The sequence below is a fragment of the Perognathus longimembris genome, chromosome 11 (assembly GCF_023159225.1).
Source record: "Perognathus longimembris pacificus isolate PPM17 chromosome 11, ASM2315922v1, whole genome shotgun sequence".
Taxonomy (NCBI): Eukaryota; Metazoa; Chordata; class Mammalia; order Rodentia; family Heteromyidae; genus Perognathus; species Perognathus longimembris.
In genome coordinates, this window is record NC_063171.1 from 36,839,647 (window position 1) to 36,956,999 (window position 117,353).

The 117,353-nt window shown below is 47.6% G+C and overlaps 5 protein-coding genes across 9 annotated transcripts; 3 read left to right on the forward strand and 2 right to left on the reverse strand.

Annotated features, from left to right (window-relative positions):
* Positions 1 to 3,383: 3,383 nt before the first annotated feature.
* LOC125359069 (sodium/potassium-transporting ATPase subunit alpha-2) lies at positions 3,384 to 28,766 on the reverse strand. Of its 2 annotated transcripts, XM_048356563.1 has the most exons (25): positions 28,557 to 28,766; positions 27,874 to 27,962; positions 27,063 to 27,165; positions 22,821 to 22,925; positions 22,602 to 22,661; positions 20,302 to 20,505; positions 19,691 to 19,804; positions 19,324 to 19,458; positions 18,447 to 18,564; positions 16,499 to 16,767; positions 15,500 to 15,698; positions 15,252 to 15,361; positions 14,923 to 15,057; positions 14,046 to 14,235; positions 13,758 to 13,933; positions 9,545 to 9,681; positions 8,907 to 9,057; positions 8,649 to 8,817; positions 8,254 to 8,408; positions 7,878 to 8,001; positions 7,632 to 7,777; positions 7,303 to 7,433; positions 5,549 to 5,650; positions 5,300 to 5,391; positions 3,384 to 3,514 (listed from the first exon to the last, which is right to left on the reverse strand). In XM_048356563.1, the coding sequence occupies exons 3-25, from the start codon at positions 27,072 to 27,074 to the stop codon at positions 3,486 to 3,488; spliced, it is 3,063 nt and encodes a 1,020-aa protein (XP_048212520.1). In that variant the 5' UTR covers positions 27,075 to 27,165; positions 27,874 to 27,962; positions 28,557 to 28,766; the 3' UTR covers positions 3,384 to 3,485. The 2 variants fall into 2 exon arrangements, with proteins under 2 accessions (XP_048212520.1, XP_048212521.1); XM_048356564.1 differs by lacking the exon at positions 27,874 to 27,962.
* A 13,820-nt stretch (positions 28,767 to 42,586) lies between these two features.
* Igsf8 (immunoglobulin superfamily member 8) lies at positions 42,587 to 49,101 on the forward strand. Its single transcript, XM_048357415.1, has 7 exons — positions 42,587 to 42,812; positions 45,566 to 45,943; positions 46,606 to 47,067; positions 47,403 to 47,810; positions 47,918 to 48,331; positions 48,593 to 48,723; positions 48,889 to 49,101. The coding sequence occupies exons 1-6, from the start codon at positions 42,755 to 42,757 to the stop codon at positions 48,706 to 48,708; spliced, it is 1,836 nt and encodes a 611-aa protein (XP_048213372.1). The 5' UTR covers positions 42,587 to 42,754; the 3' UTR covers positions 48,709 to 48,723; positions 48,889 to 49,101.
* A 3,069-nt stretch (positions 49,102 to 52,170) lies between these two features.
* Kcnj9 (potassium inwardly rectifying channel subfamily J member 9) lies at positions 52,171 to 56,345 on the reverse strand. Its single transcript, XM_048357416.1, has 2 exons — positions 55,496 to 56,345; positions 52,171 to 52,502 (listed from the first exon to the last, which is right to left on the reverse strand). The coding sequence occupies exons 1-2, from the start codon at positions 56,343 to 56,345 to the stop codon at positions 52,171 to 52,173; spliced, it is 1,182 nt and encodes a 393-aa protein (XP_048213373.1).
* Positions 56,346 to 71,367: 15,022 nt separating this feature from the next.
* Positions 71,368 to 100,716, forward strand: Kcnj10 (potassium inwardly rectifying channel subfamily J member 10). 4 transcript variants are annotated; one of them, XM_048356934.1, is made up of 2 exons: positions 71,368 to 71,591; positions 99,105 to 100,716. In XM_048356934.1, exon 2 carries the CDS (start codon positions 99,105 to 99,107, stop codon positions 100,242 to 100,244), a length of 1,140 nt encoding a protein of 379 aa, XP_048212891.1. In that variant the 5' UTR covers positions 71,368 to 71,591; the 3' UTR covers positions 100,245 to 100,716. The 4 variants fall into 4 exon arrangements, with proteins under 4 accessions (XP_048212891.1, XP_048212890.1, XP_048212892.1 ...); XM_048356933.1 differs by lacking the exon at positions 71,368 to 71,591 and adding an exon at positions 86,161 to 86,657; XM_048356935.1 differs by lacking the exon at positions 71,368 to 71,591 and adding an exon at positions 88,713 to 88,753.
* Positions 100,717 to 108,003: 7,287 nt separating this feature from the next.
* On the forward strand, positions 108,004 to 110,072 carry Pigm (phosphatidylinositol glycan anchor biosynthesis class M). The gene has a single exon (XM_048357635.1). It carries the CDS (start codon positions 108,145 to 108,147, stop codon positions 109,408 to 109,410), a length of 1,266 nt encoding a protein of 421 aa, XP_048213592.1. The 5' UTR covers positions 108,004 to 108,144; the 3' UTR covers positions 109,411 to 110,072.
* The last annotated feature ends 7,281 nt before the right edge of the window (positions 110,073 to 117,353 follow it).

Genomic DNA, 117,353 nt, shown 5'->3' on the forward strand with positions numbered 1-117,353 from the left:
TGATCCTTCTGCTTATTCATCCCTCATAGCTGGGATCACAGGCATATGTCCCCACATAGCTTGTTGCTTGAGATGGGGTCTTGATAACTTTTTTTGCAGGCTGGTCTTAAACCAAGATCTTCTCCATCTTCTGCCTCCTAAGTAACTGAGATTATAGGTATGAGCCACTCGGGCCAGCCCTTACATGTATATATTTTTTATACACTATATCTATTTCTTGTGTATTTACTTTGAAGGTTAGAAAGAAAGTTAGAAAACAAAGAGATGCCAAGAGTGTTTCTTTATGAATTTGGGAGTGGGCTGAGAGGACTCTTCTGAGGAGATGATATTTAAAGAGTGACTTGAAATGAAGTGAAGGAGGGAGGCATATGAAGGAAAGTATGCTTGGCATAAGGGCCATCAAGAATAAAAGATGAAATGAAAGAAATGTGAATACAACTTTTACAAATAAAAATTTGAGCTGGGCACCAGTGACTCACACCTGTTATCCTAGTTATTCAGGAGGCTGAAATCTGAGAATCAGAGTTCAAACCCAGCTCAGGCAAACAGTTCATGAGACTCTGATTTCCAAATGACTACTAAAAAGCTTTAAGTGGAACTGTAGCTTAAGTGTTAAGGCACCAGTCTTGTCCCATAAGTGAGAACATAAAGTCCTGAGTTCAAGCCCCAGTATTGGTACACATAAACACACACACACACACGGCTATCTTTATGTCACAGAGTAAGCTGGAGCCATTGCTCCTATAATCACTACACTAATAAGCATCACCACCATTACTGTTGAGTGTAATAAAAGGGTCAGCAGGAACTGGCTGTTCTGAGAATCCTGGTGTAGGTTGTAAGAACTGGGATTGCCCCGGCCTCCCATTCTTAGGAACTCCTGGAGGAATGCACATGGCCCATCCTCCCCAACTCCCCCTTCTCCTCTTGACTGCCCATCACATCCTGCCTGTGACCTTTACCAACATCTCAGGTGAACTTCAAGGCTGAATCCCTATTACCCTCACACCCTAAAGATGTGTACCAGAGCAGCTCTGCTTATGGTACAGGCTGTTAATAGTGCTGTCTGTTCAACCCTTCAGCTCAGATTTCCTTCCCCCACCCTGTCAGGTTAAGAGTGGCCTGAATTTTGTCTGGAACAGAAAGAAGCAGATGTGGCTATGAGGTTTGTTCCTAATAATCTCACATCCCTTTGCTGTCCTGGACAAGACCTTGTGACTCTTGGGGTGAAGTTAACCACAAAGAAGGAAGCTCTTATTCTGTTTCCTTCTAGGTTATTTTGCAACTAACTTCTTTCCTCTAGCTTTCCTACCAGCATCAACTGTTTCTAGATCATTTTACTCCTATCCCTGACATCTTTGTTCTCTATATTCTTCTCTTTATAAAAAATCTTTCTGCAGCACACATTTCAATATCCAAATGTGGGAGGGTGGCAAACATAAAGTATAGAAATCAATGATAGAAGAGGTGTTTTTATCCACATAAAGAAATGCAACTTTATTATTTTCAAGTACATATATAGTGCCTCAAACTAATGTTCTACAGTTCACAATAAAGATCCTGTAGATACTTCTTTAACAAATACATCAGGATTGATGATAATTAGCCAATGTACTTGCTATACTTCTAAATGCATATTTGTAAAGTGCCTGAAAAGTAAAATTTTAGATAAACTAAATAGGCCTCCTCTACCAATACTGTTTATGCTCTTAATTTACTAAGCAAATGCCATTTTAATTGATTGTATAAAGGTGAACTTTTGTCCACAGTCAAGAATCTCAAATTAATCGGGCTCAAATAAATAATGGTGTCTGATTTAGATTTCCATCCTAAAACAATGACTCACTTCTTTCAAGGTTCCTTTGATAAAGCAAAATTCTAGTGCAGAGAAATGAAAGCCATTGGGAGGCTGTTGACAGGCCTGACTAAGGTTGTGTTTTGTCCTTCTTTTCCACCTCGGCCTTCCATTTTCCTTTGGTGTCTCTCACACTTGCTTGGATCATTTAGATTTCTGGGTAAGGGTTTCCCAATATCTTCGAAGCCAGACTTAGGGAATAGGCGGAATTGCTTGCAGAACAAATGTACTAGGTGAGGAGGGAGTTAAGAAAAGTATCTACCACAGGAATCAAACGTCACCTCCCCTTCTCAGGGAAAGTGAGTACAGTGGCCATTATTGGGAAGGATGCTTGTCTGTGGGAGTGGCCCCACCATGTGAGAGATCAAAGGCAGGTCTCTTCACACTGTCCCTCTGATTGTCCAAAGGATCTGATTATGTCATGACCTAAGCTGATTTTACATGTCCCTGGGAATTAGGAATCTTCTGGGAACTATTCCACTCCAAATCCAGCTAATGGCCAGGAACTCCTTTTCCAGGGCCAGCTTGGCAGTAGCAAGAGTGACACAGATTCATGAGGTTGGGGATCAAGGTTCCTCCTTGAGGTGGAGGGTGGGGAGACAAGTGTCCGAGGACTTAGTATTCTCAAGGGTGGGATGACACCAAGCACTTGTGATTGAGACTCCTGGAGCTTCTGTGACATCTGGGCCTCATGGACCAAGAGGACTGCCAGCCAAGGGCCAGTGGGACACCAGGTGGCATGCAGTGTAGCATCTGTGGAGCTCCTTGAATTTGCCTTCTGGCCTCTGTATGCTGCTACTCTGATGAGATATGAATTTGGTCTAGTGGTGGGCTATTCTAAAAGGGAAGGATGCAGAGACTAAATAAACCTTTACCACCTACCTGGACACTCAAGACAAGTTGAACATCTGAAAATAGGTGCTATTGTTCCAGTATTGGAGCAGTATTGCTATTGCCCCAATGTTGCTATTGCTCTCCTACCTTTCTTCCTTTGCCACCTCTTTCCTACCTCCCACCTGCCTGCCCAGATCTTTAGTCCCTAACTGGGGGAATAGGCCCAGCTTCTCCAACTAGCTTCTCTTCTTAGTCTCAGGCTCTTGTACTAATGGGAGAAACTTTTGTAATTTCAAGGCTTGAGGGGAAGCAGAGGGGCAGAAAATTAAGGAGAGACAAGAGCGGGAAAAGGAATGAGGCTGGAGACATAAAGGGACACTCAGTGATCTAAGAGGATTCCTTCTTCTAGATTAGGCACATCCCTGCCTTCAGAAGTTGATCTATAGGAGGTGACGTAAAGGGTTAGGGCATGGAGAGGGCTGGCATAAATCCCAGCTCCTCAACAGGAAGGACCTGGGAGGGTGACCCTAGCATGCTATCGAATCTGAGAGTTCACAATTAGGTCTATGGAGGGGTCACTCCCAAGGTGTGTGTGTGTGTGTGTGTGTGTGTGTGTGTGTGTGTGTGTGTATGTGTGTGTGTGTGTGTGTGTGTGTTGTCCATTCTCCCCAAGTTACCTTGCTGAGTTGCTTCATTGTCTCTCCCTCCTTTAATAATACCAGTTTTTTCCCCCTGCCCCACCACCATCCCTGCAACATCTCCAGAGCATCTCATCTTGATTCTTCTTCCAGAGGACTCAGTAATATGTCTCCTTTTCCACCCAGCCTGTTAGAGAGATTGGGGCAAAGGTTACAGTCTGAGCTCAGGAGGAGGCAAAAGATGGATTTCTTGGGAGCTTTGGTAACTGGGGCCAAGTGGAGGGGGAGACCTGGAGAGGGGCTTGAGGGAAGCAGCTACAGGTGATGAGAGGAGGTGGCAGAGAGTCCAGGGGCCTTCTGGGAAGGATGTGGGTTCGAGGGAAGAAGAGGGCAAGCTTGCCTTCAGGGGAGACCTGTGTTGGTGCAGGGAGGCTGAAGTGCAAATGTCTACAGGGCTCATCAGATAAAACAGTGTCTAGAAGCAGCTGTCCACTGGTGAAATGAAGCAATGAAATATGGCTAGTGGACTGTCCGCTCTTCTGATCTTTCAGAAGTTAGAAACTCAGATTTAATATGAAAGCCCCTAAGTTATGGATAGTGGACCCCCTGCCCCATCTATATGTAGCTGGGCGGCTACTGGTGGCTCATGCCTGTAATACTAGATTTCTAGAGGCTGAGATCTGAGGATGGCAGTTCAAAGCCAGCCCAGGTAGGAAAGACTGAGATTCTTATCTCTGATTAACCACCAGAAACCCCAAAGTGGTACTGTGACTCACGTGGTAGACTGCTAGCTAGCTTTGAGCACAAAAGCTCAGGGACAACACCCAGGCCCTGAGTTCAAGCCCTATGGCCCCTCTCTCTCTCTCTCTCTCTCTCTCTCTCTCTCTCTCTCTCTCTGACACACACACACACACACACACACACACACACACACACACACACACATACCACAAATACTAATCACTAATCACATCAAACTGAACATGGTCTGTGGACTCTTTTTTTTGGTTGGCTGTAGGGCTTGAACTCAGGGCCTGGGTGGCTGTCCTTGAGCTTCTTTGTGCTCAAGGCTAGCCCTCTACCACATGAGCCACAGCCCCACATCCAGCTTTTTAGTGGTTAATTGGAGATAAGAGTCTCACGGGGACTTTTCTACCCCAGCTGGCTTCCAACCAAGATCCTCAGATCTCAGCCTCCTTAGTAGCTAGGATTACAGGCATGAGCCAATGGCGCTCAGCTTTCTATTTGTTTTTTAGGCCATTGATTTTTTTTTTTTTTTTTTTTTTGGCCAGTCCTGGGCCTTGGACTCAGGGCCTGAGCACTGTCCCTGGCTTCTTCCCGCTCAAGGCTAGCACTCTGCCACTTGAGCCACAGCGCCGCTTCTGGCCGTTTTCTGTATATGTGGTGCTGGGGAATCGAACCTAGGGCCTCGTGTATCCGAGGCAGGCACTCTTGCCACTAGGCTATATCCCCAGCCCTAGGCCATTGATTTTTTTGACATAGTAAGTGATTAAATTTTTTTGTGTGTCAGAAAAAAAATAAACAAGCTTTTGTTGGATGCCAAAGAACCAGGAGATCAAGGGTTGTAGTGTCAGTTCTGCCACTCCTTGCTTGTTCCCCTGAATAAATAAATGCACTCTAGTGCCTTTTCTTTCTCTGTAAAGTCTGGAGGTGAAGTGACTAGATGAATTTGAAGAGTCTCTTCTAATTTGAATGTTCTGTGATGTCAGGAGAAGAAGGTATACCCCCAACCTGACCCCGTGGTCAGTTAAGTGGGACTTAGAATCTGAGAGGAAGTAGGGAGAGAGAGAGGGTAGACTCCAGAGTTAGGGTTTCTGGGAGTTGGGACCTAAGGGTTGTGAGGAACAGGAGCAAAGGTGCAATGAAGAAATCAAGTGTTGGGTGTGGAGCCCCAGCGGATCCAGGATGGGGCTCAACTTGTCTGGGGACCTGGTTGGGCGGATGAGCTTACCCCCAGGATATCGCCGCAGGATGAGCTTCCGGACCTCATCATAGATGAAGATGAGGAGACTGTAGGGGAAGGCACAGAACCACCAAGTGACCCTAAAAACAAAGGAGGGTGGTGGTGGTGATCAGGAGCCTCATTGGTTGGCACCACAGCACACACACTGGGATTGGAATGGATAAGAGCCTGAATCCTAGAGGTGGGGGCCCGGGACACCTCTGTACCATGCACTCAGCCGTGCAAAGGGACACTCACTTGAGTGGGTACATGCGGAGGGCAACTCCCATGCCCGGGCAGTAAGACAGAAAGGCAGCCAATGCTGTCTCCTCCAGGAGTCCAAAAATCAGGATCTTGTTCCTGGAAAGGCAAAGAACAAGAGGTTTGAGATGGTGTGGGAAGGGAGTGATTCTCTTGGGGGTGGAGAGGAAGGAGACAGGAAAAAAAAATATGAAGGGAGAGTTATAAATGATACCTTCCTATGTCCTCTTCAAACATCTTCTTATGCTTTATGTAACCATAGAAACCTTTTTCTGCTTTCTGAGAGTTCCAATTGTCTATCGCACATATGTTCATCACTGTTTCTTACATATTGGGTGATGTGCTCTGAGCGGAGATACAGTGGTCAGCAGAGCCCTGCCCCCAGGTAATTACGATCTTGCTATTGCTTCAGGCACATGATCTGGGAAAGGATCTTCGTTCCAATGAGAGGCTTTGAAAAGCTGGGTAACCCCAGCACTCACAGCATTGAAACAAGAGGATCAAGACCAGCCTGAGCTACCTATCAAGCCCATCTCAAAAACAAAAACAGCAACAAAAAAGCTACAAACTAACAAAAAAGATTCCTTGAAAACTCTTTCAGTGCAGAGCCCATGAGTGTCTAATATTCTCAGTGTCTCCTACAGATTTTAGTGGTGGTTCATCAAAGATGTTGAATGAAGAAGAAGTTTGGAAAGCTGAGGGAGCTCTGGGAAGTCTGTACAGGAAATGGTTAATATATGTTCACTATATCAGAACTGAAAAGAGGCATAGACAGAGGTTTGAAGATTTGAGTCAGATAAGGAGTCTATTACCAGCTCTGCCACTTCTTGGTTTTGCTCAATTTTTCTTTTCTGTAGGTGAGCTGGATTTAGCAGTGTGACTGTGACCCTAGTTTCTGTGTCACACAAGTCCCAGGCCCTAGGTCTGTCCCCAATGTCTTAGATTCTCTGGGACAAAACTTACCTGGGGGAATAATGGCCAGTGTTTAAGGTGGAAGAAAAGAAAGGGAATTAGCTTGGAACCTTCAGCACTCAACTTCCATCCATATTAGAATCATAAATTACTGAGTTCTGCCAGACTCTGAGATGGATGAGCTACTAGGATCAGAGTGTGAGTCAGTAGCTTGGGCTGTAGAGACAGGTCTGGTGGACCCTTATGAACTGGCAAGCTTAGGCACAGCATTAACCTTCTGGGGGCCTTTTGGTAACTGGAACACTAATATTTACTTTCTACAGCAACGGTAAGGATTTAAGGATCTGTGAGGGATTTGGCCCAGTGCTTGGTACATGGTACCATGCTGTAAGAAGCCCCAAGTCTGCCCAAGTCAGACACAGTGCCACTGGTTGAGTGCAGTATTCTAGATTATCTGCTGAATGGTAGTGAGGAGCATAAAAGACCCTGAAGATAGAGTTGGGCAAAGAATGGGGGTGGATGCCCTTGGAGTAATAGATAGGGAATGAAAAGGAGAAGGGAAAGGAGGGAGGGAGGAGGGATGAAAAGATAAAAAGGAAGGGGGCAGGAGACCACAACAAAGTATATTTTAGGAACAAAATTAGAACCAGGAAAAAGGGTTCTATTATTCCTTCCTTGTCTTTTATCTATTTCAAACCTAGCTGGGTAATAAAAACCAGATGCCCCTGGTGGGCTGGGACCCAGGAAAGTGAGATCTGCTGTCAGGACTGGACTGGGGGGGGTGGTGGTCCTTCCCCAGAGACGCTGCCCAGGTGGATAGGTGCCAGGAGGGTCCTCACTTCATGCCCTGCTGGAAGACAGAGTTGCGGCGAGTCTTGCAGATGATGAGGTCAGCCCACTGCACCACCACAATGCTGGCAAAGAAAGCCGTGTGGCACGTGAACTCCACCACCTTCCGCTGCTCGTAGGTCTGAGGAGGGTGGGCAGAGAGAGGTCAAGAGTTAGAGGAAGACTAGAGGTAGGACTAGAGTGGAGTGTGGTGGTAGGGTAGTAGGTAAACCTGGGACCCAATCTATCCTGGGCCCCCACCTTTGGCCCCTGGACACTCTTGCCAGGCATGCAGCCCCACCCCTCAAGTATGTGCATTGTGCTCTGCTGTCCCACGCACCCACTCCTGTCCATAGCTGTCCTCCAGGTCATTCGTGGTCCGATCATCCCAGTCCAGGCGGATTCCCAGAAGCCGTGATGGCAGGAAGCCGTTCTCTGCCAGAATCACAAAGTAGGTGAAGAAGCCACCCAGTGCCTGGATCATCCCTGTGAGTGGTGAACAATGAAAATGACTTGGGTCAGGGAAGGAAGCACTAACAGAAGCCTTTGGGAGGGGTCCCCTCCTAATCCCTTGGGCCTGGCGCACCGATCTGTCCATAAGCCATGCTGATAAGTCTCTCATTCACCAGCTTATCAGTCTGGGAGTTTCGTGGCTGCCGCTTCATGATGTCACTCTCAGCTGCTTCGTAGGCCAAGGAGATGGCAGGCACCTGTGTGAATAGGATGTGGGGGCAGGGGAGGAAGTTGGAAAGGATGTGGGAGACCATGGGTACAGGTGAAGAATCTCCAACACAATTCAATGCATGTGTATTAAGCTACTATTCTCCTCCCGGCCCAGGTGTGTCTGAACAGTCATGACCTGATCGGCTGCCCCAGTCCAATTCCTTCATATGCTATCTAGCCTCCATCCCCCAAGGTCCATGGCTGCCTTGCCTGCTCCCTGCCTCACCCCCTGGCCTCACCATGTCAGTGCCCAGGTCGATGCAGAGAATGGTCACAGTGCCCAGAGGGAGGGGGATGTTGGCGATGATGAACAGCAGGAAGGGGGTGATCTCAGGGATGTTGCTGGTTAGGGTGTACGCGATGGACTTCTTCAGGTTGTCAAAGATGAGGCGCCCTGTGGGGGAGATTCTCAGAGCATCAGGGAAATCAGAGAGACTGTCCCCACCCCGAGTCCATGAAGAGTGGCCCTCTCATTTTCCTGAAAGAGGGAGGTATTATACTTGAGAGATGCTCAAGTAGGCTGGGGTGCCTGGGACTCCTGGGTGGACATTTCTATTGGGGCAAAACACACAGGAGGCAGAGGGACTGGCTTCAGCCACCCTGGATTCCACCCCAGCCCATGCCGCCTCCTTACCCTCCTCCACTCCTGTGACGATGGAGGCAAAGTTGTCATCCAGCAGGATCATGTCAGCCGCCTGCTTAGAGACATCAGAGCCAGAGATGCCCATGGCGATGCCAATGTCAGCCTTCTTCAGGGCAGGGGAGTCGTTCACCCCATCGCCTGTCACGGCCACGATGGCTCCCTGAGGGGAGGATATCATTGTGAGGATAAAGCCCCTCTCCAGGTGGCCCCTGGCCTTCCCCCATCCCACCCCCCTCACTGATAGCTTACCTGCCTCTGACACCCTTCCACGATGATGAGCTTCTGCTGGGGAGAGGTGCGGGCAAACACTATCTCCGTGTGGTCCCTGAGGATCTCGTCCAGCTGCTCAGACGTCATGTCCTTCAGGTCTGAGCCATGCACCACACATGCCTTAGCTTCTCTGGAGGGTAGGAGTCAGCCATGGCTGATTATCTGTGTCCAGGTCTCTTGTCACCATCTCTGGCCCTGCCTCAGTCTACATGCTAAGCAGGGCTCCTTGTTGCTTTAACATCCCTCTCCCTCCATTTCCCTCTGTATCCTCAGCGTGTGACATCACCCTAGGCTGTAGGTACACTTTTCTAGTCACGTGCTACTTCCTTTCTGGCTCTCTCTCTCCCACAGCAACCCCACCATATGGACACATCCTAATCTCGTAGTGGAGCAATACACGTTCAGCAAGGCAAAGTGACTACCACCAGGGTCACACAGCTCATGGGTGGTAGAGTCTGGACAGAAATTCAGGCCTGAGGAAGTAATTACATAGGTTCATAGGTAAGGCCTTAGTTAAAGGTCCCAGAGATGCTGTTTGAATACCCCTAGGCGACAGCGAAGGCTTCATTGTGGGAGAGGACCTGTGGCTCAGGGGTAGGATTTTAAAAAGGCCTCACCTGGGGTTGACTTGACTCACAGGAATGTTGAGCCGGGCTGCAATGTCCTCCACCGTCTCATTACCCTCTGATATGATGCCCACACCTTTGGCAATGGCTTTGGCTGTGATAGGGTGATCCCCAGTCACCATGATCACCTGGTGGGAAGGAGAAAAGGAACACAATATTAAGAGATTATCTGGGGGGTGGGGATATGGCCTAGTGGTAAAGTGCTTGCCTCATAAACATGAAGCCCTGGGTTTGATTCCTCAGTACCACATGTATAGAAAAAAGCTGGAAATGGCCCTGTGGCTCAAGTGGTAGAGCACTAGCCTTGAGCAAAAAGAAGCCAGGGACAGTGCTTAGGCAGGCCCTGAGTTCAAGCCCCAGGACTGGCAAAAAACAAAACAAAACAAAAGAGATTGTTCTTATTCCTTTCCCCAAAGCCTGTAAAGCATCTAGGTCATGAGATGTCTGAGGCTGGTAAATCCCAACTCAAATAAATGGAAGTGAGTTCGTGTGTGTGTGTGTGTGTGTGTGTGTGTGTGTGTGTGTGAATGTTTGGGTTAAGGGGGAGAAACAGTGACATCATGTATTCAGGAGCTGAAACAGAGGAAGGCATCCATGATAGTGACAGAGAAGCCTGGGTTGGGTAAGATTGCTTTGGAGTGTCTTTAGGAGCTTGGATTTCATGGATATGAGGCAGTCATTTCATGGATATGAGAGCTGGAAGATCACTTCCTTTAACATGGATGAGAAAACCAAGGCTTTGTGATGGAGGACCTGCAATTGGCTCTGGGTCCCAAAACAAATGAATGAGTGTCTAACACGTGCGAGTGCCGTGGCAGTCTAAGTAGGGATGAACGGAGACAGTGCCCTGTGGCTGGTATCTTGTTCCTTTGCCTCAGACAGCCCTATACAGTGTTGGAAGAAGATTCCTACCTTAGCCAGGATAATTGCTGCTGCTGCTACAAAATGGATGGAGTTGGTTGAGAAGAGTGGTCAGTGGGTGAGGTAGGAGGCTATTAGCATAAAGTGTTCAAATCTGGGTGAGGGTAGCACCTGCCTGCATGGATTTGTGGGGAAACTCCCACAGATCCTGAGAAGTAACTCGCTTCAGATTTCACTCTTTCTCTCCCACCCCGTATCACTCCCCTGAACCCCTCCCCCCCCGAAATGGGCCACTCAATAGAAAAAAGAAAAGCAAAAAAAAAAAAAAGGTGAGATCTTCAAATCTCACCTTCCTTGACCTTGTGAGGCACTGACAGTGTTGAGGATTCCTCTTGAAACCCTATGCTCTCTTGGCTCCCACATCTTCTTTATTCTTGGCTCCCCCCACTATGCACTGGGCTGCTTGATCCTCGGGGTGGCAGGCAGCCTAGTAGAATGGAGCAAGCACTGCCTTGGAGTTGGATTGGGGACCTAAACTTAGACACTGACTAGAGACAAATGAGTTTGTGGAGTCTTGTAACAATGGAGATGATTTCCACCTTTCCAGGTTGTCTTTGAAGACCACGTGGCATTGTGTGGATGCCCAGTGTTACCCGCGGCCTTCCATCTTCTCTCCTCATTAGGTACTCTGTCCACTTTCCCATACATAGTAGTATAGCCCAGGGTTTCATTCTCTCTCTCATCTTACGGGTACTTCCACATCAATATTATAAAGTATACTAATTTGCAACTATGGACTGATGAGATTCAAATTTCCAATCCTGATCCTCTTTCTTGAGTTATATCTATTATATATAAATTTTATATATAAATGTGTAAATTATTTATTATACATATTCCAACCCTGGAATCTCTCGAGTTTCTTGAAGGTTCTTCAAACTTACTGTCCAGACTAAACTCATTCACTTGTTGTTGGTCATAGTTCTTGAACTCAAGGCCTGGGTGTGCTGTCCTTTGGCTTTTTGACTCAAGGCTAGTGCTCGACTACTTTGAGCTACAGTGCTACTTTTGGTTTTCTGGTGGTTAATTGGAGATAAGAGCCTCACAGACTTTCCTGCCTTGGCGGCTTCAAAAGGCAATCCTCAGATTTCAGCCTCCTGAGGAGTAGCTAGAATCACAGGCATTAGCCACCAGCATCTGGCGTAAACTGAACTCTTATCTCTATTCCCAATCCCTTCCCAAGCCTGCTTCTCTCTACCCGAGATATTTTCTGCTTTATTAATTCTGTCCCTTTCTCGTTCATATTTTACTAAAACCCTCTACCCACTTCTATCACCAAGTTCTCAAAATATTCCTCATAAGCAACCATCTCTCAATCCCTTTGTTGCTGTCCTAGTTCAGGTCATCATCATCCCTTGCCTTAACTATCATGAAGCCTTTTAATCTGTCCCTTGATTTCCAGCTGTTCCCCAAATCTTATCCACCTTGCATCCAGATAGCCTTAGCCTTTAAGTAACTGTGAGATCTGTAGCCTTGTATGGGCCACAAAATAAACCCCGAGTCTGGCAGTTAAACAAAGTTCTTCCAACTGGTCTTGACTCAACGTTCCAGTCTCAATCCCCAGTGATCTCCTGCCATATCTCCTCCACCAACTCCATCCCCCATACCCCTACACAGTGTACACAGTGTTCTTTGCTGTTACCAAGCCTTCCCCTCCCTTTCTGCCTACAGAATCCTCTTTAGCCTTCAAGGTCCAGATCAGATATCATCCTTCTATGTTAAATGTTGTCTGTCCAGTTCCCTGAGGTAGAATTAACTGCTCCATGCTGACTTCCCTGAGATCCCTTGCCCTTGACTCAGTGGTAACCCCCATCATGGCAAGAGACACACTTAACCTGGCAAGTGACTCTCAGGCTTCCAGCTGACTGTGCTTCATATTCCTGATCCACCTCTTAGCAGTGGTTCTATTTTGGGAAAGCTATTTACTGACTCTGAGTTTCCATTTGTTTTGTCCTTAAATGAGGATAGTGATGCCTGCCTTACAGTTTAAGTGGTTATGGGTTCAGAATTAACACATACACATAGCACCAAGTCTTCTGATGTGATGATGGTGAAGAAATAGACTGCTTGCTTCAAACCCTGCTTCTGCAACTTACCAGATATCTGGCCTGGGGAATGTTACTCTGTTTGCCTCAGTTTCGCTCTCTATAAGATAGAGAAAATGCGCCTCTTATACATGAAGCCCTGGGTTCAATTCCCCAGCACCATATATATAGAAAACGGCCAGAAGTGGCGCTGTGGCTCAAGTGGCAGAGTGCTAGCCTTGAGCAAAAAGAAGCCAGGGACAGTGCTCAGGCCCTGAGTCCAAGGCCCAGGACTGGCCAAAAAAAAAAAAGATAGAGAAAATACTAGTGCTTACTCAGAGAGCTGTTGTGAAGATTAAATATCATACAGGCCTAGTATACAGGCCTTATAAATATCATACAGGCCTTAGAACAGTGGCTAATTCATGTAAAGTTAAACAAAAATGACCACAGTAGATACTCAATGACTCTATCATTGACTATTTTGTCACGGGCTGTAAAGTCATCTGTGCCTCAGAAACCATAAGATACAGAGGCCAGGCCCTGTGTTTTGTTCATCTTTGCAGCTCCAGTGCCTATCTGGCTCTCGAAGAACAGGATTTGGGAATTGGTGAGATGTTGAAGACAGGAGAGCAAGTGATGGCCTTAGAACTGGTGATCAGGTAACAGGAAAGTGAGCTCCAAGATGGAAGGGAGATGTGTGTGTCAAACCCAGCGCCTAACAGTGTCTTATGCATAGTCAGTAAACAATATTTATGCATATTTGGTAAACAATATTTCTTGAATAAAGAACACTGAGGGAAAAATGGAAAGTGAAATGTGACTGTGGTTGGAGAAAGCCTAGGAGAATTGTAGCAGTGAAGGAGATGATGAGGCAAACAGGAGCAGACAAGAGTTTGTTAAGTCCATTCCAAATGGACAAAATGGGCAGCAGGGGGAAGGCTCAGATAACTAGGTCTCCAAAATGGGAAGAGGTGTTGTCATGGAATTAGAAGGAAAAGGTTCACGTATAGGTTAGGCAATAAACTATGCCAGAGAGACAGAGGATGGGCAGAGGAAACTGATTGCTCTGAGCAGAAGGGAGTTGTAAAAGTGTCAGACTGGGGTGGTCTTTCTGTGCAGATATACAGCATCTCCTTTGAGGAAGAAGAAAAGAAGCCACTGGTAACTAGTGTCTCCCCAGGGTGGCAGCTGCTATCATCCCTTGACCTTTGGCATGGGGATGGCAAAAATGGAGGGCAGGAAGGGGAAACAAGTACCTTGATGCCTGCACTCCGGCACTTGCCTACAGCATCTGGCACCGCTGCGCGGGGTGGGTCGATCATCGACATGAGCCCCACAAAACACAGCTTCTCCGTGGGAAAGTTGAGCTCATCGGTGTCAAACTTGAAGCCCCGGGGGAACTTCCCAGAGGGCAGGTTGAGTTGACAGAACCCTGAGGCAGGGCAGAATGGAAGCGTGAGGACCGCACAGTGGCTGCGTGAATGCCCCTGTAGCCTGCCACCCCAGGATCCCTCTCGCATCCAGTCTCTGTTTCTGGCTCTCACCCAGAACACGCTCCCCTAGTCCTCCCAGCTCCATGTAGGCGTTCTGAAAGGCATCTTGCATCTCCTTGTCAAGAGGAATCTCCTTGCCCTGCACCAGAATGGTGGAGCACCGGTCCAGGATGCGTTCTGGGGCCCCTTTCATCACCAGCACGTGGCTCTGGGGGCTGTCTTCACGCTCATGGATAGACAACTGGAAGGGGAAAGGCAGTTACAGATATTTGTCTCAGTGGCTCCAGTGCCCAGCATGGGTTGGATACAGAGCAGCTGTTGTAAGGAAATGTTTAATAAAAAATAACTCAGATGCATCAAAGCTGGCCAACATGGGGAGACTTGCTGTGCGTGGAGGGGTGTTTGTTCAGCTCTTCCAACCTGACAGTCACTTCCATATGACATTATTATGATCAGTCAAGACAGGATATTCTAAGGGATAAATGGTTCTCATCAACATTTCCCACCCCACTTCATCCCAGGAGTCTTTCCCTTGCTCATATAGAGTGTAGCCAAGGTTGTTCTTGGCACTTAATAGGTACTTCACAGTCTTTAGACAGGGCTATCTTAAGGGAATTATGAAAGTGGACTTTAATTAAATGTGATGGCAGAGTTGAAGGACCGTGGACCATGCATGGCTGGGGAGCTATGGAGAGAAGAGTGGAAGTCTGACAGGTTGTGTGTAGTAGAGACTGTAGTTAAGGGTTCAGGAGTCAGGTAAGAATTGCAAGCAGACATGCAGTCAGACAAACTGTCCTGAGGTAGGCAAGGGTGAGACGTTGACTGCCATCTGCAAATGGCCTCAGACAGTCCTTTTATGGACTTTTCCCACCTCCCCCTCCCCCAATGTTTGCCCTTTTTCTTCCTCTGTCCCAGCAGCCTAGCAGACCTGGTACTTGTTGGTAGAGTTGAAGGGAATCTCTGCCACCTTGGGGTTCCTGTCCCTCATCTTCCTCACCGAGCCACAGGACAGCTCAATGCACTTGAGCAGAGCCGACTCGGAGGCATCGCCAGCCGTGTCCCGCTGCCAGAAGACAGAGAATTCAGTGTCATGGCGGGGGAGGGAAGTGAGTGGAGGCTCGGGCAAGAGGGATATTGAGGCTCCCAAGGTGGCCACAGGGTGTGAGAGGGAGAGATGGGCATCAGTAAGGTGACGTTGGCCACATCATCCAAACACGTGTGTGTGTGTGTGTGTGTGTGTGCTGGCTGAACTCCTACCTTTGACACAGAGATATTCTCCTGCCCAGCCTTGAACACGGCACGGTTGCAGAGACCAGCAATCCGAGACAGGGCTGTCCATGTAGGGGATCGTTTGTCAAAAGTGGCCCCTGAGAGAAAATAGGGGAGAAACAAGCAGGAGCTCGGCTTCCTTTTAGAGGCTGAGCTCCCTTCCATCCCCCTCCATGCCTTGCTACTGGCCTTCCCTCTCTCTGTTCCCTTGCACCCACTCCAGAGCACTCAATCACCAGATTGGTCTTCGGTTGTATCAGCCTCATGGATCTGGTTGTCAAACCACATGTGGGCCACTGTCATGCGGTTCTGGGTGAGGGTGCCTGTCTTGTCTGAGCAGATGGTAGATGTGGAGCCCAGGGTCTCTACAGCCTCCAGATTCTTCACCAGGCAGTTCTTCCGTGCCATACGCTTGGCTGTCAGAGTCAGGCACACCTGGTAGAGAGACAGAACCAAAAAGGGTCAAGTAGAGAGCACAGATATCCATGACCTTCCCCTTGACTATAGCACCATTCCTTCTTCCTTAGTCTTATTGCAAAAATCTCAAGGAAGTAAATAATGATGTGTTCAACTTTAGACATGCTGAATAGGATCATAGGTGTATATTACGGTAAATGTCCAGCTTGAAGTTGACTAAAACCCATAAGGGACACTGGGAGGAAATGGACTTGCTTCAGGACTATAAAATGAGGAGCAGAGAGCAGGGACCTGAGAAACAGAGACAGGAGAAGGAGGACATAGTATATGGATGGAGGGAAAGAGAACTGGAATAGTGATACATCACTGTAGTTCATGAAAGATGGAACTCCAGGAGAGTGGGCCACAGGATCCATTTCAGCATCTGTGTGAAGGATGGGGCCTGAGAAATGTCACTGGATTTGCTAGTTAGTCATTGGTGACCTTTGAAAGAGCCTCATAAGCAAGTTGGCCAAGAAAAGCCTGGGAATCCAGAGAGGAGGGGTTAGATGAGCACCCGGATGGTGCCCACGACAAGCTCAGAAGAGAATTTGAGGGTCCAGATGCAGATGTAGCCCAACCTAAGTTTTTTTTTTCTTTTTTCAGGCTTAAACTCTGGGCCATGTATTAAGTGACCTCTGAGTCCACATAACACATGATTTCAGGAATTCCCGGGAAGTGGGGGCGAGTTGCTCAAAAGCAATAAGCTAAGCAAGTGCACCTCTCCCATTCTGAGAAGGAAGTGAGCTTGTCCCCACTCCAGCCTGAGTGGCACTCACAGTGACAGTTGCAAGAAGCCCTTCAGGCACATTGGCCACGATGATGCCGATGAGGAAGATCACAGCCTCCAACCAACTGTAGCCCAGGATGAGAGAGAGCACAAAGAAGGAGACGCCCAAGAACACAGCTACCCCTGTGATCAGCTGGATGAAGTGCTCAATCTCCATAGCTATGGGTGTCTGTCCAACCTCTAAGCCTGAAGCCAGGGTGGCTATGCGGCCCATCACTGTCCGGTCACCGGTGGCAATCACAATGCCCCTGGCAGTGCCTGAAACAGAGGAAGGAACACAGGGATGGGTGACCTGAGGTTGTCAGGACTGAAGTCTCCTTGTACTCTGTGAACAAAGAAACGATTGCAGAATAGGCCAAAGACTCAGATCCTGGAGCTCACTTTCAGTAGGCTGTACCCGACACAGGCTCACCCTGCCTTAACAGATCACCACTTCCACACTCGACACAGCAGCATACTATTCTCTCTTATTCTTGGGCTGGAGGAGAAGCCTTGCAAAGTAATGCTAAAGTTTAAATGGGGGAGAGTCAATAAGTGAAATAAAAATTGCCTATAGCATTACAGCAAAATCAATCTTATATTTGATAATATCCAAAAGCATATTAACACAAACAAAGTACTTGTGGATTTTTTATGGTGTCTTAAGATTTTCTTTCTCAGTGTTGGGCTTGAGGGTAAAGAAGTTAGGCAATTGTTAATTCTTGTGTGACAGTATAGGGAGTGTGATATAGCAGAAAGATCTGGTAGTCTGCCAAATCTGGGTTTGAATACCTGCTTGAGTTCCTACTCAGGGGTTGTTTTAATAATTAAATGAAGTAATAATGTAGTTCACCTAGACTAGCACCTGGCACACCACAAACATTTGACAAATGTTAGTTACATTCATTTCCTCTCCACTCTGCTCTTCAAATCCAATTGTACATTAAGCAATCAGAGTGTCTTACTGGGCATTTCTGAACAAACCAATTGTGGGAAATGTTGGGTAAATTTCAGAACCTCAGCACATTAAAAATTTAGAACATTTAATATGAGGTGATTTTTATTGTAATTCCAACTAGTGGAGGGAGGAAAACAACCCCAAAGAAATGACATCCTGAGAAGAAAGGAGTGATAGGAAGGGAAAGGTGAGGAATTGGGGCAGAAGGCCTCCTTTGCCCTCTTTCAAAGGCCTGCAGTCTGGTCAGAGCTTCCTTCTCCCTCTCTCCCTGCCCTCTGCTCCTCCTCTGAGTCATCCCTGACTCAGCTCCTTGGCCTGGCCACAGAAGGCACAGGCTTCAGTTGCATTTAGACCCTTGCTCTTAGGTAGCAGCAACACAGGAGTTCTTATTGACAATTATGTTCTGTCCCTAGGACCCAGAACAGAGATGGAATAAACTAGGCCACCTGTCCATTATAGATATTTTCTTTTGGCACAGACCTGACGAAGCCTGCAGGACCCACGTGTTTACCTGGACAATTTCCTGACCCTTCCCCAGCTTGGGGCCTTGGTGAAAGTGGAGAAGGAAGCATTAGTCCAAAATGGCAAGCCATAGAAGGCATCAGATGCATTTACAAGCTTCCTAAGAATCACGCTTGATCTGTGGCGTGTGTGTGTGTGTGTGTGTGTGTGTGTGTGTGTGTGTGTACATCTGTGTCCATATGTGTATGTCTACATAGTATGTGGGGAGGTCCTAACCCACTATCTGAAGACTTGGAAATGCACTCAGTCTGGAGATGGATAGAACAGAGTTCTTCTCGTGGGGAGGTGACTTTTCCATGGTTTTATTTTTGCCCCTGGTCAATGCTGTGTTCTGCGGTGGGGCCTCTTTAGAGCTCTCCATCTCTTAATGTCCATCTTCATGGAAGGGCTTGGGTCAGGCAAACCCTCCATCCTGATAAATGCGTCAGGACTAGGACACTTCCCACTCTCATGCTGGGGCAGCAACCAAGCTTCTCACCTTCCACACAGTTAGTAGAGAAGAAACAGATATTGCGGGTCTCCAGGGGGTTCTCATGGGTGAACTCGGGGGAGCGAGTCTGGGGCTCTGACTCGCCTGTTAAGGAAGAGTTGTCCACCTGCAGGGGAAGGGGTGTGCAGTCATCATTCTAGCAGAAGCATGCGCACGCACACAGCTATCTCTTAAGCTGAGCCAGCTTAAATCACCCTCGATCTTGACATGGACAAAATTATACTTGCCCTCATCGCATATTTATGGTCTTACTCAGCTATTATCCCTGTTCTGCTTTGGCATCCTGGATCTTACTGATTGTATGTGACTTTGGGTTATTTGCGTAACCACAGAGCCTCCCTTTGCTCATCGGTAAAATGGGAAATGTAAACAAAATCACTGCATTGCACAAATCCAGAGGCACCACTAACCCATGTGGCCACATGCAGTAGCCCTACATGATTATGTCATTAGTGACCCCAGGTTGGCCTCGACCTCAATCAATCAATCCTTCTGTCTCTTGAGATTGGTATGTGTTCCCACTCTCAACTACACCATTCTTCTGTAGTAAAATCAGATAAGCCTATGGGAAGCATCTGACACCTAATTGATACACAGTAAACGTTAACTATAAGGGGACTATCGGGACATAGAACATTCCTCATACACAGATACATGAAGGCAGCAATACCCTTCCATATGCTAAGAGAAGGTTCAGCTGGGAGGTATGAAGGGAGGTTAACATTTTGAAACTGGGTGTCCTAACTTATAAACTTCAAGTGGACACCTCTCCATTCTATACAGTCTGCTTCTTAGACCCAACTACCACTTGATCTGCTGTGACACACACACACACACACACACACACACACACACACACACTCACCTTGCAACCATGAGAAGAGATAATCCGGAGATCAGCAGGGACCCGGTCTCCACCCTTCACCTCCACCAGGTCTCCCACCACCACCTCCTCTGCATTGATCTGCATCTTCTCTCCCTCTCGGACAACCAGGGCTTGCTGTGGATAGGCCATGGGCAGCTTATGAAATGCTTGTCTCTATCCCTTCCCCCCTCTCCAACCTGAAGGGGAAAGAGAAATCTTCCACACCCTTAATGACAAAACTAGGTCTCCACGTGGACAGCCGGGGGCTCTTTTCTGTCCATTTCCATCTCCGAGCACACAAGGAGATGAGGGCAGAAGAGCTGGGCCATCCCATTATACGTGTATGGAGCCCAGCCCTGCCAGCTACCTGAGGCACCATGTTCTTGAAGGAATCCATGATCTTGGAGCTCTTGGCTTCCTGGTAGTAGGAGAAGCAGCCTGTGACGATAACGACGGCCGCAAGCACCACGCCCAGATAGAGCTGGTAAGAAGAGACAATTGGAGGGACTTAGCATTCCCTACCCCACTGGGACTGTGCTACTCATGATGAGCACTCAATTGCCATACTAAAGGAGAGCCTTGACTTTCGTCTGTACTTAGGAGTAAGAGTGGGAGAGGACATCCTCTCTAATTTCCCTTGATCTTCCAACCCTCAGTTTCCTAGCATGAAGGGGGCACAGAGTATCTTAGTAGTTCCCAGACTCCCAGAACTCCCAGGACTTCTCCAGAGGTGAAGCCCCAGAATTTCAGACCATCCCACTTAAATGAGAAGGAACAGGGAGGAGCTGTGTCACTCATTACTGAGCATGTATGTATTGGGAGGTGCTTTGTTGATAGGTGCAGAGGTCTCTCCCATTTTGGCTGAGATACTGGGACATAAAGATCTTGTTCCTTGCACCTTCCCCACCACTACACTGGGGGATTTAGAGTTGGAAGACAAAGCCATGGGCTGGCCAAAGGGTCAGGTGTGCTGCTCACATTGTCATTGGATGGTTCGTCCTCCATGGCAGCCTGGATACCATAGGCTAGAAAGCAGAGGATGGCCCCAATCCACAGCAGGATGGAGAAGCCCCCAAAAAGCTGACGACAGAACTTGACCCACTCCGGAGTTGTGGGAGGTGGAGTGAGGGCATTGGGCCCATCCCGAGCCAGAATGTCCTGAGCCCGCTGGTTGGTGAGGCCCTGGGAAACAAGGAAGAGTATGGAAGACATGCACATGGAACCAACCTAGGCTCCACCATACCCCCGGCAGCTTCATGACAAGGAATGATGACGATCCAGAGAAGACTTGGCAGGGTGGGACCCAGAGGCCGTAGAGACAGAAGAGGCCTCCAGTATTCTGAAGTTCCGGAGCCACTTCTGACTGTGGCTCCACCTCGGATTATTCTTATATTGAGATGTGTATTTGGGATAGAGACACAGCATCTCCCTGCAAGAAGCCTGGATAAGCATCCTGGAACCTCTCGGTGCTTCCTCCAGTCTCTCTTTCCTTAGGTCTCTTCTTTTACCTGAGCTTTGTGAAAAGGCCTACAGCATTGACCAGCAGGGTGGTCAATGGCAGCCACCTCTCACTTTGCACAGGGAAGCCTGGCCAGGTGCTGTTTCCCTGGCCCCAAGCTGGCTCAGAGGTCCTTTTCTTTCTCTTTCTTTTTTTCTTTCTCTTTCTTTCTTTCTTTCTTTCTTTCTTTCTTTCTTTCTTTCTTTCTTTCTTTCTTTCTTTCTTTCTTTCTTCCTTCCTTCCTTCCTTCCTTCCTTCCTTCCTTCCTTCCTTCCTTCCTTTCTTTCTTTTCTTTCTCTCTTGTCCTGGGACTTGAACTCAGGGCCTGGGCACTGTACCTGGCTTCTTTTTTTTTTTTTGGCCAGTCCTGGGGCCTGGACTCAGGGCCTGAGCACTGTCCCTGGCTTCTTTTTGCTCAAGGCTAGCACTCTGCCACTTGAGCCACAGCACCACTTCTGGCCATTTTCTGTATATGTGGTGCTGGGGAATTGAACACAAGGCCTCATGTATTCGAGGCAAGCACTCTTGCCACTAGGCCATATCCCCAGCCCCCTGGCTTCTTTTTGCTCAAGGCTGGCACTCTACCACTTGAGCCACAGAGCCACTTCTGGCCTTTTTGTATATAAGTGGTGCTGAGGAATTGTACACAGGGCTTCATGTATGTGAGGCCAAGCACTCTACCACTAGGCCATATCCCCAGCCCCTCAGAGGTCTTTTTCATGATCCCCATAGTGTCTCATACAACATTAGTGTCTAGAACCACACTCACTATACCACTTTGGGTTCTGAGGACAAGAAAAATCCCTGGTTTCATGGAGCTCATGCCCTATATTAGTCATAAGCACAATAAATAAATATTAGTGACAGTTGTTGAGCAAAGTAAAGAAAGGGAGCATAGAATTCCAGGAAAGATGAAAGGAAAGGAGTATGGGAGGAGGTATCCACTCACTAAAGTTTAGATTAACAAGGTTTTTATTTGCTTGTTTTCAGATGGGTACTTTCTATATTGCCTAAGTTGGTCTTGAACTCTTAGGCTCAGCAACCTTCCTGGGTCAGCCTCTCAAACTGCTAAAGCTATAGTACAGCTATTGCACCGGGAAGACTAACAAACTTATTTTCATGTTGAGGATGGAACCAATAAGGGACCTCACTCAAGCTAGATTAAGGCCCTATCACTGAGCCTCATCCCCAGCCTTCTTTTATGTTTTGTTTTGAGAAGGCACTTAGTCTGACATCAAACTAACAATCCTCCTCTCAGCCTCCTCAGTAGCTGGAGCTACAAGCATGTGCCACTATGCCCAGCTTGGGTTATCAATTCTTTTTTCAGTATTGGGGTTTGGACTCAGGGCTTCTTGTAGGTTAACATATATAATGCATCTATCATGGATAGATGCCTAGATGTATGTATGTATGTAGCAGGGACTCATTTGATTACCATAACAACAGAATGGGTTACCTTGCTTGGTTCTGTGGGTCAGCCCACATATCACTGGTTTACTCAGGGTTGGGGGCAGAGCCCTTGTCTGAGTCCTCTAAGAACTGAGTTCAAAGGACTCGTGGCTTCCAGAGCATTAAAGGAAAGTGCTCTATCCTAAGAAATGGGAGTCCATATTTTAGTTGTAGGTCTGCCACCCTCTTGCCACATGATGGGGCAACACCATTGTCTCTGGGATGGAGCCCTCATCTGTAAGCATTTCACTCTAGTTTCCAGGCTCTCCCAATTGATGGCACGTGGTTCTCTCACTTCTTGGGCCTCTTCTATAGAAGCCTGTTCACTTACCTTGGACAGATCCACTTGGTATTTGCGTCCTAGCTCATCCAAGGACAGCTTGTGGTCATCCTGAAGGAGGAAAGTGGAATTACTTTGGGGAAGGAGGCTGAGTGCACTCGGAGGCAAAACATGGCGGGGGTTGGGATAGGGAGAAGTTCTCTGGGTGCACAGGGCTGCTGGCACAAGACCTCTCTTCCAAGGCCCTAGTGAGGGAGCCATGGATCTCACCATGTCCACCTCCTTCTTCAGCTCATCCAGCTCCTTCTCTTTTTGTTTCTTTTTGCCACCCCCATTCTCCGCAGTGGTGGCGGCAGGCGAGTACTCTCGTCCAGCCTGCAGGAGCAAGAGAGCACAGAATCAGGGGAAAGCTAGATTCCCCCCTTCTTATAATCCATCCAGGTATGGAAAGTGAGCTGTGGACTCAACTGTCCTGGGAGAAGAGAGAGAAAGAAGGGGTCTAGGCCCTCAAATGTAGATGACCTCCATATGTGAACTTCAAGGAAAACCAATGGACTCAAGATGAGAGAAATGCACTTTGGCTGTTCAGTATGTGATGTGTGGATTTCTGCTAGATATAAAACAACACACACGCTGGACAAGGTAACAAACAGTACAAGAAATGTATCCAATGCCTAACGTATGAAACTGTAACCTCTCTGTACATCAGTTTGATAATAAAAATTTGAAAAAAAAACAACAACACACACACACACACTCACACACACACACACAGAAATTTTGTGAAATACAATGCTATGCTATTTAGAATTCTGGAAGCAAGTGGACAGGACAGGTGGGGGAGGAGAGTGAAAGAGTAGAAATATCCGTGGAAATGTCTTCGCTCAGCGCCATAGTTATTGTGCTTAGGGATAGCTATGACTAAGACTGTGAGAGGAGTGAGAATCTTGGAGCATCCAGGAAGAAAAGAAGGTTTGATGGTGGAGTAGTGGAAATAGAAAGGGTAAGTCTGACAGACTGAAAAATGTCAGTAGTGGAAGATCCAAGAAATGGGAATCTAGGATGTGCTGGGTGAACTCACCCCTAACTGGTAATTTGAGGGACTTAACATACCAAAGCCTCATTGGGTGAGAAGGAAAGTGGGCTCAATTTGTCCAAAAAATAAAAGAAATTATATCTAAGAGTAAATCTAAAGTTAAGATTCTTAGGTCTAGCCAGTCCTGGGTTATCTAGTGAGATCAGACAACATGTCAACTGTAGCCTCATGAAGTTCCCCATTTTTACTTCATTTCAGGGCTGCCACTGGGGCTCCAGGGTCTCAAAGGAAGCTCCAGGAGAAGAGTGGGAACTTTCTTCATCCTAGAGGAGGCCATCTTAGAATGGGTAGGGGTTGGGGAAGGCCTGGGGACCATGGTTCCACTACTAATGCTTTCTTTTTCCATCCTCTATCTTCTCCCCATCATGGTCTCAGATATAAGGTGCTCATTTTAGAGAGGCTGCTCAGTTTCTAGCTGGTGTCTTTGACTCCTTCACTGGATCCAAAAGCTGCCCAAGGTGGCTTGTGTTTGAACTTACAGAGTGGACTTTCAGTAATTGTCTATTTTCCATGAAGAGTGAAGACATGGCAGGATTAGCAGCTGAAGTGTGAAGTGTGTGGTGTTTCCCCCGCCCCCCACCCCGAAGATTATGCATGGGGAGCTATTTGTTTGTTCATACATAGAGGCAATGTTTTTGGTTCAGTGCAAATTTTGAGTGGAAAGTAGAAAAAGTTCTCAGATACTCTGACACCCCCCATCCCCTCCCCCCACCTTCTCCACTATCAGCATCCAGGTCCAGAACAGTACATTGTTATAGCTGATGAGCCCACATGGACACATTACTATCACTCATCCAATGTCCATACCTTGAGGGAAGGCTGGGGCTGAGAGCAGAGAGATAGAGCCCAGAGGAATTTCTATACATTTAGGCATGAAGAAAAGTACATAAGAATTAGAATCAAATGCATACTTCTAGACCTGGGTGTAGCTGCATGCACCTGTAATCCCAGCACTCAGGAGGCTAAAACAGGAGAATCTAGAGTTTAGGCCAGCCCAGGCTGCATAGCAAGACCCTGACCCAAACAAACCAGCAACAACAACAATGTATTTTTGTAAAATCAAAAACACAATAAAAAGCCAAAAGAAAACTCAACTAGTTGGTCCATGCACAAGGACACATTGGATTCTGGCTGAGCTGAAGCAGCTCTGTTCAGCGCCTTCTGTCCCTTACCTCCCACCCCGTTCTCCGGCAGGCCCAGGGCTTGGGGTATATGGTCCCTCCCCCTCCTGCCCTGGCAAAGATCTCAGGCTCTGCAGCCAGGATCCTGCAGAGATTTGAGGCCAGTGGCTGCCCAGGCAAGAAAGAAAGAGGAAGCAAGGACCCCCCCCCCCTCCTCACTCTACATCTCCCTCCCCCACTACAAGTCCCTCTCTCTGGGTCTTGAATGCTGAAGGAGAACAGAGAGTTCTTTCTGAGAAAGCCAGAGGCTGGGACAGAGTGGGGGCAGCTGGACATCAGCCAATGCTCCCCCCCCCACCTCTGCCTCTGGAGCAGGCTGGGCTTCCTCCCACCAGAGATGTCCCTTCCCCCAACTCCCACGCTGCCCTTCATGGCACACAGGGAAGGGCTGAGAGTTGGGCCTTGCTCTGAAGTGAAGAGTCTGGGAAGAAGGGATGAGAGGTAAAAGGAACAGGGGGACAGAGGGTGGACAGTGGGTGCACTTTCTCTTCAGAGGCTTTTCTGGTAGACAGGATTCGGAGCCTCAGGTCCCAAATCCCCAGACATTGCTCAGTCTTTTGCCAGACAGACCAGATCAGCCTCTTCTCTATCTTGCTATTACCTCTCCCGCAGCAGCGACTGTAGTTGAGGGGCTGCGGGGGTTCAAGAGAAGTCAAGGTCAAATCACTTTCCAGGCAGGACTACCTATCTAAGCTGGTCCACCTTGCTCTCTGTCTGTCTGTCTGTCTGTCTGTCTCTCTCCCCCCGCCCCCCCGTGTGTGTGTGTGTGTGTGTGTGTGTGTGTGTGTGTACTTCTTTTTTCTACTTGAGTGGGGGTTAGAAGGCTTGTCTGACTCGCCAGCCCTGGCCTCCCAGGGGCCTTGCACATGAATTACACTTATTTTTCATGAGGAATAAGAGATGTCAAGGTGAGGCAGAAGGTCCCAGGCCATCATATTTTCCCACTTTGGTGACATCTTCCTCTGTGAACCCCCCCCCACACCATAGGCATATCCTAAGAGCAGGCAGGCAGATCGTCTCCCTCTTCCCAATGACATCTAGGCTCATGCACGCTGCAAGGCTGGCACATTTGCAAATTTACCTGCCGAGATACAATTCAGGTGAGAATCCGCGAATACTTCCAGTGTGTAGGGAACATACGGTCATGGACACACACACACACACACACACACACACACACACACACACATTCTATTTCTAGCTCCTACCCTAGCTCAGGAACCCTGGAGTCCAGGCTCAGAGTTTTCCCAGCTGCTCAACTTAGTGCAATAACAACACGTCCTTGCCTGTCTCCTACTGGGTCCAGAAATTGGCTCGCTGTGGCCCGTGATGGCTGTTTTTCTTGTACTCTAACTGGCTTCCCTATGCCCTTTCCCTTCATGCCCTCTTTTACCATCATTCCACAAAAGGAAGGCAGCCAGGCACAGTATGTGAAGAGATTGGGTCACTTTTCTCCATATGGGAATTTCATTTCCAAGAACTGGACGCCTTGTCCCTGCCTGCCCTGGTGTGGTTGTTAATCTTCCCCTTGGCAAAGCTGTCACTGCAGAATGCCACAGGCAGAGGAGGCTGGGGTGGGGGGCAGCTCTCACCAGCTTCAGGGAAAGTCCTCTAAGCCCATGGCCTGGAGCCGAGAACAGAGCTTCTGGGGACATGGGGGGGGGGGGGGACTAGGAGCACACCACTCTCCATCTCCGTCCCTTCCCAGCTGTCCAGGACACACTTGGTGCCTGAACTGGTGTTGGGAATTGCTTGGTGACTTTGGGACAGGATGCTCTGTTTCACCTATTCTACTTCAGACAGACCCCGTTCTCTCAGGCTGCAACTCTCAGAAGGATGGAGATTTTCAGGGGGGGCAGCAAAGATGGGGAGAACTCACAAGCCCAACATCCCTGGATCCCAGAGGCCAGGAAATGTGTTGAGAGGAGGGACAACCCAGGAAAGAGATGTATGGAGATGTGGGGATGCGGGCAGGGATGGCCTTGGGTGGGGTGGAGAGGGCTGGAGGGGCGCCTGGTAGGCTTCGGAGCTAGTTGCTAGAAGGGACAGGAATTGGGCAAGGGCAAGTATGGAAGAGGAGAGCACAGCGGCTCACGAACGCCATGGGATCTGTACATGGGAGAGTGTTAGCTCCAAGTTCAAACTGTCCCATTCAGTTTCTCTCTCCCCCTCCCTCCACAGCCCATTCCTCTCCCTCCCTCCACAAAGTGTCCCCTGCTTTCTGGGGATACTCACCCCTCGGCCCATCTTGGGGCAGAGTTGGCCTAGGGGACCTAGGCTGGAGAGGTCACCAGGAGGATCTCAAGCTCACACTGGTTGACTGGGGCAGCTGGAGACCCTGGCAGACAGACACAGACAGCCGGAGCAACAGGGTAGCTTTAAATAGGTCCCTTTCCCCCTTACCCCGCCTTCCCCTCCTCGGGGAAAGAAACAGTTTGTTGAAACTGGATCCCCAGGACTCCTCCCCTCCCGCCCCTTTAGCAACTGGCCTGTGGATGGTCCGTGTTGTCTTCTGGCTGCCCCCCCACCCACTACAGATCTTCTCTCCACCTCACTCCCCCCTCTGGCAATAATAGTTGGGGGTGGCAAGGGGAAGGGGCTGTGTGTGTGGTGGGGGGAGGCAGGGAATGTGGCCCTTAGAGAGCAGTCAGCTCAGGATCCCAGGATGCCAAAGGCCATCCCTTCTAATCCTTCTTATATTTCCAGGTGGGAAAATGATGCTCAGAGGGATTTCAACAATTTGAGCTAAACACAGAACCAGAATGCAGGTCTTCTGAATCTACACTCAACTTCCTAGTTAAAGGAAGAAAAAGCCAGGTATGGGTGGCTTGCGCCTTTAATCCTAGGAAGCTGAGATCTGAGGATCACAGCTTGAAGCCAGCTCCAGCAGGAAAGTCCAGGAAACTTTTACCTCCAATTAACCACCAGAAAACCAAAAGTGGCGCTGTGGCCCAAAATGGCAAAGCACTAGCCTTGAGCAGAAAAGCTCAGGAACAGCGCCCAGGCCCTGAGTTCAAGCCCCATGACAAAAAAAAAAAAAAAGTACTTGGACATCAATATGCAGGCTGTGTGCAGTCTGGAGCCTCGATGGAGAAGTCTTCTGCAGCAATGTATGAGAGAAACTGCAAGCTATGCCTAGGGAAAGGAGAGGGAACCTCACCTTGGGCTGGAAGGGTCATCTTCAGCCCCATCCCAGCTAGGAAGAGGGACAGTAGAGATGTCCCAGACAGGGCTAGCTGGCCAGGGGGGTATAGACAGAATGCGAGTGTGGGGAAAACAGAGGAAGAGGAAAGCAGGAGAGGAGAGAAGAAAAACTCCTGCTCCCATTGTCTGCTCGGAGCACTCAGAGGACAGGACACTCCCAGACTGTCCCCATTTCTCTGGGCTCAGAGCTGGAGAGAAGGGAAGCCAGCTGGGCAGGGGCAGATCTGAGAGGCCTGGAAGGAGGAGGAAAGGAGAGAGGAAATGGGGCTTTGGCTGGAGGCCTGTGGTACCCGCTGGCTGGGCTGGGTCCCTTGGTGTCCCAGAGGGAACTCCCCGCAGAGGGTTATGGACCTCACTTCCAGTCCATCTACTCCGGGGGCACAGGACTCACATCTGAATTCCCGAAATAACTGGCCCCCTCCGGGCCTGCAGCTGAGATTTTCCATTACAGGATCTGGAAGGGCACATACCATGTGCACCCTCCTTTTTTCTCCTGAGTCCAGGCAGGAGGGGGCACACATGCACCTTCTCATGTCTCCCCATGGTCCCCTCTGGATCTTGGGTGGTTTGAGCCTGGAATAGAGTAGGTAGGGAAACAATGGGGGTTCCGTGCAGTCTCTGTAGAGCTGAGTGTGTAGCGGGAGAGTGTAGAGCCAAGAGTGAGGAACCTAGCGGAAGAGGTAACAGGAGAGTGTTGCCCAGAGGCTGGTAGGCCATTCAATGCAGGACAGACTTGCTGTAGGCCTAGGGTGAACAAGATGAAAACTTGGGGGTGTAAAAGGCACCTGTACCCTAGAATCCTGGTTTAGAATTATTCCTGGGTTATCTTCTGCACAACTGTCTCCAGGATACAAATTACATGAAAGAGAAACTTGGGAGTTCCAGATGTGAAAGTATACACAACTTCAGGCCCTGGGTTTAACCCTTTTCATTGCACACCAAGCCCCATCTCTTCTGGCACCTCCTGATACTGCCCAGTCCTTCCCACACCCTGGCTCTGGTCCCTGTCACCAGGCTCAAAACCGGAAAGGATTGGGCTCTTTTTCTGTCCATCTAGCCTGCTGGGGCTCCCTGCCATGCCCTGCACTGCCCAAGGGCACTGCTGTTCACATGCCTGGGGAGCCCAAGGGAAGGGTGGATGGGGCAATCAAGGCCTGCTTTTTAACCATGCCTTACTAATCCTGCCAGTAAGTGATACCTCCTTGTTCAGGGTGAACCTCAGACAGGAGAAGTGTAATACCAGGCCGGTCCTTTGATCTAGAGTACCTGGGTTGGACCACTGCTTCCTGTGAGCCCGGCCAATGCTGCCCATTTGGATCAAGGCCTTGTAGCAAGAAGACAGAAAGACTTGCAAACCGGAGGTAGGAAGGTCAGGATGACTGTGCCCTGAGTGGGCTTGAGAGAAAGCCACAGATCAGAAAGGGGGGTCACAGGGGCAGGATGGAGAGGTTCTGAGCCAACTGTTTGATTGGTATGGAAAGCCCTGGGAAGTGGGAGTGTGTGTGTGTGTGTGTGTGTGTGTGTGAGAGAGAGAGAGAGAGAGAGAGAGAGAGAAACAGAGGACTGTGTACTTGCCTGTATGTGTGTGCTAGTCATGGCTGAGGGGTCATGAGTGTGTGGGATCCTGCAGATGGGCATGAGGCCGTGGGAATGTGTCCAAAGAGGACGGCTCGGAAGCACTGACTGGGGTGTGTGGATAATCTATTACAAATTGCTTGTTTGCATGGCGAGCACGTGTGCATGTGCACGTGTGCATTGTGTGTGGGCCGCGGAAGGCAGTGCCGTGGCCGTGGGTGTACGTGAGAGTCCATGGGAGAATGAGTGTGTGCACGGAGGAGGGTGGGTGTGCTCAGCTGCAGATGGGCTCCGGAGGTCTCCAGGAAACAGTTTTGTTTCCTAAGTGACTGGCCTCCTGGGGCCTTCAGCCCAGACTTGAAGGTTGTTTCAAGATCATGAAAGAGAGAGTGGGAGGGACAGAGAGAGGGAGCAACTGGGAGACTACATCACCCCCACAGTCCCTCCTCCCGCCCCCTCACCCCACTTTTCTGTCCCAGTCCCAACTGTTCTCCTGTCCTGCTTGCTCATCCTCCTTTCTGCACTGCCAGCCCTCTGGGCAGGGTCTGCCTCTCTCCTCTTCCATTCCCTCCAGCTCTCCCTTTTCCTTTCTTCTTTGGGGCCTGTGATCTTGTCACTACTGCCAGGCTTCTGGGGCCTTTTCTAGGGGTGAGTGAGAATTTTTTATTCTAAGGGGATCTATCTTAGGGTGATAGATTAGGTGGGAGCTCAGGACTCTTGTGGCTTTCACTGGTGTCCCAAAAAGGTACCTTCTCACTTTTCCCTTTGTCCTCAGCCCTCTCTCCTGCCAGTCTCTTAGACTGTGGTGACCTTGGGGTGAGTCGGTTGGGCCCAGAGCCACAGAGTAGCTGTCCAAGGTCAGTTGCTGCCTCAGTTTCCCCATTGGACTATAAAGGTGGAGTCAATTTTCTTTCCATCTCTTTCCTAACATTTGCTCCTGTGTTTTCTTCCTGATCTTTTCAATCTATTCAAAAGTAAATTCTAGTTGGTGGCGGGGGCGGGGAGCTATATCTCATGTCTCTAGTTTTAGCTATAGAGGAGGCTGAGATCTGAGGATCAAGATTTGAAGACAGACCAGGCTGAAAAGTCTGTGAGCCTCTTACCTCCAACTAAGCTCCAAAAAGCTAAAAGTGAAGGTGTAGCTCAAGTGGTAGAACACCAGCGTTGAGTGAAAAAGCTAAGTGACAGCACCCAGGCCCTGAATTCAAGCCTCAGTACCAAAACAACAACAAAAAAGAATTTAAAAATTCTCTTCCTTTGTTTTTCCTTAATTTTTGTCATGTTTGCCCTCTTCCCTGAATGATTTTTATTTACCTTTAAAATGTTTTTTAATATATAGAATTCAGAAAACAGCGAAGGGAACACTTGAAAGTGCTTTTCTCTGCTGCATGTCCACCTCTACTTTATTTTTCCGCAGCGCTGTAGGAAGAACCCTGGGCCTCATGAATGCTAGACAAGAGCTCCACCATGGAGCCACAGGCCCAGTGCTCCCACCTCTCTGGGCCCACCTTCCTTCTCTCTTAATTTGGATAGTTTCATGCTGTATTCTGCACAGAGACATCCAGGTGGAGGTGTGAGGGATCAAAAGGAAAGGACTCACCTGTTGGCCCTTCTCCTGAGCACTGAGGCCTGGGGCTGTTCTGCGCCTACTTCCTGTCTCTCCGAAGTTCCCCACGGTGGTCTAGTATAAGGGGCATTGCCTATAAGTCAGGTCAGCTGAGGTCAGTCTCAGAGGAACAAGTAAGTGACCTTGGATAAGAAGTTGCTCTATGGTGGCCTTGTCAGCCTCATGACCAAGAAAGAACCACACTAGAAAACCCTCTGAGGTCTCTTTTCACTGTGGCTCGTCATTCTGTACTTCTTCCTTCTCAGCTCATGGCTCAGCTCAGGGGAGAAGCAGACGTTACATACAGGCCTCCGTGTATGAAGGCCTCTGTCTAGAGACCTGGGTTTAGAAGGAAATGGGGATGGCTCCTGTCTACTAGCATGGATGCAGTTGCTCCTACTTTGCTTAGCCCTTGGTTCAGTATGAGCCTGTCCTCCTTAACTCTAGGCATTAAATAAGGAAGAGCTCAGGGTTTGCAGAGACTACCTTTTTGAGAAGTGGGACAGGGTCCTGGTATGCTTCAGTGGAAGAGCCAGGCTAGGGTGAGACCGACATCTTTTGACTGGTATTCAGGGGGCAGATAACCAGGTCGAACATTTTCCAGAGATTCTTTGAATGGAGAAAAGCATGGCAGGGGCGATGGGGAGGATGGGGTTAATAGGTCTTACTGAATTTGGGGGCAAGGGTCACAGCTGGGCCCTGCTGGGTTCCTGTTTGCCTTTGATTCCATCTGTGTAGAGGGAGGGACCAGCCCCCAGGCCCCCTGAGGCAGGTTTGCTTTGGCCAAAGATCTGACCCAGCCACTGGCCCAGAGCACCCCACCTCCCTGTTCTCCCTATCAAGAGGCAGCCTGGCTTGGCCTCCAGCCTCCTCCTTCCTGCCTCCTTCTTCCCTTACCAGGCCCCTTCTGCTTGGCCCAGGACACACCACCATTTGTCTGCCTGATGCCCAAGTAAGCCAGGCTGCCTGCAAACAGCTAGTGCTCAGAGCCATAGCGTCCCTCCCACACAGTGGGCTTTCCTGGGAACTCCATGGAGCTCAGCCTTCTCTGTGCCTCTGTGTCTCTTCAGGTGCAGGATCTTTTTACTTGTGCTTCTGTTTGGATGCCAACACCACCCATGAGGAATATGGCTTAATCCACAGCACACTCTTTCTGTCACCTTTGCATCATTTAGACATTCAACTAGCATTTGTTGAGCACTTACTGTATGCCATATCCTGTGCCCACCCAGTCTCATAATCCTTTTGCTCAGAATCACAGTGTCATTTAATTTCCCAATCTCTATATCTGGGGGACTCTATATCTCCATGCATCACTTCCCCCCCACCTGCCCTTTGGAGGAAAGACAGGCTTTCAGTAAGGGACGTGTTCTACCATTGACTTACAGTGTGCATCTGAGTAAGTCCTTTACCTCTGAACAGTTAAGTGAAGGGGTTGGACCGTGTCGAGTGCTCACTCTAGTTGCATGGGCCTCCTCCAGAATCATATTTTAAATAATCTGAGGTATGGTCTAAGCCTCAGTATTTTTCAAGGTTGTCCAGATAGTCCAACGGACAGGCCAGGGTTGAGGCACTGAGATACAGTGCCCAGCAAATCTCTTGCTAGGTACATACTGAAACTTGAACTTCCAGTGTGAGAGTTTTTTTTTTTTTTGGGGGCTGGTCCTGGGCCTTGGACTCAGGGCCTGAGCACTGTCCCTGGCTTCTTTTTTGCTCAAAGCTAGCACTCTGCCACTTGAGCCACAGCGCCACTTCTGGTCGTTTTCTGTATATGTGGTGCTGGGGAATTGAACCCAGGGCCTCATGTACACGAGACAAGCACTCTTGCCACTAGGCCATATCCCCAGCCAGTGTGAGAGTTTTAGAAGGTAGGGGCCTTTAAAGGGGTAACTAGGTGAGGAGGGTGGAGCCTACATGATAAGATTAGTGCCCTTATATTAAAATTGTGTGTGTGTGTGTGTGTGTGTGTGTGTGTGTGTGTGCCGTCTTGCATATGTAGCCCAATCTGGCCTCAAATACTGAATCTCCCTGCCTCAGCCTCCCCAGTGCTGAGGTAAGAGATGTGTTCCACCACACCCAGCAGATTAGTGTCCTTATAAGAACAGACTTGAGAAGTTACTTCCTTTCTGCTCTCTGTCATGTGATAATACAGCAAGAAGATGACCATGTGCAAACTAGGAGGTGGCCACTGGCACCTTGACATTGCATTTTCCAGCCTTTAGAATGAACAAAGACTGTATGCATGCACTACTTATGTAGTCCTTATAACAGCTCTTATTTTGCAGATTGGGAGACAAAGCACACAGTTCCCACAGAGCCAAGCTAAGTAGGGGAACAGAGTTTCACACCAGTCAGTTTGGTTCCAGAGGCTGTACAGTTAACCTCCAGAGTATGAAGAAGGGTCACTTTGGGTCTTTGATTCCAGGAACACATTGCCAGAAGCTCTGGCTACAATGGAGACAGGGAGGGGTGCACCGGAAGATAAAGGAGGAGGGAAAAGTGCCAACAGCAAGCGTTTGTGAGCCAGGCACTGCTAGCTGCTGGTTGCATACCAAGAAGGAGGAAGATTCTCAGCTAGAAGAATCTGGAAGTCCTTCATGGAGGAAGTTGTGTTACAGTTGGGCCTTGAGAGATAGAAAGGATCTAGCTCAGAGACAGGGAAGTATGAAAACAGGCACAGAGGGCTAAGCACCTACAGCACAAAGGGGAAACACGGAGAACACAGTGCAAGTGGATGTTGGGCCTTGAATGCCCGGATCAGTGTCATTTGAAATACCAGTGTTTCCTAAAAAGCTCTGATGATAATCCACCTGGATGCTCATGAAATACAGAGCAGGAGGCCTCACTCTTAGAGATTCTGATTCATGAGGGTGGAGGTGGAGAGTGGGAGTCTGTATTTTTACCACCAAGCAAGTTGGAGAAAAATTGCTATCAACAATATGGATCCGTTGAAAGTTTTTGAGCAGAGGAGTAATTGTCTTCCATTTGCACCCTAGCAAGGCTCATGTGATTGCAGGGTGTGTGTGTATACATGGGTGGGAGTGCTGGGCTGGAAGGAGGAGGCAGGTAGGGGCTGTGCATGGCGAGGGTTTGAAGCAGGACAGTGGTGATGATAGCGAGGAGATGGGGAGGTGACTGGTAGAGAGTCCAGGACTTGGTTAAATGATTAAACACTGGGGTATGGGAGAAAGGGCTCAGGAATGGGGGCGATGGTGCACAGTTAACCAAAATAAGGCGGGGAAGAAAGGAGATTAGGAGAGAAGCCACAGCTTCGTTTTGGGGTACAATACATGTTACGTGTTATGGGCAGGGCTGCAGGTGAAGGGGCACCAGAGCTTGACACATGGCTGCCGGAAGTGACCTATGTAGCAGACACTCCTGAACCAGAGGAGATTGCCAAGGTAGAGGATCTGGAGGACAAAGGGTCCAGGTAGACCTGCGAGCAATACTTAGGGCAAAGAAGACGACTCTGAGAAGATAGAGTTAGAGAAGCCAGAGGGATGGAAGAATGAGACAAAATCAAGAGACCTGGAGACTGAGGAACAAAAAATGGAGAGGGAAAGGAGACAAAACAAAACCAAGTCACCTGACAGTTTTAGATTTTAAGTGGCAAGGGAAAGTGGCAGCTGGTCTGTTGTTGAATCAGCAGTGACCGCAGTGAGCTTTGAGAAATCCAGTTCCAGAACTGGTTGGGTTTGCACATAAAACTGTTTGGAGCTGAGGAGTGTGCGGTGAGGACGCTGAGTTGGGGTGGAGTTGGAGTTGAAATGGAAAGACACAAGAGACAGTGGGTGACTAAGAGCTAGGGGATGGGTCCGACCCTCTTAGAAAGCTCTTTCCCAATGGCCATGGGTTGTCCTCTGTCCATATGCCTCTTATTTGATCATAATTAATCTTCAGAACAATTCTCAGAAAACAATGAGATCATTACTATAATAATTCTCATTTTTGACACAGTGAAACTAAGGTTAGAAAAAAAAAAAAGTCAGAAATGGGATCCAGACTACACAGATGGTAAATCTAGCTCTGTCCAAAACTTTGCTGTTTGGCCCAGCCCCTCAGTTGTTGTTTTTTCACTTCGTTGACAGAGAATCTTTATTTCTTGTTGGTAACTAACAGGCCTCATCCCCCCCCCCTTTTTTTTTTGGCCGGTCCTGGGGCTTGAACTCAGGCCCTGGACACTATCCCTGTCTTTTTGCTCAAGGCTAGCATTCTACCACTTGAGCCACAGCGCCGCTTCTGGCTTTTTCTGTTTATGTGGTACTGAGGAATCAAACCCAGGGTTTCATGCATGCTAGGCAAGCCTCTACCACTAAGCCACGTTCCCAGACCCCTCATCCTTTCATTTTTAACTTTATTCTATCTGCATCTATTCTCCCAGGAATGTCTAGTTTAGGGACTGAGATTCTCTGTGCAATGCTTGGCATTTTGGTGCCTACCTCACAGTACCAGTCCTGCTCACGGGATTTCTGCCACCTCCCCCACCCCACCAGCCAGCTGCTGGTTGGACTGTATGCGCATCCTTGTCAGTCCCCAGACACCTGCTCCTTGACTACAGGATAATGGGAACTACACAGCTTCAGCTCATCTTCAGTCTGGCTAAGAACAGAATTAGAATGCCTGAAGAAGAAATTACAGATTGATCATGAATTGGACAATTTGGTTTTTGCTTCTCTGAACCTCAATTTCCTGGGTTTGGTGTTGTTTTGTGCCAGTAATGGAGCTTGAACTCAGGAACCAGCTGCTATCTCTTACTGTGTGTGTGTGTTCAAGGCTAGCATTCTATCTCATGAGCCACAAACCTGACCTCTGACTTTTCAGTGGTTAACAGGAGATAAGAGTTTCATGGGCTTTTCTGCATGGGCTGACTTTGAACCTTGATCTTCAGATCTCAGCCTTTCAAATTGCTATGATTATAGGTATGAGCCACCTGCCCTTGCCCTCAATTTTCTTAATAGCTCCAACTCAGAGAGTTGTGCTGAGAATGAAAATGCTCAATGAATGCTTGCTATTATATTCTGCCCATGATCTTCCTGGCCTTTGAACTGCAATTTCTTTTTCAGCTGGATCTGATTTCCAGCACCTTCCCTCCCCAGAGAACGGAGCTCGACCCTTTCTAAGCGGCTCAGGAAGGAGCATAGGTTGTTTATTGAAGGGTAGAAAGGGTTGAATTCTGAAACAGAAGAAACTTTCAGCCATGGGTGGGAGTGGCCCATGGAGAGAGGGAGAGAGCGTGTGGCCACAGGAGAGAAGGGGATGAGGTCTCCTCTCAGGACACCCACGCGCTGCGCCGCTCGCTCCCTCCGCCTCTCTGCAGATGTCTATTGAGCTTCTAGTCCTTGCCAAGCAGCCAAGCAACCGTTTGAAGCAGAAAGCAAAGCACAGCAAAGCAAAAGAGAGCTGACTGTGGCCTTGAGACGCTCACAGCCAAGATGGGCAGGCAGATAGAAGCAAGCCCTGGAATTACACTAGAGTGACAAATGCCATCCAAGGGCCAAGGGCAGGCTGTGGTGACCATGTGGTGCATGTGTGTGTGTGTGTGTGTGTGTGTGTGTGTGTGCATGTGTGATGCTAGCATCGGACTTCTCTCACACTCACTCCCATGACCAGTGTATTCATCCTCCACGGTTCCATCTGTTCCTTTGTTTTTGCAGTTTTTATTTCTGGCTTTGTTTTCCCTTTTGCTTTCCTAATTGAGAGCCTTTGGAAAAATTCCACCCTTGTTTCAGTTGGACTAGAGAAAAAGAGAAACGTCCACTCTTCAGCCGGAATAGCCGAGGGGCGCTGGCTTCCTGCGGAGCCCAGGTGGACAAGTGGAGGAGGCTGGGACTGGCAAGAGGGGAGGCCAGGGAGGAGCCTGGGAGGCCCGGAGCAGGGAGGGGGGAATCACAGGAAGAGCTGAGCTTGGCTGAGAAGGCTGGAGTGGCTCTGTTCCAGCCCTCACCTCATGCCTGCTGCCCTCTGCTCAGAGTGGACAGCAGAGCTGAGAAGCCCTACTACCTCAGAGAATTATGTGAAGCTGAGTGCCATTGCTCTTGCTCCACACAGAGCTTTAAGGGACTGGTATTCCAGAGTCACAAGGGAGTGTTCAACACTGTCACTGTGGAAAGCTCAGTGTATGTACACAAGTCTCCAGGGTCCCTCTCTCTCCTTCAAAACCGCCACACACACAATTCACTATTTCCTCTTGTTCCGGGCCTCTGATTTATTCATTCAACACACTTGACTGGTTGGTTGGCTGATTGACTGATTGTGGCAGTACTGGAACTCAAGCTCCGGGCTTCGTGCTCTTGATTGGCTTTTTCCACTCATGGCTGGAGCTCTGTTATTGGAGCCATAGATCCACTTCTGACATTTTGCTAGTTGATTGGAGATAAGAGTCTCTTGGATTTGTTTGCCTAGGCTGGCTTTGAACCAAGGTCTTACGTTTTCAGGTTCCAGAGTAGCCAGGATTACAGGTGAGAGTCACCACACCTGGCTTTTTCAATTCCTGAACACTCACTATGTGGTAGAAACTAGAGCTACATTAGTGGGGAAAGAGAGAAACTAGAGCTACATGAGTGAGGAAAGGCACCATCAGAATGTTGCATAAACATCAGAAAGGGGGTATACAGAAAGAATATTCAGACGATGTAAGTTTGGGCACTACTATCTTTTTTTTTAATTTTTATTATAAAACTGATGTACAGAGAGGTTACAGTTACTACTATCTGTTAGCTTGGTGGCATTGGGTAACTTACCTAATGTCTCTGTGCCTCTGTTTCCCCATCTTTGTTGGAGATGGGCACAGGTTCTAGCCCCGGGATGGGGGCGAGGCTGAGTAGAGTGAACATGCCGCTGGAGATGGGCAGAGGTTCTGGCCCCTGGGATGGTGGTAAGACTGATGGAGTGAACGTGTTGTGTGCACAGTGCTCAGCGCAAAGCAATCTCACCTCCCTCACAGCTGGGGCACACAAACCTGTGAATGACCTGTTGTCCAAATTCACCTCTTGTTCAACCTGTTAACTCAGAGGGAGCCAGCTGGTGCTAACCATCTCTTACGCCCTGAGGCTCAGCTACAACCCTCAGCCCATGGGACTCAAACTGCTCCCAGCGACCACCTTTGCCCACCTGCCCCTCAGGGCTGCCAGGAGTGAGGGGGAGAAGCCATACCACCCAGTGGGGTTACCTCAGCCCTTTGCCACGGCCTCAGCTGGCTGGGGCTTGGAGGGTAGGCACAGTGCCCACCCCATGAGGACTAGGGAATAGACTTGTTAGAGGAGGGAGCCCCAGAGGACTCCCGCTCAGAGGCATCCTTGTGTGGCATTCCAACAGTGGGTGGCAGTTGGCATTAATTGTGTGGGTACACAAGTGGCAGGGCCTCTTCAGGGGTCAGGGTCAGGTGGTGCCAAGGCCCAGTGGTACTATGGTTCCTCTATTACTGAACAGCTGTGCCACCCCTTAGCATAGGGCTAGAGACAGGGGCAGGAGTATGGGCTCCGCAAGGGCCACCTCAGGGAACACACACACACACACACACACACACACACACACACACACACACACACACACACCACACAGAGCCCACCATGAGGATACAAACAAATGCCTTGCCCAGGGAGGGAGGGAGGGGGAGAAGGTGGGATGTGGTTTGGGGAGGGCCGGGTGGAGAGACAGCTTTGTGGTTCTGTGCGTTGTCTGGGTGTTCCTGATGTCTGTGGTTTGTCTTTGCTCTGGTTTTAGTTTGGTGTCTAGGTGAAGGAAGAGTTTAGCTCTCTCTCTCTCTGGCTCTCTCTGGTTCTCAGCAGTGAGAACTCTTTCTTTTGGAAGGCATCAGTGGGTAGGGGCTTTATAAATAAATATATACAAGGCCAGACCATTCTTATGTGTGAGTCTTTACTCTCCGGGAACCGGGGTGGGGGTGGCGGGGGTGGCGGTGGGTGGGAGGTGGGGGTGGGGTGGGGAGGGGTCTGTGCTCATTTAAGGGAAAGTGCTGAGTGCTGCATGCGTGCTTGCATCATCTCCATGCGTCATAGTGGCTGCGGTGTTTGCCACTTTGTCTCCATAGTTAGATCTGTGTCTATAGCTCTGTGTTTTTGCCTGTAAGAAACCATCCTAGATTCTCAGGAGGCTGAAATCTGAGACTCTTATTTATCTTCAATTAATCACTAAAAACCCAGAGGAAGAGTGGCTCAAGTAGTAGAGCATTATTAGCCTTAAGCAAAATAAAAGGAGTGCAAGGCCTTGTTCAAGCCCCAGCATGGGCACAAAAAGACAAAACAAAGGGGACAGGGGTTAGACAACCCTAGGTTCAAATTAAAATCTGGACAGTAATCCATTATCCCGGACAAGTTCCTTTGCTTCTCCTGCCTCCCTTTTCTGAGAGGGATACAGAAGATAAATAAGATCATATTCTTCACCCAGGTGTGACGAGTTAAATGGGTCCTGCCTTTGTGCTCTTCTCTGAAAGCCACATTTCTTTAGTTGAGACTGAAGTGTGTCACTCCTCAGCCAGATTATAAACTGCTGTAGGGCAGAGCGTAGGTCTTAATTATTTTTAATGATACTCATAACACCTCAGGGCCACCTAGGTGCTTGTACTTATGTCATCTGGAGGCGAAATGGATTAAATAAGCATGTGGAACAAGTCTGGTGTCTGATGCAGGCCCACACCTGGTAGTCCACAGAGGGTGGGTGGGAAGCCAGTGATGGTGACAGGACCCAGTGTCTTCCCACAATCCCAGGCCTTGGCCTCCTCATCCCAAGGTGACCTTGAGGCTCATGGAGAGGCTCCTCCCTTTCTCCTTTCACTGCTCACGCTTTCCCAAGGGACCAGCCTAGGGGCTAGGGGAGCTATTTTCTTGTGGGTGTGGTAAGTGGGTACTGGCATCTCCTCCAGGCTTCATGATGGATCCAGTCCTTCTCTGTAGCAAGTGTGTGAGGATTGGGTGTGAGGGTGTCTTTCCCGTACTGCCTCTCTCCATTCTGCTGGGCACATGTGTCTGTGTGTGACCCAATCCTCCTACCTCCTCCCCCAGTTCTCCTAATTACATAAGCAGCTGTGGGGTGAGTCAGTTCTGTACTCTGAGTGCCCTCTGCTGGCCATTTTAGGAATTCACTTTGGGGAGGGGCTTGTTAAAGAAATCCCATTTTTCTAAGATCTCAACCCCTTTGGAGACACCAGCCTAGTCCTCAAACCCTCCCTACCATCTGCTCATTCTCAATCCAAGCCATAGAGTAAGGTAGGGTCTCTCATAGTGCTCATACTGAGGGCTGAGAATTACTTAGTTACCATCTGTCTTCCTGAACACAATGACTACAGCCTGAGGGAAGCAGAGCCTGCTGGCCTTGTCTACCCTACCAGGCCTAGCCTCATCAGTATGCATTGCGTGAATGAGTTTACAGGGTGGAGAGGCTTGGGAGGCGCGACAGTAGTGTGTAGGAAGATTTGGGCACAGAAAATTCTGGACTGAAGTTATGCCTTGGCCACTTAAAAGTTGTGTGACCTGAGGGAAGATATTTAACCCTTCGGAACCTCATGTTTCTCTTCTGTTAAATGACATCATCCTGTAAAATAGACTGTAACATCCAAAAGGGCCTCACTGTGTAAGCATCCTATAAATGGCATCTGTGACGATGATGACGACTGTGAATATCTCTCAGGCCTCAGGCATCAAGCCGGTGTTCACTCCACTCAACTCCAAGGAAAAGGAGAATGCTTTTCTCCCAAACATCTCCCCTGTGACTTCGATTTCACATCCCTTAGGGCCTGTAGCTGATGCAGGCGTGGTGAACATCTGTCCTGAGGGCCATACAAGGCTTGTGAATGGACAGAGTCACATGCAAGCCTCTTGTTTGTTTTTTTTTGACTGCCAGTGGCCCATCTGCCTGTACTAATAATTTTGTATGACCGGTAAATGATTTTTATAAATATCCAAATATCCCATGGCAGGAAAAAAAAAAGGTGCCTCTCCACGTCTAATACAGAAATGGGTGGGAAGAAAACAGGTTGCGATATGTCAGGGTGGGAGGCTGCTGGCGCCCCACTGCCCTGTTCTTTGTACAGTTCTTGGAGGCCAGGCCTGGACTTCTGACTTCCTCTCAGTTCCCAAACATTCTTCCCCATGTTTCTCTGTGGTGGTTGAATGTGGCTTTCAGTGGTAATTCCTCTGACAACAGGAAGTCGAAGCAAGTCTGATCTGGCCTGAACCACTTCTCTTCTCTTGGCCTCATTTTCCTTCTTTGTAAAAGAGGAGGTGGAGGGTAGGAAGTGGGGAGGGAGGCAGAGGAGGAAGAGCAAGGCAGGTAGGGAAGACAGAGGTGAAGGATGCTAGATGATCTCCAGGGTCACCTCCCAATGACAGCCATCTGGATAGTCTGGGCTTTGCAGGCCTGGCTATCCCTCACCTCATTCTGGCCTTACCTTTCCAACCCCTCCCCACTCTTCACCTGCTTTATAGTACTGAGAAAGACAGAGTTCCTAGGAAGGTTGCCTTTTCAATTCTCCCATGGCCAGGCCAAACCCCACCCTTCCCAACAGAAAGCTGTGGCTATTTCTTCAGACTAGACACAATACTCTGCCTACATCTCGGGTCTAAATGAAAACTTAGAAAACACTGCATAGTACTTCAAAAACCATGCAATCCCATCTCCCATTTAATGTGACTTAAGCTGTGCTAAACATATTACCACATTTCCTCAATTAGCACGGTAACACTATGAGTAAATATCAAGGATCTCACAGTTCCATTGGTGGAGTAGATTGGGTAAGAAATGCATTGAATTCGAAGGAAATTGAGCAAATGGATCAGAATCACCCAGCCAGGAAATAACTCCTGGACTTGTTCTCCCTCCCAACCCAATTGGCCTTTGGTTTTGCCCCGTGGGAGTAAAGCAAGCAAGGTCTCTAGTGACCTTTAAGGGGGGCTAGAAGGAGCCTTTGGCGCAAACCCTTCAAGTCCAGGAGTCACTGGGTCCCGCCCGCTCCCCTCTCCAAGTCAACAAGGTTTGAGGCCGGAGTTGTGGGTGCAAAGATTTGGATTGTGAATACGTGGCGACAGCCAGTTGACTAGGGCCTGCGGCTTGGCACCTGCCTCCGGGGGTAAGGCCTGCAGGCGTGGAGCAGAGTGCCCTCAGGAGGCCAGGTGCAGTCCGCCGGCCCGCCGGGGCCTGGGGGCTGAGCCTCAGCCAGGTCGCGGCTGGCCAGGGCGGGGGCCGGGGGCCGGCCGAGCCCGGGGCGTGGCCGGCCGAGCCCGGGGCGGGGCCAGGGCTGGAGCCTAGCGGGGCCGCGGAACCCGGCCGGGCTGTGGGCGGGGCCGGGGACCGGGGCGCGGCGGGAATGGTCTCCAGAACTGCGGAGGGCGGGAGGAAAAGCGGCGGGAGGGAGGGCGGAGGAAGAGAGGGAAGGAGGGAGGGGAGCTGGCGGCTCCCGCTCGCCGGTGCTCCGCGCGTCCACGCCTCGCCGCTCCGCTTCCTGCCCCCCACCCGGGCATGCGCCCCCTGCGCCCACGGACCCCCAGAGCCCGCGCCGCCCCCGGAGCCGCCCCAGAGCCGGCTGCGTAGGATGGGCGCCCTCGGCCCCGCGCCGCTGCCGTCGCTGCCGCTGCTGCTGCTCATGCTGGGTAAGCCGAGTCCCCGCCCGGCCCCGGCCCGGCCCCGCCGGGCAGGTGCCTGCCACCGGGCGCGCAGCCAGCCCGCCCTCCCATCATCGTGGGGCTCCTCGGCCTCCCCTCACTCCCCAGTCAGGTGTGTCTCCAGCCTCCCCCCGGCCTCGGCGCCTCACTTCCTCTTGCGGTCCCCCGTGAGCCAGGCTTGGGGAGCGTGGGGGGAGGGCTCGCCCCTGAGTGCGCGCAGTGGTGGCACAAGGAGGACCCGGTGCTGCCCCGCGCGCTGCCAGACCTGTGGCACTCTTCTCAGACGCCATACCCTGGTCCCGGGGTCCCTGCGCCCAAATGCTACGAGATCTCTGCTTCGGCCCCACACTCAGCTCCAGGCCGGGCCTTGGGTGCCTGCCCTGCGTGGGCAGTGCCTGCCCGTCGGGCTTCATAATTGCCCCACAGTTGGCCCGAGGCCCAGGGGCTGGTTCTGCCCACAGCCTTTGAAGTAAGTCTCCCCTAATTGTTCCCCACACGTCGAAGATTCCCTCAGCCCCAACTCCACCCTGGGCCCGTCTCTTTTTGCCTCCTTTCCCCTCTCCCAGAGGGCACTTGTCTGCTTGTCACACCCCGCTAGCCTCAGTCTGCCCCAGAGGAACCCGGGCTCCATGCAGCCAGAGCCCGGGATCAGGAAGCACCCCGCGTCCCTCTTGGGGAAGGAGGCTCTCGGTGGCCGAGTGCTCAGGACCGCCTTGCACGGAGGCACGGGGGTGGTGCCTCCGTGGAATTGTTGGCGGCCTGGAAATGTTCCATGTAGGACAGTTGTCAGGAGATTGAAACCCTTAACCTAAGATTTCAGCTTGAGGAGGAGACTGAGGGACAGTGGAGAAGCCAGAACTGCCATAGTCAAGGCAGAGGCTCAGGGTGCCCCAGCTGCCTCCTCTGTAGACCAGAGCTCCAATGCCAAGCAGAATCTTCCCGCTGCAGGTCCCCAAACCCCTCCGGGACTAGGACAAGAGCTATCTCTGGAGCCCTGGGCTATAGGCAGAGGGATGTGCTATAGGAAGGAGCTGTGGGGCCTGGTTGCCTAGTGTGTGCTGTTTTTTTCCCCATTGGGCATCATGGCGCAGAGAGAAGCTTAAGAGGAGGTAGGGAAGGGTGGGTGGTGCACAGGGCTAGAAGAGGAGCCTGCTGGGATCTGAGCAAGGCCTAGAGCGCTTGATATTCGTTTCAGGGATGAGGAAAATGAAGTCATCTGCTCAAGAGAGTAGTCTAGTGAGTGTTGGAGCTAGGATTTGAACCCAGATCTGACAGCAAAGCATTCCTCTTGGCTAGAGAGCTGTGTGGTAGCTTATTTCCTAGGGCTGTGGGACGACTTTCCCATGGGGATCTCCAAGCATCAGCAATTGTGGAGCCAGGAAGGTGGGAGGGAGCCTTCCGAGCAGAGGCTGCCCCAAGGCAGAGGGAAGGTGTCAGTTTGGCTATCACCTTGATTATGAAACGTGCCTGGAGCCCAGGCCTTGAATCACACACTGACTCACACACAGCTGCAAGTTCTCTTCTCCAGTGTTGAAACTGAGGCTTGGGAGCCCAAAGTACTAGTCCCAGGCTAAAGTGCTGGAGGTAGGGGTGAGGCCAGAAACATCCGGACTCCCAGACTATGCGCTGGCCATAGGACCATGAGTTCTTCCCGTGACTAGGGGAGGGGAAGACAGGGGTTATGAAACCTATGGACAGTTCCCGTGAGGTCAGCACCTCAGACCTCTCAATGAGATTCCCTCCTTGATGTTGTGCTCCAGTGGGGTGTATGTGGAGCCTCGGGGACAACCAGATTTTGGCCAAAACATCAGACTTCTGATGTCAGATGGGGAAAAGGGCGGACCCAGCCTTCTTTATATTCTGGGGTTCTGTGATCTAATCTAGTGGTAGCTATAGCAGGATGGAGAGGAGGAAGAAGCTGAGCCCTCCCAAGCCTACAGAGCAATGGGCTGGGGCCTTTGCTCCAGTGGGGGTGAAAATGAAAGCCACTGGAAGGGCCAGCTGGAGGCTTATTGCCTCTCTGTAGAGCAGGAACCTTATGCAAATAATGGCTTTTGTTGAGGGGGTGTCCATCAGCTGGGCTAACCACAAGGCTGGCAGGCCCTGGGGAGGGATGTGTGTGGGGTGTGTGTGTGTGATCGTCTAACCCCAGGCCAGGGCAGAGCCTGGTTCTTGCTCCCAGAAGCCCCAGCTGCCCATGCATCCCTGTGGGGTGGGCGAAGCAGTGAGCTCATGGCACAGCTGGAGCGGGGAGGGCATTGTCTGGGGAGCATGGACTGTGCTGGCGCCCTGTCCAGAGCGGGCCGCTGGCTCCATTGTCTAGCCCAGGTGACACAGCTGGGCCAGTGAGCCACGCTGAGTAACACTGGCCACTCCCCTCCTGCAAAGGTGGTCTGAGAATCCCTTAGCGCAGGAGACTCCTGAGGACTAAGCCCCAGTGAAAGGATGACAGTCTTGGAGGGGGAAATGGGGAAGGGGAAGATGTAGCTGGAATCCGGGTGGAATCAGGATGTCCTTTTTATTTTTCACAAAAGTGCTAGGTTCTGAGGCATACCTGGGCCTCTGCTATCTCCTGGATACCCAGGGGCCCTAGGTCCCAGCATCCTTCCTATATTCTCAGACCAGGGCCCAATCTCTTCAGGGTTTCCCTTCTTCTCAAAGGCTATAGTCAAGAATGGTCTGGTGGTATTGAACATGGGTTTAGTGGCAAGACACCTTGAACTCTGTGTCTTTCCCTGCAGGAGTCAGTTGCTGTGCCCGGGAGGTGTCGGTCCCCAAGGGGCCACTGTACCGTGTGGCTGGCACAGCCGTCACCATCTCCTGCAATGTGAGTGGCTATGAGGGCCCTGCCCAGCAAGACTTTGAGTGGTTCTTGTACAGGCCGGAGGCGCCCGAAGCTGCTCTTGGCATCATCAGTACTAGGGATTCCCAGTTCTCCTATGCTGTCTTTGGGCCCCGAGTGGCCGCTGGTGAAGTGCAGGTGCAGCGTCTGCGGGGTGATGCTGCTGTCCTCAAGATTAATCGCCTGCAAGTCCATGATGCCGGCATTTACGAGTGTTATACCCCCTCCACGGATACCCGCTACTTTGGGAGCTACAGTGGCAAAGTGGAACTGAGAGGTACTGGGCCCTGGACAGGGGTGGGGCCACGCACACCCTCAGGGCAGAAAGTCAGTATGGGGGGGGGAGGGTTTCTTTTGGGGGTGGGTGGGCTACTTATGTATCTGTCCTTCAGATTTTCCTGCTGAGGAACTCGAAGCCCAAGGTGTTGCTTCCTTCACCTGGCAAGTAGTGCCTGGCGTGGGATCAAACCCAGATCCTTGGTGCTGTCCATTGCTCTTCTTGTGTCAGGATCTCTCCTGGGAGAATGGAAAGGGTGCTCAGCTGCCCAGTACCCTCTCCATTCCCAGACAGGACAGGAATCCTGATGGATGGAGTGGAGGGTGTAAGATCTGGAGGGAATTAGGGTACAAGGTAGACGTGTGACATTCTCACATTCTTGGTCTTTCCAGAAGGAAGGGAGTATAGTTCTAACAGGGCTGTCTCAGACATGAGAGCAAGAGGCAAAGGGCTGGTTCTGTGGAATTCAACAAGTGCTCACTGAGCACCTTGTGTGCCCAGCACTGTGCTTGGCACCCCTGAGTTGCAGAAGAAATAATACCACACGCAATCTGTGCCCTCTAGAAGCTCGCGGTCTATTTAGGGAAGTAGATGGTACACAGGAAAAAGTCACAAAAGACCATCCACTCCCAGCCCTCCCTCACCCCACCTGTTCTCTCCAGTTCTTCCAGATATGCTGCAGGTGTCTGCTGCTCCTCCGGGACCCCGAGGCCGCCAGGCTGCAACGTCACCCCCACGCCTGACAGTCCACGAGGGGCAGGAGCTGGCCCTGGGCTGCCTGGCGCAGACCAGCACACAGGAGCACACCCACCTGGCGGTGTCTTTTGGGAGAGCCGTGCCTGAGACCCCAGTGGGGCGAGCAACTCTGCAGGAAGTGGTGGGGCTGCGGTCTGACTTGGCCGTGGAGGCTGGCGCTCCCTATGCGGAGCGGCTAGCTGCCGGAGAGCTGCGGCTGGGCAAGGAAGGAACTGATCGCTATCGCATGGTGGTGGGGGGCGCCCAGTCTGGGGATGCGGGCACCTACCACTGCACGGCGGCTGAGTGGATTCAGGATCCTGATGGCAGCTGGGCACAGATTGCAGAGAAGAGGGCTGTCCTGGCTCACGTGGATGTGCAGACGCTGTGTGAGTGCCATGCGGCCCTCTGTGGGAGGGGCTAGCTCCATGGGCACTCCTGGGAATTCATTTCCATAGATCTGAGCAGCTCTGTTGGTATTCTTCCCTCTCTACCCGTGACTGGTGTTCTCTGCTCAGAAACTGAGTGGGGAGTGGGTGGTGGGGTGGGGGGGGGGGTAAAGCTAAGGCTAAAAGGTGAGATTTGGGCCTCTGGGTGTCTTCTCCATACCTAGTGAGGAGAAGACAGGAGATGGCTGCTGTCAAGGAAGGCGTTGCAAGTGGGGGGAATCAAGACACCTCTGTGCCCCTCCTCCAGTGACTCCTCTCCCCCTCCCGTGTTTCAGCCAGCCAGCTGGCGGTGACAGTGGGGCCTGGCGAACGTCGGATCGGCCCGGGGGAGCCTTTGGAACTGTTGTGCAATGTGTCAGGGGCGCTGCCCCCAGCAGGCCATCATGCTGCTTACTCTGTGGGCTGGGAGATGGCGCCCGCCGGGGCGCCTGGGCCTGGCCGCCTGGTAGCCCAGCTGGACACAGAGGGTGTGGGCAGCCTGGGCCCTGGCTATGAGGGCCGTCACATTGCCATGGAGAAGGTGGCATCCAGAACCTACCGGCTCCGGCTGGAGGCTGCCAGGCCTGGCGATGCGGGCACCTACCGCTGCCTGGCCAAAGCCTATGTTCGAGGATCTGGGACCCGGCTTCGTGAAGCAGCCAGTGCCCGCTCCCGGCCTCTCCCTGTGCATGTGCGGGAGGAAGGTAAGGGGGCTCGGGGCCTTGACCAGGGCTCAGGGCTGGTAAAGCTCTTCTCCTGGCTCCCTGATTCCTGACCCTTCATCTTTTATCTCTGTGTCCTTGCTCTTCAGGTGTGGTGCTGGAGGCTGTGGCATGGCTGGCAGGGGGCACAGTGTACCGGGGGGAGACTGCCTCCCTGTTGTGTAACATCTCTGTGCGGGGCGGCCCCCCAGGGCTGCGGTTGGCTGCCAGCTGGTGGGTAGAACGACTGGAGGAGGGGCACCTGAGCTCTGCCCCAGCCCAGCTGGTGGGTGGAGTAGGCCAGGATGGTGTGGCAGAGCTGGGGGACCGGCCTGGAGGAGGCCCTGTCAGTGTGGAACTGGTAGGGCCCAGAAGCCATCGGCTGCGCCTGCACAGCTTGGGACCTGAGGATGAAGGTGTGTACCACTGCGCCCCCAGCGCCTGGGTGCAGCATGCCGACTACAGCTGGTACCAGGCCGGCAGTGCCCGCTCAGGGCCCGTCACAGTCTACCCCTACACGCATGGTAAGTGACTATGCGCCCTCCACCTCCTGCTGCTCCCTGCCTTGTTCTCCCCTTTCCAACCTCTGCTGCCACCCCCTCTCTCTCTCTTCACACGAAGAGCCCCACAGTGTGCGTGGCTTTGTGGTACTTGCTGGTCCGAGTGTTATAAGAGGGCAGAGGTGGGCAAGGAGGGCGGCCTGTGGAGGAGGGCCTGGAGATGAGTATGACAGCAGGTGGCAGAGGGTGGCACTCCCTCTGAGCCAGCCTTCCTCTCTCCCCCAGCTCTGGACACCCTCCTTGTGCCCCTGTTGGTGGGCACAGGGGTGGCCCTGGTCACCGGCGCCAGCGTCCTTGCCACCATCACCTGCTGTTACATGAAGAGGCTGCGGAAACGGTGATCCCGCCCTTCGCAGGTGAGGAACGGGGAGCCCTCCGCCTTGTCTTCCTTGGGCTTCCCAGTGCTGAGCGGAGGAGCTGGGTCGCTCAGTCCTGCAGCATCCTGCTGGCAGGGTCAGGGCAGAGGGAGCCCCACTTGGCTCTCTCCTTACACTGCTCCACATGCTCTCCATTTCTCACAGGTGTTGACCGTCTTCCAGCGAGCTTCTCTCCCTCCGTCTACTGTCTTTTAATTTATTTGTCCTGTCCCCATCCAGAGAGGAAGACAAGGCCCCATTCCCCGATGTCTGCCCTCCCCAGGCTCTCCCTCTGGCCTCTCCCTCTTCCCTACAGGAAGGCCATTCCTTGTCCTCCAACTAGTTTTTCTAAAATGTGAATAAAGTGGTTTTCTAAAATCCAGGTCTGGTTGTGTCTCCCCAGCCAGGAGGCTGTAAAAGGCTGGGGGATGGGGTGGGGTGGGACAGGGAGTTTTGGGGGGTTGACAGCCTCTTCTGAACAATACAAGCCTCTCTTCCCACTATACATACCATCTGGCCTCTGTGGGCCTTGCCACCCACTCCAGGAGGGGACTCCTGGGTCCCATCTGCTGCCTGCACTGTCAGTGCTGAGCCACCTCCAAATGTAGCTCCTGTCTGGGGAGGGGCGTGTAGGAGGATGAGTGAGTCCCAGCTGAGCTTGGGCTCCTCCTCCCCTCCCCCTTCCAGGGCAGTGCCCTTGCTCAGTTCCCCTGAACCGGGCCATGCCTCTACCTGTCTGCTCTTCTCTTGGCAGGGAGGACCTGACTCCTCCCACTAGGCCCTGAGGCCTCAGCCTTTATCCTCCTGACCTTAATTATTCTGGCTGACAGCAGCGGAATAAGGGCCCTGAAACAGCCATCTGGGTGGCAGAGAGAAGGCAGAGCTGCTGCACCTGCTCACCGTCGCCCCACGCCCAGCCGAACCGCACCCTTTTGCCTGAGGAGTCTGTGACCCTACAATTAGTTAATCTGCACCTTTAAGAGCCATTCAGTCTACTGTAATCCAGTTATTGAACATTTATTGAATTGAGCATTACTCGGTTGCCAAATGCCATTTTGCTTTTGTTTTTTAACAGATGAGGAAACTGAGGCCCAGGGAAGTGGTGTGGCTTGCTGAGTCACAGCTCATTAGTCAAGGAAGGAACTGCACTAGAACCCAGATCTCCCTGAGTGATGACCGGGGTGAGGACAGGTGTAGTGGCACCTCTGCCTTCCAAGGGGGCCTCTTCGAGCCTCAGTTTCTCTGCTCCATTGCGCTGAGTTCCGTGCTGTGTGCATGGGAGTGTAGACACAAGCAGCCTGTCCCTCCTGTCCAGACTGTATTCTAAATTAAACCCAGATAGCACCTGTGCTCCACTCCAGCACCTGATGCCAGTGTTCAGGGACCTCATCCCCCACTCACGGTGACCCAGGTAAGCCCTGGTGTCTCAGGCAAAACATCATTTCTAGACTGAAGGAAAGGGGCTGAGGCTTGGGTCCTCTCCGAGTAAATGCAAACTAGGGTATGCTCCCTCTATGATGACTTTTCCTGCTTCCAGGAGAGACGGGGCCCAGTAAGCTGGGTGTGAGAAGACTGGGTGCCTGCCTACCTCCAGGGGGCTCAAACTTGTACTCAGGAGCAGGAGCTAGTATATTTATGGCTCAGGGTCTTTGCTTGGGCCAGTGGCACTATGGCTGGCCCTGTCAGAAAGCATGCCTGCTTGGGCTACACGTTGCTTTAGGAGGCTGGCTAGCGGCAGGACCTGTGAGGGTTATGACTCATCCTGGGCTGTCTTGGATGAGCCCAGCACAAAGTGGAGGGGAGGGTGGTGAGCAAATGCTTCTCCTGGGGCCCTTGACCCAGTAGAGACACCTTGGGGTTTGGATTCTCTTCCCTATAGTGAGTTCTGCCTCTTAATGTCTTATAAGAGATCTGATCGTTTGCTGTTGAAGTCCTTATCACTCTAGTTCCCCATTAGCTCCTCAGGAATCACCCCAAAGACCGAACAATCTCAACTTTGCTTGCCCACTCATCTCCCTACACACCACCTCAGCTTGTCACTGGCTGGTTTCCACTGACAGCTGACTTTCCTCGACCTTCAGTTAAAACTCTTCAGCCTAGACTCAAGTCTCCTTTCCCATACCCTTCACATTTCTTTCTGCTCTCTGAAGATCTCCAGCTTCTCTTCAAATATGTCTGTTTCTATACCCCATCAGAGTGTGGGCCCAGTCCAGAGGTGTCAGCCTGACCTGGGAACTTGTTAGATGTGCAAAGTTTTGGTTTGTATCCCTGACCTATTGAGTCAGAAACCTGGGAGTGGGGCCCAGCTCTCTGGGTTTTAGTTAACAAGCCTCCAGGTGATTCTGATGTTTTCCAACTTCTGTCTCTCACCATTCTCTCTGCCTTATTCAATCCTGCTACCTGCTTTATCCCCATCCCAGATTGCATGGGTTCTGAGTGTGAATGGTGCCAGCTGTATCCTGTTGTCAGCCATATGCTGTTCTTGCCTTGTGGCCTGTGTTTCGGCGATGGAACCTGGTCTTTGAATGTCAACTGTACCAGGCACCCAAATAAGGATTCTGTTAGTCCCAACTCTGTGCCCTAAGGACAAACTCTGCTTTTCTCGGAGCCTTTATACCCCCACTCCCCTGCACTTACTTTGTAGAGCGCTCCCCTGCCTGGCCTTCTGCTCCATGAGCCTCTCTTTCTCTTTGCTGTCACAGAACAGCCATCTCTGGGTCTCCTTCCCAGGCCTTGTCCCAGGGTTCCAGCTCTGGCATCTGTCCCCACACTATTTCCCCACATAGTGAGGACAATATAGCCATGGGTGCCCTTTATCCCCCTGCTGAGCTGTTAGTGGGAGGGAGGAGGGAGGAGCACATCCTCGTCTGTACTCTTCACCTTCCCGGAACCTGCGCTCTCCCCTCTGCTTCAGCTTGGGTCACTGTGTCCAGTGAGGCAGGTGTGCCACACACAGGGAGACTAGCTGAGGAGGTAGGCAGGGACTGCAGTCAGACTCTCACACTGTTCACCAAGCCGTGCACCCTGGTTTGTGGGGTTGTGGGGAAAGGATGCTGGATGCCAGTTTAGAATCAGCACAAGAGTGTGCTATGGGTGGGGTAGTGGCAGCACTGAGCCTACTAAACTGCCCATTGGTCCATTTACCTGTTGATCTACTGTGTCTGTCTGCCCCACCTTTCCATCCTAGCCCCATAAATCCATCCTTCTGTGGATCCTTTCACCCCTTAAGAGGTGTGAAGGTCAGACAGACTGGTAAGTTCACCTATCCCCACCCTCCATTCTCCTGCAATCAGGACCCCTCCCTTCCCTACTGGAGCTTAGGTTCGAAGGGCCTCTCCCACTGGAGCATATTCCCTTGCCTGACTCCTCCTCTTCCACGTCCACTCTCCAACTGCCCACACACCTGCATCTGCCCCCAGTCTGCCACAAGAGTCTGGACAAAGCTGGTCACACCTTGGACTCACTCTCTGGGGGTGGCAGGCAGCCATTCTGCTCCTTGTCAGCCTCAGCTTCCCCACCTGCACCCTCCCCTGCCCCCTCCTCTTCCACCTTCTCATCCAGCCTGCTGGGGATGGACCAGTAGAGATGGGCGTCCAGACGGGCTGCGGCCTCTGCCAGCTCCCGGGCACTGCATGAGGGTGTGGGCACTTCAAAGGTCTCATGAAAGCTGGCATAGTCCACCTCATAGAAGCCATCTTCCAGGGTTAGCACTGATGTGAAGCGGTGGCCCCACAGCACCTCATCCACCAGGTAGGAGCTCCGAGCTTGGCAAGTCATTCCTGGGGGAAGGGAACACAGGTCAGGTGGATCCTAGCCCCAGGCTTCCGGCTCCTCCCACAGCCCAGATTCCAGCACACTTTCCCCCATTTCTCCCTAAGGGCTCCCACCTTCCTGTAGTCTAGCCTATTCCCCCATCTGAATGCCTGTTCTTACCTGGTTCCCTTACCTGGTCTCCATTTGCCAAGCTGTACTTACCCTCCTCTCCTTGGACAAACTTAACCTCAAAACTAACCTTGGGGATCCTGTATTCCAACTACCCACTCCACATAAGGCTCCCCGCAGAGCACTCCCAAACAATTGCTATCTACCTTGGTCACTTTCCAAGACTGACTTCTTACCACCTCATAAGGATCTCACTCCTTTGTGTAGAAATAGTAGACTTTACGTTACCTCAGGTCTTTCCTTCAGACAGAACACCCCTGATCATTCTTCCCTTTGTCTGGCTTCCAAATTGTTTACTTGCCTAATTGTAAGCCGGAATGTCCGAGGAGGACCCTTGAAACGCTCCTTTGAATGTGATAAATCTTCCAGTTGTGGCCCAATCTGTGCTTAAAAGAGGGATCACCATCTCTTGCTTCTTCTCAGGATGCTTTAACTAAGAGGCCCATGATTGCATAAACATTTTGGGAAGTTGCATCACGTTGCTACATAAAGCTTGTGGCCAACTAAATCCTGCAGTTTTTTTTTTTTTTCCTTTCTCAACAGAGCTCTTCCATGCTGTGCTTACATAAGTGATTTTTTTTAAGCTAAATGTAGAATTTTATATTTATTCCTTTTAAATGTCATCTTGTTGGGGTTTTGGCTCATTATTCTTGCTTTTCAAAAAGCATTCTGGATCCCAAAATATGACCATCCTTACCAGGTTTATCTCTAGAAAAATTAGACAAGGTCTCATAGCCATCTTCTCCATTGCCCCCAATGCAGTCCTCCTTGCCCTGGGCCTGTGTCCTGTTTTTCCTGTTGGATTACTGTATACCCTCCTCCCCCAAAGGGCAGACCATTCTCCTCTCCTAATGTCTCTCCCCAATCAATATCCATCTCAGAGTAAGGGTGGAGGGGAGATGGAAGAGTGAACATTAGCTAAGCAGAGACAGACACTAGCATGGGAGGTCTGCATGAGGCATCTGGGTGAAAGCTGGAATAGGAACTATCATGGATGGGGGAAGGAGGAAGAGAAGCAAGCATCACTGAAGAGGAGTGAGTGGTACAAGGGGAAAGAAGAGCCAGGCAGAGCCAGCTGCTGGTGGCTCACACCTGTAATCCTTGCTACTCTGGAGACTGAGATCTAAAGCTCACAGTTCGAAGCCAGTCTAGGTAGAAAAGTCTGTGTGACTCTTCAATTAGCTAGCAAAAGGCTAGACATAGAGGTGTGGCTAAAGTGGTAGAACACCAGCCTTGAGGGAAAAAAAAAAAAAAAGCCAAGCAAGAGTTTGAGGTCCTGGGGGGTAACAAGTTTGACAGGAAATGTACTCACTACATCACCTTGACAATAAGAGTAATTTTTTTTTTTTAAAGTGTGAGTTCAAGCCCTCATATTGGCATGGGGATAGGGGTGGGAAGGAGGCAGGGGTGTGATATTGGCAAGAAGAGAAAAAGAAAAAAAAAAGATAACTGGAGAGAAAGGAAGGGGACTGCAGTTAATAGGCAAAGGGGAAAGAGCTGGTGTGTGAACCCAAAGTAATGGAGGAATGGGAACAGGTAGGGAGGAGTGGGGTGGCAGTGAAGGCTCAGCTTGACAGAACCAGGGAAGATTGAAGGGAGATGTTCTCCATCAGTGGCAGAAGCTGCAGTGCCCCCTAGTGGGCCTTTGGTTCTCCACCTTCATTTTCCTAACCCTCATCCAGCCAACAGGTTCTCTTTGTCTGCTCCTATATTGTTGTTGTTTTGGTTTTTTTCCTACTGTGTAGGCCAGAAGTTAGAGGTACTGACATCACATGTGAGTTGTCAGTTCCTTAGAGGTGGGGTGGTGGCTAGAAATGGTAACATCATCCATTTCTTTTGTCAGTGAAACAGATTTTCGATGGGATGGAAGAATAAGCAGAAGACCGGATATCAATCTCCCCTTAAGGTCCTCTCCTAGGAAAAACTCAGGTCATGGAAAACCTTCATACCAGAGACTTAGGGCTGTTGTGTGTGTGTGTGGAGGGGGGCATGATTTCAAGCAGTAAAGCACCTGCCTACAAAGTGTGGGGTCTTGACTTCAAATCCCATAAACCATTCCCCCAGATCCAGGAGCTTAGACCTCTGGGCAACAAGAAAACCCCTGAAACTAAGCCTTTATTCCAGCTCTGGACCACTGAACATTGACTCTAGACCTCCGGTATCCAATCCAGGCACAGCTACATAGTAGCTAACAATCCTGGGCAATTTACTTAATCATTCCTCAGGGCTATCACTTCTCTGAAAAATGAGGAAAGTAAGTTATCTTCAGAGGGTTCTTGCTAGGATTGAATGAACTCAGAGTTGCAAAGTGCTTTGAGATAGCTCCACATGGGGTAAGCACCTGTGGGTGTTAAGGATTCCTCTTCTGTTCCCTGTTAAGTGACATACCTCCCAACCGAGGGTCTCAGCTAGTGCCTTTTTTGGAGAATAATTCTGAGTCTTTTCTGGGTCCTCTGCGAAGTCACTCTTGTTCATGCTTCATTCTCATGCCTGATGTTGCCCCAGGTCTCCCTAATTCCATCTCAATCTTTCTTTGTGTGTGTGCAGGTTCTGGGGCTTAAACTCAGGGCCCTGGGCACTGTCACTGCTGTGCATTTTTGCTCAGGGCTAGATTACAGCTCCACTCCCGGCTTTCTATCCGCTAATTAGAGATGAGAGTCTCCTGGTCTTGCCTCGGATCTCAGTATCCGCCCGAGCCCCACGGCGCCCAGCCCCACCTCAGCCTTTCGCTCCGCATCATCTCTCCATGCGTCCTCCCGCACCGCTCCCGGCCCCTCTTCCTGTCGTTCCCCGGCCCAGGCCACCCCATTCCCGGGCTGGGGGCCTGCACCTGTGGCTTCCACCATGCCCTCGAGGATGACAACGATCTCGAAGTCATCCCTCTCGAGGGCGCGGCGCGATGCCTCCCAGAAGGGGCTGGCGGCGTCGATTTCGTGGCTGATGACGAGCGGCGAGACGAGGAAGAGGCGGTCGTCGCCCGTGTCGAAGCCCACGCTGAGGTCGGTCTGGTGCAAGGGGATGAACTCGCCCTCGAGGGTCTGGCGCGAGCGGATGAGCTTGGCGCGGATGGAGGCCTCGACGATGTGCGAGGAGCGCAGGTCGCCCACGCGGAACATGAGGCAGAGGCGCCCGTCGCGCAGGGACACCACGGCGTGCGAGGAGAAGACGAGCGTGGCGGCGCGCTTGTTGGGCTGCGAGATCTTGACGAACATGCAGCCCACCATGAAGGCGTTCACCATGGAGCCCAGGATGGCCTGCAGCAGCAGCAGCACGATGCCCTCGGGGCACTGGTCGGTGATGACGCGGTGCCCGTAGCCGATGGTGGTCTCTGTCTCGATGGAGAAGAGGAAGGCGGCCACGAAGCCGTTGAGGTTGTTGACGCACGGGGTCCACGCGGTGTCCTCCAGGTGCTCCAGGTCGCCGCGGCCGTAGGCGATCAGCCACCAGATGGCGCCGAAGAAGAGCCAGGTGAGCGCGTAGGCCAGCACGAAGAAGAGCAGGCTGAGGCGCCACTGCAGGTCCACCAGCGTGGTGAACAGGTCGGTCAGGTAGCGGTACGTCTCGCGCACGTTGCCCTGCTGCACGTTGCACCGCCCGTCCTTCTCCACGTAGCGCTGGCGGCCCCGGCGCCGCGGCGGCTCCTCGGGCCCCGGGGAGAAGGCCGCGTTCTCCTGCGCCATGGCGGCGGCGGCGGCGGCGGCTCCCCGCGCAAGGGGCGCGCGTGCCTACGGACACCCAGGCCGCCACCGCCTGTTACCCCGCGCCGGGTGCCTGGGTCGCGTCGGGGGTGGGGTGGGGATCCTAGAGGGGCTTAATAAAGATGTGCAGGATTAATGGGTTTTGCTGTGGGTGTGACAGCCGTTGAGAGGCTGGATGGCTCCGCACCGTCCCTGAGTGATTCTCAACCTCAGTTTACCCGCCCCCCCACACACACCACCACCGGTGGGGTACGCTGATAAGATAACCCTAGCTGCCCCCGAGCTCAAAACAAAACCCTGTGAGATCCAATAGGTTCGTGGATTGGATTGCACTATTCCAAGTTCAGCTATTTTTAGGAGTATGCCTCACCTCAACAGACACCCAGGTCCGAAGGAAGTTTTTGAAATCATTAGACATGGGCTCCTTGGAGGCAGGTGGTTAATCCTTCTCTGCTGTTGTAGGGCACCCCCAAAAGCTCACAGTCCAGCCTCCATCCCAGGACTCCCCTCCGTCATGCCACCTAAAGGTCATTTGGGAGTTCATGGGAGTTCACTCCAGGGTCTCACCACCCCCTTCTACATCTTTGCTCCAGAACACATTTACTGAGAAAGAAATGCAAGCTGTGGAAAGCTAAGTGAAGTAAATCTAATGTGAGCTGGGCACCAGTGGTTCACGCCTGTAATCCTACCTACTCAGGAAGCTGAGATCTAAGGACCCTGGTTCAAAGCCAGCCAGGGAATAAAAGTCCATGAAACTCTTTTTTTTTTTTTTTTTTTGCCAGTCCTGGGTCTTGGACTCAGGGCCTGAGCACCGTCCCTGGCTTCTTTTTGCTCAAGGCTAGCACTCTGCCACTTGAGTCACAGAACCACTTCTGGCCATTTTCTGTATATGTGGTGCTGGGGAATCGAACCCAGGGCTTCAAGTATATGAGGCAAGCGCTCTTGCCACTAGGCCATATCCCCAGCCCCCATGAAACTCTTATCTCCAATTAACTACTCAGAAAAAGCCAGAGATGGGTGTTGTGGCCACTTCTCTAGTGGTAGAGTGCTTGTCTTGAGCAAAAGAAGCTCAAGGACGGAGCCCAGGCCTAGAGTTCAAGCCCCAGGACTGGCAAAAAAAAAAAAAAAAGAAAGAAAGAAAGGAAGAAAGAAAGAAAGAGAGAGAGAGAAAGAAAGAAAGAAGGAAAGAAAGAAAGAAAAGTGGAATGTGTAAAGGATGAATACTCCCATGTTAGTCCATTCCCACTAGCAATCCTGGAGGTTTAGCCATGATCAGGGCTGCCCTGATATGGGCCACATTTCCCTTGGATTATATCCCCAAAGGAGACAGCCTGAAAATGGGATTCAGGAACTAGGAACTATGAAAGCCTCCCAAAGAGCCAGGGTAAAGCAAGCGCAGGACTCATCAGAAGTTAAACCTGTATCTTCTAGTATCCCATTCTTCAAGAGATGAAATCAGACCAGGTGAGGCTAAGCCTCTCAACTGTTTTCCCACCCCCTGATGTCCTTTCCCCTCAACTTCCCCTTCATACTGTAATACCAGTTCTGCCCTACCTGCCATAGGCACCAAGGCTCACATTCCAAGCAAAGCCACAAGAAGCCCAAAATTCCACAAGAAGCAAGAAGCCCACCTGATTTTGCTTCAAGATCTTCCTTCAGAGAAGGTCTCTGAGATTCAGTCTTCAGGGTCCTTTCGTAGGCATCCAGGGTCCCCTAAGAAGTGTAGATCACACAAAGCAAGGTCTAGAATAAGGATTTAGGATCCATTAACCTTCCCTCTCTCTGTCTCTGTCTCTCTCTCTCTTTTTAATTCTTCTTCTTCTTCTTCTGTGGCTTGTCCTGTTCTGGCTGTAGGGGAAGAGAATAAGAGTGTGACATAAGGATCACAGATGGCCTGGATGTGTGACCAGGTCCTGGGGAGAAACTGCCTGGATATGTAACTCCAAACCCAACACTCTAGAGTTTCAATTCTGGAGGAAAGTCCTGTCATATTCAGAGAAACTGTGTGTGTGTGTGTGTGTGTGTGTGTGCTCACGTGCGCGCACACACATGTGCATATGTTGAGGCAAAGGGCAGGAGAAGAAACCAAAATGAGTGTAGGGACCAAACCCTGTATTTATTTTCCCTGGATTTAGGGGACGGAAGGTCCCTGCTGGGTCACAATGGTGGATCAGGGTCATCCTCTCTCCTGAATAACATGCTTACCCCCTCTCTCTGCAGCCCAGGGACCCCCATGTCATGCAGCAAAGCACCCAAGTTGGATCTGTCTTATCTGTAGAACCTGGCAGGCTTTTGACATTTTCTCAGGGTCTTAGACAATCTGACCTCCATCTCTCTGCCCAAGGATAGAGAAAAGACCCTTATGATGGATCACTTCCAGAACTCTCTTGCTGTCCCTTACCCCAGGTTGAGCCTTCTTTTGATAGTGTTCTATCTCCTGTCTTGCTGAGTGAGGGGCTGTATTTTTTTCTCTCATGAAGAAGAAAAGGTGTGAAATTGTTGTCTCTAAAGATAAAAGGCTTGATTTCCCCCTCTTCCCTCCAATAATTCCAGTTCCTCCAGTCTACCCCTTACTTCTTGTGCATACCATGACCTTAGCATCTCATTTCCCCAGTTCCTCTACTTCTCCCTAGGGAATACTGGGCACCAGGGGCTTATTTTGCTGAAAGGGATCTGTTGAAAACTCTCAGGAACCAGCTCCTCCCAAACCCACACTTGCCTTGGAAATAGGGACCCCAATCCCAAGTCCCCCACAACTCAACTCACAGCTTGTGCAGAGGAGAGTGGCCGGCAGCAGAGACCCTTGGGGGGTGGTGCCCATGCCCCCGACACCGCCCCCCCACGGGCCCCCTTTGGAGAGTGGGAGCCGCAGACACTGCTGTTTCTCCTAAATGTAGCGGCAGCTCTGCCTAGGACTTGGTATCTGTGTCATCCCTACTTCCCAGGTTCCCCTGCTCCTCTCTCGTTTCCACGGCAACCAGTCTGGCGACAGCTCCTGAGCATCCCCCTCCCTTCCCCAGTCCTGGGTACCACTAGAGGCTGATCCACACGCTAAAGCTATTTTTAGGCAAAAATCCCTCCTCCTGGACAGCTCAGAGTCGCCTCCTCACCCCCTCACAGCGATGGGGGAAGGAACGAAAAAAGCTGGCACACTGGTCCTTTCCTAAGATGTTCCTTGCTCTGGGAAAATACAAGCCCTTTGGTGCTCGAGGTTAAAGTGTGTGTTTTCCTAGGGTTTCAGAGGGCCATCTGTGAGCATGCAGTTCACCGCCTTCAACAGGGACCTCTGGGTGCAGGTGCTGCCCTGGGTTCTATTTTTGAAAAGAGGCCTCTGATTTAGACGGAAGCAGTTGGAGGGCAAAGACATGTACCAGAGGCAAGGGAGTGGAGGCAGCATTAGGGGCTCTAATCTCTGTCAGTGATTTGTGATGTGACCCATACAAGTTTTCTCTAAGCTACTGTTGTTCCAATGATGTTAGACTGTGAGCATGTGCACACAACCCCTTTCTGCCAACTCGCTCAGTGTGCAGATCAAATTAGGCAATGCACACCAAAGGGCTCTGGAATATATTTGGTTAATTGCAAATATGTTGAGAAAGAATTCAGATGTCCAAGTGGAGAGGAAAGTTAAGGTTAAGGCTCCTGATGCCAAGGGCCAGGCAATGGGCTTGATGCAGGTGGTTGCAGAAATGAATTAAGTCCCTGCCCAAGAGGACTGCATGATCTCATGGTGGTGGTGGTGGTGGTGGTGGTAGGGAATACAAACTACTGCTGCTACTGATAATTAATTCACTGAGCATCAGCCTCAAAGGAGAGACAAACTTTAAATTTCCATAACACTCCTATGAGATAGGTATTAGTTTCCCCATTTACAGATGAGGAATCTAAACAGAGAAAGGTTAAGCGATTTGTCAAATGCCTCAGTGCTGAATAAAGAGATGGGAGTCAAATTCATGCATTGGTGTCACTACCCTTATTACTTAGAAGAAAAAAAAATTGAGATAAGGTCTCACTATGTAGTCCAGGATGATCTCAACCTCAGCTTCCTAAATGTTGGGATTACAGGCATGTCAAGGTATTTTTTAAAAAGATAAGTTTAAGGTTTATGGGGAAATTTGAGAAAAAGATACAAAGATTTCCCATGTGTTTGTCTTTGCACACTTCCCCCACTATTGATATCCCCACACCCAGAATGGTACCTTAGTTACAATTGGCAAACCTCTATTTACACAGTACAATCACCCAGAATCAGTAGTTTATATGAGGGTTCACTTTTGGTGTTGTACATTACAGGGTTTAGACATGTGTATAATGACATGCATCTACCATTACTATAACTTATGGAGCAGTTTTTCACTGCCTTGAATATCTTCTGTGTTCACCTAGTCATCCTGTTCTCCCCTTAACCCCTGGCAATCACTGATCCTTTTATTGTCTCTATAGTTCTGTTTCCCCCCCCCCCCAAATGTCATATAGTTGGAATCACTATAATATGTAACCTTTCAGATTGCCTGTTTTCACTTACACATTTTAGGTTGTGGCATATAATGCATTTTCTATTTATTAATTTATTATTTACTTTGTGGTAGTACCAGGGATTGAACTTAACGCCTTAGCTAAGTTAAGTGCTTTACCAGTTCAACTATGCCCCCAGTCCTTTTGTCCTTTTAGTTTGTTATTCAAATAAGATCTTGTGCTAACTTTGTTGGAGCTGGCTTTTAACCGAGATCTGCTTGTCTTTGTCTCCTAAGTAGCTGGGATTGCAGGCATGTCCACTATGCCTAGCAGGCAGATCCATATTTGTGTGTGTGTGTGTGTGTGTGTGTGTGTGTGTGTGTGTGTGCCAGTCCTGAGGCTTGAACGCTTGAACTCAGGGCCTGGGCACTGTCTCTGAGCTGTTCTGCTCAAGGCCAACACTCTACTACTGGAGCCACAGCTCTGCTTACAGCTTTTTTGGGCAGTTAATTGGAGATGATATTCCTGCTAGGGGTTGGATTGGAACTGTGATCCTCAGACCTCAGCTTCCTGAGTAGCTAGAATTACAGGCATAAGCCACTGGTGCTGTCTTTTTATGGTTTATAGCTTATTTCTTTTTATGCTAAATACTTTTCCTTTGTTAGTATGTGCCACAGTTCATTTGTCCATTCACTGACTGAAGGACATCTTGATTGCTTCAAGTTTGGCCAATTAGGAATAAATGAAGTTGCTATAAACATCCATGTGCGAGTTCCTTTTTTAGACTCAAGTTCTTAACTTCTTCGAGTCAATAACAGGGAGCATGGTTGCTTGGATCATATGCTAAAAGTATATTTAGTCTTGGAAGAAACTGCCAAACTGGCTTCCGAAGTGGCTATGCCATTTTGTATGCCCACCTTCAGCAAGTTCCTGTTGTGCTACGTACTTGCCAGCATTGTCGGCTCCATGCTCTTTTTGCAATGTTATGCCACTTTAGTAATGCGAAATATGTGGCATACAATATAGTAGGCTACTGGAAAGTCTGCCATCGCTCTGTTTATATATGTGAGTGTGAATATAGACACACTGTTACATAAAAAAGCAGGACATAAAAACCTTCTTATAAGCAATATAGTAAGTTACTAGAAAGTACACCATTGCTATATTTATATATGCAAATGTGAATATAGATCCACTGTTACATTAAAAAGCAGGACATAAAAGTCTTCTTATAAGCTGATTTTTACTATAAATACCTGCAGGAATGCTGAAAAAAAAACCTCTCAAGAAAAAGCAGGAGATTGAGATCTTGAGAACTGTGGTTTGAGACCAGCCCAGGTAGAAAAAAATTTAGACTTTATCTCCAAAATAACTAGGGAAAACTAGAACTGGAGTCATGGCTCAAGCATGAAGCATTGAGTTCAAACCTCAGTACTGCCAAAAAATGGGAATATTTCAGTAGTAATATTTTTTTTGGTCAGTTTTGGGGCTTGAACTCAGGGCCTACGTACTGTCCTGGGGCCTCTTTGTGCTCAAGGCTAGTGTTCTACCACTTGAACCACAGCGCCACTTCCAAGTTTCGAGTGGCTACTTGGAGAGAAGAGTCTCATGGGGACTTTTCTGCCTTGGCTGGCTTTGAATTGTGATCCTCAGATCTCAGCCTTCTGGGTTGCTAGGATTACAGGTGTGAGCCACTGGCACCCAGCTTCAATGCTATTTTTTATTTTTTTCCCTCCAGGGAAGTTAAAAATGTGTTTTGTTTTGCAGCATTGAGGTTTGAACTTAGGGCATTGTGCATACTGGGCTAGGGTGCAACCATTGAGCTCTGTCTCCAATGCTCAGGCTCTAGTCCCAGGGAAATAATTAAAGGCAGAGTATGGCATGCAAATGTGAAGATATAATGTCCAGAATCCGGGGGCACGGGAAGAGGAAAAAAGGAATAGGAATTGAGGGAGGAGACAGAACAAGGTGTATCTCTCCAGGCCATATTCCCCAATGACCTCCTCCTTCCAATCAGGTCCCACCTTCCTGATGGCCCATTCAAATACCAACACATCAGTGGATGAGCCCAGTGAAGAAGAAGAACATGATCCAATCACATCTAATAGTGCCACCAGCTACATACCAAGCCTGTAACACACAGCCTTTGGGGGAGAGGGCGACACTTTATATCCAGAACCAGAACACAACCATCTGTCGAGGGCTGTCAGAAGGATTACATGAAGCAAATTGTGACACATTGTAAGTACTCAGTAAATGTGAGCTATTATCTTCCCCTCTATCTTCCTCCTCCTCCTCCTCTACATTATGATTGTCATGACCATCATCCCACCATCACCATCACCATTACCATCACCATCACCATCATTATTCCAGGGATCTCAGAAAGCCTTATCCATCCTATGGCCCTGTGCTGTGCTCAGACACCACTCAGTAAGACCTGCAGTGGGTTCTCCCAGTACACTACCCTCCTCTGCCCAATCTCTTGCTTGTGTTTCTTGTTGTTTAGAGTGGAAATATCAGGTTTTCAGCCCGAGATTGGCATCAAGAGTGCTGTTAAAGCCCCAGTCAACATCCCTGTCTCCTGGGCCTGGCCCTGTCACCCGAGCCTTGGGACTGCTTGCCTGCCCTTCTCTGTCCTGCCAAGTGGCCACTCAAGTTGGTTCCACTGTGCCAGGAGCTCAGTGAGAAGAAACCAAACTCCAGGGCAAGAACTCATTTGCATAGAGCTGCCTCCCCTTTTCTGGAGGGAGAAACACCAGGCTGGCAGTACCCTCTAGAAAATGCTTGCAACCAGCCCCCTGCCTCCAAGACACTCTGACTGTCTGGGAGACCATCTGAATCACTGACCCTGCAGATCCTAGACTTTACCTGTCATTTAACTGTACTTCCTTGTTTATCACAGAGCTTGAACTGAGGCAGGAGAAAACAAAATTCTCCCAGGCACCAGGATATAGAAAAAAATAGGCAAGATGCTAGCATTTACATACTGAGAGATTGGACACCTGTCTTCAAGGAATCAACCCAGATATGTCAGCAGAGTTGTGTCTAGGGGAGATGGGACACAGAGAATATTGGGGTCAGGAAGGCCACAGCTGAGGCCAGTCTGCTGGTCTATGAAGAACCTTGGCACAAAATAGCAAAAGCAGCCTGCTCTGTGTGAAGTACTTCAGCATGCAGCTTGGAGAGGGGGTAGGCTTTATTTATTAGTTTATTTAGCAGGGGGCTGGGGATGTGGAGTTCCCTTCCTCTACCAAATACCTCTGAGCCAGATGTACAAGGACTGACAAGATGACTGAATGCACAGCAGCCCTTAGCTCGACGCAGCTGTATTTGTAGCAAGCCTTGGGGTCAGCTAATTTGGAACAGCCTCTTTGAGGAAGATCATGAGACTTCTGGAGCAGAAGCTGGGAGGTGGAGGAGGAAGCATGAAGAGCAAGACTGCTGAGGAGTACCTTAATGGAGCAGCAAGGCCAGTCTAGTAGGATATAACAACTTGTATAAATTCAAGGGAGATGGCACATTAGTAACTCCCAAGCAGAGGAAAGGTATGGTGGACACAGTGGATGTGGTGAATGATCATAGCTGGAGACTGGAGAGAAAGGCTACAGAGCAATAGAAGCCTGGCCTGGAACTTGGGGATCAGATGCTTGCTGCCCTTCTAGGTATTTTGAGAAGAGGAAGATAATCCAAAGTTGCCTCAGTCATGGGTCCTCCCTCCCTCCTTCTCTCCCTCCTTCCTTCTCCTTCCCTCTCCCTCCCTCCCTCCCTCCCTCCCTCCCTCCCTCCCTCCCTCCCTCTTTCCCTCTTCTCTTCTTTCTTTCTTTCTTTCTTTCTTTCTTTCTTTCTTTCTTTCTTTCTTTCTTTCTTTCTTTCTTTCTTTCTTTCTTTCTTTGTTTCTCTTCCTTCTATAATCAAGCATTCTCTAACTTACGTCTTATAAATGTGGTTTTGTGTGTATTTCAAGTACTTAAAAGAGGTAGTCTACCTAAACAGTGATGTGTTGGTGACTGGAGGTGGGGGTGTAGCTCCATTCCTCTCTTAGACCTTACCTCTGTGGCCTGTCATCCTGCCACAAGGAGATCTTCCATGAATGGAATGTGTTAAGCACCACAGGGCCTGAGCAACAACATGTTCCCTAGAATCTTGTGCTGAGCCGTAACTGTGCCTTTGCTCTCCAACCAGTTTTCTTGACTTGTTCAGTGTGGCCTGTTCCGAGGCCCTGTCAGGCCTCTCAGCCTGGAACCTCCCAGGTTCCCTGTCTATATGTGCTTTTCCCAGAGAAAATCTCTCCCAGTGCTGCCCTCTGTGGCTTCGCCTGCGGCCACAGACTCCTGATCCTTGGGCCCCTTCTTTACTCGGAGGGGACCATCTTATTAGAAACTAGATAACAAAAGAGATGCGAATGGAAGCTGAGAAGAACAAATCTGAAAGTAGCAATGAGTGAAGATAAGGAAGACATGAGATGCTACATGAGAGAAGTGAGGCAGGTCCTCAAAGAGGACTCCTCTCACGTTGTGTGGTAGACACTGGACATCACGACTCGAGGGGTAATTTAAACTCAGCATGTGGCCATCATAACCTCTAGTTGCAAACTAAGATTTTGCTTAAATCACGCAAATCTCTTGTAGTATCCTTTGTGATAAGCTTCAGCCTCAAGGGTTGGAATCCTGATCTGACACTTTTTATACCACTACTGCAGGCAAGCCCCTAACTTCCCAGTACCTCATTTTCCCATCTTGAGGTTTACTGTGCCCAGAAAATACAGATACTAACTTCCGGAGCTCATATCCCCGATGACTTATTTGGTTCCTATTGACTCTTCTAGATGTTCTCTTTTGGAAAACAAAACAAAACAGGAACCAAAACCAAAACCCTAAAAATTAAGAGCTGATGCCAATGGAATGGCTCAAGGGGTAGAGCAAGGTTCTTAGTTCAAACTCCAGTACTACCAAAAAATAAATAAATAAAAGCAAGCAAACACACAGAGATCATCACTTGTAAAGCCCTGAGCCTAAACTATCAAAAAGAAAAAGACAGAAAGAAAGACATTTCACAAAATAAAAATAAAAACTGTTTAGTGCCAGTGACTCACATTTGAAACCCGAGCTACTTAGGAGGCTAAGATCTGAGGATCATAGTTCAAAGCCAGCCAATGTAGAAACACTTGATGTGAGACACTTGATCTTCAATTGATTATCAAAAAGCCAGAGGTAGAGCTGTGCCTGAATTAGTAGAGCACCAACCCTGAGCAAAAAAGCTGGGAGTGCCCCGTCCACACACACACACACACACACACACACACACACACACACACACACACACACCTTGACATTGTGCAGAAGACTATAGATGATGGATATGTGTGTGTTATAAAACATAATTTAAGAATGAAAACTCGATTTAATATCCTCTTGTAAGATTAGAACATGAACACGACAGTTCTGTGGAAGCTGGCCTCACTCCCTGTTCTAGAATGTCTAAACTTTTTATAATTGCCATTCCCACTCATTCCACCCTGAGATGACTCTTCTGCTCTACAAAAAAGGTAAAAACCATTTGGAAGGAACTTCTCCAGAGACTTTTCCTTCAAGGTATCTATCTCCTTCTTACTCCTGCTCATAGATTCTTCTCGTCTCTTATCTCAAGTGTTGAGTGGAGCATTTGTGTAGGGTTTGGGCTCCAGGGATTGATTTAATGAAAACAGTTTGCTTCTTCCTTGAGATGGAGGGTCAGGAGGAAGGGTGGTCAGGTCCTCCGCTGACTGTTATCATCCCTATCTTGGTAGAAGCCATGGAAATGGAAAAAAAAAACATTCTGGAAAGATATAACTACAGGAGACCTAACAAAATGTGATGGCTTCATCGGCCAACAAGCCAGGGAATACGATATTGGGTAAAGATGAAGATTAAAGTTTGGTTTTAGTTTCTTAGTCCTCTTGACCAAGAGTAACACAGAAGTAAGGAAGTCATGAGCTCTTCCAGCCTTGGGAGGAAGATGCTGAGTTCAGTTTGAGGCTAGTCAGGTGGTAGAGTGGAAATCCCCTGTAGATGACCAGAATCATGGAAGTGGAAGCTCCAAAAACTGTGTAGGGTTGGAAACAGAGGTTTGACTAGCAATCAGAGATGCCGTGTAAGAGACAAAGTGCAAACTTACAGAAAGAAAACACAAATGTAAGACTGACCCATGGGTGTTGAGGAGGAGTGGCTGTAGGTTTGGCAGTGTAGTCTCAGTGGAAGGAGACAGGGCCATCCATGGCCTTCTCCCTGTTCCATGGTAAGGAGCTTGAGTTTTATATTTATAGGCAATTGGCAGTGACTGAAGGTTTTTAAACTGGGAAGTGACAAGATCAGGTTTGCTTTTGTAAGAGATATACACTATTGACATCTAATGAGATCTGAACAGTTATTAGAGTGGAGAAGGCATGAAAGACCAGTGAGGAAGCTGCTGTAGTAACTCTGGTGAGGGGTGATGATATCTTGGACCATAGCAATGATAATAGGGTAGAGCGGAAGGGGGGGGGGCAGTATGAAGGTGGTTTAGAAAGTAGGTGTATGATTGGACAAGGGAGACTTGTCTAGGATGGCTGCTGAGTTTCCAGTTGGATGATGGTAGTATGGCAGAGAATGAATAAAGAGGGACACTCTTTTTTTTATTGGCATACATTAATAGCACAAAGGGTTTTATTGTTGTAATTCCATAGATGAATACATTGTACTTTGAACAAGTTTATCCCCTCTTATTACATCCCTTTAACTATCCTCCTTTCTCTCCCCTTTTAAAACAGCATTTTGTGGGTTTCATTGTACTATATTCATCTATGTATAAGTTCATATTTGTATATGATATCTATCATTGATCTGTCTTTCATGGTCATAACCTGTCTTGCTCATACTTGAGTACCCCTGGGAGCGAGATGACATGTTCTATTTTGGATGTGTTGAGTTTGAAATGGATATGCAGGTGACTGCATGTATTGACTCATGGGGAGTAGTTGAAGCTAAATGCTTGGATGTTTTTTTTGAAAAATAATAGATATATAAGTGACTATTAATTATTCCACAAACTATCATAGTTTTTTTTCTTCTCATCTATTCTTCATTTTATACCGGAGTTTGACCAGATCCTTTAAGTGCTCTCAAGCTTTGAATGCCTAGACTGTGGGCCCATAGAGATCCTTTTGATATCCTTTTCCTGTTTCCTTCAAGCTCTTGAAAGGAACCATGTGGATTTTAGTGTAACATTTTCATCATTTACACATTGCTTGGACTGTCACATTTGGGGCCACTTAACTAAACTTACTTTTTTTGTGATAAAACAGTGCAATAGTATTATTTGCTTGGCATGGGTATTAATGACTCCAAGAGTGTATAATAAAGACCCAGGATTCTGGGTTTTCATTCTGCTTGCTCTCTTTGGACAGTTGTATTTTGTTGTCACACAAACCCACTTTATCTTTTAAATCTTTTCAATGAACTTACTTTTTTTATCTTTTCAATGAAGCTTATATTCAGAGTCTGCAATTACAATGTGAATGACTACCTTAATATTCTGTTGCCCTTAGGGAAAAATCCTGCAAGTGAAAATTATCAACCAACTTGAGTAGTTTCTAGAATGAGTGCAGGTGTTAACTCCACGCTGAAGAATTGGCAGGTAGACATGCTTATGCTCTGTGTAATGAAATGCCCCTGGGCTGTCTTCTGATCTACTTAGGTACTCACATAATCTTACTGTATATTTTATAAACAAAGTAGAGGAAAGAAAACTTAGGGTAAGAAAACAGTTTGCACATTCTAAACGATGTCACTTTAAGTTTGTTGATTACTGTGTAGTAAAATATTTCTTTGATTTTTTAAAGTTAAAGCTGGTATGGCAGCCCTGCAGGATGGTCTTTAAACCATTTCACCGTAGCCCTGAATTTCTGTTCATGTAGGAACAGAGGTTATTGGGAGTTTGAAGAAAAGTGGAAAGGTAGTTTCTAGTACATTATTTATTTATTTATTTATTTATTTATTTTTGGCCAGTCCTAGGCCGTGAACTCAGGGCCTGAGCACTGTCCCTGGCTTCCTTTTGCTCAAGGCTAGCCTACTCTACCACTTGAGCCACAGCGCCACTTCTGGACATGTTCTGTATATGTGGTGCTGAGGAATCGAACCCAGGGCCTCATGTATATGAGGCAAGCACTCTTGCCATTAGGCCATATTCCCAGCCCTCTAGTACATTATTTTAACTTCTATGTGCTCTCTCTTTTCTTAGTAAAGTTCTTGAAAGGGCAGCATATACTTGCTAGTGTGAAGTATAGGCTACCCTTCTCACTTTTTAATAATTGTTCTTTGTAATCTAGTTTCCACTATGGTCACTTTATTTATTTTTTTTTGTAGGTACAAGTTCTTTTATTTCCCATGCATCGTTAATGTTTTGAGTTCTGGAATTCATGGTCACTTTCTTGAAACTGGTCTTGAATATCACTAGTGACTTTCTTATTGTCAAACCCAATGCTTCCTCTCTTTGCATCCACTGACATTGTTACAAGCTCCCCATTTCTTGTTTGGCTTTTGTGACTTCCCATGCTCTGTCTCCTTTCTGCCTGGATGGTGGATTCTCTGTCACTCTTTGAGGGGGGTGGGGTCCCTCTCCTTGTCCTCTAAATGCAAGCCTTTCTCATTCTCTGTCTAGGTTAGCTGTCCATTATGCACCATCTTTGTTGGCATAGTTTTCATCCACCCTGTCTTGGCAGCAGTAATCGCCTTGCTTCCCTCTGACTCCTCTCTACACCTCCCAGCTCTGAACCCATCAATTTCTTGCCTCACTTTAGTCCCGTTACCAGTTTAGCTCCTCCCACTAATGATTTCATAGTTTACTGGACTGCTAGATTTCAGGCCCTGTGTGATCTCTGAAGCCTCCTTCCTTGTTCATCATGACAAGTCAGCCCCTAAATTGTTTTCTTTTGTCTCTTTTGTACTCCAGTCTGTTTTCTTTGTTCCACCTTTCACTATTACTATATTGATTATAACAATTACTTATTTCAATTACTGTGTACATTATTGAAATTACTTTCTATATATTCTACTTGCATATAGTTTCCATTTTCCTCATACTGGCTTGCCTACCTCCAGACTACACTTCCTAACCTTATGCATGGTTTTATCGCCATTGCCAATCTCTCTCAACTGCTTTCTATTGCTTATAGAAATTCTAGAATGGCAGCAGAACTACTCTATTTAGTATAGGTCTTTTCCTTTCACATCTATGTCTGAGGGACCTAACCTTTAGTTTAGTCATTCTGTATTCCTTAATGATGGCTCTGTGGTGTGTGTGTGTGTGTGTGTGTGTGTGTGTGTAGGGATTGAATCCAAGGCCTGGTGCAAAGTAGGCAAATGCCCTACCATCAGCAACATCCTAGCTTCAATGAGGGCTTTATGAAAAGTACTTTTTAACTTATATAGTCTTTAGAAGGTAAGCTTTCTAGGTTATTTGCTCTAATTTCTTTTTTATCCATGCTCCACACCGTAGCACTGGATATTGATTTGCAGTTAAGTGTGTGTGATAATGAACATGGAGAAATCATTATTTTCTTCTGTAATAAATACCAAGGGTGGAGAGTGTGGATAAAAAAAAAATCTATCAAAACGTGTGTTGAGATAATGAAAGAAGTCTTTGGTGATGAAAAGGTTGGGACATCCTCTCTGTAGTTAGTGGGAACAGTTTGAGGCAAAGTCCCAAGCAGAATTACATTTTCATGTCCTCTGGGAACTCCACTTACTTGGTTCCTCTGCCTCAAGTGTCTGTCCTGTCATCTCCTAGTACCTGAATCCTCTACATCCTTTGGGACCCTTAGCAGGTATCATTTCTTTCCTCCCACCTCTGCTGGGAGCCCTCTCAGTGGAGTGACCTTTCCCCTTTCTGCAAGACTTCAGTGTCTGCTACACTTGGCTGCCAGTTTCAGCCTTCTGTTTCCTTGCCACAGGAAGCCTCTATTGGGGGGGGGGGGGGTGACGTTCTGAGGATTTCCCACCCAGCATTACTTAGCAAACGGTGAAGACCAGGGAAATACTCCTGAACGAGTCCCATACCCCAGAGACCAGGCCTGGTCTGCCCAATCTCACTTGCAGGAGCGGGCAGCCCGCAGGGCCAGTGGAACTGTTCTGAATTCATTTCCACTTCATTAACTGGGCCCCAGCCCCGCCCTCGCCGCTCCCTCTCTGGTTGCTCCACTCTGGATACCACCGCCTTTCTTCTTTCTTTCTTTCTTCCCCTGTCATGCTGCCAGCTCGGCTTCCATCGCACCACGTATCGCCTCTTCATCTCTCTTTCTCCCTAGACTCCGTCTGGGTCTCTGTCTTTGGGTGTTTCTGCGCCTCCATCTGTCTGGGTCTCCCCTTCCTTGCCCACTACGCCACGCCCCCCTGTCCAAAACCCTCCAATCCCGACCGCTAGGGCTTGGCGCTCCACTCTCCCATTGGTCACTCCGGATCCCCCCCCCCCGCCCCCGTCCGCCCGCCCCCCTCCCCCCTCCGGGCCCCTCCATTCACACAAAGTTTGGCTCTGGTGCTGCGGAGGGAGGGGGCGGCCCGGCCCGGCCCAGCTCTGCCCCCGGCCGGCCCGACCCCGGCCCCGGCCCCGGACAAGCCCTTATCTGATCCCAGATTCGGGTTTAAGAGTCCTGGCTCTGCCCGTCACAGAGCTCCTCTCCTCACTCTTGCCCGCCCCGTCGGTGCATCGGTCCCGCTGCCCTGCGGCTCATCCAAGGGGCCACTCCGCCTCGGACCCAAGGTAAGACCCTGGCCCCGAAGAAGGAGTGCTGCCGCCCTGGCCGGGGTCCTGTCCCCTTAGCTCTCCAAAGACATTGGGGTCCCCGAATCCCGAACCCCTTACTCCCTACTGATTGAGTCCCTTCCTTCTGCCATGGCCAATCCCAAACAGAGCCTTCCAGAAAGAGCTCTCCATGGAGGGTTCACTCCCTCTAGGATGGTCACCTCAGCCTTTTAATCCAGGAAAGGGGTTTTCCTGCTGCCCCCCCCCGCCCCTTGGTGGGGGGAGGAGAAGCAGACCTGCAGTTGCATCGGTTTCTACAGCGACCACCACACATACCCATGCAGCCACCACGCAGGCATTGATTGCCCCCTCCTCCCAGCAGACAGCTCCCCCGCCCCCACCATTCAGTGACATTCAGTGACACTCAGATAGTGACACTGGTCACGCGGGGAGCGAACACATAACAAGTTAGATTAGGGAGAGACAGAGCCTGGAGTGCCTGGGAACCCCCCCCCCCTCAGTCTCTTCCTTTCATTCCCCCTGGACGCCTGCTTCAAGATACCCCACCCTTCTCCTCTGCCCCCCACCTCTCTCCTTCAAACAGGTGAATCCTTCTGGAGTGGGAGGGTGGATTATGATCTGTATATTTCTCCTCCAAACCGGGATGCTCTTCCTGTTCCATCCCTCTCTCCATCAGAAACTAACCAAGGGCACCTGTGTTAGGAGAGATGAAGGTTGGAACTTCCTGATTTGGGGGGGGGGAAGAATAGAACCCCAGGATGGGCATAAGAAGGACAAAACTGGGGGATGGCGGGGGTGGAGCCTCAGTGCTCTTGAGATTTCATTCCTGTAAAGGAAGCCCCCAGGCAGGTTGAGGCAGAGTAGAAGCCAATGGTACATTTGGACCCAAAAGGAAGCTGGAGCTGGGGGCCTGATCAAGTTGTGTATGGCTACAAATACTAACTAAAGATTTCTGGCCTGCATGTCCTTGATGTGGTGTTTGGATTTTTCCTCTCCATCAGAACTGTTTTAGGTAATCTGGGTGGGAGGGAGATGACGATGATGATGATGATGATGTTTGATGATGATGAGGAGGAGGATGGAAGACTTGGTGCCTTCCTGTTTAGATGTTGAAGGGGCATGGAGTGTGTGCTGGGAAAGCCACCAATGAGTTCAGTTTAGTTTTATCCTGAAACCCTCTCCTTGATCTCGGAGGACTTTTGAACATGTTCCTTGCATAATGATGGGCGCCAATCTGTGCCTAACAGTAGGATTCTTAATTTCCTGGGATGTAGACTGGGGATGGGGGCCCAAGTCTAGAGGGAACCAGGTGTCCTGGTGCATAGCTGGTTCTTCAGGGAGGAAGAAAGGGTGGTGAGAGGGGAGGGAAGGCTTCATGCCAGGGAGAGGGTCCAGGACTGTGGAAGCAGTAGGCATGGCCCAGGCAGTGCCAACTCCTTCCCCCCCTCCCATTGCCCCAGTCCTTTGGTGGTGGTGGCAAGGGAGGGAGGGAAGGAGGGGGAGTTAGGGGTGATCTGGGCCAGTCCAGCCTCCGAAAGCTCTTGCCAACCTGGGTCCTGAAAGGAACTGCTGTTTTCTGAACCATCTCCCCCAGCCCCCACCCAGAACCCAGAGCAGCCAAGTTGTCTCAGCGGATATCAAATGGCAATGACTCTACTGGGGGGGGGGGACTGGGGCAGTTTGGGGGGGCAGGGTTATGGTCCCATTTCTTCTGCAGCTTTAATACAGATTCCCATATCTCCTTCCTACTCAAAGGAAAAACCCCATGTCTCCTCAGCACCAGCCCCACATCCAGCCTTTGGGCGCATATGTCTCTGTGCAGGAATTAGAAGCATCCCACACCTCCTCTGTGTGGCCCCCCACCTGTGCCACTCTACATGAGCTCATTTACAGCTCTAGCTTTGTTGGCTTGGCTTAGAAGGGAAGTGGCTGGCAAAAGCCCCAGGGACCTTGTTTGGCTTGTCCTCCTTAGGGACCAGAAGGCTGGGATGCTTGGTTCTGGGTGGGCTTGGATGAATTCACTGGAGTTATTCAGGTATTGGTGGACTAAGATTTAGGAGTCTTGGGGTGGGTTATGCAGAAAGACCCATTTCCTCCAAGAAGATACCTGGGTCTCCTAGCAAAAGGTTGGGTTTCTCATATAAAATAGACCTTAGCTTTGGTGAGGAAGGACAGACACTTTGGGCAATAGAGCCCTCAAGTGTTCCTCCTAAGTTTATTTAGAACAGAATCAAAAATCTCCACTCTCCCTCCCTCCCCGGCCTAGATTCTTCTCTTGCCTGACTGGTCAGTGCCACTGTCCCAAGCTCTCCAAGACAGTAGTGAGGCCCTGGAAGGGGACAGAGAGGAGGGATAACACAAGGCGGAATGTTGAGATGAAACTGCAAAAAGATTAGAGCCAAGGGAAACATTTGGAATTCAAATGTTTCAGCACCCAGTGAAGAGAGGTTGGCTGGGAAGGCTCTGGGGAATGGGAGCATTTGCAGTCTGCTGTGTCCCTCCCTCAGTCTTTCCCTCTCCTATGTTGAGATCAGTGCTTTTTTTTTTTTTTATATGAGTTTAGTATCTGTGTTATCACCATTCTTCATGGAGAAAAATCCATCCTGGGTGGGCCCTCACCACCCCTCCCCCTGGAGAACCTTGAAAGGGCAAAGAAAGAAATTGTGGGAGCAACCCTCCTGTGGGTGTCTGCCAGCCTGGAGCCTGGATTTGAGGTGGTGGGGAAGGGAGGGGTTGGCTCTGGAATGTGGGGGAGAAGTCAGAATGGAACTGTGTAGCCTTGCTGGTGGTAGCTGGAGCAGTGGGGACTGAATGAGCATGTCAGGCCTCCAAGAAGGTCTAAGTAAGACAGGAGCTGGCGTACATGGCCCTACTGCAGCTCTTCCAGGGGCAGAAGACCTAAAGGAAGGGTTGAGAGAGAATATAGCTTCAATTTCAGGAAGCACACCCCATAGATGAAAAGACATTTGAAATGAAGATTGGGAAAGAAGGGATAGAGACTTCTGAGAGAACGCATACACACACACACACACACACACACACACACACACACACACACACACAGAAAATACTCCTACTATTCACACAAACAAGCCCACCATTAAGGCTTCTGAGGAGAGCCTTCCCCTCGACTTCCTGGGTTTAAAATCCTGGTCTAACTTAATAGCTTTTCATCCTTACCATGGTGCTAACAGGGTTAGTAATAGTTGTGAGGATTAAAAGAGTCAATATTTGGAAAGGGCTTAAAAGGTGTTTAGCATGTAAAAAGTACAGTTGGCTGTCAGTGTTCTCAGGCCTCTTTGACTCTACTGTTACCTTTCTTGGCTTTGACTTATCCCACTCCTCCATGGCGTTTCCCACCCCCCACCCCCACTGGTAATTCTGTTCTAATTCTCTGTCCTTCATCTTTATGGCATTTGCAAAGGTAGAAAAATGATCAAGTAGTTTAAGAGGAGGTTTCTGTGTTATCCCAAAAGGCTGGCTGTCTTGTAACATTGGGTCTCCACAACCACAGGCTTATAAGGTGTTTTTTTTTGCCAAGAAGATGTGCAATCTTCAAGCCAGGGTTAATAAGGTGTGAACTGTGCCATTAAGTGTCCCCTGAAATTTCCCTCCATTCTCAGCAACATCTCTGTTTCAAACAAGGACACCAGCTACATCCTGTCCCCTCATCACCTACCTTTGCTTTCCCATGATCTCTGCCTGGCTCTGCTCTTTTTTCCTCATCCTGCCCGTCCACTCCTGCTCAGCTTTGTCCCAACTTCTCTGATGTTTACATATCCTACTCTTCTGTCCTTGAATCAGCCTGTCTATCCCTTGAGCCTTTTTACCCTAGCTCCATTCCCGTTCTCCTTGATTCTGTCTCTCAGCTCCACTCTGGAACCCTTGCTAGAACTGTCATGAAGCACATATTCTATCTTGTCCCCTCCCTACCTAGACACTCCAGTTCTCATCAGATAAAAATGTCCCAATCACTACCTTCAGCACCCCATCTCTTGGGGATGTTTTGTCAGATCCCATTCAGGGAGATTGCATCTGAGGGCTGTCAGTCTCTGAGCTAGACTTTTTCTCCCACTCTGGGCCCTCTGATAGGCCGTTCTAAGCTCCACCCTTTGCAAATTGCTGTCCTTCTGTTTCTGTCCCTGCCCTACTGTCTTGCTTTTTACCCCCTTATAGAAGGTGGGGATGTCAGAAGGGCATCCTGTCTCCCTCATTAGCCTAGGGAATCCTCTAGGGCAGGGCTTATAGCTCTGTCAGGTTAGGGTCTCCATGAAGCAAAAGTATTTCTTCTGTCCCTGGACCCCTGACACTCAGCAAAGGGCTTGGATTCTAGGATGCAAAGTGGCTGTTGTCAATCTTCACTCCAGAAAGGCCAGAAACCTTTGTGCTTGCTTATGTGGGAGCGGTCCCTGGCTTTAGAGGCTCATGTGGGTATCCTGCAGTGGGACATGGATATGACTTAAATACAGCCTTCTCCTGTCAACCATACCATCCTGTATATATAGCTTAACCCAAGCACTAGGACCCCACCCAAACTCCAATCCCTTAAGCATTGTTGCCCAAACAAAACAATGTGAGTATCCAGGCTCCATAGAGCCCTTCTCCCCTTACCTGGGAGGTCGGATTCCAGCCTTATATAGGCTTTTCAATGTTTAGAGTGGAACTAGGGGGTAGAGGTCAGACTCCAGTCTGGGATAGTTCCCAGACTCTCTTGCACATATCTCCGAGCTGTTGTTTACAAGGTAGGAGATGTGAGGACACCTTATAAATTGAGTATAGGCCTGGCCCCTTAGTGTAAGTAGGCCTCTACCTACCCCTGTTCCCAATCCCAACTTTTAAACCTAGGTATATGTTTTTGCCCCATGTCTCTCCCCTAGCTGACTCTATGACAGAAAAGACATGGCAGTTGGTAAGATGAAAGTGCGCTATATTCGCTAGAGCAGTGGCTCTCAAACTTATTGATCACAGGACCCCTTCACACATAAAAATGATCAAAGGCTCCAGAGCTTTGTGTGAGTGTTTATCTGTCCCTATTAAGGGTGCTGGGAATGAACCCTGAGGAACATTGGGCACAGTAGCTTGTGTCCATCATCCCAGCTATTTGAGAGGTAGAGATCAGGAGGTTTGTGGTTTGAAGCCAGCCTGGGCAAAAAATGTTGGCAAGACCCTATATCAACAAACAGGCTAGTTGTGGTGTCAGATGTCTAACCCAGGCAAGAAGCTGGAAAAATAAGTAAAGCACAAAGGGCTAGGTGCATGGCTCAAGTGGCAGAATACTTGCTTTGTAAGCACTAGGTTCTGAGTTCAAACCCTTCTATTACCAAAAAGGGAGAGAGAAGAAAAAAAGAACCCAGGAGAATTAAAACAATCACTGAAGAATGACAATGAACCCTTTGACTGTTAATTCAAATGACTTATTTTTAATAAAAGATAGCTATATTTTCTAAAATGGGAGGCTTAACAGTGACTACATCTTACATTTCCACAAATCTTTTTAATGTCTAGTTTAATTTTGCAAAAACGTTGGTTTCCTTTTCTATGTGCTACTGTATCCAGTATGTTGCAATATTGTATGTGATTTAGCTTCCAGAAAACTCCACGAACATTCTTGAAATAATAAAAGTGAAACAACGAATGTAATATTCACATAATTATGAAGATAGGTTTGACCTTATAAAACTCTGAAAAATGTCTCAGCAACTCCCAAGGGTCCCCGGGCTGCAGTTTGAGAGCTGTCCACTTGAGGAGCCTCTGCAGACATTTTCAGAAAACCTGGGTCTGTCATTGTCCTCTTTGGCTGGTTTCCTTCTACCAGGTCTGAATGTGTTCACTAGGGAGAGCCACAGGGGCTGTAGTTCATCCTTTGGGTTCTACTTGAACTTGAGTCTTTAACTCTACCATTCACTAGCTCTTTCACTTTAGGCAAATTCTCAACATCTCGGCAGTTCTGTTTTCTCCTCTATAAAATGAGGCTTTATAAAAGCACCTACTCTTTAGAATTGCTAAGAATGGAATGTCCTAACCCAAGGAAAGTGCTTAGCACAGTACTTGACAAAGTAAATGCTTATTAAATTGCAGAGCCTCGTCCCTAAATCCACTGCCCATTTTAATGACCAGAGGGCAGGGAGATGCCAGGCGATGCTTCCATGGGGCTCAGAGAGAATTGGCTTGCACAAGGTCTCAGGGTAAGTTAACCGGCTGGTTGGCTCTCAACTAAGAGTCTGACTCCTAGCCCTGTGCCCCCGGATTCTTTATGTGGGGCAAACAGAGAAAGCGTGAGAGGGAGGTGAAGGAAACAGAGCCCCAGCAATCCCAGGGCCCATTTATTCCAGCCAGAAACCATGAGGGTAGATAGCAAGGACTTCTTGACCTTAACCGCAATTGAGAAGAAGGGATAAAAAATCTGGAAAGACATCCTTAAGCCAGGGAGAATTTTTTTGTCTTCCCTCAGAGAGGGCAGCTCTATAAAGTGTACCTCGCCTTCCTTCCTGGGCTCACTGGCCTAGGGCAAAGAAACTCTGTGATTGGGCCACTCTGTGGCTTAGGCAATCCCCATGCCCTGTGTGATACCCATGTCTGCTGTCAGAAGCTCCTTGTCAGCTGGTGTCTTCTTCTCCACTCTCCCATCTCTCCAGGGCCTGAAGTCCCCTCTCCTTAGGTCTCTTCCCTTTGTGCTGCAGGACATGGTGTCTTTGGCAAGGCTGGTGTTCTGGGGGCTTCCTGGGCAGAAGAAGACAGGCCTCTTCTCACCGTGGGAAGGGAGCAGGTGAATGGGGAAGATGCACACTCTACAGAAGAGATCACTTGCTCTCAGGCCCAACTCCCTCGAGTTGGGTGGCTGCTGCCCCTAGTCAACTTGCTTGAAGGAGCTCATAGGTCACTGTAACTGCTTCCTCTGGAGTGGCTTCCATAGTCCCCACAACAACAGCAGCAGTGGAGAGCCTGTAAGATGGTAGCACACAGGAATCTGAAATCCAAAGACCTCCTAAACCCTGAACACACGCCCTTTCTGAATTGTGAAGGACCGGATCCCACCCCTGCCCCCAAAAGCCTGATCACTCTGAGACCTTGCTATCTAGCCCTCTCTTTTGGCTCTTTTTTACATACAATGCCCTTGAATAGAAGGCCAAACTGAGGTAGGAGGTGGATGGACTCAGATTGCCCACCCACTTCCTTCCAGTGCCACCTGGGACCAAGGGACCTGGCTTCCTGCAGCCCACCCCCCCCTCCACCTCACCCCTCCTGTCCCTGTTACTTTCTCCTTTTAGAAAGTATTTTCTGGCAATTGGCAGGTTTGAGGCCCTTAGTCAAGTCTCCCTTCCCCAACTACTGGGCAGTGCCCCCAGGGGAGCCCCAGAGGGCTAAGATCTCCAAAGACTCTTCAGCCCTGCCCCACCCCCTGTCTCTCTGGTTGCCAGCAGCCCCCAGCTCCCGCCCCTGGGCTGTGGGACGGTGAGGGCTGAGGGGCTGGCTCTGCATACTAATGTCCTGCCCATTGTCAAAGCCCCTTTGTGCCAGAGAGCTCCATTGAGGCGGCTCTGGGGCGGGCACAATGGGGGCTCTGTCCCTGAGCTCCCCCAAACAGTCACCTGCTTTCAGAGCCTCCCCCCCCACCCCCCACCCGGCCTAGTGTCCCATGGGCCCAGAGAGCACGGGGGAGTAGGCTCAGGGCCAGGGGGGGAATGGGTAGAACGACACCCCCCCCCCCCACTCCCTGGACAGGCTGAGGAGATGGGCATTTGACAGTGCTGACTGTGGAGGGCATAAGAAGAGACAGGCCTGGCTCACAGCAGGCGGGGGCAGTCTGTGGAGGGAGTTGGAATGCAGGTCTGAGAGGCCCAAGATAGAGCAGGGGCACTCATAGCCTGCCCACACCTCCTTCCATATGCCCAGCGCTGGGGCCCATGGCTGCCCAGCCCCCTCCTCCTCCCACTGCAGGGACTTGCTTGGGCTCATATATGCAGAGACACACAGGCACACACTCATCTATGCAGTCCCACACACATGCATCCCCCGTGCCCAAGCGGATGTGCCCAGACAATATGCTCAGTGAGACGCACAGACGGGCAGCGCCCCAACATCCACCAGCAGCTTAGGCACCTGCATACCTCCTTCCTGCCACCCCAACCCTTTTCCTCTTTGCCTCCCTCCAGCCGCTGCAGGTACCTGGGCACCATCCCCCTCCCTGCCCCAGCTGCCCTCTGCTGCTCTGACACAGGTTATAACAAGTTTGCACTTGTTGTGACCTCAAGAATGTGGCCCTGGGGCGGGGAATGTCCTGCTGGGCCTGCTGCCCCAGACTCTACCTGCTTATACGTTAACCACAGACAAAGTCTCTGAGCACAGTTCCCCTACCCCCACCCAAATCATGGAAGAGTTCTGTGGGCCAGGACCCCCACCCGCCCCCCTCCCCTGAGCTGAGTCAAGTTCACCAGATGGAGAGATGTATAAATAGCTAACTCCACCTCGACCCAGTGCAGGCCCAGGATGGCTGTCCTTGGCATTTACTCAGTGTACTCAGGCATAACCCAGCATAACCTCACAGTCCTGTGGGCAGATGGGACTGTTGTCATTTTTCCCAGGGGGGCCCTGACAGGTGAGATGGGCTTTCCTGGCTGTTCTAGAAGGAAGATAGTCTAGAAGGAAGATCTCTTGCTTCTAGTTTTTCATTTGTTTTCTTATTTCTTATTTATTTATTTATTTTTACTAGCTATCTCTGGATGTCTCTCTACCCCTGAAAGAATTTTGCCAGTCAACCTTTCTTTGCCTTCCCCTAGAAGAAGTAGGGTGGCAGTTGTGACTAGAGGACCTTCACTGGGCTTCTTAGTCTAGAAAGAACCTCACAAGATCCTTTTGACCCTTCCCTTGCCTCAAATCAGGGCAATCAAACCTCCTTCCATTTCCTCCCCTCACGCTTAGTCCCATTCCTGCTGCCTACAGGCAGTCGCTGCAAAGAGCAACCCTACCACCTTCTCAGCTGGGCTTAGAGTTGGAATCTTCTGTTGACTAGAAGTCTTTCATGATGTCCAGCTCTGGCCTTCCCAGTTCCTATCCTATCCAGATCCTCCGAAACATGGGTGAGATGGGGGCTGTCTATGCCTCCCCTACTATTCTAATCTGGGGCAACTTCTAGCCATCTGGGGCAAACACCCTAAAAAGGGATGAAAGAAAGGCCTACTGGGAATCCAGGCTGGGGACTGACCCTAACAGTGGTGTGCTGGAAGCTGGGAGGTAGGCGGGAGCCCAGATGTAGTAACTGTGGGAGGCCAGAGAGTTAGGCTCAGAGTGGTTCACTCCAGTGCGATTGTAACCCAACATTTTTCAACATGTTTCCCTTACATAGGAATTGCACAAAGAACTGGAGGATCCATTCCTGCTCCCCACTGCTTATCTAGATGACCCCTCTAGTTACCGCATGCTGTTTGCTGCTTAAACCACTTCGTCCATTTATATTTTGTACTCGATCCAGCCCTAATACTCTGATGCAGCTATTTCTGCCTCCAAATGTCTTTCTAAGTGTCCCCTGCTGGGGAAAGAAGTCTGCCCAGTGTGGGACTTCAACCCTTCTGGTGAGATGGAGCAGTTAGCTATTTTGTAAGGGAAGCCAGTGAGGAGCTCTCCTCTGAGTCTAACTCTGTTTCCAGTCAGTGATTGCATACCATCCTGATGCCATCCTCTCTTCTTCAGGGAAAGCTGGGGTAGGGTAGTGTGGTTGTCTCCCAGGGTAAGGGTTGACACCCTGAGACTTCTCTGTGAAGGTCAGAGACTGCCCTACCCACACCAAAATGACTTCAAGAAGGAAAGGGAATTGAGAGGACCTGCCAGGGGAGCTGGCATAACTCCCATACATGAATCATAGGCACAGGCACCCATGGCTCTCCATCCCCACCAATGGTGCAGATAAATTGATTAGGCAACAGCAGGTAAAATTTGACAACAGGAAGAATGTCCTGAGTACAAGGTATCACCAGGCATAGGAGAGGGATCGAAAGAGGTGAAATCGGGCTGGGGATATGGCCTAGTGGCAAGAGAGCTTGCCTTGTATACATGAGGCCCTAGGTTCGATTCCCCAGCACCACATATACAGAAAACAGCCAGAAGTGGTGCTGTGGCTCAAGTGGCAGAGTGCTAGCCTTGAGCAAAAGGAAGCCAGGGACAGTGCTCAGGCCCTGAGTTCAAGGCCCAGGACTGGCCAAAAAAAAAAAAAAAAAAAAGAAAAAAGAAAGAGGTGAAATCACTCACACACCTGAGGAGAAGTCCCCCTTTAGTCACCTACTGAATAAAATCCAGGTGGCCTGGGCGATAGTTCCTATGATTCCCAGACCTCCTGTGAGTGGTGGGGATTTCCAACCGTAGCAGAACTCTCCTATCCATTTTCACAGCCTCTGTAGGACACTCCACTGACAGTGCCCTCTCCCCTCCCCCAGAGCCTTGCCATTTGCTCCTCTTGTTGGCCAGCTGCTGTCGGGTGTTAAGGGAGACCCTGAGACCAGCTAGATGGGAGGATGGGATCAATCACATCCTGGGTTGGCACTTGGGCTGGAGGAGCTCCGTGGGTAACATTCCAAGGATGGCTCTACACCAACTGGTATTTTGGGGACACCAGAGTCAGACCTTGTAGAAAAGAGAGAAGTTAAGACAAAGAAGACTAGAGTTATCATTCGGATATAAAATGACATATCCCACCAGCAAGCCTCGTGATCTTGTGATCTTGGGAAAATTACTCACTTTTCTAGGTCTTGGTTTCCTCTTCTATAAAATGAGGTGATAGAATGGGATGACCACAAAGGCCTCCCAGCACCAACATCCTAGAATTCAATGGCTAAAGGACAAGTGCAGGTTGTGTGAAGCAGGCCTGGATTCAACGTGCAGTGTCACCCCTACTAACAGAACTCTTCAGTCTCATTTCCATGCCATTTAACACGAGAGCTACCACGTAGCTAACAAACACCCTCCTGGGGAGGGCAGGGTGCATACATGGAACATCAGCACAATCCTGGCACTCAGGAAAGGCTGGGGCAGGGATGTTCGTACTTCATTGGGAACACAGGGGACAGCACAGCCCACATGGAGGTAAGAGCACCCATAGTGGGTTCCCAGAGAAAGCTGACACCGTAAGGAAGAGTGTAAACTGGGATGGGAGGAGCGCTCCAATAATGAGGTCCCATTATTTGTAGGAGTGTGGTGCGTTCCAGAAGTAACAGATGTTTGGTGTGATTGGTGAGTAGAGAATGTGTGTGAAGGGTGGATAGGGATAGAGGATAAAGAACATCAAAACTGGAGAGATTAGAAGCCAGATTGTAATAGACTCTGATTTGCCTGTCATTCTAGGAGCTCGAGAGGTGCTCCTCCCCCCACTTCTATTTAGTCCTTCTTGTCCAGCTTCTTATCCTTGTTACCTTGGCCACACTGGCCCAGTGGTACGAGGCCCCCCAAGAGGACTATTCAGGCCACGGTGAAGCTTTTGTTCTTCTGTTGCCTGGTTCTACAGCAGTTTGGGACCTAAGCCTGGCATTTTCTGTTTCTCTCTTTTCTAGCTCAAAAGAGTCTACCTCCCAAGGGAAAGATTTCTGGAGTAAAGATTCCAGCATCAAGGCTAAAGGAGGGACAGTCAGTGCTCCAAAGTGCCCAAAAGTTCAAAGGGAAGCTCAGAGGCAGGATGTCTTCAAGGATTAAGTGTGATTCACTTTGACAGGGGGCCTGAGGAAAGAAAGAGTGGTAGAGAGCATCAACCCTATAAGCTCTTTTAAGTCTAGAAATACTAGAAGAAAACACAAAGTTGAACAAGACAGAGGTTAAGAATCACTTTAGAGAAGACTGCCTTTTCTAACAGATGGATGGATCTTCTTGGAAGAAGGGAGCCTATAGAGTAACCCCTGTGGGACTTCCCCTTGGAGTGCTATGCTGAGAGTGCCTTCTCTCCTGCCTCTTGGGTCCTTTACCAACTGGGTCAAGCCCTCCCTTGTACTATCCGGTACAATGTCAAGATGAGAGACAAGCAAGTGTATAGAGAAGGGACTGTGTTGACTGGGATCACCCCAGCTCCTCTCTCATCTAAGGTGGGGACCCGAAGCCTCACAGCTTTTATGCTAGAATGAGGAACAATCTCTTCTCTAGTTTCCCTTGTCCTCCCTGCAGGCAGCCCTCAACCCCAGCTTATCAGCACTAACCCTGCTCTCATTGGACATTCTCTAGTTTCTCAGAGTCTGGTGACAGATCAGGTGACAGAATCTAATCTGGTGACTGTCATCCTGCTCCTGCAAAAACCTTCCAGCTGCCTGGAGCCCCTAAGTTTAGGGGCAGCTGCAGGGATGAGGGGTCAGTGGGTAGTTATCAAGACACATATCTCTCTTCAGTGTTCTATATCACAAGCCTTTCTCATCTCTTAGCAGGTTCAGAGGGCTTTAGAGGAAACTTCATTTTGGGAATTATAGGGGGTTGGGCTACAGTACTAAATGTGAAGTCCTCTAAATTTTTGGAGTCAATCCCACTCCACAGATCACTGAAAGCAGAAATAAGGTAGTGGTTTAGCCAGGCACTGGGTGGCTCATGCCTATAATCCTAGCTACTCAGGAATCTGAGATCTAAGGATCACAGTTTGAAGCTAGAAGAAGAGTCTGTGACCTCTTATCCCCAACTTACCATCAACAAGCCAGAAGGTGGGATGTAACTCAAGTCACAGTGTGCCAACCTGAGGGGAAAAAGCCAAATAAGAGCACAAGGCCCCAAATTCAAGCCCCAGTACTAGCACACACATGGCAATGGTTTATTTATCCTGAGCATTTTCAAGCCCTCCTGGCTGTGGCAATATGAGTAAAGATTCATAGGACCCAGAGGCAGAGGTTCTAGCTTGTCATTAAATAAGTGTCAGCAGCCAGTTTCCTTACCACTCTTAGTTTCTGTAATTCATCAGGATTAAGAGAAATATCCTTATTTGCATAAAGGCCTTACAGATTTCACAAACTTCCTTTATCTCACATAATCCTGAACACACAGCATAGTTTTATTGCCTCTTTAGGTGAGGGAACTGAGCCCTAGAGAGATTAAGAGATTGATTAGAGTTCCTATAGATAGTAAGGGACACAGAACAGGATGGCAAATAGTAGCAAAGAATAGGTAGGGACCATTGGCTGTGTCCCAGGCATGGCAGGATGACAAATAGTTGTTTATTTGTGAGGCTAATTCCATGTTATTGAAAATTATTGTGTCACCATGTTAAGAAAGATTCGGAGGTTCAGTTAGAGAAAAGGTGTTGTAATGACTCAGTGATGATATCTATGCTATGTGAGGAAGAAAGATGGAGGGGGGGTGGCTCATACATAAGGTATAGGTGACACCTTATCTCAAAAATACCCAAAGATGACAAGTCTAAATAAATCCTTAGCACTTAAATTAAATTTAAAGGAACCAGCTTAATAAAATTACTAAGATACAATCCCTGCTTTCAAAAAGTTCACAATCTTTTTGAGAAGGACATAGAAAATTGTGGTAAAATGTCACATAGGGAAAGAGTAAATATTTCTATGTGGCAGCCTGGGGCATTCTCTGTAATAGCTCCAGTCATCCAAGGAAAGACATTGCATACAGAACCTTGAAGGATAAAAAGGATTTTAGAGGGACAAGAGAGGCCTGGGGGGTGGGGTGGGGAGGATCTAGGGACAGTGAGAGGCAAAGCAGTCAGAGCTGTAGCAGCAAAGGTGTGGGGACAGGAAAAGAGGGTGCAGGACACTGTCTCTGTGGCTAGAATGCCTGGACACAGAAAAGTAGAGCCAAAGGGAGACTTTCAAGTAAGGTGGAGGTCAGGCATGGTGGTATATGCCTGCAATCTTAGCCTGTGGGAGGCTGATGCAAGGTGACTGTGAGTTCAAGGCCAGCCTGGGCTATGTAGTGAAACCCATCTTAAAAAGCAAATGGCAAGAGAGATGGAGTTAGATGGTTCACAATTCTATACACTGTGTCAAGTAGTTTGGGTTTCCTCAGGAAAGCTGTGAGAGTTCATTACAGGATTTCAAGCCACCAGAGCCAAGTGATAGGATCAGAACATACTGTAGGAAGTACTATGGCAGCTGAGGGTGGGAATGAGGAGGGTGAGCCGGTGGGCAGGAGGAGCAGGAGGAGCAAGAGATCATCGCAGCATTTCAGGTGTAAGAGAATACCAGTCTGAATGAGGGCAGCCTTAGAGGATATGTAGAGAAGCCCACAAAGGTGGAAGTGATAAGAACTGGTGACTGATGTGATGAGGGGCAAGACAGACACCAGGCATGACCAAGGTTTCCAGCTGGGGCACTGAATGGATGGATGGTAAATCTGTGTACAAGAAGGAAAACACAAACTCTTGAGGGGAGAGGACAGGGGTCTGCCCATGGCAATATTGGAATATTCTGGGAAGAAGGAGCATGGAAAGAACTTGGATTTGCAGAGCAGAAGTGAAGTAGAATCCATGGAAGTGGCTGATACAGTGGCAGTAGGGAGGGTAAAATGCTTAGGATGAAAACCAAGGTGGATACCTGGGAAATGCAAGCACTGTGGGCAGAGAGGGACCAGAGCAAAAGAGACAGATTGAAAGCATATAGAGATGAGGAAACCTTGAAATATGACACAAGAAAAAAAAAACATACTTAGTGCTGTTCTCATGTGCATGATGCTCTCCAAAGCCTCAGTGTTGTTATTAGATCCTTTTTTTTTTTTTTTTATGGAGAAAGGAAGCCCAGAAGTTTGAGCAATTTTGCTCCAAATCATAAAACCTAAAAGTGGCAGAGTCACTGAACAGGTAATAAAGATTACAAAAACCAGTGTATTCTCATCACACTACACTAGAAGCCCAAAGAGAGCAAGTCAGGAATGGACAAGCTGGTTATCAGTCTAAACGCTGTGGAAGGATGGCTGGGGTTGAGAACTGAGAAAATGCCCTTGGATTTAATGACTGGAAGGTCAGCTCTGACCTTGGAGAGAGATTTCCTGTTGCTTTCACTACCACTTGGAGCGGCCGTGTGGATCAAATGGAATTGCTCTGAACATTTGTACAAGTGCATTGCAGCTTGCAAAGCCCTTTCCTGGAAGGTGGTTAGTACTATTGTTTTTATTCTTGGTATTATTAGACTGAACTATCTGGTATTGGCAATAAGAAATGCATTTATTTTTAACTGGCAATTTCATATGGTTCAACTATACAATAAAAGGAGTGGGTTGGAGTATTGGGGGTGGTGGTGAAGGTCCAAGCGTTTAGACGAAGGCAACCTGTGGTGTTTGGAGAGGCCTGCCCCCTGGTGGCAGGGAGGTAAATCTTCAGCACCAGGTAGCTGGAGGAGTTTGCTGTCTTCCTTATTCAGCAGAGATAGAGGTGGAGGTAAGCTCGCCTAAGGGGACTTCATCTGAATATTGAGACTAGTTTGATTCCCTCAATCAATATTGTTGGAGAGTAGCTGGACTTAGAGTGCCCCAACAGAGTATCTTGAGGACCTAAGTCAGGTTGTGACTCATTGGAGATCTATGGTAAGGCTGAACCCATGAAGGAGGTCTGAGAATAGGCATGTTCACTATCCAGTTTCTTCCTAACCCAACCCAGACCCTTAGATTTTCCCCAGTGTCCCTAGGAAGCTTTTCAGTGTTTCATATTTTACTGTTACAAAAGAAAACAATAACAACAGTAGTTATTCCTATCGAAGCTGTTGCTTCTCGCTGAATCTTGGCACCAACACCAGATTTTCTGACTCTTCAGTCAGGGTAAGAAGTGGTGGGCTAACATCTTCAAGCAGATTCTCTTCTGAGGTGAGGATCCAGCTGAGGTCGGGCTAGGAGGCTCTCTGAACTGATGCTGCTGGGGCTGAGGAGGCAGTGGTACAGCTCTGTCCTCAGTTGAACTCTGCATAGTGCCAAGCTCTTCACAAAGGACCAGCTCCCTGCAGAGCTCAGGATGTGCAGTTCTGCTGCCCAGACAATGGTTGGGAGCAGAGGCTGTGACTGGTCAATAACTCAGGGGGGAAGTGTGCTGGAGCTGCTATGGAGGGTTGGTAGGGCAGGTGCACAAAGAAGCAGTATGCTATGGAGTCAATTTTCCTCTCCAGCCACCGCAAAAGTATCTTTGTGTGGGGTTCTTGAGACTGTACCCCCTAAGAGTTTTGACAAATACAGTTCCCTTCCTGAAGGAGGTGTATGGTATATCCTGGAGACTGGGATGGAAGAGGGGGGCAGTGGTCCCCATCAGCTCACACTGACAGGCAACGGTTATGTCTAAACAGAGGAGAACATCTGACATGGCCTCATGTCTTTGCCCCTCCCTCTTTTGACCAGAAAACACACAGGGGTTCAGTAGGGCCAGGAAGAGGTCACAGGCTCCCAGGAAATGCTTTTATCCTTTCTTTTGATCAAACTATGAGAACTTTCCAAACGTTGACACAAGGGAAGAAAAGCCTATTCTTCCCTGGGCCAGGGCCCTGATGTCAGGCTGGGGCTAGAGGATGGGAGGGCCAAGGGGAAGGAGACTGGAGGGTGGGAGACAGACAGAACAGTGACTCAGCTGGAAAGTCAGGCTCCTGGACACACACACACACACACACACACACACACACACACACACACACACACACACACAGTACCCTCTTTTTCAGTACCTCAAGATTTGTGTGCATCTGGCTCCATTTCTATTTGTTTGTTTCCCTTGGGGAAGGACAGGAGGGAGATTAATGAATGAAGACATTAAGTTTGAAAAGAACCCCAAGCCCAGCTCCATTCTTCTTCTAACCTAAGGGCTTACATAATCCTGTAGAGCTTTTCTTACTGCCTTCCTCTTATACCCATTTCCCTTCTCTTCCCTTTTCTCTCATTAAGAGCACTTGGAAGCTCAGAAATGCTCCTTTTTAGTCCCTGGGGCTGCTGATCTCCTTCTGGAGGCCTCTCAGGTTGCTATTTAAGTGGGACTTGGTATCCACAAAAGAGGTAAAATGGTTGGTGAGAGAAGAATGAGTAGCTGCTTCCTCTTACCACTAGGACTATGGGAGGAACAGGACCAGACAATAGAGGGAAATCAATTGGAAGAAGAGGAGGTGTATTTGTTGTGTTGCTTTCTTTGTTTTGTTTGACACTGGATCTTTCTACGTGGCCCAGGCTGTCCTCAAATTCATGATCCTCCTGCCTCAACCTCCCAACTGCTCAGATTACAGGTATGTGCTACCACTCCCTTCTGGATGGAGAGTGTTAAAGCAGGAAGTGTCCCTAGCTATCTTTTACACAGCACCTGTAGAATGTCCCAGTGCTGAGACTGGGACTTGTGCCCCAAAGCTGCAATATCCTGGGTAAACCACAGGATATTGGATATCCTTGAGAACTCTTTTGATCCAAAGTAATGTAAATGTTTAATTCTGCTCCATTGTACACTGCTTGTAGACTAAAGTATTATTTCCCCTCAAAAATATCTAAAATTGATGTTTGAGGTACATGTGGCAGAACAAATCTGGTGACTGCAAGTATCTCTTGGCACAGAGATATGTGCTATGGTTGGAGCAGTGAATAATTGATACAAACTCTTGTTTTTACAATTGAAGAAAGGAAGGCTAAGATAGTCAGGGGCTGCCCAAGTTCATGGAGTCCATGGTAGAGTTGAGACCAGTGGCCAAGAGTCTATTGCTTCTCAGTCCAATGCACTTTCCACCAGGCAGTGCTGTCTCTGATTTCCAGGCAGGATTTTATCCATCCTTGGGTCTGATTCTCCTGCTTCATCTCCAGAATGAGATGCATAGATACATGCACAGATGCGGCTAAGATACATATAGCCTGGACATAGCCCACCTTCAGGTTTTGACAGAGGGCTCAATTTTCCTTTGCTAGGGCTCACCCTACATATAGCACCCAAGTGGTGGACAGCGCCTGAGATGAAGAATGTGCTGGTGCTATAATTCCCTATTTCTATCTACCATATCATTCATCTATACCTGGCAGCGATTACTTCAGGAATACCTTCTGATATAAAATAATTAGAATATGCAATAGCTGTGATGGGTCTTTCTCCTGTCTTTCTGGAAACAACCTCCCTTTCTGATTTCATTTCCCAATTCCTAAATCAAGACCCTTTCTCGGAGGGAATAGGGAGAACATTAAGAGACTTTGGTGCTTGTATGCATGTTAATGCAGACACTTAGGTCTTGGGAGAGATGTAAAAGAATAGGAGGATAAAGCATGGTAAAGAATTTAAAAGTAAGAGTTGTGGTTAAATGGATAGCACACTATTCCTCTTTACTACCATATCAGAAAGTCAGATCTTCAGGAAGAGACAGACCCAGAAGGGCTGGAGAAGATTCAAGAAGAATGGCATTCCAAACTGAAAAGACATGAACAAGGTTAAAAAAAAGTGGAAACATTTTAGAAACAGCAAGATGAAATGTAAGTGGGACAAGAGCATGGCTGTATTGATAATAGTAGAGATAGAAAAGAGCTGGAGGAGAATTCAGGAGAAGGAAATGGAGAGGACAACAGCATGTCATGCAAAGCTGGAGAACACGATGAGAGAAAGCCATCATAGAGGAAGAGTACTGCCCTCAACCAGCAGGTGTACCCTTAGTTTCATTGGGAGTGAGTTTTCCACACCAGGATGGTGCTTGCCCACTTCCAACATGCTTTGAATGCCATCTTCTCTGCCTGTGGATTGTTAGGTTTGATTGGTAACGGTAATCTTGCCATCATATTGATCTGAAACCACAATCTGGAAGGATGTTAGAGTCCAGTCTGAACAAAGCACAAATCCTAGCTGTGCCATCTATAAGTCGTGTCACCCAGCTCTTGGAACCTCCATTTCCTCATCAGTCACTGTGAAGACTGGCTTTACACAGTTGTTGTAGAGGGAAAGAAATGTACAGCACTAGTCTAAAGTAGTCATTCAGTAAGTTAATGGCACCCACTTTCATCTCCACGAAACAAACATTGGGAAGAGAGGAAGGACTCCATGGTCAGAAAAGGAAAGTCATCGAGTAGCTTTGTGAAACGATGCCTAGCAGGCTCCAGCACAACAGGGAGGGGGCCAGAGTTCCTAATGCAAACCTTGCAGGAGCCATCGGCTCCACATCCATGCAGCAGCTGCACAAACAAGGGGGGAATAAAATGGTTCCAAAAGGCCCGAGGACAGAGTGAAGTTCCAGCTGGGATTACCTGGGACAAAAACTTCCACATCTCCTCAGCCCTAGTGTGAGGGCAGATTTCCTTCTGAGCCTCTTAGATTGACCCCTTTGCTGGAGCATGTTAGGAGTCCCTTTCTACCCATTAATTCTCTTATAAAATACATCCTGAGTACTTACATGCCATCTATTGGACTTACTGTTAGGTGTGTTAGCTTTTGTATCACGGGTGAGATGCCTGAGACAAACAACTCAATGAAGGATGTAGTTTGGCCATTATAGAGGTTTTGACCCATGGTTGGCTGGCTCCCTTGCTTTTAGACCTGGGGCAAGGCAGAAATAGAATGGTAGAAGGTTGTGGTGGTGGAAAGCTGCTCACTACATGGCAGGCAGGAAGCAAAGAGGAGTGGGGTAGGGATAAGCTATACCTTTCTAGAGCACCCCCCAGTGATTACTTCCTCCAACTAGGTCTTATTTCCTAATAGCACATTCAGTTATGAACTCATCAGTGGATTACTAATCTACTGATGTGATAAATGCCTTCATGATTTAATTGCTTCTCTAGGTGCCAATTCTGAACTCTGCTGTATTAAGGACCAAGCCATCCACACAGAAGCCTTTTAGGGAGAGGCAGGTCATATTCAAGCACTGACATTAGAGTAACCAAGATATATTAGGGATAGGCTCTCCTTTCAATAATCTTATTTGTAATAGAAGACAAATGAGGGGTTGGAGGCGTGGCTCTGTTGGTAGAATGAGCAATGTGCCACGTACTGAATTTGAGTCCCAGTCTTGCAACAAAAAGAAAAAGAAAAGAAAAAGAAAGCAAATGATGACCCAAGTACTAAGAGTTGTACCATAAAAATGATTCACATGTGTTGATAGTCATTTATGAAAGCTCAGAAAAAGGTAGTATTACTTAAGGCTAAGGGTAACCAGGGAGAGGGTTCATTTGAACTGGGCTTGGGAGGCCAGGAAGATGAAATGGTATAAACCATCACATGAAGACCTGTGTGTACCAAGAAGCAGCAGGTGCTTGGTTTGCCCAAATGTTCTAGAGAAGAGGAGAGGTAGGAAACAAGGCTAGGAAAGTTTAGAAGCATAGTGTATAAAGCTTTAGATACCAGCATGAGTTTGGATTTTCTATGAGATATGAGAAGACACTGATTTTACTTTTAATCTACAGAAGGAATTGAGACAGAGTGTCATGAAAAATGGATGGGTTTGGAGGCAAATGGCCTGAGTGTAAATTCAGTTCCAATAATTTATGGAGTCCCATCATTTTTTCCAAGCCTCAATTCTAAAATAAGGACTATGATCTTAATAGCTCTTAGGAAAGCCATGAGGATCAACTGTGAAAACGCTTTGTAAAGTACCAGATAAATATTCATTGATTTGTGATCCGAAGTGTAATTGAGGAAGAGTAGAAAAATGTAGGATGGATTTGAAGAGAAACAAAAATGTAGATAAGAGATGAATAGGGCGCTATGCAGTGATTCAGCTAAAAGGCATTAATTCTTTTGGAGAAAGACAGCAAAATGAAGGGGATAAGCTACCAGGATTATGTCCACAGTGTTAGATGAACATTGAACAGAGGATGAAAGAGGGTTTGAGATGATCCCATGACTTTGAGTGTGACTAGCTGGGAGGAGGCGGCACATTTAACAATTTAGGGAACCACAAAGGTGAACAGGTAGGAGAAGAAAGAAGAGTCACCTGCATTTGTAACTGAATGCACTTTGTATTCATAACCCAGAGTTCCTTTTAGGAGAGTTATTTTTGCCACAGATAAAACAGAGAAAGTGCTTTCCTTGGGGTCTCTTCCTCTAACCTGACAGGTTTTAGGAGATGGGGCACCGTTTTTCCCTGTCCCTCCATCTGCGGCCCCTGGGAGCAGGTTTAAACATTTTTCCCAGCCACCTAATTTAGCATCACCAGCTCCATAGCACCATTTCTATGCTCCAGCAGAAGATGAGATGACTTAGATGAGAGATGGCACTGACTGGGATTTCTTTTCCCCATCTTCCTCCCTCCCCCTATAGAAAGGATTTGCAAGCCTCTGCAGCATTAGTGAAGCCTGGGTAAATCTGGGTCCCTACCTGCTGACTGCTGTTCCATGGCTTCCCTAGAAGGTCTCCACAAACTAGGTACCTCCTGGGAGGAGAACCAAGGCTGCAGCCTCCCTTGGACTCATTCTGTCTAGACCAGGCTTTCCGTCATCTCTTTACTCAAGCTTTCTTAACGAAACTCAGGCCTTTCTTGTCTATACTTGGTTTGGGGAAAACAAATGTAAGGTATGGTCTGTGGCCTTAAATGAAGGGTTTACAGCTAGCAAAGTGTTATACAATGGTAATACACATCAGAGTATGCTTAGTAAACTCATGTTAGGATGGATGGGGAGGATTACAGAGAAGAGGAACTGTTGTTTGAGTGAGGAAGGCTTCCAAAGGCATCATAACACTTGGTTTTGAAAGGTGAGCAGTTGAACAGCTAGTAGCGATAGAGTCAGGCAATGAGAAAACAGGCTGAAAGTAGAGGGAATCACAAGGAGGACTTAAAACAAGTTCTTTAAGTAGCTGCACAAAGGGGTTTCAGTTCAACATGTGAGTGAGTTTATGAACACAATGCATCATGATTAATGCCATTGCTTCTGTCATTCCACAAGGAGATTCTTCACAGAGTAAGAATCTAGGAGTGTGTGCAAGTCTGTTATGAGTAAGGCCAGAAAGTAGGCAGAGACTAAATCATTAATACTGTGCTAACAGATTTAGAGTTTGTCATAAAAGCAATAGGGGTCTTAGACAATTTTAGTCTTGAGAGTGGTAAAAGTCCTACCTTTACTCAAGAGTAATATTGTAGTCAAGAAAAGCCATGGTTAATCCATTCATTCTGGAGCATAAGAGACTGAGGTAAAAATCCAAATATAGGCATTCACAGCTCTAGTAACACACTCTAGAAAAAGCAGGTGGGAGTGGTATTTGCTGAAAAACATGGTAGATATCACTATAGGTATGACTGGCCTTTGCTTTAGGGAAAGAATCATGAGTTCAGTTCTTAGAGGAGGAAGACTGTGGCTACCTGTTTCTCTTTTCCTTCCTACAGGCTCCTCTAGTGTTCAGAATGCTGTTCTTGGTTTTGGGTTGGGACTGTTTTGAGGAGATAGCACCCTCTAGAGGAAGGAGGTTGAATGCTTTGGGTGGGGCAACAAGGAATCACTTCCAGAACTTTGGCCTGCTTCCTTCCCTAGAACCCTGGCCAGCTTGGGGGTGGAGTGTGATGATTGTTTATCTGCTTCTCACTCTGGCCACCGCAGAGAACAAAGTGGCCTGGCTGTGGGAGGTGGAACAACAGCTGTGAATAGCAAATCACAGCTGGAGGTGGCAGATATGAAGGCTGGCAACAGCAGGCACAACAGTTGGAGGCGGCAAACACAACAGCCAGAGGCAACAAAGAAACTAGCCAGTAACCAAAATGTCCAGTGCCCATGAGTCCATCACTTTAATGCTGTACTCTCCAACTCCAGACTCTATCTTCTTAGTAAACAGCACCACAGGGGCACCACCTGAGAGCATGAGACCCATAGTAATGAAATCTAGGGAGCACTGAAGCAGTTCCTACATTTAAGAAGTTCTGGCTGGGCACTGGTAGCCCACACCTGTACTCCTAGCTACTGAGAGGCTGAGATCTGAGGATCACAGTTAGGAACCAGTCCAGGCAGAATAGTCAGTGGGATTCTTATCTCTAATTAACCACCAGAAAACCAGAAGTGGCACTGGGACTGAAAGTGGAAGAGCACTAGCCTTGAGCAGAAAAGCTCAGGAACAGTGCCTAGGCCCTGAGCTCAAGCCCTACAACTGACAAAAAAGAAGCAGTTCTGGACAAGACGTGAGTTTGGGTACAACTCTATCACTAATTTACTTGGGGCAAATTCTCTGAGTCTTTCCTATTTCACAGTATGAAAATCAATTTATGTATGTTATAAACTTTAAGGTAATAATCATAGACTATTATTTGAAAATGATGAGCAAGGCTTTCCTTGGGCCCCGAGGACTTCCATTCTCCCTGATATGCAGAATCCCACCTTGACCCAAAGCTAGGACTCAGCTAAGGAATCCTGAATGCCACCATCAAAGCAGGGGTGGGGAATGAAAAGGTCCCCCGCCCCCATCAGGCTATATAAGGCCCGCAAAATGGTTTAGTATATGATGGCACAAATACATATACGTCTCATTGGCTCTTGTCCATGGCCCATTGCTCATTTGTCTATACTGATAATTATGTGTGCCCTACAAAGAATGATAAAAATATCCAAATGGCCCTTAGCAGAAAACAAACTCCTTATTCCTGCCACAGAGTATGGTTGGAAGCTTAAAGACAATCCTTCAACTAAAGCTTTGAGTAAACTTCAGTTTCATCTATAGGATGTCTGTAAAGGGCTTATATAACATATTCTTGAGCACCTTCTAGTGCAGATCACTCTCTACTTTTTGAGGAACTTTTTTTTTACATTGGCATCGTCCTGATTGTACAGTGTCCTCTGTCATATTAAGTCTGGAATTTTTTTCCTTGTAACTTGGCTGCACTGGTACTGGTTCTTTCTCTTGGAGCTGAAAGAAGTAGTCTAAACCTTTATTCACATGACAGCTCTTCCAGCCAAATATTTGCACCACCCATTAGATACTTCAGATTGTCTCCCTGACTAAATCCATTTAGTTCAACAATTTCCCATGTGACCTGGTCCTGAATTTTCTTGTATTCTGGTTGTTCCTTGAGATGAGATACTCCAAGTGGGGGATGAATCAACTGCCTCCTTATCTTAGAGACTAAGTTCAACTAAAGTAGTTTAAGATTGTATTGCTTTTTTTGGGGGGGTGGGGGAAATGAAAATATACAAATAATCCATGCTGGATTATTTTCTGCTATTTTTTTTTTCAAGTACTGCTTGTTAAATCACAACTCCTCAATCCAGAACTTGCTCAGGTGATTTATGGACTCAAGTACATAACCCACATTTATTCTTTTTGTTAGATTTGGCTTACTCTTGGGTTCCTTTTAGATCCCAGTTCTGCCTAGCCCTTGCATTTGTAATCTGTTCCAGCCTCTTGACATCCATATAATTGATGGCCCCAATGTTCTCTAGTTTTGAATGAAGTTAGTGTTAAGAACATTCAATAGGGCAAGGCGAAAAAGAAAGCTCTCTGTTACATCAATAGGAAATGAATTCCAGGATATCATGGTCAATTTACCAGTACCACTGATTTTTAAATTTTAAGTCACCTGATTATCCTTCTGGTCATTTTTCTCTATCTTATCCCAAAGACATAAGGCTGTCAAAAATCTTCCTGAGGACTACATACACTTTTATCTATTGTATTTTATTGACCTGTCAATTTAATATCCTTGTCATAGAAGAAAATTAAGTTATTGTGATGTGACTTGTGCTTAATAAACCACATTGAGTTTTACCGATAATTTATTTCTCCTGTCTTGCCCAGTACTAATAATCCTAAAATTACATTCAAGAATCTGAGGTCAATGTTCTTATTGGTTTGTCTACAGTTTGTGAGATGTACTTTATCACTCTCCTCCTTCTCCTCTTTTGGTTCTTTAGGGTCTTTAGGGCCTCACACTTACTAAACAACACTCTTCCACTTGAATTATTCCCTAGTCCTTTTTGTTTTTGATTTGTTTTCAGATGTAGTTTTGCGCTTTTACTTGGGCCAATCTTAGATCTTACCTCTACCTTCCTAGTAGCTGGGATTACAGGCATGAACCATCATGCCAAGTTCTTCCTTTTTTCTTGATAATTAAAAAATTCTGTTCACTCATCTCCAATTCTACAGCAATTCTTCAGCTACTTAAAATCCCATATAGATGTTTAATTTTATTTATTTATTTTTGTGCCAGTCCTGGGGCTTGAGCTCAGGGCCTGAGTACTGTCCCTGAGATATTTTGCTCAAGGATAGTACCCTACTGGATTTTTTTTTTGGTTGTTAGTGGGAGATAAAGAGTTTTTATGTGCAGGCTGGCTTTGAACTGTGATCCTCAGATCTCAGCCTCCTGAATAGCTAGGATTACCGGAATAAGCCAGCTCATATAGAGGTCTTATATCATCAAGAATTGGAGGATCAAATGAGAAAGTATGTGTATGTGTGAATTTGGAAATGTTATATAGCTAGGTGCCTGTGGCTTATGCCTATAATCTTATTTACTCAGGAGGCTAAGCATTGAGAACCACAGTTGGAAGCCTACCTTGGCAGACAAGTCCAATTACCAAGCAAAAATCCAGAACTAGAGTGTGTCTCAAATATGGCAGAGTGAAAAAGCTGAACAAGAGCATGAAACTTTTGAGTTCAAGCCTCAGTTCTGGCACAAAAATAAATAAAGATGGTATATGTGCACAGATATTGTGGTGTTTGTTAGTCCCCTTAGTAGGTACTAAATAGGCTTTATTTGGGCTTTAAGTGGGAATTCTGCAGACTCTAGAGTTGTAGATCTTCTTTTTGGTACAAAAAAAGCCAGTAACATAGATAGTACCCAAGTCTGATTAAGTAGATGAATCGTGATTCCAAATGGCCACCAGGGTGGTAAAATGGGCATCCTGGTTGCCTATGAATGTTCTTGATATTCTTGGCCATTAGTGATCTCCAATTCAGTGTCTATCTGGGTAGGATTATATGAGTAGACCCTACATGATTCAGAAAGAGAAGTATTAAGAATAATGATGAAACACAATGGTTCAGATTTTTAGAAATGGCTTTTCTTATGTTCAAATGAGCCAAACTCCCTAGAGTTCACCTAGCTCCTACCCAGAAGATTTGTCCAGCAGATCCAGAGTATATATGTGCTCAGGTGATAAAAATTTTCTCTTCTAGAAAAGTATAAGGCTATGTCTTGGATGACGGTGTAGGCACCTTGTATAAAGTGAACTTTCTTCTATTTTAGTGCCTTGTCTACTTTCTACTATTGCTCAAGTCCTATTTTTGTTCTTCAATAACATCAGCCTAGATCCCAATCCAGACCCAATTTCCTCAGGTGATGCAAATAGATGATTAAAAGTGAAATGAGTTGAGTACTTGGAAAGTATTTTGGAAGGTAGAGGAATGGGCAGTTTTTGTTTTCTTCGTGTTTGAATATCTTAGTAGCACCAGTAGTTATTAACTTGGGGTTAGGAGAGAGTAATGAAAAATATGTGTATGGGGGGCTGGGAACATGGCCTAGTGGCAAGAGTGCTTGCCTCATATACATGAAGCCCTGGGTTCGATTCCTCAGCACCAAATATATAGAAAAGGCCAGAGGTGGCGCTGTGGCTCAAGTGGTAGAGTGCTAGCCTTGAGCAAAAAGAAGCCAGGGACAGTGCTCAGGCCCTGGGTCCAAGCCCCAGGACTGGCCAAAAAAACAAAACAAACAAAAAAATATGTGTATGGAATGATGTATAGATTAAAAGCAATTGGCCTGTAGGGATTTTTTACCTTATTATAGATATTTATGAGAGTTAGGAGGAGGGATTAGGTTTCAAAATTAGATATCATCACTGATTTTAAAGTGAATGGAGGTCAGTAGACCCCTTATTAGTCTCATCCGTACTTTTAAGAAACTGTGAATATATTACTCTTTCTTCACTGCTTCTTCTAAAATTTACAAATATTAAGCTTCATTGAAACTATCTGCTTACTTAATATGTATTTTCTTCATTAAGTTGTGATTTCTAAGCCAAGATGGTATAATTTTCAACTTTGCTTTACTAGCCCATTGCTCAGTGACTGGCATATAGTAAGTGCTCAATGAATATTTGCTAATAAATAAGTGCCAACAAAATGAATGTTAGTTCCTCTCTGGAATTAACATTTGGGTGGTAACTGAATTGGCACTTTCTTTCCTCCCTCTTTTTTTTTCTTTGTTAAAAAATTACTTTATTTTTAATGTAAAAGTGATGTACAGAGGGGTTACAATAAAGCAATGAGTAGAATTCTTGTTAGACAGTCTTTTTCTCTTTTCTTCTTTCTTCCATTCTTCCCTCCTTCTCTCTCTTTCTGTTTCTGTTTGTTTTCCAGTCCTGAGGCTTGGACTCAGGGCCTGAGCACTGCCCCTGGCTTCTCTTTGCTCAAGGCTAGCACTCTGCCATTTGAGCCACAGCGCCAATTCCGGCTTTTTTTGGTTTATGTAGTGCTGAGGAATCAAACCCAGCGCTTCATGCATGCTAGGCAAGCACTCAACTGCTATGCCGCACTCCCAGCCCCTTCTCTCTCTTTCTGATAGAGACTCATTGTGTAGCCTAGGCTGGCCTCAAACTCACAATCTTCTTGCCTCGGCCTCTCAAGTGCTGGAAACTACAGACTTGTAGCCACATGTCTGGCGAACTGGCTGGATTTCTTTAACTACTGTCATGCTGTTTTGTTCCATCTAGATGACCTCCGTTGCCAAGGTGTACTACAGTCAGACCACTCAAACAGAGAGCCGGCCCCTAGTGAGTCCAGCGATCCGAAGGAGGAGAGTACTGACAAAAGATGGCCGTAGCAACGTGAGAATGGAGCATATAGCCGACAAACGCTTCCTCTACCTCAAGGACCTATGGACAACCTTCATTGACATGCAGTGGCGCTACAAGCTTCTGCTGTTCTCTGCAACCTTTGCAGGCACCTGGTTCCTCTTTGGTGTGGTGTGGTATCTGGTAGCTGTGGCCCATGGGGACCTCCTGGAGCTGGGCCCCCCTGCCAACCATACTCCCTGTGTGGTCCAGGTGCACACACTCACTGGAGCCTTCCTCTTCTCCCTGGAATCCCAGACCACCATTGGCTATGGCTTCCGCTACATCAGTGAGGAATGTCCCCTGGCCATTGTGCTTCTTATTGCCCAGCTGGTGCTCACCACCATCTTGGAAATCTTCATCACAGGTACCTTCCTGGCAAAGATTGCCCGACCCAAGAAGAGGGCTGAGACCATACGTTTCAGCCAGCATGCAGTTGTGGCCTCCCACAACGGGAAGCCCTGTCTTATGATCCGAGTTGCCAATATGCGTAAGAGCCTTCTCATTGGTTGCCAGGTGACGGGAAAACTGCTTCAAACTCATCAGACCAAGGAGGGTGAGAACATTCGACTCAACCAGGTCAATGTGACTTTCCAAGTAGACACGGCCTCGGACAGTCCCTTTCTCATTCTACCCCTGACCTTCTACCATGTGGTAGATGAGAGCAGTCCCTTAAAAGATCTTCCCCTCCGCAGTGGTGAGGGTGACTTTGAGCTGGTGCTGATCTTAAGTGGGACAGTGGAGTCCACAAGTGCCACCTGCCAGGTGCGCACTTCCTACTTGCCAGAGGAGATCCTTTGGGGCTATGAGTTCACACCTGCTATCTCGCTGTCTGCCAGTGGCAAATACATAGCTGACTTCAGTCTTTTTGATCAAGTTGTGAAAGTAGCTCCCCCTAGTGGTCTCCGTGACAGCACCATGCGGTACGGAGACCCAGAAAAGCTCAAGTTGGAGGAGTCATTAAGGGAACAAGCTGAAAAGGAGGGCAGTGCCCTTAGTGTGCGCATTAGCAATGTCTGACGGCCTAGCCCCAACCCCCTAGTCATCTGACTGCTTTTCCTCTCTTTTGATGCCCTGGGGAAGGGATACTATCTGGGTTCACTGGAGTGTCCCAGAAGTACCCATCCCGTTCCTTCCTTAACTCAGTGACCTGTGAGTTCAGGCCAACTGGAATCTAAATTTTCTTCCCATTGTCCTCTTTCACCTTTTCCTGCTTCTACCCCCAATGCACACAACTCCTTGAAGCCAGGATGGGGGAAGGAGAGGGAAAGTTAGGCTGAAGGGGCTTGGAAGGCCTCAGCCATGCTTGGAGATTCATATCAGTAGGGCCATGTGATTGGATGGGCAGACTCTACCCACCTCCCATCATTATCAGAAAGTTAAACTACTTGAGGCCAAAGCAGCCTATGTTTCCAGCTTGCAGGTTGATAGTCACATCTGATAGTTACTTTGTGGTTTGTGCCTTCAGAAATACAGAATATGTAATCAGTTTATTCTGGGGTCTTTTACCAACTCCTGTTGAATGAAGCTAGGGTTTATCATGGTGTTTCTAATCTTTGCTGACAACTCCTGACCACTCTTGATCACTATCATTTCCCTTCCTAGTTTGCAACTGGACTGTCTTGGCATTCTCAGTCTCTCATAGCCTGTTTCCACAAATTGGGTCACTAGTGGTTCACCGTGTAATCCTAGCTACTCAGGAGGCCAAGATCTGAGGATCATGGTTCAAAGCCAACATGGGCACCAAAATCCATAAGATTCCTAGATCTAATTAACCACCAGAAAACTAGAAGTAGAGCTGTGGCTGAAAGTGGTAGAGTACTACCCTTGGGCAAAAAAAGCTCAGGGATGTGCTCAGGCCCTGAGCTCAAGGCCCATGACTGACTCCCTTCCCCCCAAAATACAGCCACATTTATACTTGTATCCTTCTTAGATTCTGAACTCTTCAGCTTTAGAACTATTCTCCAAAACTTTGAACAAATCTTCAGGCAGCCCTGGGAAGATTTGTTTCTCTGTGTCTTGTGAATAGAGTACCCTAGTCAATATGTTCTCATGAATAAGTCCATTGCCTGGGCCCCATGAAAAGCTCCAAAAATGATACACTAGATTACACTGTACTTGGCTTCTTGTCTACCTTTCCTGCCCATCCCAGACCTCTTTCCTTAACCTGAACCCTTTGAAGAAAGGGAAGGAAAACACATTTTTCCCTTCCTAACATTGATGCTCAACTAAAACTAGATTCAGAGGGCAAAGATTCTCCAGGAAAGTTAAACCAACTTCTCAGATTTCCACACTGCTGTGCAGAGCCTCTGGGAATTGGTGATGCTTTGTTAAGGTTTGGGCAGAAGCAGAATTCTGTGGCTCACAGCCACTATTTTCTTACACCTCTCATTGCCTTTCTGAAAAGTGCCAGTTATTTTATGAGGCAATGCTATGAGGGTGAGAAATTTTACCTCTGGATCAAATAACTCTGGTATTCTTCAGCCATTCCTAACACTTGGTATGAAATGATTCTTCTGCCATGGAGCCAGCTGCAGGCAAGTTAAGAAGGTATTTTAGAAGATGATATTCAGGCCATTCCTTGTTCCCTGACAGAGAATATGGCAGGGCTCTGGGAAAGGTTTATAGACAGCAGAACTTTCTCTAAAGCCCCAAATACCACAAGTGCTTTCTGGTGTCATTTAGGTACAAACCCAACAAGTGGTTTGGCATAGAACCCCTGTATAAATCAAGTGGCAATTTATTTAAGGTAAACACAACCAATTGTTACAAGCTATTCTTTTACACAAAATGTATACATCTGTGTGCAGAGCCTTCCAGAGAAACTCACAAAATTTTGAGGCTGGACCTACTCAACTGTGCAGCTCTCCTACATTGATCTCTCCTTGAACTCAACTAACTGTATCTTGAAAATGAAGACCCTTCAATCTGCACTTACTGTAAAAACCCATTGCTCTTCAGCTCTTATAAAAACATGAACAACAACCACAAAAAGAAACACTTGAAAATCAGAAACAAAGAACAGAAGGCAAAGAGCCAGCTTATGTGCTCTCAACTTTATTCAATGTTGGATTTAACCTGTTTTGTTCACTGTGCAAAGACAAAAAATGTACTTCTCTGTATATGTGTGTTTGTGTGTATGTATCCTCTTATCTACTGGGAAATTGTCCTCCATCTGGTTTCTTCTGTACATTGCTGCTCCCCTCCTGAAGGAATTCCTCCCTTATTCCCCTGCTAGACTCTCCTTGGATTCTTAGATAACAAGGGAGAGAGAATATTTTTCAACTTAATCTTTTCTGAACCTCCTCTACAATCCCAGGCTCTATGCTAAGTTGCACTTTAAATCATACTGTCCTATTAATACAATCTGGCACCTTCTCCAGTAAGCCCTTTGTCCCCCATGAACTACCCACCCCAAATACTAAATGACTTTATATAGCCTAGCCTATCTTCCTTGACCTGGAACCCTCTTTCAGAGCATAAGCTTTAGAAGCAGTTGGGACTGGTGAGAAATGGTCCCCCTGTCTATACTGGTCATCAATTTGGAATGTTAGAAGAGTAGTAGGCACAGATATTAAGGGGGGGGGGGGAGATTTCAGAATACAGACGAATCAGCTGCTGAGGAACGATACCCAGGGTGTGAAGATGAGAAAGGACAGGGCTAAGAAGGAATCTGGTGAAATCAATGAAACCCTTGAGTCTTATTTGGGCTGGCAAACAAACGGTGGGTGAAGGCTTGAGGAATTAGAACCTGATATATATGAAAGGTTTAGCTAAGGATAAAAAAGAGATAATATATATGGAAAGAGATGTATATAGATGTATATATGCCCAAATGTACAGAAAAGAAGTACAGGTATCTTGCCCTGGTTGTGAGGCAGGACGTCAGATTTCTAGACTTTAAAACCAGAGTTCCTGGTTTCAACACAGAAGTGAGACTGCTGATGGATTTCAGGTTTGATTATGAGAACCAGAGGGATGGAAATCCCTCTTCATTAATAAAGAGGTATCCATGGAGGCTTGATGAACTTGTGGGACTGAGGACCAAAAAGAGAGGAGCTAGGAGGAGATGGGTTGGGGAAATGCTTTATATGTGTGCTTCCACCCCTACCATCATCCTGACATTGTAGCAACTTTCCAAATAAGTAAATAAACAAATGAAAGCATCCTTTTGTTTTCTCTTTTGAAGTATTCTGCATTTTCCTATTTTCCACCAGGGTGGAAGCTGCTCTAGCTCCAGCTTCCACAACCAAACTGAGAACCTCCAACACCTGACTGGGAGGTGCTCATGGAAGCTACAACCCTTGAATGAAAATAAAATGACAGGACTCAAGAGCTGATGGGCTCAAGATATTCTTAAGACAGAGCTCTGGGCCCCTAGATGGCTACAAACAGTCCAAAAGGGGTGCCATCTATGCCAGGTGTCTCTGTCCTGGCACTGGGTACAGGGAGCATGCTGTGGCTTTGATCTTCCTAAGACTGAGATGAAACATGGACCTACCATCTGTCCTAGGGAATGGTGTCATTCCAGAGAAGTTTTGAAATCCCTATAATGGGCTTCACTTCATCCCATCTCCTGCAATCCTATCAACTAACAAGATCATGCAGGAATTCTATGAGGTGAACAGAGAAAGGAAACCAATCATATTACCCTTAGGAGACAGTGATGCTGCATCCTCCCAAAGTGGCAACCTGGGTTCTTTATCTCAGCTAGCTAACCTAGTTTATTTGTCAAATAACATATTACCTATGCTGTGCAGTTAGCCAGAAGTCCAGGTTCAGTAATGGCCAGCTCTACCAAAACTGAAGTATCAAGGGATGGTGTCTTTACTTATTGCTTATTAACGACTAAACCAGGTCACATCTACCTAGGAGAAAAAGTATGTGTGAGTTATTTTTGGCTTACTTCATTTTTGTCTATTCAGAACAAGCTACTAAATAAAATGGATGAATCTCTGGTCGTCACTCTATTTCTTTTAAAAACTGAATCCTATACTATTGTCAAGATCTGAACTCAGTCTTACCTATAAATTAGGCTATGCTGAGAGAACATTTTTGTGTGTGTGTAGTACTGGGGTTATGAAATCAGGACCTCACACTTGCTAGGCTAGAGCTCTACTGTGCAGCCACATCTGTTTCTTGCTGGTTATTTTTAGAAGAGGGTCTCACTTCAAGCCAGGGTGCATGTCTAAGCTGAAATCTGCTTACTTTATGCTTCTCATAGTTTCTGGGATAATGGGCATATACCACCATGTCAGCTTCTTTTCTGTTCAAATGGAGTCTCATTGACTTTTCTGTCAGGACTGGCCTGGAATCTCGACCATCCCATTCTCAACATCCCAAGTCGTGTTAGAAGTATGTGCTATGGGCATCTGGCTGGAAGAACTTCTGATTGTGGTACCAGGCCTCTTTTGCTGAATTTTTTTTTAAACTAATGGTATCACCCATTCCTTCCACTCCTTTCTTGCATATTGACTTCCTAACTTTAGGATGCTTAGGAAATATTTTTCAGATTCAGTTCTTAAAAACAAGATTTAACACATGTTAAGCCTAGAAATCTAAAAAACTGACTTGGCTTAATCCACAAACATCAGGTTGCTCTGGATCCCAGGCATTGTGCCTTTGACCAGTGATCATGAGCCCATTTTTTTTCCATCCCTACTACTCATAAAGACTTGTTGACTGTTTTTCTTAATATTCTCAAGGCCTTATAATCCAATTCCTTTAAATCAGCAGCCATTTATTCACCCAAATCTAAATGAAACAGACATCTTTTTTTTTTTTTTTTTTTTTTTTGCCAGTCCTGGGCTTGGACTCAGGGCCTGAGCACTGTCCCTGGCTTCTTTTTGCTCAAGGCTAGCACTCTGCCACTTGAGCCACAGCGCCACTTCTGGCCATTTTCTATATATGTGGTGCTGGGGAATCGAACTCAGGGCTTCATGTATGCGAGACAAGCAATCTTGCTACTAAGCCATATTCCCAGCCCAAAAACAGACATCTTCTATCCTTACTACCACTATCTGGGAAAGGCCTGGTTGTCAGTATTCAGCTCCAAATTCTCTGGCATGAAGCCAAATTATACAGTAACAGATTCTTATTCCTCAATGATGGACAGAGGGAAGAGAAGAGAGAAATTAGGTACCATTATCATGAATAAATCAACAAGGAATCATAAAACATATAAATGTATAAGACATATGTAATATATAGTTCTTAAAAGTCTATAGCTCCTAACTAGGGGCTAGTGGCTCACACTTGCAATCTTACCTACTCAGGAGGCTGAGATCTAAGGATTACCCAAGCTGGAGTCTGTGAGACAATTATCTCCAATAAATTATGAGGGGGAGGGGGAAGCTAGAAGGAGATCTCTGGCTCTACTGGTAAGATATGAGCCTTGAGCCAAAGAAGCCCAGGGACAGTGTCCAGGGCCTGGGTCCAAGTCTGAGGACCAGCATGTGCGTGCGTGTGCATGTGCACACGTTTGTAGCTCCTACAAGAGAAAATAACAAGTAGCATATAACAAATATAACTAAAGCAACAAGTAGCATATGCTAACACCAGATGTCAAATTAACATGTTCTAAAAAGGATGAGATCTTGCAGAAAACGTTTTACAGAGACAGACACTAAGCAAGGAGTGGCATCATTCTAAGTACTATTATCTACATCCCTCTTCTTTGACTTCAGTGACTTTTTGCTTTCTTTCTGATTGGTGTTTTCATCAGCCCAGAGTTGATACCTTTGCCCTATCTAGCCATCTACATTGGAACAGATTGTCTGAGGCCTTCCCACTCAATTACTTAAACCAACCCAACCAGAAGATACACTACTTTTAAATACTCAGCTATATACCCTATATTCTCTACTTTCTGACACTAAGGCTTACTTATCTATAATTCTCAGAGAAAAATAATAAATCAGAGATAGTCATGGCAAGAGAGACTATCAGGAGGATTCAAATGTCCAAGGAGAGAAAACAGAAGGAACTTAGAATTCATAATCAGCATTATATTTGCAATACAGTCATATCGTGATTAAGATACTTTGGTCACACAGACCTGATTTGAGTTGCAGTTCTACCATTAGTTGGCTATGTGACATAAGAAAATTACTTATCCTTTGCAAGTCCTGATTTTCCTCATTAGTAAAGAATATTTATATTACAAAGAATTTAGCACAATGCCTAGCACATTGCAAGTAAGTCCTCAATAAACTTAGCTGTTCTGAATTATCACCAATTATTTGAATGGTGATGTGTTGCCACTGCATATATAAATGGTTAATATACTGCAAAAATGGTTAGAAGTAATTATTGATCCAAGGCATATTAAGTAATATAAAGGCTAGGTGCTAGTGGCTCATGCCTGTAATCCTAGCTACTCAGGAGGCTGAGATCAGAGGACTGTGGTTCACAGACAGCCCAGGCAGGAAAGTCTATGAGACTCTTATCTCCAATTAATGAGGAAAATGCTGTGAGTGGAAGTGTGGCTCAAGTGGTAAAGAGCCAGCCTTGAGCAAAAAGCCAGGTAATAGTGAAAGACCCTGAGTTCAAACTCCAGTACTGAAACACACACAACTTTCTCACTGGAAGGATTAGGAATAGGATCTAAAATAAAGTATCAAACTCAACAATGCAACAGTGACCACAGAAAGGAAACTGGAGTTCTTGGTGGGAAAGTCATGGGAGTAAGGTTAAGAATAGTCCTTGACACAGATAAAGGATATCTGAAAGCTAGAAGACTAGGGAGTTGAGCACATTCAAAGGATACCACTTAAAGTATTCTGGTAGGAAGCCTACCCAACTGGCTTCTCTAAGTCTGGTACTGTGTAGGCACTGAAGTACAGAAAGGAACAAGATAATCTCTCTTCTCAAGGAAATTTAGTGTACTGATGGAAAAACTAGAAGAAACAAAAAAGCCAGTAATTGCTAAGCAATCCTATAATAAAAGGATGACCAGGGTGTTTTGGGGTTCTGGGATGACAGGCACTGGGCAGGATTTTTATGTAGCTGGGCAGTCTTTTACTTGATTCTCTGGAACATACAGGGGCTAAGTCTTTCCATCTACCCTAAGATAGTAGAAGGCACTGGCATGTTGAGAGAGGGGGTTGAGGGCTGGAGTTTCTGGGAGTTCACACTTCAGCTGTGGTCTGTAGAGTTTTTAGGGGATGTTTGCGAGGGTAACTGGGAAAGTAGCCTTGCTGGAGGAATATTAAACACACGGGTACTGAGCCTTCCCATCCCCAGGCTTGCTGGATGGAATTCAAGCTGCCCATTTAAAACCGATTTTCATATAAACATCTATTAATTTTGAAAATACAAGAATACCCCAAATTCCGCAGGGGCCACACACCATCTGGGCCTCCTTGAACCCATCCTAACCCGACCCATGGGAGCACAAGCCCCCTGTGAATACCGAACAGCTTAGGGTAAAGCCTGAAAAACGATTTTGAGAGTTCATTTTCTTTTTAACGTGTATATTTTTTCCCCCAACTCAGCCCTGAGGGATGTAGCTAGCAGCTTACGGCCTACTGGTGTCAAGGGTCGATCTCGGCCAACGGGCGCTTCGGGGGGCAGAGGACGACGGGGGTCACTCACAGAAAACAAAACATTCCGCTCCACAAACCCTCAGCCGGCGCGGGCTTTCACAACACCCGGATGCAGCGCGTCATTCACAGGACGGAAGTCCCACCTCTTCCAGAGACGGCCAATCAAGAAGTAAGCTATTCTTTCGCACCGGCAACCGAGCAGTGACTGACGACCGGAAGTAGCGCGAGGGTGGGTGGGTCTTCATACCGGAAGTTATTGTACTACCGCTGTTTCTGTTGGCGCCTCGGCTGGGTAGGAGATGTCCGGGTCTCCGGAGGCTTGGCGGCTGATGTGAGGGTGAAGAGATAAAAGAGTGCAGTGGTCCCGCAGTCGGATGATGGACTCCACCAAGCACTGGGGAGAATGGTTCCTGAACCTGAGGGTGCCCCCCTCAGGGGTGTTCGGCGTGGCCTTCCTGGCCCGGATTGCCCTGGTTTTCTACGGGGTCTTCCAGGACCGGGCCCTGCTGGTGAGGTACACGGACATCGACTACCACGTGTTCACGGACGCCGCGCGCTTCGTCACGGAAGGACGCTCCCCGTACCTGCGGGCCACTTATCGCTACACGCCGCTGCTGAGCTGGCTCCTCACTCCCAACGTCTACCTCAGCGAACTCTTCGGGAAGTTTCTCTTCATCAGCTGCGATCTCCTCAGCGCCTTCCTCCAGTACCGCCTGCTGCTTTTGAAGGGGCTGGGACGTCGCCAGGCTTGTGGCTACTGCGTCTTTTGGCTTCTTAATCCCCTCCCCATGGCGGTGTCCAGCCGAGGCAACGCGGACTCCATCGTCGCCTCCCTGGTGCTTTCGGCCCTGTATCTGATCGAGAGGCGATTCATCGCGTGGGCCGCTCTCTTCTATGGCTTAGCGGTGCATATGAAGATGTATCCCGTGACCTATGTTCTTCCCATCGCTCTCCACTTGCTTCCAGAACGCTACGGTGACCATCGATTCCGCTATTCTTTCCAGGCCCGGCTGTATGACTTCCTGAAGAGGCTGTGTAATCGGGCTCTGCTGATCTTCCTGACAGTGTCTTCCTTCACCTTTTTTGTCCTGACCTTTGGTTTTTACCACAAATATGGCTGGGAATTTTTGGAGCATACCTACCTTTATCACCTGACGAGGCGGGATATCCGTCATAACTTTTCCCCGTACTTCTATATGCTGTATTTGACTGCAGAGAGCAAGTGGAGTTTTACCCTGGGAGTTGCTGCCTTCCTGCCCCAGTTCATCTTGCTTTCAGCGGTGTCTTTCGCATATTACAGAGACCTTGTGTTTTGTACTTTCCTTCACACGTCCATTTTTGTGACCTTTAACAAAGTCTGCACCTCCCAGTACTTCCTTTGGTACCTCAGCCTTCTGCCACTAGTGATGCCACTAGTGAGAATGCCTTGGAAAAGAGCTGTCCTCCTCCTACTGTTGTGGTTTATAGGGCAAGCCCTGTGGCTGACCCCTGCATATATTCTTGAGTTTCAAGGACAGAACACCTTTCTGTTTATTTGGTTAGCTGGTTTGTTCTTCCTTCTTATTAACTGTTCCATCCTGATTCAAATAATTGCTCATTATAAGGAGGGACCTCTGGTAGAAAGAATCAAATATGACTAATGTATGTTCTGGATCTTCTGTCACTTCTTGTACATCCAGATTGTTCTGTATGGACCAGAAAAGAACTTTGGGAACTTTTTTCCCCTGAACGCTAAGCACTCCAGGGAAAATTCCCTGTTCCAACTGAAAATAAAACCAGTGTTTGCCTTATACATAAAGGGGACCTAATAATTTAGGTCCACCTTTTAGAAAGTCTTAGGAGTCATTTACTTGGGATATGATGGGAGGTAAAGATTACTTGTTTGAAAATGGAAAGGCTGATGAAACCATCAGATGCTGAGAGACTCTTGTAGAACAGATGAGTAAAAGTTAAGAGACAAGTTCTAAGCCAGTATTTGTTCCACTTACACTATGCCAATGTTTTAAGCTATGCCTTATCTTCAGCCCACCACTTTTTAATGTTTTCTTGACAACTGTGAACATTCACAAAGTTTTCCTAAAGTACAACTTTTTAAGACATAAGGTATTGAAGAATACTATCGTAGTTGGGAAAATTTTGTATTAAATGCAGAGGCTTAGAAGATAAATAATCCAAAGATCTTAAGTTGTAATTATGGTTCATATATTAGTTTTGTACTCTACTTTTTCAGCACTTAGTCCCAGTGTTATTAGACTACCATTTGGTTTTTTATTAAAAAGGATTAAATGTCATTTCATCTTTAGATTTGAGTCATTACATTTTTTAAGTTTTTGTTCTTCATGTTTGAGTCAAACACACAAACATCACATTCATATCCCTTTAGTTTTAAGTCATGTGATTACTTGAATGTTTTTCTTCCAAAGTTGAGTTAATCAAATATTGTCTACTTTGTAAAAATACAAGAATTCAGCCAGTTGGCAGTGCCTCACACCTGTAATCCTAACTACTCTCCCATTCAAGTTGGGGGCTTAACTTTCCAAAGTGCAGTAGCAATAAACAAGTATGATTTTGTGATATATATATATACATATATATATATACATATATATATTTTTTGCCAATCCTGGGGCGTGGACTCAGGGCCTGAGCACTGTCCCTGGTTTCTTTTTGCTCAAGGCTAGCACTCTAGCTCTTGAGCCACAGCACCACTTCTTGCTTTTTCTAAATATGTGGTGCTGGGGAATTGAACCCAGGGCTTCATGTATGTGAGGCAAGCACTCTACCACTATGCCATATTCTCAGCCCCATGATCATTATATTAAAATGATAATTTAGCAGATTGTTTCTTTTCAGTCAAAACCAAAACAAAAAACAAGCTTCTAGAAACCAAACACTATAGTAGTGTCTTTTTTTTTTTTTTAAGCCAATTCAGGCCTAGAAAAACCTTGGAGAATAAAATGCCAATAGGTTAGTCATAATTAAGAATTCTATAACTGGTAGCATTTCTTTTTGGATACGTTTTGAGACATTGAGCAAAAGGAGCTCAGGGATAGCAAACAGGCCCAGAGTTCAAGCCCCAGGACTGGCAAAAAAAAAAAAAAGACTTTACGAGATATATGCTGATATATATGGTGAAGTTCAATGTCTTCAGCCTCATGTACTTAAGAAAAAATATAAATAAAGAGCATCTATAAAGCAAGTATAGCAAAATGGTAACGAATTTAGATGATAGTTATATGAATGTTTAAAACTTCATAGTAAAGCACAGGAGAGAAGGAGACAAAAGAAGAAGAAAATAGGTGGCTTTTTATGTGCTGCTATTTGGGGGAAAATAGTAGCCAGTTGCTGAAGATATGACTTTCTTATAACATGTCTCATATCCCTTATTAGATCTTATCTTAACAGCTCTTTATATATGATCAACTAGTGCTCTTCTTACTATTGCTTTCTTACCTGTTTTAAAAAAAAAAATATATATATATATATATATATATATATGTAAGCTGAGTGCTGGAGGCTTGTGCCTGTAATCTTAAATACTCAGGAGGCTGACATCTGAGGATCAAGGTTCCAAACAAGCCTGTGCAGGAAAGTCCATGAGACTCATCTATTAGCTACCAAAAAGCTGGAAGTGGAGCTGTGGCTTAAGAGGTAGAGTGCTAGATTTGCACAAAAATGCTCAGGGACAGTGCCCAGGTCCCGAGTTAAAACTCCAGGATCAGCAAAATAATTTGTTTCTCAGCCATAGATTTTAGTTACTAACTTCTCACTACCTGGGTATCTATAACTGGTATATTTCACAGGTTGTATAGAACTTGTTCTTTAGTTGATTAATTTATGGCTGGGTATTGTTTCTCTAACACCAGCTGGTTTTTGTTTTTGTTTTTTTTCATCATGTCTCACCCTCTAACCACCTGTAGTGAATTCTAAATGGAAAAGAAAAACATGAGAATTTTCAACTGAATTCATTCTCCTGTCCCCCTCTCCCCTGTTCTTTACTATGAAGTGTTTTAAACATTCATGTAACTACCTAAATTCAATAGTTACCATTTTGCTATATCTGCCTTATAGATCCTCTTATGTAAATTTTTTCTGAAGCACATGAAGCTGAAGACATTGAACTTCACCAAATATATCAGCATACATCTCTTAAAAAGCTTTTTTTTCTGAACAGATTTCCTTTATTTAAACTTTTTTACAAAATGAAACAAGAGGCTCATTTGCTTCAGTTATTTGAAATGTCAGATTTTCATAACATATCTTATTTTTGTTATCATCCAGTTGGATTTAACAAATTTAACAGTTCAAATTTCTTTAAAAAGCTTTTTTAAAAAAGTTTTTTGGCTAGTCCTGGGGCTTGAACTCTGGACCTGTTTGCTTTCCCTGAGCTCTTTTTGCTCAGGGAAAATACATGTACATGTACATGTATATATATATAAATACACACATTCTATCCATTTTTAAATATCTGGAGTATTTTTGTATTTAAAATTAAAGAACAGATAATCTTGGGTGAATATATTTCTTTGAGAGAAAGAGCATAATAGGTAATCCATAATCAAGTTTAGATTTTAGACAGGCATTATGGTAAACATTTTGCAGTCTCAGCACTTACAAAGTTAAGGCTTGAATTTAGACCAGCCTAGGCCACATGGAGAATTGCAGATCAGCCTTGGCTATACATATACAGCAAGACCTTGTCTCAAAAAAAAAAAAAAAAAGCCTGTTTTTGTTTTTTTTCCAATTTCTTTTTTCTAGTCCTTAAAACACAGTTGAGGACCAGGCATGGTGGTATACACTTGTAATTTCAGACGTGGAGATTGGGAATATCATGATTCAAATCTAGCCTGTACAAAAAACAAACAAAAAACCTCCCTAGTAAGCTGTGCATGAAGAGACGTCTATAATCCCAGCTATTCAGACATAGGTAGGAGGATTTTATTCTAGGTTGTCTGGACAAAAGCAAGAGAACCCATTTGATTTTTTTTTTTTTGCCAGTCCTGGGGCTTGCACTCGGCCTGAGCACTGTCCCTGGCTTCTTTTTGCTCAAGGCTAGCAATCTACCACTTGAGCCACAGCACCATTTCCGGCTTTTTTTTTTTATATATGTGGTGCTGAGGAATCAAACCTAGGGCTTCATGTTTACATGAGCACTTTACCACTAGGCCATATTCCCAGCCCAAGAGAACCTATTTGAAAAATAACTAAAGCAGAAAGGGCTAGGATGTGCAGAGGGGCATGCATGGCTCAAGTGTTAGAGTGTTTGCCTACCAAACTTGAGGCTAAGTTCAAACTCAAGTAACACACACACAAATTGGAACTAGGGTACTGTATTCATCTTCCATCAAAGTTAAACAAATAGCCACTTGCTGGTGGCTCATGCCTGTAATCTTAGCTACTCAGAAGGCTGAGATGCAAAGATCAAGGTTTGAAGCCTGCCTGGGCAGTGAAACTTGGCTCCAACTAACTACCAAAGCTCAGGCTGAGTTCAAGCCCCACAAGGGGCACACACACAAGTTAAACACTTCTTTTGTGTGCCACCTTTCTGTCTCCATAAGAAAACAGGGTGCGGATCCCTATTTTCTATCTGGTAAGTTTTGCAGATAAAAGTTCAAAAATATTTAGGATCTTAATATCCATGTCCCCATGACAATCATTGACACCATCATAACGATGGTCAATTTTTCATGATGAATGGATTTGAGGAGTTTTAATTTTCACAACATTTCCAAGATAGTGTTCTGTATTTTGATTATATAGCTGAACAAAGACACTTAAAGATTATTTGATTTGCAGATAAGTGACAGATGGAGAATTTGGAGTGAGTCCTTCTGTCGAAAATGACACGTTCTTTCCATTGTATTCCGTTTTAGATTTTTTCAGAATACCCAGCCCCAGCAGATGAAGACAGAACTCAGCACTAACACTGGCAAATGTCTTGCTGATCAGTTTGTTCTTCATAATATTCTAGGTATTTGCTTAAGGGAGAGTTCTACTGTACCAAGTTCATATAATTCCTAAACTTTTCTCTTTAGTGATTCCAGGCCTTTCATAATCTCTTCCACATTCAAACCAAATTGCAGACTTCTTTTGTTACTGCAAACTTCATGCTTTTTTCCCTTCATTGTCCTCTTCTGAGAACTTGCTTTACTGAAACACATTTTAGCCCAGCTATTTGTAAATCAGGCTGTGAACAGTGTAAGACCACTATTTCCGAAGCTCACTGTTAAATTCCTCTTGCACTATAGTGTAGTACATTTTACAGCACACACTTGTATAGTTAAAATTTGTCCTGAAATGATTAAGCATAAGCTCAGTTAGGTTCAAATCCCACTGTGTGGCTTAATCTACATCTTCATATCTAGATACATTACTTAACCATCTGTGAAATGGGGTTGATAATATAATCACAGTATTGTTTTGTGCCCAAAGTACTTATGCTGGTGCCAAACGGGCCACTCTATGTTCTCACACACCTTCAAAGCAGAAACTCCTTTGGGACTTCAGTTAAACCTGTCCATCTCAGTCTAGTGTAAAAATGTACTGAAATTGTATTTATTTAAAAATGTTTCCCTGTTTCTGTAAACTTTGTTAATATTCATAATATATATATATATATATATATATATATATATATATATATAATGTGCTAGTACCGGGGCCTGAACTCACGGCCAGGGCTCTGCCCCTTAGCTTTTTTGCTCAAGGCTGGCACAGTAGCACTTGAGCCACAACTCCCATTGTGGCTTTTTAGTGGTTAATTGGAGAACCTCGCAGACTTTTCTGTCTGGGCTGGCTTTGAACTGAGATCCTCACATCTCAGCCTCCTGAATGGCTACGATTACAGACATGAGCCTCCAGTACCTCGCTTCCAATTCTTTTAAAAAAATGTCTGATTCAGGCTTCACAGATTGTGTTTGTGTATTCCTGTCATACATTAGCTGACGAAGCAGTGAAAATGTGGCTTATGCCCCTAAATTACATAGCACTTCCTTTTTCTGTTGTGTTGAGGGGTTATTCAGAGGTTGGTGCTCTGTGGATGGAGCACATGTCTTCTTGCCTGGGTCAGAAGTATCACACCAGTGCACGCATTTATTCAGCACTGCTCTGGGAGAACCATTCATTGAGTCAAAACAGGCATTCATATTCATTATCCTGAACAAAAACCAGACTAAATGGGAACATTTCTAGCTGCTCAGACACTCTGCTAATTGCTATGTCTGCTACATAAAATGAAATGACACTTATAGTGACTATTTAAAAATAATTTGGAGCACAACTATTTGAAGCACAGTTTATTTCACAAAGGAAATTTTAAACCTTCACTCCCTATTCTTTGGTAATTATTTATAGATCCCAGCCATGTGTCAAGTCTGATAATAGACAAGTCAGACAAAGCTTATGCCATTGAGGTACCAGTAAAATTAGAAACATATGCCATTAATAAAGTGTTATAAGACCCCATTAAGTTCCACAAAAATACTGTGATTTATGGAGGTATAGGGAATATTATTATCATTTTACAGCTAAGAAACTAGTGACTTTCTAGGGCCAAAGTTTTGGTTAATAGCAAGACTGAAATAGAACCCAGGGCTTTTGACTTCCAATTCCACTTTATTTTTACAAGTGCTCCATGCTATACGATGAAGGCTGATTATACAAGAAAAGTTTACTTATTTAGCAAATGTCATTTATTTGTCAAGCAAATGTCATTCAGTTACTTAGTGCAAGGCCATGCATTGTTCTACATTGTACATGCAGCTATGAGTGAGTCAAAGGATAAATACCAGATTCTGCCAGGCACTGGTGAATGAAGACCTGTAATCTTAGCTACTTAGGGGCCTGGGATCTGAGGATCGCAGCTGGAAGCCACCTGGGCAGAAAACTGTGTGAGACTCTTACCTCTAATTAATCAGCAAAAACCCTGGAAGTGGAGGTGTGGCCCAAGTGGTGAAGTGCTAACCTTGAGTGAAAAAGCTAAGGAACAGACAGCACCCAAGCCTTGATTTCAAGCCTCTGTACAGGTCCACATACAAAAAAAAAAAAAACCTTAAAGGATTCTGAAGATTGTCCTAAAGACAGACAAGTCGTGAGAGTAGAGAGTGATGGCAAGGAGGAGGGGATTGAGTGCTGTTTCAGATAAAGTGGTTGGGGAAGGCTTATTAGCTTCCTAACATAAAAAAATACCTGAGAAGAGAATTTTTGTTCACAGTTTTGGAGGTGACCCACTGCTCTTCTGGATGAAGCAGCACATCATAACAGGAGCATATGGCACTCTTTCCTGCCTAGGAATAAAGAAGAGGCTGGGGGTCCCACCGTCCCTTTAAAGACACATCCTCAATGTCCTGAAGAACTCCCACATCTTAAAGTACCCACTGCCTTCCAATAATGCCAAGCTGGGGACCCCCAAGCCTAAACCTCCCTTTGAAGAACATTTAAGAACCAAACTTGAGCAAAAGGCATCTCAATTAGATAGCACTTGAGCAGAAACCAGGAAGGACAGACAGGCCATTCATACAAATGTCTGGGGCAAAGCTGAGAGAAAAGCAGTTCAAAGGCATTGCAATATTGGCCTTGACCTATCAAAGACAACTGAGAAGGTGAGTATAACCGAAGGTAAGCAAGAACTAACCAGAATCAAATTCACATTACACAGCAAACCTACACCATTGCCAGTTTAAAAAAATGTAATTTACATTAGACTTTTTAGTGGTACTGGGATTTGAACTCAGGGCCTTCCGTGTGCTAGGTAGGTGCTCTACCACTTGAGCTATGTATGCACACAGCCCTTTTTGTGTTGGTTCTTTTGTGGGATAGGGCTTTATAGTTGTTATCCAAGCTGGCCTGATTGTGACTATATGCTTCGCATGTAGCTGGGATGACAGGTGTGGCCCTCCATACTCAGCTATTGGTTGAGATACAGTCTTGGACACACACACACACACACACACACACACACACACACACCAGAAAACTAGCCTTGAAGCTTGCTTTTCCCAATTTCTGCCTCTGGAATAACTAGGATTACAAGCGAGAGCAACAGTGTCCAGGCAATATTAGTATTTTTACTAGCCTATAATACTATAACTCTGGGCCCAACCTATTCCTCCCCTCCCCCTGGAGTTTGAGCACATGTTAAAGTGTGTGTGTGTGTGTGTGTGTGTGTGTGTGTGTGTGTGTACATGCGTGACAGTACTGGGGCTTGAACTCAGAGCCTAGACACTGTCCCTGAGCTTTTGTGCTCAAGGATAGCACTCTACCACTTGAGCCACAGTGCTACTTCTGGCTTTTTAGTAGTTAATTGGAGATAAGAATCTTACAGAGTTTCCTACCCGGGCTGGTTTTGAACCTCGATCCTCAAATCTCAGTCTCCTGAGTAGCTAGGATTACAGGTATGAGCCACTGACACCTACCTGACTTACATGTTAATTTTTAAGGAAGATGAAATTTATGTATACTTGGGTAGTGCTACTCTTTTACATTTTTGCATATTATTTTGTGATGTAAGAGTTAAAAAAAACTTCACAGCAAGATTGCTAAATGTATGAATTTTACTCAAAGTCTAAATTAGTACATTAGGTAG

What these genes read in the sequence shown, in the direction of transcription:
- LOC125359069 (XM_048356564.1), bottom strand. An exon ending in GCCGGAGTGCAGGCATCAAG is followed by an intron (nt 9,682 to 13,757) that starts GTACTTGTTTCC and finishes CCTTCCCACCAG; the next exon opens with GTGATCATGGTGACTGGGGA. An exon ending in ACAGCTATGGACAGGAGTGG is followed by an intron (nt 7,434 to 7,631) that starts GTGCGTGGGACA and finishes CACCCTCCTCAG; the next exon opens with ACCTACGAGCAGCGGAAGGT.
- Igsf8 (XM_048357415.1), top strand. Translation starts at nt 42,755, where the DNA reads ATGGGCGCCCTCGGCCCCGCGCCGCTGCCGTCGCTGCCGCTGCTGCTG. An exon ending in TGGCAAAGTGGAACTGAGAG is followed by an intron (nt 45,944 to 46,605) that starts GTACTGGGCCCT and finishes TGTTCTCTCCAG; the next exon opens with TTCTTCCAGATATGCTGCAG. An exon ending in CGTGGATGTGCAGACGCTGT is followed by an intron (nt 47,068 to 47,402) that starts GTGAGTGCCATG and finishes CCCGTGTTTCAG; the next exon opens with CCAGCCAGCTGGCGGTGACA.
- Kcnj9 (XM_048357416.1), bottom strand. Translation starts at nt 56,345, where the DNA reads ATGGCGCAGGAGAACGCGGCCTTCTCCCCGGGGCCCGAGGAGCCGCCG. An exon ending in GGGCATGGTGGAAGCCACAG is followed by an intron (nt 52,503 to 55,495) that starts GTGCAGGCCCCC and finishes CCCTTCCCCCAG; the next exon opens with GAATGACTTGCCAAGCTCGG.
- Kcnj10 (XM_048356933.1), top strand. Translation starts at nt 86,436, where the DNA reads ATGGACAAGCTGGTTATCAGTCTAAACGCTGTGGAAGGATGGCTGGGG. An exon ending in AAGCCCTTTCCTGGAAGGTG is followed by an intron (nt 86,658 to 99,104) that starts GTTAGTACTATT and finishes TGTTCCATCTAG; the next exon opens with ATGACCTCCGTTGCCAAGGT.
- Pigm (XM_048357635.1), top strand. Translation starts at nt 108,145, where the DNA reads ATGATGGACTCCACCAAGCACTGGGGAGAATGGTTCCTGAACCTGAGG.